The sequence below is a fragment of the Caloenas nicobarica genome, chromosome 3 (assembly GCF_036013445.1).
Source record: "Caloenas nicobarica isolate bCalNic1 chromosome 3, bCalNic1.hap1, whole genome shotgun sequence".
Lineage (NCBI taxonomy): Eukaryota > Metazoa > Chordata > Aves > Columbiformes > Columbidae > Caloenas > Caloenas nicobarica.
The window spans coordinates 6751549-6860304 of NC_088247.1; the positions used below are offsets into that span (position 1 = coordinate 6751549).

The 108756-nt window shown below is 44.7% G+C and overlaps 7 protein-coding genes across 9 annotated transcripts; 4 read left to right on the top strand and 3 right to left on the bottom strand.

Moving 5' to 3' along the window:
- Positions 1–6301: 6301 nt before the first annotated feature.
- On the bottom strand, positions 6302–28542 carry LOC135986762 (24-hydroxycholesterol 7-alpha-hydroxylase). Its single transcript, XM_065631149.1, has 12 exons — positions 28366–28542; positions 25647–25782; positions 23992–24166; positions 21689–21838; positions 20760–20853; positions 19203–19301; positions 17271–17361; positions 15085–15218; positions 14126–14221; positions 11973–12061; positions 8930–9017; positions 6302–8068 (listed from the first exon to the last, which is right to left on the bottom strand). The coding sequence occupies exons 1-12, from the start codon at positions 28540–28542 to the stop codon at positions 7997–7999; spliced, it is 1401 nt and encodes a 466-aa protein (XP_065487221.1). The 3' UTR covers positions 6302–7996.
- A 4174-nt stretch (positions 28543–32716) lies between these two features.
- On the top strand, positions 32717–43880 carry SLC25A27 (solute carrier family 25 member 27). Its single transcript, XM_065631150.1, has 9 exons — positions 32717–33044; positions 34544–34735; positions 35495–35579; positions 37560–37682; positions 38190–38302; positions 40607–40691; positions 41338–41430; positions 41732–41834; positions 43280–43880. Exons 1-9 carry the CDS (start codon positions 32942–32944, stop codon positions 43349–43351), a joined length of 969 nt encoding a protein of 322 aa, XP_065487222.1. The 5' UTR covers positions 32717–32941; the 3' UTR covers positions 43352–43880.
- A 2705-nt stretch (positions 43881–46585) lies between these two features.
- Positions 46586–57361, top strand: TDRD6 (tudor domain containing 6). The gene is made up of 5 exons (XM_065632564.1): positions 46586–53252; positions 53694–53812; positions 54876–54965; positions 55764–55821; positions 57354–57361. The coding sequence occupies exons 1-5, from the start codon at positions 46586–46588 to the stop codon at positions 57359–57361; spliced, it is 6942 nt and encodes a 2313-aa protein (XP_065488636.1).
- A 162-nt stretch (positions 57362–57523) lies between these two features.
- PLA2G7 (phospholipase A2 group VII) lies at positions 57524–70913 on the bottom strand. 3 transcript variants are annotated; one of them, XM_065631183.1, is made up of 11 exons: positions 70471–70913; positions 68754–68878; positions 65981–66128; positions 65310–65403; positions 64689–64757; positions 64072–64216; positions 61941–62054; positions 61573–61664; positions 60955–61128; positions 60230–60378; positions 57524–59880 (listed from the first exon to the last, which is right to left on the bottom strand). In XM_065631183.1, exons 1-11 carry the CDS (start codon positions 70553–70555, stop codon positions 59777–59779), a joined length of 1299 nt encoding a protein of 432 aa, XP_065487255.1. In that variant the 5' UTR covers positions 70556–70913; the 3' UTR covers positions 57524–59776. The 3 variants fall into 3 exon arrangements, with proteins under 3 accessions (XP_065487255.1, XP_065487254.1, XP_065487256.1); XM_065631182.1 differs by having other exon boundaries at positions 60955–61131; XM_065631184.1 differs by having other exon boundaries at positions 60955–61131; positions 70467–70913.
- IMP3 (IMP U3 small nucleolar ribonucleoprotein 3) lies at positions 69563–70975 on the top strand. Its single transcript, XM_065631185.1, has one exon. It carries the CDS (start codon positions 69777–69779, stop codon positions 70332–70334), a length of 558 nt encoding a protein of 185 aa, XP_065487257.1. The 5' UTR covers positions 69563–69776; the 3' UTR covers positions 70335–70975.
- Positions 70976–77835: 6860 nt separating this feature from the next.
- ANKRD66 (ankyrin repeat domain 66) lies at positions 77836–87315 on the top strand. Its single transcript, XM_065631186.1, has 4 exons — positions 77836–77877; positions 81002–81162; positions 82532–82760; positions 87085–87315. Exons 2-4 carry the CDS (start codon positions 81024–81026, stop codon positions 87266–87268), a joined length of 552 nt encoding a protein of 183 aa, XP_065487258.1. The 5' UTR covers positions 77836–77877; positions 81002–81023; the 3' UTR covers positions 87269–87315.
- Positions 87316–92785: 5470 nt separating this feature from the next.
- LOC135987368 (taste receptor type 2 member 9-like) lies at positions 92786–93745 on the bottom strand. The gene has a single exon (XM_065632233.1). It carries the CDS (start codon positions 93737–93739, stop codon positions 92786–92788), a length of 954 nt encoding a protein of 317 aa, XP_065488305.1. The 5' UTR covers positions 93740–93745.
- Between the last annotated feature and the right edge of the window lie 15011 nt (positions 93746–108756).

Consider the following 108756-nt stretch of genomic DNA (forward strand, 5'->3'; position numbering starts at 1 on the left):
TTTAACAAAGTGGCGCCTGATTTCAGTTCATGGTAAGCAAAGACCAGCTGCCAGGTTTTCAGACACGAAAACATTCTTTGGTTTATTTTTTCAGGAAAAGAAACTTCAAACCTCAGGTTTAATGCCCGAAAACACCCTTGTAATCATCCTTTTTTTATCTCTGTATTATTCCAGTTCTATAAACAACCTTAAAATAGCAAATGACAATACCAACATTTGGATAGAAGAAGCACATCAAAGGCAGTATCTTGAGCTGTAATGAATTACTTAAAGAGTAGATCTCCTCAAGTATCTTGCACTGCTTAACTGTTCATTTTAACCTGGGAATCACACTTGGGCAGCCACGGCATGATACTGGAAAGCGCTTGATTTTCTTTTGGTAGCAAGTAAACAGAAGGACACACTTAATGCTTTCTGAGCAATGACAGTTTGCAGAATAAAGGCTGGATAAAAGGCCTTGAAATTGCCTCTGCATCTGCGTCAGCACTAACAAAAACCAACACTATGAACCCGCTGAAACTTTTGTGTTTAATTCAAGAGTCAAGCCCAGCTACGACTGAGACCTTTGGCACGAGGCAGAGTGACAGAGCCCTGTGTTGGGCTTGGAGCACGTTTTACCAGCGCAACACCCCACAGCTGGTGTAGGGGACCCTGAAAATCCATAGAGCCTCCTTGGCTCTTGTTTGGGTCAGACGTCCACAGAAATCTCTGAACAAAGATCCAGGGAAAAGCGAATGCCCAATCTTGCCATTCAGTGATGACACTTTGGAAAGAGCACAATCCTCCTTAGCCTTCGGCTTCTCTGGCCAGCTGCGATTGCCTGAGCTGATATCTTCTAAACTCTACCTTCAGTGACCAGTATCATACCCTCAGAAAAGATGTTTTCTGCCTTCGTAGACTACCTAAAAGTTGCTTTACGTAAGTGGAATGTCTCTGTAGAGAATTTAGGTCTTCAGACTTTTCTGATTTACATTTTGCAGATTCCTGAAAAGTACTCAGGTTGCCTTTCCCTTCTTTCTCCACCCCAGGAGTACACACACACCAGATCAAAAGCTTATTTTTCAGAAAAATGTGCAATTTTGTTTGCAGGACTGTTAATATAGAAACGTAATTTCAGTCCTTGGTAAACCAGTTCCATTTCCTCATCTGCATTTTACCTCAATTCAGGTGGGAATCTGCCTGTTTTCACTTCAGTCCGCTGCAGAAAGCTACAACAAGCTCCCAAGTCCCATAGTTATTGAACTTCGGTTTGCTCAGCCTGTTCTCCAGCCGCTTCTGAGCGTTGCCTTTCTGCAGCTGCCCAGATTGACTTGGCAGGTTTAGCAACGTTTTCATCAACTTCCTGATTCAGCTCTGAGCTCTCTCAAATTTATCAGCAGCCTTTTGGAACCACAGCCAGGGTGCTTACAGTGCTGTCAATGGGAACTGTAGTATCTCCTGTCCAGCACAGAAGGTTTTATATCCAAAATCCGTGTTATCCCTTTCAAGTACAGTATCCCACGGGAGCTCAGGCCCAGTTGTTTGCTCATAACTCCTTTCCTCACTTGTCTTTTTCAAAGCTGTAAAGACTTAACAGTAATAGTTGCACTAGGCTTGTACATTAGGCTCTTTTGATTCTTGTTACTCCAATACTCTGTTTGGTACTTGGGAAAGATGATGTATCAAACTTCTAATGCAGTAAAAGCAGAACACATAGGTAAAAAAGCCTGATACAACTTAGGAAAGTCAGAGTATAGGTGTAGTTCCTACCTCACAGGTAGCTGCTAGACAACCTTCTATATCATGCTCCTATGTAGTGGTTGGTTTTATGAAAGGACATTGTATTTTTACTCAACAGGAAACTTACCCACAGTATTTAAATTCCAAGCAAAACTAAATTCCAACAAAGTATTTCTGAGGAGTCAGGTATAGAGCTGTTTCATCAGCATCTCAGAATCATAGAATGTCCTGAGTTGGAAGGACCTACAAGGATCATCGAGTCCACCTCCTGTCCCTCCACAGGACAACCCCACAGTTCACACCGTGTGTCTGAGGACGTTGTCCAGTCTCTTCTTGAACACTGTCAGGTTGGGGCCGGGACACCTCCCTGGGGAGCCTGTTCCAGTGTCCAGCACCCTCTGGGGGAAGAACCTTTTCCTCATGTCCAACCTAAACCTCCCATGGCACATCCTCCTGCCGTTCCCTCAGGTCCTGTCTTAAAAAGTGTGAGATAAGAGATTTAAAATATTTCTTCTGAATATTGTGACTGTGACTCTACAAATAACATAATTCACCAGTAACACAAATCTGTCGGTCCCAATTCAGGAAAGCACACGCTTATCCCAATTCTTACAGACACCTGTCACTAGCAGTGAGTAGCTTTGACTGCTCCGAGCAGTGTGAGCAACACTTACAACTTGGAAACCTTCTAGACACTGCAGCAGTGGGTAATTATCATTATTACCACAATGTATAGATGAGGAAACTGAGTCACTGAGGGATGAAGTGATTCGCCCAAAGAGCACGGTGAGTCAATAGGAGAGCTGGGAATAGAGCACAGAATTCCCTGCATTTATCCATTGGAGCCCTCAGATAATATTTTATAAATGCTCTATCTTTGTAAAGACTTCAGTGCTATAATTATCTTCCCAGGACTCTCATGGAAACAAGATATTTATAACTCCATTAAGCCTTCCCTAGTAATTTTATGATCAAAGTGAAAAAAAAAAATAACGCTTTGCCAATCAGTTGCATGCCTAATGTCATTCAGAATGGCCACATGATGAAAGCTTCTCCTTGGTTGTTTCAATTAAACACTTGCTATCTTTTGAATGCCTTTCTTGTGTCTAATTCCCCTTCCACGGCATACTGGTGGAGAGGAAATATTTTTTGCCACGTGATGAGCCACACGTTTAGAATGTACCAAATAACTGGGAAAGATGCTCGCTGCCAATAAAACCTACTGGTTTATGCTATAAATGTGACTGTTTAAAAAAATATTTTTTTTCCTAAAAGCCCTTAACGTTTGCCAGTTTCACCTAAAATGAGCGAAGCTACCTCAGTATTTCCACTAACCCTTGGATATCTTTAAAATGACAACACAGATGCCAAGACCAGCTGTAAACAACACGTTAGCCATTTGGACCCTGGTTCAGCAAAGCACTTAAGCATGTGCTTAAACTGAAATCCTTTCTTATTCTGCAAATTCATTTTAAGCATTTGCTCAAAGCAAAACACATGCTTAAGTTGGGTTTTGGTTGGCACAGCACTTAGGCACAGCACAGAGCTAGGGCCTTAAAATTAATTTCTTTTTGAAAGGAATGCATTATTTTTAGCCAACCTCTCAATGGCTACAGCCGTATCTTTTAGTCCCCAGATGTCTATTTTCAGGAGGTATAAGTGCTAAGCCTAAACTTCTGGTTTCTGCGACAATCAGTGGCACAGAAAAGATACCGAATACTATTGGTAGTGTAAAGAAAGGGACCACTTGAAATACTTGACTGCTAAGTACAGATGAGAGGGGCCTTCAGTGAGGCTCATTAGAGGGAAGACATAAAAGAAATTGTGATTATTCTGGGAGGTGGCTGCTGATAAGACTTATCTTTAAACCGTGCTGACTGGAGAAGATTCACTTGCAGCAGGTCAACAATTTTAACTCAAAGTGTTTTGATGAGTTTTCTGTCAAATATATTTCCACAGGAAATTTATTATTTCAGTGAAAGCGTTTATACTTTCCTCAAAAGTATCAAGCAAGGTTTGGCTGCAGTGTAACAGTTTCTGCGGTTTTGTTTTGTTTTTCTTTTTTTCTGAAACCCTTCTTTAATAGACAATCAAATCCAAAAAAATATTAAAGGAAATTTAATTTAAAAGAGTTTTATCGCTCATTTCTCATAACTCTAGATTTCATCTTCCTAGTTAAGACGACTCCTACCATTTGTTTGCCTGGCTTAGACATGGGACTTACTTATCCCAATATAATTGAATACTAACCTATAGTCCTGGCCAGCCCAAACCGCGGTTTTGCTTAGATAGATCTGGCTTATGGCATGTGTGGAGGAGGAACAATTGCGTTTTCTAAGACTTTTTGAGGGACGCCCCACTGCATTCCTTTTAACATCCATACTTCGTACAGGAAGAAGAAATACAAAGATAAGCCAAAATACATTATTTTTTTTTTCTCTGTGGGCTTAAAAATCTCCTGCTTCATCCACCCTTGTGGTAGTGGTGTGAATAAAACCTCACTCTAACTCCTGCTACTGATAGGTAGAAAAGCTTTCTAACAGTAGGGAGAGTCAGGCAAGAGGACAAATCCCCCATGGAAATTCAGCACTGCTGTATTTAAAAGCGCTTGAAGAAGAATAATTTAGATAACATTAATCCACTCCTGAGTAGGGTATTGTGATGACCTTTTAATACCCATCTAACCCTGTCCCGCTGGGAAAATGCTGTCTTGCCTTCACCCAGAAGCTCCTGAATTATTTCCAGGTAGACCCCATTTAGCTCTCTCACTTGACCACCACATTGCTTCATTAATCAGCTTCCCTTCTTTTTCCTACCTAGGAAAGTTTGGCGAGCACCCGGAGCCGTCATCTGCCATGGGGCAGTCACAGCGTCCAGCCCACGTTCCTTCACCTGCTTGTTTGGTGTCTCTCTGGCTGTCAAAACCAGGTACTTCTTTCCTACCAGAATCCTGCACTTTAATAAAAATAGGCCCTGCCTTTCAGGATAAATATTTTTATGACCTGTTCTTACTTGCTAGGGAGTTGCAAAATCTGGTAGCCTGAAAGAGGTGAGGCTGCCGCAGCTCCACAGGCCTGGGTCTGGCCTGCAGCAAGGCTGTGTGTGGTCTCCCAGCTGGCTCCTGCACATACACATGCATACACCACGTATGTACACGTATGTACACGTATGTACATTGGTGGCCCCACTGGTCAACACAGACAGAAACACTCAGCACTCACATGAGTGGCACCGACAGCCTCATCCTGCTCCCCTCTCTGGCAGATCAGAGTGAGGGTCTGTGAGTGCAAAATATATATAAAAATACACATATACAAGGTGTATCCCTCCAGTAGCTAGTCCTGAATCCTCACTCTCCCCAGCTGCCTCCTGCCCAGAGCCACACACTTGCCCACACACGTACAAGTGAGTCTGGGTCAACCCCCAGACTCCGTGGGCTCTCCAGCAGCCAAAAACTCCAGGTACCTCACTAACTAACTAGAATAACACTAACTCAGCAGACTAACACACCACTCAGCAGGATCTTTACATGCAACCTGCCTCTTTTATCATAGAATCCTAGAATAATTTGGGTTGGAAGGGACCTTTAAAGCTCATCCAGTGCCACCCCTGCTATGAGCAGGGACATCTTCACCCAGATCAGGTTGCTCAGAGCCCTGTCCAGCCTGGCCTGGGATGTCTCCAGGGATGGGGCATCCACCACCTCTCTGGGCAACCCGGACCAGTGTTTCACCACCCTCAGCATAAACAATTTATTCTCCATGTCTACCCTGAACCTCCATTCCTTAAGCCCCTTAATCCCTCTTTTTTTTCCACATTTGTTCCTCCCCAACCCACCTTGATCCCTCCCTTTCTGCACCTTTGGTTCCTCCCCTGAACACCCCCTATAAAGTTGTGTGCAAGGAGGTGTTGGGCAGGACATTGCGCAGGGTCCCTGCCTGCGTTTGCTCCCCTCTGGAGGGGGAAATGTGGTTTTCATCCTGTACACTGCCCACAGGCTGTTCTTGTGGGATGTGGAAGGAAGAAAAATGTAATTCTCAGCAGGCACAAGATCACACCAAGTCTGAAAAACTCAGTAAAATGCAGAAACTACACCAGAGCTGTGACTGTGTTTAGGACAGTACAGAACCCCTGTGCGATGGGGTGTTTGTAAATCTTCACAGGTGGCTTCAGATGCCTTTCATTCATACTAACCAAACTGGTGCTGACCTTCAGGTTATACTTCCCTTTAGGGACCTTTTTAGTTAGGTTTAGTTACAGAATTTTTCTTTTTTGAGTTACCTCACTTGGAAAAAAAATCAAAACAAAACCACACACACACCCCCCAAAAAAACCCACCCGAACCCCAAAATGAATTAAACAGAAAAGTAAAAATAAATGCACATTGGGGAAAAAAAAATCTTGACAAAACTACCAGATACCTGAATGGATACTGTGGACATTTCCAAATTTTAAAATTAAAATAGACTTCTGGGTAATGACCACACATGAAAACCAAGGGAATAGTTTTTTGTTATGGAAGATATTCTGAAGCAGCAGGTAAGAGTGCAACTTCTGCAGAATTGACCATGAGGAGCTAAATTAGAAACCTGGACAAATCATTTTCCAGCCATATAAATCATTTAAGTTTGTCAAATTGTTGCATCCATAACTGAGGTAAGCCAACCATCTAATGAATTATACAACAGGTTATTTTCCGATGGATGTTATTCTCATAGTTTTTACTGTTGTCGAAAGTCCATTTGTGTTTTTTGCAGATGCTTCTAAAATGATGAATAATCTCTACTTACAAGACTAAAAATACATGCCAAGTATTATCGTCTATGAAATCTGACAGCAGTTAAAGTGTTGGTATCTGAACTTATTCAACAGCTTCTTTGAACAACTTTTACTAGGTATTCTTTATAGGATTTAATATTTTTAGATTTGTGCAATTTGTTCTATGTCAGTCATGTTAAAGGGGAGAATGTTCTAGATATCAGACAAGCAGTCTAATGAATAGCAATAGCTTTTTTTGCAGTCGGTTTTCATTAGTAGCCAAACATCATGATCAAACTTTCATTGCATATTCATGCAAGGGCCGATTCTGAATCCCGTGGAGCAAATAAAGCTCAGCAGGAATTTTTGGTGCTCCAGTGGAACAAGACCCCAGTGTTTCCCATGCTTGAAATTTTTCCTTTACAAAAGCATTTTATTTGCAAAAAAAGATGCACCGGTTGTAGGCAGAGCAGGCCAGATCTTCGCCTACCGATCCAGGCTGTGATACGCAGGTGATGCTCGTTTATCGTGGCTGCGGGTCTGATCTGGAGGTCTCTGCTCAGCGCTGTCGCATGTTTTGCGCACACCAGCACCAGCAACCCTACGGAGTGACCGATTGGATTTCTTACCACCAGGCACCACTTTGGCTTTGGTTTGAAGAAGAGACCTGCAGGAAGCAGTGACCTGGCCCAAGGGATCTGCTTTTCTACCCCTTCTCGCACAACTTCCATGAATGATTTCCAAATGTAGCAGCTTTTTGTCCTGAATGTCTAGTTGGTGAGTTTAGTATATTGGATTTTCAAAGTCTGTGAAGAATTTGGCTGACAAATCATGAATGCAGCAGGATTTTTAAATACCAGGAGGCAGGCAATCAGGTGAGGATCGCAGATATGACTATACTGGTATGGCAAACCACAGCACAGAGAGCGTACAGCATTTAAAGCTGAAATTAAGAACTGTTAAGAACCTGTCTGGAGGTGCTGGAAAGAGTTCAGAGGAGGGTGGCAATGCTGGTGAAGGGCCTGGAGCACAAGTGTGATGAGGAGCAGTTGGGGGAACTGGGTCTGTTCAGCTTGGAGAAAAGGAGGCTGACGGGAGACCTTCTCACTGTCTACAACTACCTGAAAGGAGGTTGTAGCATGGAGGGTGTTGGTCTCTTCTCCCAAGTAACACGTGATAGGACAAGAGGAAATGGCCTCAAGTTGCACCAGGGAAGGTTCAGATTGGATATTAGGAAACATTTCTTCACAGCAAGGGTTGTCAGGCATTGGAACAGGCTGCCCAGGGCAGTGGTGGAGTCACCATCCCTGGAGGTGTTTAAAAGACGTGTAGATGAGGTTCTTCGGGACATGGTTTAGTGCCAGAGTTGGGTTCTGGTTGAACTCGATGATCTTAAGGGTCTCTTCCAACCAAAATGATTCTATTATTCTATCTGAAGGTGGAGGGTAGGGAAGCAGCTCACTGGTCCATCCATCCCGGGGTGTCTGGCAAAGGAAGGTAAGTTAGCGCTGGGCAGCTTTCAATCCCAGCATTTATACTGGACCCGGAATGGTGCCATGGGTTGCTGCGTCCCCACCAAATGTAAAGGGCTCTGTAAAAAGAAGAAAGTCAGTAGAAACGCTTAAGTTAATTCAGTAATGGAAATATCATTGTGCTTAAACATTAAGATATAAACATTTTCTTGGAGCTTTGGTCTTAGGTGGACTTCCTACCACTACTGGAGATCAACATCTCACTTTCTTCAAGCAGAGCAGAGGAATTAAGTTTTCCCAGCTTCTGACTTCCAGCCTAAAGGGCAATCACTCAAAGCCTGTGCCACTCGCAACTTCTCCCTCTTCTCCTTGGTGGTTTAGCTACAGGCCGTGTGTGTCATGTTGAGGTTGTGACAGGCAGACACGCTGATTTTGCAGCAGTCCGTGTTTGTGAGGAACAAAGACTTTTGGAAAATGGAAAGGACACAGTGCAAATGGAGAAGGAAATTACCGCTGAAAGTGGAGATTACACCACACATCCTTAATGGGAAAATCTTTCTGTGTTGCTCCTACATCTTACCCTAATCATTTCCACCACTGAATATGTAGTGGAACAGCACTGTGAATGCTGCATCTGATTTCATATCTCTAAGTATTAATATTCCAGTTCCATATTCATTGTTCTTCTGAGTGGTAGAAAGCAATTATAAAATCTTTTGTAATGTTTAGGCAATTATAAGACAAAATACTCCTGCAAGTGCTTTCTTGTACAGACAGTGCAGCCCCACTGACATTGATGGAGTTAATCTGGGCTGTCTGAGTTAAAACAAAGATCGAGTTACTCATTACACATTTTATTAACACTCTCAAAATTTTGCTTCATTATCCATAACCACAGTAGAGCATGGTTGTTCAGCTTAGCATGATGAATGAAAGCTAGAAAGATGTGGAATGCTACATAAAAGTATGGATTTTTTTACCTCCTTTGGTACTGCATCCAAAAGAACAAATTGGTATTTGTACAGGAACAGCACAACGAACAACTGGATTTCCATGATGGCAAACCACCTGCAAGAAAAGGGAGGAAAACGTCAGCCATCCAGCCTGACCGTCACATGTATGTTATCATCAGATAAGGCACAGGGTGGCTTTGACACATTTTACATTCCAACCCTTTAGTTCTGCCTGAAAGTTTATCTTCAGTAGGAAAATATGCTGTGGCTTTGTTCAGCTTCATTCCCCGGCGAAGAACACAAATGTAGCGGCTGCCCCTTCTTTCCAGTGAAACTGTAGACCGACAGTCTCCGACACCCTAATTTTAAAACAGCCCCTTATCATTATGGGTTTTTCCACTGTGTAAACATTTATGTTCTTCTAACGCTTGCTGACTTGAAATAACTTCATAGGAGTGAGCAGACAGTCAAATATAGAAAAGGCTATATGACTAATTGTGCTATATAAAGTTATATAATGCAGCTGGGAGCCTGATGACATCAGAGTAGCTGTGACAGCGGGAGTTAGTATTTAATGCGTCAGCATTAGAATGCAGTGTGAGACCCAAGGGCACGATTTTTTTCTGTAACACTCTCAAGAAAGGTCTGTCTTAGTCATCTGGAGAAGATTTCCAATAACTGCAGGTGATCTCCTCCAGGCCATTATTTTTTTCTGTTGACATGTACAAGAGCTTTCTGCATTCAGGCACTAGCATGTACCTATGGGTCAAGGGATCACTCACTTGAAGAATTTAGACTTAAGTCTTAAATATCTAGTTAAAATAGTAATACTACCTTGCTCTTCTACACAGTTTATTTTCCATTATTTGAGAGATGCTGGAAAACTTGGCTAGTGGTGGATTCCCTGGGGAGAAGGCCACATGACTGCACATGGCGTCAGCTGGATTTGGCCTGGCAGGTGTGAAGAAGCAGCTAATAAGTCCCACGAGACCCGAGCTCGCTCCTGCAGAGCCATGCTGATCTGCGCGCTGAGCCGCCCTCTGCTCCCCAGTGGCAGGATGCTTGTTTGTTTTGGCGCAGCTTCAGACCCAAATTATCTCTGTGATTTCACATTGGAATTACCTTGAGCTTGGAGGAATGCAGTGCAGAGATATTTCAATGGAAATTAGCTCATAGACTCATAGAATAGTTTGGGTTGGAAGGGACCTTCAAAGCTCCTCCAGTGCCACCCCTGCCATGAGCAGGGACATCTTCACCAGCTCAGGTTGCTCAGAGCCCCGTCCAGCCTGGCCTGGGATGTCTCCAGGGATGGGGCATCCACCACCTCTCTGGGCAACCCGGGCCAGTGTTTAACCAGTCTCACTGTAAAAAAATTTCTTGCTCATGTCTAGCTCAGTTTAGGCAGGACTTACTCAAGCAAATGCCATGCCGGCAGCACCATACAAAGGTGGGCTCCTTACAGCCACTGTACTGCTTGCACAGCGTGGTCCTGGGCTCTTGGTGCTTGAGGTCCTGCCTCTGAGCTATCCTCACTGGCTTGGCAGGTTGTGTTTGCTAGAATATTTGATGAGTTATCTTCTACCTTTGAGTTTGATTAAATTAGCTTTTAATTTCATGATGAACTTTTGCAACAGAGACATTAAATGTTTAATACATTTCATTTGTAAATCCCAGTACTGAACTAAAACTTGAATTAAACTTGAAATGTCATTGCTTCATTCAGTCATACCAAGGAAATCTACAACCTGGGATCTAGATATATCCCTTGATTTATTTTCCTTTCTTCCAAGACCACCACATTATTCTTTTGGAATTATTGCTGAAAAGCATGAAGGGGTGTGTTACGTGGACTGACTTTTTGTCAGTCAGCACGAAAAAGATTTTCCATCTGTTGTCTATGGAGAGATGTTGTCATTTTCTTTCTAACCATAAACTTATTTTAAAGATATTATCAGAGTCTGCAGAACAGCCTGAACGAAGAAATAGGTCAGTATATATAAACCAGCAGCTTTCGGAAACATTGTTTTGCAGCTTGTCCTGTACCTGCAGATGCCTCTTGCGAATTCTGCCATCGCCCTCGCTGGGAACGAGGCTGCACTCACATTTAGCGCAGGAATACAGTACGAGCCACGGAGGCACAGCAGCGAGTGAGCACGTTCCTCTGGCAAGCCTCAGTGGTGAAGGCAGTTTTTTTCATTTTGTTTATGCCTTTAATGGCTTCACAAAGTTTCTCTGACACTCACGTCCAGCCTGCTGTAGGCTGCAGGTTTAAGAAGGCAGATCCTCTGCAACACCCTCTAGATTCCCTGCTCCACATGGGACTCTTGAGTTAAATGGACTCATTTTAAGGGCTCTTGGTTACTTGCTTCTTAGAGGACACCAGGTTTTGACGGCAGAGAATTGAGCAGGGAGATGTTTGAACACAGAAAGGAGGAGCAGCTGGCTCCCTGGGACTTGCTCCAGGAAGAGGGAGAGCAGAGAAAACAGCAGAAGGAATGCAGGAAGCATCAAGGCTGGCATTGCTGGAGGAGTGGAGAGAGACAGGATCTGCAATTTAAGCCATCGTACAATTGCGTGGGCCTTAATGCAAAGACAAGATTTAAACAGAGTGGAGCCAGTTAAGACATTTGAAGATCAGCAAAATGTCAGTGGCATCACAGAGGACGGAAAAAGAGTCTCAGACTACAGAAAAGTTCTTTAGGTTAGTTTAGTACTTGTTTACGGCAACCTAAATGTCTGTAAATTGGCATTTTTCGTAAGTGGAACAACTCTCCCTTGATGAAAAGACACCTCAGCAGCAGCAGAGCTGGGCTGACCATCCTCCCTGGGGATATCCTTTGATACACTAGTCTCAGATTCTGTTTTTACATCGTGACTTAACCTGTCTTTTCCAGGAACGAAACCACTTTCAAGTTAGTTTAAACAAGGTCCTGATAATACTGAACATTAGGAGACTGACAAAGAGCAAAGCAATGAAAACACTTTCTCTCCAAGTGTGAGAGGAGCCCAGTTCAAGAGAGTTGTTCTCTGCAGGGTTTGGGAATAAATAAACCCCAGCTGTTTCACTGACCTTCCTGGACACTGATGCTTCCCTCCTCCAAATGCCACAAAGCCGTCCAAGAAAACATTCTTCTCTAAATTTGCCTCTTTCCAACGATCCTGTGGGAAGAAACATTTTTTTCCAAATCAGCCTTATATAAATAAAGCTTAACTTTATTTCTGCAAGCTAAAAATTACCTTGGACAGCTAATCCTCCATACAAAGTTGCATTAATGCCATTTTTTTTTGCATTCAACCTGTTAGTATTAAAAGTCTGGATTCAAAAGTCAGCAGCAACTCAGGGAAAGAAATGAGGGTGCTATTCAAAACATACTTAGGTGGCTCAAAGTGCTGGAGAGGTTTTCAAAATCACCCCTCAAGCATTCTTCCTATCCTTCCCATTTTTCTAAATTCAGCATCTCGAGCTGTTGAAATGCCTATAAAAGTGTGACTTTCTCCTTTTATATATATGCAATATATATATATATAAATACATTCAAAGCAAAGGTTCAACTGGAACCTTCCGTCAGCCATAACATTGTATGCACACAAATGGCTCATCCGCATTTTGCACACAAACCATTTCTAAGATGCTGTGCACAAACACAAGGTGTTTGGGTATCTCATAAATGTTTATAAGTATCTCAAGGGTGGGTGTCAAGAGGACGGACCAGACTCCTTTCAGTGGTGCCCAACAACAGGATGAGGGGCAACGGGCACAGACTGAAGCACAGGAGGTTCCATCTGAACATGAGGAGAAACTTCTTTCCTTTGAGGTGCCAGAGCCCTGGAACAGGCTGCCCAGAGAGGTTGTGGAGTCTCCTTCTCTGGAGACATTCAAACCCACCTGGGCACATTCCTGTGTGATCTGCTCTGGTGAACCTGCTCTAGCAGGTGGGTTGGACTGGATGATCTCCAGAGGTCCCTTCCAACCCCAACCATTCTGTGATTCTGTGATTCTGTATCAGCTGCCACACCAGAGAAACACAAGGATTGCACAGCCCCGTTCTCAGGTGCAGGCCAGAGTGTGAGAAAATGAACTCGACACAAACAGCCTGCGTGTACCCAGAGAGCATCTTGCTCCATCCTGAGTTGCTTTAAGAGAAAAGGAACAACACAGGGAACAAGGCAATATGGGCTAAAGTTTGGGTGAGTGACAATGACAGAAGTAAATCTCTCAAATGGTGGGTGACAAACTGTACCAGCCTCCAGAAACTTACTGCAGCTCTACCAAGACCTTCAAGTAACAGCCTGTCAAGTTTGTGGTGGTGAACTCCTCCGATGAAGCTGTATCAGAGAAGATGTAATCTTGTGTTTGTTTATTTTGGATGGGTTTTTTTTTCAACTGGGGCTGTTCAGAGCTTTCTGAAGAAGAAATCTATTAGCATCAAAATCCAATAAAAGCAAGAAAAAAAATCTCAGCGGTGATGAAGCAAGGCAACACCATTTGGAATGGCAGTGTCCAAGGGGCAGCTACCTATTCCTCATGGAAAAAGGGTGGGTTTCTAAAAAAATAAGCTTGCTTTTTAAGAAAAAAGCTACTGAAGAAATAAGCTGCTGCATCAAGCTTTCTGTTCAGGATTTCAAACAGGCAGGAATTGTTACGAGGGATTTCAAACTGGTGAAGAGTTTTCTAGAAGTTTTGTTTAAATTACTCCTTGAAGTATTTCTGTAAAAAAGACAAACCGTTCTATAGCGGATGGTGCTAAAAAGAGCAGTTATGCACCTGCCCACACGGCCACCTGGAGTGGAATAATAATCAAGAAACTCTAGATGAGCTGCTGAATTAGCGGAGCTAATACCTACCAGAAATTATCCGACTGGAAAGACCATGGAACCTGGGGAACTATGTGGAGATGAGCTGTACAGGCAGCTGCCAGGGAGAGGAGAATATTTGGAGGTGGGTTCAACAGTGAAATCAAGGGGGTCTTTCCATCGTGGGGTTTGAACCAAGATTAAAGGGATATAAATTAGTACCATATTATCTGGAATATGTAACTGAACTTTAAAGTCTGGCTTATCCCACAAGGTGCTCCTTTTTGTGCACATATCTGTATACAAGGCCACCCTCCAGACGATAGGGAATAACCAACTTAAAAGCCAATTTGTCCTTAAGCTTTTGTTGTGAAATAAGCAAAGAGGAGATAAGACAGCAAAATACCCCCAGTAAGAGCGACAACTTACAGGTTTGAACATCTCTGGGTCAGGAAAATATTTGGGATTCCTGTGTAACCAATATGGCGACAACATCAGCATGTCACCTGCAGGGACGGTGAAATTCTGAAAAGGAGAGAAAACTCTAAGAAAAGGGAAGATCAGGGGTTCAACTCACAAACCAGTCCCTCCTAAGTACGTCTGTTCCTTCAGAAGAAGGTCCTAACAGAGGGCAGGTGAGGCTGGTGAAGCCATGGTGGGCGTATGAAGCTGCTTCTTGCTGTTGCCCTTTTTTTTAAAGTAAGAGCTAAACAGTGGAGAATGTGGAAAGACTATTTTTGTTCTAATTTGGTTTTTTTCAGGTATAGAAATAATAGAAACATTATTTTTGTCTTTCCTGCTTCTTGATGTATCATGTGGACTGGTGTTTTTTGCTAAATCTTTTGTTAAGGGCTGCCTTCAAAATGCAAATAAATTCATAAAAAAACTTATATGACAGTAGACCTTTATGGGATTTCAGTAATTTCTTAAATGGGCATGAGTGCTGATTGCTTAAGAGAATGTTTTTCTCCCAAATATTTATTTGTTAGACTCCTGAACACTGGCACTGCCCTTCTGAATGCCAATGTAGAGGACAAACAGAAAATCAGTTTTACCAGTTACTAAACTGTGGTCCCTTCTACTATATTTGTTGTGTCTGTTTACTATTTCATATACTGTTAGCACAGTGTCTCCAGCTCAATTCAATTCAATTCAATCTAAAATAAATTCAAATTGAAGGTAAGACTATGAGCAAGAAAAGCGAAACCACTCTTAAATTAGTGATGATTGAATTGATGATGATGAATAAAACTGTTAAACCTAAACGGAATATATATGTGACATTGTGGAATATCTCTATTAATTTTATCCAGATCTTCTGGGAGGCCCCTTTCTAGACAAATCATAAAGCAGCTGTTTGGTTAAAACCAAAACCCAACAAAACTCACCTGAATTTTTATTGGATTTACTACTTTCTTGGTGATTGCACCTGGAGACCTCAGCCGTATGGCTTCCAAAGTGCACCATTTAATAAAAGGGAGCTTCTTAAGGTCCTCTTCAGAGACTTCTACTTTATCTTTACCTGAAAGAAGACTGTGTAAAAATTAGACTTCATACCTGTTTTGATACACACCGACATGTCTTGCTTTAGACCTTCTGATGGAATACCTCAAGATTTTAACACCTTGTTTACACCCAGAAATTTTCTTTATATTTCAAAGCAAATAAGTGGACCAAAATCAGTACAACTTAAGAAAAGCCGTTGAAGATAATTTAATAACTCCGAGGTTGGTGTAGATATGGCACTGTCCAGAAGAGGCCAAACGAAGATCATTTTGGAAGTCAGGAGTCCCTGAACTATTTCGGTACTTTGGTAGGACACTGCATGGAAATCTCAGGGACTGTAGGCACCAAGACAAGCAGCCCTGGCTGAGCTCTCGGGCTCTGCTGACACTAGCAAAGAAAACAGGGCCAGGAGAAAGGCTTAAGAACTTAAGAACAACCCCAGATTCCAGTATAGGTTGGGGAATGACCTGTTAGAGAGCAGTGTAGGGGAAAGGGACCTGGGGGTACTGGGGGACAGCAGGATGACCATGAGCCAGTGCTGTGCCCTTGCGGCCAGGAAGGCCAGTGGCATCCTGGGGTGTATTAGAAGGGGGCGGTTAGTAGGTCGAGAGAGGTTCTCCTTCCCCTCTACTCTGCCCTGGTGAGACCACATCTGGAATATTGTGTACAGTTCTGGGCCCCCCAGTTCAAGAAGGACAGGGAACTGCTGGAGAGAGTCCAGCGCAGAGCCACAAAGATGAATAAGGGAGTGGAGCTCCTCTCATGTGAGGAAAGGCTGAGGGAGCTGGGGCTCTTGAGCTTGGAGAAGAGGAGACTGAGGGGTGACCTCGTTAATGTTTATAAATATATAAAGGGTGAGTGTCACGAGGATGGAGCCAGGCTCTTCTCAGTGACAACCAGTGATAGGACAAAGGGTAATGGGTTCAAGCTGGAACACAAGAGGTTCCACTTAAATTTGAGAAGAAACTTCGTCTCAGTCAGGGTGATGGAACACTGGACCAGGCTGCCCAGGGAGGTTGTGGATTCTCCTTCTCTGGAGACATTCAAAACCCGCCTGGACACATTCCTGTGTAACCTCATCTAGGTGTTCCTGCTCTGGCAGGGGGATTGGACTGGATGAGCTTTTGAGGTCCCTTCCAATCCCTGACATTCTGTGATCTGTGATTCTGTGATTCTGTGCTCAGAGCCTGGTCCAGCCTGGCCTGGGATGTCTCCAGGGAGGGGGCATCCACCACCTCTCTGGGCAACCTGGGCCAGTGTCTCATCATAAAAAGCAGTTGAACTGAAAGATCTTACCCGACACTACAATAGATGCATGGACAAAGCACAAGACTGGCTGATACAAAGCTAGGTCTAAACGGTAGGTGTGGAATGAAGCAACAAATACATATGGTTCTTTTTCTACCTTCTACCTTTTCTACCTTCTTTTGCTAACATCAAAAGTGGTTTTGCTTAAAAAGATGTCTTGAGTATATACTGAATAACGAACTCTGAGCTGGACTCTGTTATCAGCAGTACCCTCAGCAGGGAGTGCAGAAGGGGTGATGAAGCTGGTGAAGGGTCTGGAGCACGAGTCTCATGGGGAGCAGCTGAGGGACCTGGGGGGTTCAGCCTGGAGAACGGGAGGCTGAGGGGAGACCTTATCACTGGCTGCAACTGCCTGAAAGGAGGTTGCACCATGGAGGGGGTTGGTCTCCTCTCCAAAGTAGCAAGTGATAGGATGAGAGGAAATGGCCTCAAGTTGCACCAGGGAAGGTTCAGATTGGATATTAGCAAAAAATTCTTCCTGGAAAGGGTTGTCAGGCATTGGAACAGGCTGCCCAGGGCAGTGGTGGAGTCACCATCCCTGGAGGTGTTTAAAGGATGTAGAGAAGAGGTTCTTAGGGACATGGTTTAGTGCCAGAGTTGGTTAGGTCATGGTTGGACATGATGATCCTGAGGGTCTCTTCCAACTGAAATGATTCTATGATTCTGTGATTATTCTCAGCCATTGGTTATTGACCAAGTGCTGGGCCAACACCAAATAAATAATTTCTAGGTTCCAGAAGGACATGGTCTGACTTATTACCTGCTTTGCCAAAAACAGAAGCCAGGTCTTCCATGATTTTCTTGTAAATGGAAGGATGAGAGAGTATGAAAACAAGGGTCCAGAACGCAATCTAAACAGAGATGAAAGTACTTTAACTCAGGAATATGGAACAGAATTACAGTATCTTTGTAGCAAATCACTGAGGCGGGTGGAAATATCTGCACTTTTTTGGATGTGCCTGTTGCAGCTGGGATGCACAGGGAGTTGTGTTTTCTGGGTAAATCCACATCCAAGGGTGCAGATCCTGGAAGATTAGGTTTAGTGATCTGCTGTGTACTTATCTTCAGTGAACATTACACAGCTTTGGCTTTGAAACAGAGAATCCTTTCTTTAATTTCAAATAACTAGGTGTTAAGATGAATTACTAAATCATTGTGTGTGATTAGATTTAGCTGCATGAATGGAAAAAAGTTAAATAGTAAATTCCTACCAATATTAGCAGAAATGAGGTTAAATGATTAGTAGGGCATTGTCACAGTGAGTCACACTAAAATGGGCAAGAAAACTTAATTAACAGCAAAACAAGCGGTAGAAGATCCCCTTTAGAAATAATTTGCTAACTGATTATGCAATGAAGTTGAAAATCAAGAAATTTAAGAAAGGAGAAAATCCTCTTAAGCGGGATGAAACCAGAAGGACTCGCAGAGCTGCCAGGAGTCTCTCTCCTCCTGCTGAGCTGGCGGGAGATGCCGTCCGCACGCAGATCTGGTCGCGGGCCATCTGTGCTGCTGAGGGATGAGAACTCGTACTGTTATTTCCCAAACAGCCCCCCGTGGATGCGGCCCTCCTCCTGCAAAACAAATCTGGTAGCTTAGTTTTCTTGTACAGTGCTTGGACACTGTGGTTTCGCTCCACGGGCTGAGGAGGGAAAACTGAATTGTTTCAGATAAAAGGGTTTAACGCACTTGTAAAAAATCCCCTTGGAAGGTGAAAGGCCTTTTTTTGTCATTCCAGTCACCAGAACGGTAGTTGTGACTATTCTGAGAAACAACAAAATATCTGTATGTCTATTTACAGCAGAATATTACAGGAGTAAGTAATGATAGTGCTGTGGAAGGAATGTCAGTTATCCTGTAACAGACGGCAGGCTGTGCCTCTCACTTATACCAACGTGTAAAACCACAGAAATCTCACTAAAATGGATTAAATTACTTTAGGGTAAATTGTAGCAATATCCAATCTACAAAAATCATAGATATATCCATTAGGAGTATATCTAAAAATAACTCACCATCATTTTTTTCTAAATCACATCTGTAATGGACATAACTGTGCTGGAACGAGCTTAGTAGTCATGGTAAATAAAGGATGTTTTTGCTGCTATGGATTTCTCATCTGAGAAATTCCTATAAATGTCTTTGGTCGGCCTGAGCTGTGGTAGATATATTGGGCTTGTTAGCATACATGTATCTGGATCATTAATCTGTCAAATCCATTTCTAACAGAGACAAATCTTCAGTGGCAGGAGAATCAAACTATTGCTTTTCTCCCCCTGAAGCAACACTGCTATTTGTCCAGCAGATCCCAAAAAGCAAGAGAGCCAAATTCACTCCAGGACTTTTACACAGATGAAGTTACTCTATATTACGCTTTTGATAATGCCAGGCTATTTAAACAGAGTTAAATGCTCTTCACAGCTTAAGACTGTGATCCTAATAGCTACGAGACATATGTTGCCCAAATGTTATGATAGGGGATGTAATAATTTAGGAAAAATACAAGAAGAGCTTTTCTTGTCATTGATCTGTGAGACTGCAGCCTGGGTGTATTTGTAGAGATGCATGTGGGCGTGATAATCCCTTCTTTGGGACACACACAGCGTGTGTGACCTCTGGTTCAAAGCCTTTGCTTCCCAAATACAGGCTTTTGGACAGGAGAGAGAGAAGGTGTTTCTCCAGCTGATGTACTTACAGGGACAGCATTTGCTTGGGAAGCCCAGAGCATTAGGAGACCATAACTGGGAGCCAGATGTTTTTCTTGCAAGCAATCCAGGAGATGTTGCAGTAGTGTCTGTTAAAAATAAAATAAAATAATACGTATTTCCAAATAAATATTATAATCTAGTTTAGGGTAGGGCTTACTAGAATTCAAGAATACAACATAAGACTAGTTTATCAAAAAGAACTAACGTTAGTTATGTTTTTTCGGTAGTCACGAAGAAGAGGTGACATTCATCAAGAGAAAGTGAGACTCACTCACAGGCAGGGGGCCAGAAGAAGTCAACGCACCATGTGAATCCCTACTGAACACTCACCCTGCCCTCCATTTTCTTCAAGTTTGGGGGGGATTTGGTTCCCCCACTCCCCATTGTTCCTTGTATGTGGAAGAAAGAAAAGAAATCTCTATTCTTTCGAAATTCCTGCTCTACTTCTCCACTTTAAAGAACCTGAAAATAGGACCGAGCAAGTTGAACGAATGAAGAAAATGTTCTCTCTGTTCCTGCCAAAAAGGTGCTTGTTATGAAGAGATGGTCTGATGGATCAGCCAACTCCCTAGTTCCAGGTGCTTTGTTAGTGACCTATCCAGTGACTTCAATAGCTTGATATTCTTTGAAACTATAGCAACTGTGTGATGTTCTAACATCAGCTTTTGTTTATAGTATTTGTTTAAATATACGAGGCAACCATGCATTCAAGGCAAAGCTTCTTGTTTAGTATTCAGGGGAGAAAAGGCTGACCTTGAATAAAAAATGACCGCTCTTTTTTCCGAATTCCCACCCAATCTAAGACACCAAGTATGTGCCTCCTACCTCCAGCACCTTCTTATCTCCCACCATGCCTTCTCCAGCCCCGTTCCTTTCCATTATTCTGGTTTATTTTATGAAAGAAATTGTGGTATGTAAAGCTTTTAAAGTCTAAATAAAACCTGTTTTGTTTAATGATCTGTTCTATAATCATTTGGTAGATTAAAATTCCCAGGCCAGTCTGCCCTCACATCTGTCAACCGTATAGACAGAATTCCTGCCATAGCTTATGGAGAATAACCAGAGGGACAACTTATCAGAGCTTTGACACAATCAATATTTAGGGTACTTGGCTTCCAATCCAGTAATCTGCTATTTTCTACTAGTCTGGCTGCTGGAGGATCTACTCACTCTACACCAGGGTTTAAAAATAGTACATGTAAGGTTTTGAAATTTCACAGCGCGGTGCCCTCAGAGAAACAACTGAAGAGGTCTTTCTCTCACCTCTTTCCACTGCGATACCAGAGGCTGATGATGGGTCATAGCTCTGAACCCTTGGCTTAAAATTCCCCAGAACTGTAGGAAATGAACTACATTGAGGAGTATAACTCAAAATTATGGGTCTGTTCTAATGCAGGTGACAGCAACACTGGACAATTAAGGTACAGCTATTGAAGCTGACATATTTGGCTTATTTCTTCCAGTACTGAAATAATTCTTGCCCTCTATCACTTCAGTCAGAATATATGATGAAGTCATCTTATTTCATAGCCTCGGATGTTTACCTTGGATGCAGTCTCTGAAGGGTTGGTCCTCTCAGCATCTGACACTACTTTCTCAAATAATTTTAGAAGCCATTTTTTGGATTTAGACCAGTTCCTGTAAAGAAAAGCAACAAACAAGAAGCACTTAACAGAGGCAGCACAACCCAACATTTCCTTTTCCATGAGGACTCCTTGGTTTCTTTCCAAAAGCCCCAGGGCAGCAGTCAGTTGATGAATAGTCAAGCGTCAGTCTGACTGACAGTGGTGTTGACTGATGTGAGGAACAGCATGTCTGAGACCTTCACCTTGGCCAGGCCTCACCTTGCAGCCAGGACCTGTGACTGCAATTCTCCCAGATTTTCAGATCTATTTCCCTACAAGTTTTCGTTGTGGCTTTAGTTTAGTTCAATCTTGGGACGTTCCCTGAGAAAATAAAGGCCACATTTTCAGAGCGTCCTTAGGTCTTTCTGAAGGCTGTTTTAAGGTGCTCAAGGTGCTGTCATGGCCCTGACAGGCTCCCTTCCTTGGAGTTTGGTTGCCTCTACCCAAGGCCAGCTCTGCAACAGTGTGGCTGTGTAACTCCAGAGCAGTTTGCTGGGAAAACAGCCAAGGTGTGGGAGAGAGCAAAGAGATGCATCACCGGGGACCCTTTCAGCTTAGGGGTCATGTTTAGGCTCAGGCCTTTGCTCTTTGCCCAGTTCTGCTGCTCCCTGCCAGGTCCAAGGTGGACCCTGCCTACTTCAGGTTCTTTCTGCTTTATGCCAGGAAAATGCATGAGAGAAGCTCAGAACTTCTTTGAAGCAGCTAGCTGAAAGTCTGCCTGACCCAAAGACACACCATCGATAAAGACGGCACATCACCCTCCAGGGGAAATGTCTCTCACAGTTGAAATCCCAGCAGCCAAAATGCCTATGATGGGTACACCACGTGCATCACCTCCGCTCTCTTACCTCAGGAAGCACTCAGGCATCTGAGAAGCGTATTCAAAGTCCTCATCGTACTTCTGAAAATGTTCTTCAAACTCCTTGATTTCACTCTGACTTGTTGGGCAGATGCCTTTCCCAAACAAAGTGTTCACCGCTGCTGGATACATGACATGCCTGCAAGGACAAAACCCATTTTGGGCCCCTCACGACAAGAAAGACCTTGAGGTGCTGGAGTGAGTTCAGAGAAGGGCAATGAAGCTGGTGAAGGGTCGGGAGCACAAGTGTGATGACGAGCGGCTGAGGGAACTGGGGCTGTTCAGCCTGGAGAACAGGAGGCTGAGGGGAGACCTTCTCACTGTCTACAACTACCTGGAAGGAGGTTGTAGCATGGAGGGGGTTGGTCTCCCAAGTAACAAGTGACAGGACAAGAGGAAATGGCCTCAAGTTGCACCAGGGGAGGTTTAGGGTGGATATTAGGAAAAATTTCTTGACAAAAAGGGTTGTCAGGCATTGGAACAGGCTGCCCAGGGAAGTGTTTGAGTCATCATCCCTGGAGGTGTTTAAAAGACACGTAGATGTGGTACTTCGGGACATGGTTTAGAAGTGGACTTGGCAGTGTCAGGTTAATGGTTGGACTTGATGATCTTAAAGGTCTTTTCTGACCAAAATGATTCTATGATTCCATGATTCTATGACTTACAGGCTGTAGGGAAGCTGTTGTGGCAGTTTTAGGTCAGGACTGGCATGTTGAATTGCCAGCTCTAGAAGTGCAGGACTCAAGCGTCACACCAGGATGGGAGGGCTGGCACAAGGCTCCTGCCTCACTCACACTCTCCTCCCAGATTTTAAGCAGAGGCTGGGAGACACATGGACCTCAGGCTAGTCCTCTGCGTGTGACTGAACTTCATCAGTTTATGTCTGATCACTTGAGCAGCAGCAGAAAGGCTCTGGGCACTGAGGTCCCCTTCTCCCCATTGACCACCCCTCTACTTCAGGCCAGCCCATGTGGACCTTGTGGGCATTGCACATCTCCTTCTACAACCAGACACCCTGAGAAATCCTTCCTCTGCCTGCAGCTTTGCTGGACTGAACAATGCTTTTTTTTTTCTGTTTTCTTTTTGTCTCACTCCTTCCCTATTTGCTCCTCTGTCATTCTGCAAACTCAGCTCATTTCCCAGGCCTCTTCACCTGCACTCCTGAGCTCTGAGAAACCCTTACGCAGTTTTCGCTGGTTCCAGTCACTGCTACACATGTATTTCAAGCAATGGCTCTTTCACTTTCTTGCTTTTCTACAGATCGTAAGGAAGATGGAGCCACCTGCTGGCTGCATAGATTTAGTTTCAAGGCAGCTAAATAACAATTATCCAGGTCACTGCATCCTAATTCTTCTATCTGGCAAAACCATAAGAACAGATCACACTCAGCACAGACTTACTGTGGATGCCTCTTACCGATTCTGTAGTTTATCATCTAGCCTGTGACTAGATGTGACTCTGCTCTCAGAAGACAGTGGGAGAACACCATGGGATGGGGGGGTTTGCACCTCATTATTGAGACCAGTGGGACTGAGGGCTGGGGGGTTTCAAAGCCCTTTTTCCCCCACATTTTTCCCCAGGTAATCCAAATTGCAGTAATTGAAGCAACAAGTGCTCAGTGGTTTAGGTGCAGTAAAAAGCTGTATCGTAGATATAATATGCAGGAAATGTCAGCAAAAGACAACCTGGACATCTTAGAAATAGGTCCAACACAAAGGCAATTGTAGTCCTGATGGACAGGTAAGATACAGGGGTTATTCCAGGTCATAAGGAAGGAGAAGGAGTTAAAAGCTCTGGTTTTGTCACATGAAACTCTCAGTTAAGGGATTTTTTTCACATGAAGGATGAAGTTCTGGCAGCAAAGTCAGTTGCAGAAGTCTTATTTAAATTTTGGGCTATACTTGGCCCAAAACATGCAAGGAAAGTTTTCATCCTGCTGAAGATGAAGCATTTTGTCTGTTCATAAGTTCTCTATAAACATGTGAAACTTTCATCCCATCTTTCGGGAAACAGGGTTTGTTGGAAGATGCTGTGGTCTGTCTTTTTTTTTTTTTTCTTCCAAATAGGTAATTCAGATGTTCCTCCCCGCTGGGAGGAACCTTTGGATGGTTCATCACCTTTGGATGAAACCCTGTCTACTCTGTGAGCCACCTGAAACTGTGAAGCTGTGATGAGTATCCTGACATAGCTTTTCTAAGATTTATGAGCCTGAGCTCCACCAGCTTTATGGTGACATCTCTGCTCCCATATAGGTTACCTGTACACTAGAGATGTGCTGCAAAGCTCTCTTACCTTACCAGGTCATTGAGGTCGCCTATGCCCTCCATGCCCAGCTGTGCCATGTGCTCATGTAGTTCCTCACACAAAGTGCCTGTGAACACGTGCAGATTCGAAGGAGCCATTTTTCCTTTCATCATGCTGTAGAGGTTCCCGTGGTTCTGGTAAAATGCTTCTGCAGGGACAGAAACTAAATACAAAAAAAACCAGAAACGTTTTGGGAAGTAGATGAAGTAGATTTTCACTGAAAGATAGAGTAAAAATTTTCTACACATAACTTGTGACTCTAAACACCTTAACCCTAATTTCCCTAGACTGAAACTCCCAGAAATCTTCCTTCTAACCCCGTAAAGATTTTGGCGAGCGCTCTGCTTCTACCAGTCTGTGTAACATCTTCCTGCCTTATGAAGCTTCAGTGCCAGAATCAGCAATCCAGACACGTCCCTCCAGCTCCCATGTGGATGTACAGAAGCATGTGCTCCACAAAACTGACTGACAAGAAAATAAACTAATCCAAGAAAAAACAGTTTGGGTCTTCATGCTATAGTAAATCATCTCAGTCATACTAGGAGAGGCTGAGAGAGCTGGGACTGTTCAGCCCAGAGAAGAAAAGGCTCAGGGCAATCTTATCACTGCAGATAAGGGTTGTCGGGCATTGGAACAGGCTGCCCAGGGCAGTGGTGGAGTCACCATCCCTGGAGGGGTTTAGAAGGCATTCAGACGAGGTTCTTAGGGACACAGTTTAGTGCCAGAGTTAGGTTAGGTTATGGTTGGACTCGATGATCCTGAGGGTCTCTTCCAACTGAAATGATTCTATGATAAATATCTGGTGGTGGGAGTACAGAAGATGGGGACAGGCTCTTCTCAGGGCAGGAGGCGATGGGCACAAATGGGAACACAGGAGATTTCACTGAGACATAGGAAAGTTTTTATTGTGAGGAGGGTCAAACACAGGAACTCCAGGTTGCCCTGGAGTGCTCATCCTTGGAGATGCTCAAAACCCAACTGGACACAGCCCTGAGCAACCTGCTGTCACTGACATTGCTCCAAGCAGGGCTTGGACTCGGTGATCACCAGCGCTGCCTCACAGCCAAAGGGATTCTGCAATTTAATCTCTCTGCCAACTTGCTTCTCTCTCTTTTCACAATCCCAAAGTGCCAAACTACTCAAAGAATTCCTGTCTGCGCAACTCCATGTGGATATAAGCACACAAGCTGACAGAACACGCCTCTGCGGATGGGATATATACCTCGTCCCTTCCTAATGACCTTTGTACTGCAGGGTAACAACTAATTATTGCTACAAGCTGATTTTCAAATTAAGTGATAGGACAACATATTATTGCTCCAAACCTGGTACACATTGTTTGAGTGTCCAGCCACAGAAAAGAACCTGATCTCAAACTGGGGCTGCTTTATGTTTTTCATCAGTAAGAACAGTCCTTGCTTCAGAAACCTTTGATCCCTTAAGACTGAATCCAAATCACTTTGCAGGCTTACAGTGCTGGATCCACATGAAGGAATTTCATTTCACCTTCATTTCGTAGCACGGTCATGGGTTAAGACAAGCATTTAACGCATGATCATAAACTAATTGGCTTTGGATTATGCTTTAATGGTCCTGGGTAACTAGATTTGATTTCCATTAAAAAAGAGCTACATCTCATTTACCTGCATTCTCGACAGCTTGTTGTACTGCCTGTTCAAAATTTAAGTCTTTAGATGTAAAAAATGCTTCAGTTCCTTCTTCCTCGGTCACAAAAGTGAATCGTTTTCCCAGAGCAAATATTGTGAACACAGGCCCATGCTGGAAGAAACAAAGATGTTATATTACTGTATTGTTAACACGTTTGACGGGAGCCCTAGCAGGACTTCAGTGCTGCTGAGAGGTCAGGAGGGAGGACCTGGCCCTTCCTGCTCTCATGCACCTTGCTCAGAAATGCACAAAGATGAACATGAATCGGACCAAAATTTGTAGATTTACAAACCAGAAGCGAACATCACCAGGGCCTGCCTGACCTCTTGCAGAGGAGAAGAGATTCCTTCTCCACAATAACACTATATATTTGAAGTATGTTACAGTTCAAACCTACCTGGATTTAAAGAACCCAAGTGATGGATTATCTACTGCACCCCTTGGCTGCCATAGCAAAGTGCCCACATTGTAAAAATCCATAATCCTACTTATTTCAACCTACATTTTTTTAACAAAAACTACCTACTCCTGCATCTTTTAAATATTTTGGGTGTTTATTTTGTTTTGTTTTGTTTTTCTTTTCTAGTTTAAAGGTTCTGCTAATACCAACAGTTTCTTTCCTGTACAGGTGTTTAAACATTAATATCAAAATAGCTAACAAGCTTTTTGCTAGGAAAGGAGCAAAGAAAGGACAGCAAATATCTGAACCCATTGTGTGCCCACAGCTTCAATTCAATGTATTTCTCTGCCCCCTCCATCTCAACAGGACATACTGAGCTAGAAAAGGCAGAGGGATGCACAGCAAGCATGAATGAAAGTTTAAATTAACGGAGACTAAGTGGGCTTAGATCCCAGGAAAGGTGAAAAGAGAGTAATTATTCCCAGTTTCTCACCACGTGAAAGCTAATGGGCACCTATTAGAAGTTACCTTCTGGTTTTAAACCAGACAGAATGCTTTCTTCACATGGTTCGTGGTTAAATTATGGATCCATTGCTGTGGGATGCCGTGAAGCCAAAATTATACCCAGGGTAACAAAAAGCTTAGGTTATGATAGTCAGATCATCTGGATGCAAATTTCAGCCTAGGAAGTCCCTAAGCTGTTGATGACCAGAAGCTGGGAAGAAAAAGCAGAAGGTGGAGTGCTCTGATCTGGCTGTGCTCCTTACGCCTTGTTACTGAGCATCTACTGAAAGCTGCTTTTCAAGACAGACACTTCTCATCTGCCCTGGTATAATTACACTGATGCTCTAACATAATAAGGTCAGTTACTGGAACAAGCTGTCAAGCAGTTGTGCATTTACCATCCTTGTGTTATGGGTGGATACCAACGAAGTGTGGGCATCGCCTGCCAACACTGCATCCCAGTTTACTGCTCTGTCTGAAATGGTGTTTAAGGAGACATGATGACATTCGGAGATATAGAAAGCAAAATAAAAATCCTCTTAGGATTTAGGGCCTCCAAAGCTGCTCTGTTTTTTTCCAAAGACTGGGAAACACCACAGGTCCATACAACATCGTTCTCATCGGCCCCTTTTAAGTACAGAAAGGATGTAATAGGGTCTCCCTGGAGCCTTCTCTTCTCCAGGCTGAACAACCCCAACTCTCTCAGCCTGTCCTCCCAGCAGAGCTGTTCCAGCCTCTGATCATTTCTGTGGCCCCTCTCCAACAGGTCCATGTCCCTCTTACGTTGGTGGCCTCAGATGCACAGATGAAAGATACAAGGCATAATAATATAAGGTTAAAACCATCCTGTTAAGATCAAAGCAGTCAAGAAACTGCAGATCATATCCATGAGCTTACTCTAAGGTGGACCCAATGTGCTTTAATACAAGATTGGCAGCTCTTGATATTCTTACACTTCATACTTCAGCTGATTATACTTGAATTTTTGCTTTCACTTAAAACCACAAGTTTATAACAACCGTGATGCAAAGAAATACTTACACATATGAAATCTAATAGTTCAAAACAAGAAATCAAATTTTAAAATATCCAGTATTTCTGAATTTTTGTTTTCAAATTTCAGGATGTCACATTTGTAGCTAGTTTTTGCAAGTAGTGGGCTGTGTGATCCTTCAGCATTGAATAATTGAGGTTGACTATATTGCATCAGTAGCAGGTAATATCACTGAATGAAAACAATAAGATGGGGTTTATGTCAGTATTAGCTGCCTAGAAATTAAGCATCTAATCTAAATGAATCATTTGGGCTCTATCAGATAGACACAGAGGAAGAAAGGCACATGCAGGGGGTAAATCTTCATGCCCGTCTCCAGTAATTTTTTTAGGATGGAAAAAGCTGCCTGCCAAGCATTCCCGTGTCTCCCTTGAATGCTGGGAGACAACAGCTGGTACTCAGAAATCTCACCTAACTTTAGGCGCACAAATAATTAGTCTCCTGGTCCCAGCATCTGGCACAGGGCTTTCCACATTATCTGAAACCAAGATTAACATGTGGCCAGAATTTAAAAGCAAAACAGCAGAGGTGCCGGCTCCAGACAGGATGATCCCAGCACAGAGATCGTGCCTGGATCAGATCCACAACTAAGCAACATTACTGGTACAAAGCCGAACCTCCACCAGCTAAATGTTATAAAATGTGACAGGAAAGTGAAAACTTAATGCAGAAGTTTCTCTTTGCCTCTCCCCTTGCAGGCAGCCACCCTGAGCACACACACTGCCACAGCCATTACCTTGCTTCTAGCTTGCTCTATAAACTCCAGAGGAGCTTTCCCGAACTGAAACGTGGCTCCAAACCAAGGGATCCAGCTTCCGATGCAAGGAGGGGAGCTCGGATTTCTCAGCTGAAACAAAACAGCCTTGACAATCAGAAGTCCCAGGATCGCTGACAAGAGGAGAGCAAGAACCATTTTGCCTCTTCGCTGCCTGACACAGCAGCTGCTCCGCCTGACGCAGCACCCGGCAGGGCCAGTCCGTGACAAGGACCTTTTTTATCAGTCTTGCCAGCTGACCACTGCCACGGAGACAAGCTGTCAAAGCGCCGACCCACCCAGGGGGACAAGCCCTTGTTTTGGAAAAGGCAGAGCCAATTCTCCTCCACTCTGGGACGAGGACAAACTCCACTGTTTGCAAAACTCAGATGTTGCTGTGACAAGTCCTTGAACTTCACACGAGTTGCTGGAGGGCTACCCAATCAAAGCAGTGAGTTGCTTTCTTCAGTTTAAAAAGTATTTGTTGGCAATGTCAAGATTACAAAGCAGAGAGTCTGTGATTCGCAGACATTTTGCTTTCAGCAAGGCAGGTGGCAAGAAGCTTCTGCAGGCATCACATGGAGTAGTAAGCTTTATAAAAGGTATTTCTCTCCTGAGATTATATCATTAAAAGCTAGATGTGTGTCCAGTGTCCGAGGAGCAGAGAAAGGCTTCGGAGGTTGAACTGACAATTCAAAACATGCTGGTGGCCCCTGCAATATCACTGCAATGTCAGAAGACAAGATTTCAGAGAGGTCAGATTGGTTTCTTTGTGGGCGTGGAAGCGAAACACTGAGATGGCGTATAAAATTCATTAAGTATTAAAAAAAACTAGAAAGTGCTCTCACAGCCTACCCTGGCACACCCTCAGCAAGTTTGAAGATGATACAAAACCAGGAGGAGTACTGGATGGATCAGATGAACATGCTGCCATTCAGAGGAACCTCAACAGGCTGGCAAAATCGGTAAACAGGGACTTACCATAGAATACCAGGTTAGAAGGGACCTTGAGGATCAATGGTCCAACCCTTCTTAATAAAAAAAGTGAATTTATGAAGTTCAGCAAAGGGAAATGCCAAGTCCTGCACCTGGGGAGGAATGAGCCCATGTACCAGGCTGGGGGCCACCTGGGTGGAAAGCAGCTTTGCAGATCTGGGGTCCTGGTGGACACCATGTTGAACATGAATTAGAAATGTGCCTTTGCACTCAACAGCACCCGGGGTTGCATTAGGGAGAATGTTGGCAGCAGGTCAAGGGAGGTGATCACCCCCTCTGCTCTGAGCTAGAGAGATCCATCAGAGTGCTGGGTCCAGTTCTAGGCTCCCCAGGGCTAGAGAGACATGAACAGACTGGAGTGAGCCCAGTGAAGGGCCAAGAAATTAATAAAGGGGCTGGAGCATCTGTCATTTGAGGAGAGGCTGAGACAGCTGGGACAGTTCAGCCTGGAGAAGAGAAGACTCAGGGGGATCTTATCAGTGTGCACGAACAACTGGAAGCAGAGTGTGAAGAGGATGGAGTCAGGCTCTTCCTAGTGGTGCCCAGTGAAAAGGCAAGAGGCAGTGTGCACAAATGCAGAAAATTCCACTTAAAATTATTTTTTTCATTGTGATGGTAGCCAGACACTGGAACAGGTTGCCCAGAGAGGCTGGGAAGTCCTGGGAGATATTCAAAATCCAGCTGGACACAGTCCTCAGAACCTCCTCTAGGTGAACCTGCTTTGAGCAGAGTGTTGAACTAGCCAGTCTCCAGGACCCTTCCAACCTCAGCTGTTTTTATTGTTGTTTGTATGGGGTTTTTTTTGTTTGTTTGCTTGTGGTTTTGGTTGGTTGATTGTTTTTTCTTTTCCCTCTCCTCTCCTCTCCTTTTTTTTCTTTTGGGGATTTTTCTTCTTTTGCTCTGGCTCTTTGTCCAAACCTCTTCTTCTGCTTGATCCCAGGACCTGATCCTCAGGTCCAGACTCCTTGGTTGAATAAGACCTGCTCAGACTTTCTAGCTCTTCATCTGATATGTTTGTTCCACAGACAGGCATCCAGTTGTAAATCACATCTTACATTTCTCCCTTTACTCAAATACCACCTCCACACATGCATTTCCTTTTTAATTGGTCTCAGCCTTTCTGGCTCTGCCCCCAAAACTGTTTCCCCATGTCCTTCCTCCCGAACCCAACTTTGTTCCACTCTCTTCATATCTATGCTCCCAAATCTCACTAGAATAAAACCACACTGATGTCTGAGTAATCGATAAACCTGGACTGTGCCTGAACTTGTCCTCATGCATATTTTTATAATATTTCAGTAGTTACTAACCCAGAGGCCCTATCTAGTCACCAGCTTTATGTATTTTACTAGGAGAAGGATATAGCTCATTGCTAGTCTATTTTCTAACACCGTGCCGTGGGACCACCACACTGTTTGTACGGTGCACAATTTGTACAGCGCTTTGTATGAACATGATTATTCCATTTAAAGTGCTTTGTACGAACACAGTTTAACTCCCTTCTTATACAGGAACAGGTGCACAGACAGGACACTTGGTACCTGTGTAGACAGGCAGTACAGTAAGAGTAGCACAGCAGAAATACACCTGATAGTAGGAGGTTAAGAGCTGTGAAAAACAGAACTATGGCCTCGATTAAAACAGTTGTGCTGAAATATATTGACATGTTACCTACATTACTCAGAGGTGCATAAGAACAAGCCCAAAATATCAACCGTGACAAGTGGGATGTGGATTTCCATTTTGCAAACTGTCTGGAAGAAACAGATAAATCACTTTTAACTTTGATATTACTACACTTCTATGTTAGAAGAGAAATAAAAGCCTGTAATATTTGAGTATATTTACATCATACACACACCTTGAGTAGTGAGTTTAAAGTGATCTATGCCACAATGTTACGGGGTTTATTTTAAGGAGGGATCTAGTTGTTGTCTTTCACCCCTAAAATGTGGGTTTTGAGAAGACAGAGCGAGACCGTCCCCAGGGATGTACATCTAAGCACTGAGAGGCAATGCACATAAGACACAACAGGGGAAATTCTGATTGAATATAAGGAAAAAGTGTTCACAGAGCAGTTAAGCACTGGAGGAGGCTGTGGTTGTGAAATCCTCATCCTTGGAGGTCTTCAGATGGTGACCAAACAAGGCCCTGGACACCGTGATGTAACTCTGAAGCTCTCCCTTCTCTGAGTATTGTACTAGATGACCTCTAGACGTCCTCTCCACTCTAAATTACTCTACGAATCGATGATATACAGGCTGATATAAAGTGGCACAAGCTGATGCAAACCCAGAAAATAGCTATGGAGGGAGGCACAAAAGCACTAACAGCAGATTGCATAAAATGCCTAGAGTGAGCCTCTGAACCGCTCGTACCCTCAGTGCAGCCAGGCATGTTTGCATTAAATTGCAATACGCCTTCTTTCCATTTTAATCAGGGTTTTGTCAGTGCTTTGTCCCGTTACTGCATGAATTCTAACAAATTTTAACCCAAAGCAGGATCCAATTTAAAACTGGTTCCTGGTGACTGACAGGATAAATTCATCTCACTTTGGCTGAATATTTCACCTGCAGTGATCCCTTAATTTGTCTGAAACGTTGTGACCTGGACTGCACACCAAAATGTTAATCAGTCAGACAGGGGGGTGGGGGGTGTTCTGGGATAAGTTTCTGTGACCTAAAAAAATCCTCAAATCCTCAGCATGAGGATTAGTGATTAATGGCTAATGATTAACTTAGTGATTCAGCTGAGCCTTAATGATAAATGAAAAGCTTCTCTTGAACAGTGCATGCCTTACTCTTTTTTTTTTTTCATTATGAGAACCTAAATATGCATCCATTAATTTGAGAGAAATGGGGACAATTAGGCACACCATTAACAGGGCTTCAGCATTCAGCCAGGAAAAGCTTTAAACTTTTCACATTTGGGCAGAGATCAGCTTCTGTATTCTCCGGTTTGCATGTCCCTTGCTCACACTGCACTGCTCTGTGCCTAATCCCCAGGAGATGTGAATTGCTAACTAGGAGAACTTAGTTCTCCAGCTCTGCACGTAGCTGTTCATAATGCAGCTTTAATTAAACCAGCTCTGGATCAATTTATACATCTTGGGTGCCTGTGCAGCCATCTGGCATGGGGATGCAGTCTGGGGCTCTTGAGGCGTTGCCGTCAAGACAGCACCCCATAAAGCAAACAGAGCCCACATGTGTTCTCATAATCATGAGATCTCATTAATTATATATATATTTTTAATGTAGATAACTGGCAAAATGGTGTGTGTGACTGTACCTGCACTGCCGGTTTCCTGGCAGAGGGTAGCGTTGGTGACAGACTACATTTCCCAGGAGCCTGTTGCGCAGGAGTCTCGTGTCACTGCACGAGGACCTCGCAGTTCTGCAGAAGGCACTTGGATTGCTGCAGTTCCCGGCGCTGGCACTGGAGAAACATGACCTTCAGCAATTTGTCTCCTCAACAACCCACAACAGAGCTGAGTTAGGGGCTGGTTTTGCTTCAGACCCTCGCAGGGTGGCTGGTTTTAGCCTTGTTTCATGTTAGATGCTAGATGTCACCTGCAGAAGAAGAGAAGAGCTTACCTCTTCCAGAGAGATGGCCCCGAGCCAGCAAATTCGCTCTGTCAGCCTGTGCAGCGGCTGTGGCAGAACTAGGTACAACTCACCATCATTTTCTGAGAGGGAAGGGGGTCAAAATTTAACTTACGGGTGGCACGGGGAGCTTCAATCTCCAGATGCCTCATTCCTCGGTGTTCACTCCAGCTTTTCTGCTCCAGCAAATCTGTTCGTTCCACTCTGCTCATCGTGACTTTTCCATAATTTAAGCCTTGCGAGTCTTTTTTTACCACCTGACTGTGACTGGAGGGAGGGGTTTTTCCGGTCAAAATCTTGGCCTCCAAGACCAAAGGGCTGCAGTGACAACAGAGCTGTTGTGACTAATTTAAGCTTTGCACTTGCTGGGTTTCTGGAAGAAGACTAAAGAGGCAGGACTATCTGTTGCCTAAATTAGTAGCAAAGGGCTGACGTCTTCAGGAATTTGCTTTTCATAGTTAAAGCAGGTTATCAAAGGAAAATCAAATCTTATGTTTCCGGTTACGGTCGAGATGTCTGTAAAAATGTAGTATAGTAAACTGCTTGCTCTAATGCAAGAAAGAAGCACCTTGGTAACTGCATAGCACTACTTTGTGATCAGTAACTTATTTGGAATATTTCTTATCATATTCTATATAATTTCTACAAGCTCTTACAGGCGAATCTGTTGCATTGCTCTCATGATTTGTAACTTGGCAATCTTTGCTACTCTTTAAACATGAATACCAAACTTAGTTCGTGAACAGACTGTAAATCTGCTGAGGCTTTGACTGCATTTCCCTTGTACCTCTGAGTCCTGCTCTGGAAGGACCCTGTAGCACGGTATGTTGCAGAGGTATCGAACCAAATACAACCCTGCTCCTGGGGACTCATCGCCTGAGATGGGCTGGGAAGATCCATCACCCACTGACACTCCTGCCCTGGAAGTGAAATTTGGGGCAGCAAATACGTACCCATACTGTTTCAGGAGCAGTCCTGGAATGCTGAGATCCAGGTGGACCACTTTGCCTGGCCACCACTGAGACAAATGACAGGCTAAACTTGCTTTTTGTCTCTGCATCAGCAAAGCAGCTCTGGTATGTTTTCAGGTTTGTAAGGCAGATGTCCACCTGCATGGGTGTCTGTATTACATGACAGCCACCGTGGGGTTGCTCCTGACTCTGTAATGTGTGCTGCCACCATGCTGGGCAGAACTGGACGGGGCACACACTCAGTAAGAGATTTGACTGATGTTTATTCAAGAGGAATAACTGGAACAGGATTTTTAATCCAAAGTCTCTTGGAAAGTAGGCGTATTGCATAACTAATCTGCAACAATAAATAAGGGAGAAAGACTTGGTGTTAGACAGGAACATATTTTGGTTACTCGTGAGCAGAGATGCTTTAGCAGATCTGGATGTGACTCTACTGTTCTCCACGGATCACCTGCACCCCCTTGGGTACGGTCCCTGCAGTCCGCTGGTGCTCACACAGAACCCACCGGGTCACAGATGTGACCAGCATGGTAGGTCTCCCCACAGCTGCACCCATAGTCACGTTTGTTCCCTGCTCTTTCCCTGCAGTGACATTTCCCCTGGATCTCACGAAAACCCGCCTGCAGGTCCAAGGCGAAGCTGCCGTTCATCACGATGGAGCTGCCGCCAGTCGGGCGGTCCCTTACCGTGGGATGCTGCGCACGGCGGCTGGCATCGTGCAAGAGGAGGGATTCCGAAAGCTCTGGCAAGGAGCCACACCAGCTGTCTACCGCCACATAGGTGATTATCCGCTCATGACGGGACAAGTTTGGGTCCTGCCTTCTGTGGCCAATAGCCTTTTGAAGTGAGCTTGCTGTATCTTCTTGGACTTTAAATATATCTGTGAGGATTTTTCAGTCCACCCTGCAATCCCACTTTTAAATATATGGGATTCTGGCTCAATATCCTCTCTTGCCCATTCCCTCACCGCCTTAATCTGGCTTCTGGGACAACAAAATATAATTTCCCTGTGGTCTCTGCAGGAAGGTCTTCAGCGCATGCAGGCGCAGAATCCTCAGAACAATAAATATCTTTTATTTAAGGGAAGTGGGGATGGGCTGGGGAAAAAAAACATATAAGGTTGCAAGCACTAGAATGAAGAAATGCATTAACGGTTTGGCCACAAGTAACAGCTTTCTGTGCTTTATTTGGAAATAGGGTGACAGCAACAAACCTCAAAAGCACTTGTGGGAGGTTTTGTGCTTGGCACCAGGTAGGAGGGAAGCAATGTGGTCACATCTCCTTAGCGTGTGGGCATAAGTCGTGCTGCCTCCTGGCTCAGATGAGAGAGATTCTCTGATGCTGAAAGGTTCTGGCTCTGGCCATGCTACCAGGCAGCCCCCTCACTGTCCCTGTTTTGATCACAAATGCCAGAGCAGTGACCAGCTGGCCTAGGCAAGCTCTGGAGTGTCTTCCAACCAATCTCTTGATCTCTCTATCACAGTGTGACCTCCAGAAATGACAGACCCAAGAATCGTCTCCTGCTTTTGTTTTCCACAGTGTACTCTGGCATTCGGATGGTTGTGTACGAACATCTCCGTGACTCCGTGCTTGGCAGGGCTGAGGATGAAAGCTTTCCTTTGTGGTAATGTTGTGTATTTATGCTTTTGCCTGTTTGGGGATTGTCCTTACTGTAGGAGTCCTGCAGCCATAAAATCTGTCTTTTCTTCATGGCTCGCTTACCCTAAAAAGAGTAAAAATAAAGCAGGGGTTTAAGAGCTGTTACAGACTTTCCGATTTTAGCTTCAGGGCAGTATCTTTTCATTCAGAACGGAACAGGTCTAAGAAATATTGAAATGAGTTTCTTAGAGGCTTAAATAGGACTGTGATTACTCTAATAAGGATACTCTACTAAAGAGATGGAGAGGGATGATAAACTGCATTGATAGGAGTAGCTGTCTTGGGCTGGCAGGAATTAGCCTGGATGGGAGCAGAGGCCGGGCAGCTTTACCGTGACTCAAGGTCTGTGATGCAGCGGCAGCTCTTTTATTTCCACGTGGGCCAGGGGGTGTTGGGAAGCGCAGGTGACTGTACAGCTGTGACAGATGTTGGAGAAGCCATTGCACAAACCCGACACCAGCGTAACTGTGACTAATCCTACTGCTGCCTGGGTAATGCAAACCAGGGGTTCAGCTGAGCCAAGCTGGACTTACAGCTCGTGCCCTGCTCAGCTGAGCTCACCCCAGAGCTCCAATAGCTCCACAAGGGATGAGGACACATTTCCAAAGGTATGATGGACATCTCAAATATCCTCTGGAGCTCTGGAGAAAAGAAGTGAGGGGTGGTACATCTCAGATTCCCAGCTGTTGAAGGGGTGGGTCCCACTAGGTCAAGGACGTCAAACTCGTTTGGAATAGTTACATTTATACAGTCCTAAAATTACATTCGGCCCTTGGAAGGCAACCGTGGGGCTGATGTGGCCCCCTGTGAAAATGAGTTTGACACCCCTGCACTAGGTGTTGTGTAGCAGCCATACAGCAACACTTTGCTGGTTTGCTCCTTGCCATACTGCCTGGGTAAGAAATTATTATGCCACTGGATTATAAATAGAGAGTGTAAGGGGAATAGGATTCTAGTTGTGTATCTTAGTGAGAGAAGGAAATCTCCTGGCTACTAAAGAGGCGTGTTGTGAAGAAAAAGACACTATTTTTTTCATTTATGTATGACAAATGTCAGCCTTAGTTAAACCTGTGCATCCTTCCTGAGGAGACAAGTGATCCCTATAAAAAGCAAACCCAAAGACTCTGTTTTGCAAGTTTAATCCAGCAACAGTTAAATCTTAGTCCCTTTTTTGACAATGCAAGTGGCATACAGACACAGAATTAACTCTTTGCCTGTGGGGAATGAAGCAGATTTTTCTGTAAGTTCTGCAAAATTTGGTAATTTCTAATTGTCAAATCCTTATAGTTAAAATGTCAGTCATATATTTTATAATCATATACAGTATCATATCCAATCAAGCATTTGCTCCAAAATAAAATCTTGGGTGAAAAATGTAATGTTTTAAAGACGGCATTTATAAAATCTAATACAGATGAAGTATATGTCATGCCTGATGCTACGGAAGGGGGAGTAGGGATAATACTGAAAGTTCCAGTTCTACTAAAACAAGTAGAATCAGAAAATTAACAAAACTCATCTAGTAGCAATGGGAGATAAAGAAAAGTTTTATATATCAGCGAGCAGTTTACAGTTTCAGATCAGCATTCAGTTATTATAATGTATGGAGCACCATCCCTTACTTGTGTACCTAGCCATCCTGCCTTTAAACCTTAAATGACGAGCATAATGTAACCTGGAGAAGAAGCAGAGCATCTTGGTGACGTACGATAACTTGATATTTTTTCCCCAGATAAGTTTTAACCCTTTCTTAAAATTGACAGAAGTATTATTGACACCTTAACTACCTGCAGTCTCCACATTACCTTAACCCTGCCTGTTAGTATAAGGAATGACCATTTACACTTGTTCCACCTGGGTCCCACTGCTGAACTCTTCAGCTCAAGCACTGTGATTTGTACCTTTTCAATGTATTTTGAAGCACATTTTTTTCCCTGTCTGGCAGGAAAGCTGTAGTTGGAGGCATGTCTGCAGGTGCCATCGGACAGTTTTTCGCCAGCCCGACTGATCTGGTAAAGGTGCAGATGCAGATGGAAGGAAAAAGGAAGCTGGAAGGAAAGCCACTACGGTCGGTTCCTCCTGAAGCTGGCGTGTTTTTCCTGCTAATGATCACGCTTTGGCCCAGGGTGTGGTTGTGGCTTTCTGAAGGGAAGCTGGAAGAAAAGATGGGGGAAATGGCTCATGCCGGATGCAGAAGCGCAGGGAAGGGTTGGTTTGCCTGCAGATAGCAGGGCTCAAGGTGCTCCTGCAGATACCAGGACATGCTGCTCTTTGCATCCAAAACTGCTGGCATCCTTTGGTGTCCCATACATTTAGCATCGCATCCCAGCTGTGGGATCAATGGGTCGTCTGTCATTAGTGACCAGATTGCTGCTTACCAGGGCAACCAGTACGCTTGGTAAAATATCATGGTGTGAAAGTCAAAGATGGATCCAAAGATGGATCAAAAAGGGCCAGATCCTCCCAGATATAAATTACCATTCCTATGTGAGGACCTGGTCCAGCACAGTGCTGAAATATGCAAAGGCTTCCCCATAGCTGGGCTCTCTACTTACGAGTTGCATATTGATTTCAGGTTTCGAGGAGTGCACCATGCATTTATGAAGATCCTGTCCGAAGGAGGAATACGGGGGCTTTGGGCTGGATGGGTGCCAAATGTCCAGAGAGCTGCTCTGGTGAACATGGGAGGTAAATGTAATCACTTGGACTGCAGCACTTAAGGCTGCATCTAAGCTTTAAGGAAAGTTCACCTGCTTCCTTGGTCAGAATTTCTTGGTTATCTACACTGTGGACCTGTTTGGAGCACACTGCAGGTGACTTCTGCCTTGAGCATTTTGTTCCTGTCAAAATCAAGTTGCTTAAAAATCAGTTTGTGCCTGAGCCTGAGGGATGGTGGGCTGGGAGCTGCAGGATCCCACAGGCAGCAGAGCAGGGACCTCACCAGCCACAACCAAGCCCCCAGTGCCCAGGCAAGGTGAGCAGGGCAGAAGACAGCAAAGGAAGGCAGGTTTCACCAAGATCCAGATCCTTGAGAAAGTGTGTAGTGATGAGGCAGGTCTGAGGCCAAGCCAGCATCAGGGCTGATGAGGGTCAGACACAGCCCAGTGATCACCAGAAGGTCTGTGGTGATAAAACAGGTCCTAGGTTGAGCTAGGGAGATAGTCCATGGGTCAGCATCCAGATCAACAAGGTCCACAGCCCAGGCACAGTGTGATGGAGCTGCAAGAAGGTACACCTAGAGTGTAGTCCAGGCAGGGACTGTAGCTTATAGGGTGAATCACAGAATGGTTAGGGTTTGAAGGGACCTCTGGAGATCATCCAGTTAACCCACCTGCTAAAGCGGGTTCACCAGAGCAGATCGCACAGGAATGTGTCCAGGCGGGTTTGAATGTCGCCAGAGAAGGAGACTCCAAACATTCGCCTGAGTGCTTGGCAGATTCAAGCAGCTCCACATAGAGATAGACCTTTCCTGTGTCTCTCCAAAACGGCTAGGATAAGTTGGATGGTCCTTGCTCTCCTTCCTCGAGTTCTGTTTGTCAAGAAAGGAGGGAGATGTCTTTAGGAGTGAAAGACACTGCCTGAGAGTTCTCACCATAAATACTTGCTTTGTGTTTGGCACATAATATAGCAGTGCCTTGGCAACTTTTTCTTTTGGACAGTTGATTTTCTTTGCCGTGATGGCTACTAATTTCTAGGTCATTCAGCACAGGGTTATGCTAGCAGAATGATAAAAAAAGGCTTGAAGGTAGGAAATGAGAGGTGGTGCAAGCTTCCACCTCAATAAGCAGCAGTAAAGGAATCACTGGGTGGATAAATGTTTGCAGCAGGAGCTGTTACATGAGGTCTATAGAATGACTAAGGTGTGTCTCTCCATACATAACATCAACTTGCAGTTTCGGCCTGTAAACTTAAACACACAAACTCTTTTACAAGTGGAGGACAATCTCCATGGAGTACGTTTCGACTGTAAATCACTACAAATTGTTGGGAGGGTTATCCTGGTTAGTGGGCTGAGCTCTTAAGTTTTAAGGTCAGGACACTGGAAATGTAACCTAGATCCGGTGTTAACTTTCTGTTAACTCTTTCATTTAGATTGTCCAGACACCATAACTCATGTCTGCTTTCAGAAGAATATGATATAACTTCCATAACACCATCTACTTTTTTTGTCTAATGTTTCTAGCATTTTTATAATGCTTGCACAGAGGAAGGAGAGGTAGAACTGTCCTTATTGTGATGTTTCTAGGTTTGGCTAATGAGTTATTTTGCAGAACTTTCCATTTGCAATCCATATTATCATTTGTAGGGCAAATCAGATAAGGCAGTAGTAGAAGGGAGCATGTACTCATGTCTAATGACAGCATCTAGGTGCCACAACTGTCACCAGAAACTAGTGGCAGAGTGCTAGCTGTGCCAATGGCAGGAGCTGCACGGGAAATTCAGGTCTTGCCAAGCCTCCATCCTGTCATAGAATCATAGAATAGTTTGGGTTGGAAGGGACCTTCAAAGCTCACCCAGTCCCACTCCTGCCATGAGCAGGGACATCTTCACCCAGATCAGGTTGCTCAGAGCCCCATCCAGCCTGGCCTGGGATGTCTCCAGGGATGGGGCATCCACCACCTCTCTGGGCAACCTGGGACAGGCTCTCACCACCCTCACTGTAAAAAATTTCTTCCTCATGTCTGGCCTGAATCTTCCCTCTTTTAGTCTAAAACCATCACCCCTTGTCCTGTCATAACAGGCCCTGCTAAAAAGTCTGTCCTCATCTTTCTTATCGACCGTTTTTAAGTATGGAAAGGCTGCAATAAGGTCTCCCCAGAGCCTTCTCTTCTCCAGGCTGAACAACCCCAACTCTCTCAGCCTGTCCTTCCAGCAGAGCTGTTCCGGCCTCTGATCATCTTGGTGGTCTCCTCTGGACTCTCCATGTCACTAATGAACAGCACAGACACCATTTACTTGTGACAATGTTTTTTCTCATTGTCCTTTTTACAGATCTGACCACTTATGACTCAGTCAAACACTTTTTGCTTCTGAACACGCCACTTGTGGACAACAGCGTGACTCACAGTATCGCCAGGTGCTGTATTCCCTGATCGCCCCTTTTACTCTGTGGAGCATTTCCAGCCTCACTGTCTCGATCTACTTCTCTGTGCCAGCAGAATCCACCAGTCTTTGGTAGTGATACTGCTGATAAAATGCACCTTTCTAAGGTGTTATTTTTTACAAAATACATAAGAGAAAGGATGCAACCATTGCTACAAAACTGCCCTCAATAGAAGTGCCTTGCTGATGCATTTAAACACCTTAGCTCTGATCTGTGAGAGTCCAGGAATTTTCACTTTTCTAGAACTGCTGCTATTTTATCTAATCTAGTTTTAAGTTTAGCAAACAGTAAGAATGAGCAACATAACTCCTGCAAAAAAACCTCTTTTAGTCCCTTAAATTATGAAGAAATATGCTTTATATAAGCAATATCACAAATTGCTTATTATGAAGCCTTTCTCCCTGCCTCAGAGCTGCATATAGCGGTAAGAGCAGCTGGTGTCGGGCAAGAGCAACACTAGCAAGCCTTCTCCCGAATCTAGTTTATGTTAGGTTATGAGGTATTACTCATGATTTTATGGTAGCTGTTTTAACATGCCTTTATTATTAGAACTAGAATCATGATGCTTAAATTGTGATAAATCTTAGTTTCTTCTTTAAGTGTCTGTTGCTGTTGACAGTGGCTGCTCCGGCCTGGTAGCTGCTGTTCTGGGAACTCCTGCTGATGTGGTCAAAACCCAGATAATGAACCAGCCAAGAGACAAGCAGGGAAGGTACAGACATTTCTGAGAGTGACTTCTCAGTAGAAAATTGACACCCTGAGTCTCACTGATTTCAAAGTGCTAAGTTTCTAATTTGCTCTTCACCTTTCTGATGATCATTTTACTGATTTAGTAAATGTCTGGGGGTGTTGTGATGGCCACCTAAGCATCCCCAGTTACACCAGTGAGCTTACAAAACAGCTCTTGCTTGTACAAATTTATCAGAGACAGATTATTTTTCAGGGGGGATGAGATTTTTTTAAATTGCGTATTTGTAATCCTAACACTATTCGTTCTCCTTGCACATCGCTAGAGGTTTGCTGTACAGGTCTTCCATGGACTGCTTGATTCAAAGTGTACAGGGTGAAGGGTTTATGTCCCTTTACAAAGGCTTTATACCAACCTGGATGCGGATGGTAAGTGCCTTTTAACTCTCTTTACAGTTGAACAATGTGGCTTTAAAATGTAAGGAGTTCTTTCTCTGTCAAGACTTTTTGAAAACTATTTGATTTGTGCATCACAATTTATTTAACTGCAGCTAGTATAGCTGAATGTAGTGGATGACACAACCGCATTCAATGTCACTTCCCCCACATAGCCTCTTGCACCTCTTTAATTTGGAAAATGCTGTCCTGCTTAATTGCTACTGATTTTCCTTGCCTTTAATTTTTTTTTTTTTTTTTGTTAATAATTCCAGGCTCCCTCTTTTCTCCCTTCCCCAAACTCTCCATTGTACCCTTCTTATTCCTGGCCCTGGACTCCCTTTGCATCCCTCATACTTTCATTCTTCCTTCTCTCCTGATCTCAGAATTACTTCATTACTGCTCCATCCTGGATCTCACTTTTTCCCCTCTTGTATTCCTGTGTACAGCTGGGCTGTTCAAGCTGCACCTGTACAATTAAGCCAAGCAGCAGTTGGAGTATGGGAACTGGAACTCAGCTGTTATATAAATATCTACTGTTCTACAAATATATACTGTTATATAAATATAGATAGATAAATAAATACTGTTATTTTGGGCAAGGAACAATTTGCAATAGTCAGTTTGGATGTGACTACATTTTATGGTTTTTTAAGTTTTTTTTAAAGAAATTAACACTATGGCTACACCTAGACTCTGCCAGCTGGCTTCAAGGTCTTGACACTGTTTAAATTACCAGATTGAGCACTATGATCAGAGGCAAAAGCCTCCTTTCTCTAATTTGACCAAGTACAACAGTGGCAGCAGCCTTTGGTAGGAGCAATTACAGGGAGGTTCCGCTCAGTTGCTCAGTCGCCATGTCCCTGAGCCGGAGCACAATCAATATTGATGAGGTTTTTACGAGTTTATTAGTAAGCTAAAAATTCCCATGGAACATATGCCTACTTAGATTTCCTAAAGGCCTGTAATTTTGGGAACATTTAGTGGGTGTTTCAGAGGAGGGGGAGAAGGTGTTTCCTAAGCACAAGGAAGCCTTTTGCCAAATGCCAATCTACTGCTGAAAAAAAAAATAGAGCATCTCAACTACACAGGTGCAGGGTATAAATTTTATGCAAGGAGAACCATGTCCTTTTCTGATTCAGGTTTTAGAACAAGTAAACTCTTTAAAAAAAAAACTTAAAAGCATTCAGCCTGAAATAGCCTCCCAAACATGAAACATTTCAGGTCAAACAGATATCGGTTGGCCAGCTGAAAAAAAGTTTCAGGTGTCTTGTGAAGGACTGGGTAGCTTTAACCATATGCAACACTACAATTTTTGAATGAAAGACATAATATGAGATTAAGAATCTGATTTTTAAGTGGAGGCAGTTTAATCTAATGGATTTATTTATTGGGTCACTTCTGGTTTAAGCTTCTAACTTCTCTGTTTGCTTTCATAGGCTCCTTGGTCACTAGTATTCTGGCTCACGTATGAACAAATCAGAAGGATCTGCGGAGTTAGTTCTTTTTAAAATCGTGAAACCACTTCAGTATTCCCAAAGCAAAGAAGAATCGGAAAGCTGAACCCTCATTCCACAAGGCATCGCCACCCCACAGGGAACTAATTCATTTAGGAGACTGGCAGTAGAATCGCACATATGGGTTGTTGTCTCAAACCAAGTCCTTACTGGTTAGCAGTAGCCATGGCTTAAGGATACTCTTTGCTTGGCAGACTGCTATATGAAATTTAAGTTAAGCAAAAGATAAAATGGTCACAATAATACTGCAACGGGCAGCCAGCATCAGCTTTATGGAACAATAAACAAGGGAAAACAAATATACTAAGCAAGTAGAACATAATACTGTTTGCTTGTTTGATAATGGAGATGGTTCCTATTGTTAAGGGCAAAAGCAGCTTGAACAACACAGCACTGAACACCGATGTTCATAAATATCTCAAGGGTGGGTGGCAAGAGGATGGACCAGACTCTTTTCAGTGGTGCCCAACGATGGGATGAGGGGCAACGGGCACAGACTGAAGTACAGGAGGTTCCATCTGAATATGAGGAGAAACTTCTTTCCTTTGAGGTGCCAGAGCCCTGGAACAGGCTGCCCAGAGAGGTTGTGGAGTCTCCTTCTCTGGAGACATTCAAACCCACCTGGACACATTCCTGTGTGATCTGCTCTGGTGAACCTGCTGTAGCAGGTGGGTTGGACTGGATGATCTCCAGAGGTCCCTTCCAACCCCAACCATTCTGTGATCTTCTGTGGTTAAGCAGTCTATAAAATTATTTGAGAATTTTTGTTATTATTACATTTGCACACACATAAAGAACTACCTCTCATTAGCCTGATGCCTCAGCAAACCAAACCTCTAGTCCTAGGAACTGAAAAAGATTAAAGCAGTTTACCTGATTTCAAATTCGCTTTGCACAAAAGGTGGAAGGGGTTGTGTTTCTGTTATTTCCCAGAGACCGCCTGACCTCTTCACTCAACCATTTGAATAATATCCATGAGTGAAATGCAGTCCTGTGGCCAGGAAATCAAAAGCCTGTTTCGCTTTGTCCCTCTTAAAGGACTCACAGGACACATGGACCAGGTTGAACTACTTGTCCTTTGAGAGTCCCAGTGCTGATGTGTCAGACCAAGTCATGAAGCTACCGCTTTCCCACAGAAATACATACTGCCCATTTTAAATGTAGGTGGAACTATGATGTTCTCTTAAAAACACAAAATTTTTGAATATAAGTGATTTTTACTTTTAAATCTAAAGCTTTCCAGATTTCATAGAGAAGGATACTACTGCTGTTTGTCACCAGGCTTATCTTTGGAATCAGGAAGCAAAAATGCAGTGTATAACCAATCATAATGTAGACAGAACAAAGCTGGCTTTGATTCATCAATATCTAGTAATTAAATGACTGTACAAGACACAGCCCTCTGAACAAATACTCAGTATTTCTTCTAGACTAGTCTTTGCAACTAGTACCTTCAATATGCCAACACTTTGGGCATCTTCTTGGCTTGCACTTGTACTTTTTTATTGTATCTGCTGTGCCTGCATGCATTTGGGTGTGTGACTTCAGGTTAGAAACAATCTCACTGTTATTAGAGTATCAGAAGTTTTTGTTCAGAAATACTGTAATTTTTCTAGTTGTCAGTCTGAGAAACTTTTTGCACACAATCACCTGCAATTATAAACCAGCAGTCAAAGCTGCTTCTTTAGTTACATCCTGAGCGGTCCTGCCTGCAATCCTGTTACTCAGATAACCCTGATGGTAGATATGCACAAGTACCTGATCTACTGAGTTGTAAAAAAGTAATTTTAAAAGACTTGTAGTGAAAAACTGTTTTAGCTATATTAATAGCTAAAAAAGCTCCTTTTTTTGAGCATGAAACACTAAAGAGGTTTGTAACAGTGCTGATTCACAGTATTTTGTATTAAAAATAAATAATTTGAATAGCAAAACATGCCACTTTCTGCATTACTTCTTAGTGTTTTGCAATTCGAAACTTTTCAAGCCGAAGCTTCTACCCTGTGAAGCACTTGGCCATATTTATTTACTTACCAGCTTCAGTTTCAGAAGCCAAGAATTAGCCTGAGGGCGGCCCTGAGGTTCCTGGGCTGGGGTCTCCTGCGGCCTGAGAAAGGCTCCCTGAAGTCCTGGGCCTTCCTCCTCCTCACACCTCCACTTCAGACCATTGTCCCTAAAGGCTGGAACGCAGCTTCATCAAAACCTCAAGGGTCGGCCTGGGAAAAAGGGGGCGAAACCTGGGAGAAATCACGTTCTTGCAGAGCTGAACAGATGAAACGCAGCAGGGTGACGGTCCAGGCTACGTGAAGGGGGGCAGCAAACAGAGCACCCGCACTTGCTGCTCCCCGAGGCCCTCAGAGATGCTGCTTGGCCCCATCCACAGGCAGGACTGCTGTCCCTCAGCCCGGTGTCACCATCCCCGTCCTGCAGACGGCCGAGCCAGCCACGGCTGGGTGGAGGCGGGTGTCCCGTGCCGTGCGGCGGCCGCAGATGAGGCGCAGATCGGACGGTGACAGGTGACAGGCGGCGGGCGGCCTGAGGCGCTGAGGGAGCCTGAGGCGCTGAGGGAGCCTGAGGCGGGCTTGCGGCAGGGCCTCGCTGCCGCCGGAGGGGAGGCCCTACGCGCCCAGCCCGCACCTCATGCGCCTCTGCCCCGCTGGGAGGTTGGCTCCGGGGAAGCCGGAAAAACCGGAGCCGGGAGAACCGTCGGGCGGCACGACCCCCGCAGCTCACCCGGTCGCCGCTGCCGCCGGCCTCGCACCAGCCCGGCCCTGCCCTCACACTGCCGCCCGACGCTGGCCAATAGACGCCAAGCCCTGCGCGCACGCCCCGCCCCGAGCGCCCGCTCTGGCCAATGGAGGCTAAGAGGTCTCGGAGGGTTCTCCCCACACCCCGCCCCCCAGCCGGTCCGCTACCACACAGCGGGCGTGGAGCGCTCCACTTCGGGCGAGGGCAGCTCCAGTAGGCTCCGGGCTGATCCCTGCGGCTCCAGTGATAACCCCCTTCTTTGTGGCTCCTCCGAGCAGTCTCAGTTTCGCAGGAACTGCCCACCGTATTAGCTCGCTCCGCCACTCCTGTTCCTTTCCCCCCCCCCTTTCCCCGATCAGAATGGACTCGACCACTCAGGCGAAGCCGCATAACGGCTCCCCGCGGGTCACGTGGGCGGCGCGTGGCCCATAAGGCTGGGGGTCGGTGGCCGTTTGAGTTTGTCCGGGCGGCGAAGGCGGCGGGATGAGCTGCGGGCCGGCGACGAGCTCCGGGCCGGGGCTGCTCGCTCCCGGCACTGCCGTGACCCTGCGGGTCTGCGCCGTGGGCCTGCGCCCCGAGGTGCCCGTGGTGCGGCTGTGGGGGCTGCGGGGGGCGCGCGGCGCTGACTACAGCCGCCTCAGGCGCGAAGTCCAGGCCGCGGTGGGGCCGCGTGTGGCGGCTGCCCCGGGCCCCGCCGGGCTGGCGGGCGATGGCGCCGAGTTGTGCACAGGAGACCTGGCGCTGGTGGAGGTGGTCGGGGTGTGGTACCGCTGCTGCGTGGTGAGTCGCCGCGGCCAGGACTACCGCGTGTTCCTGCTCGACGAGGGCTGCACCATGGTCACGTCTGCCTGTTACCTGGCACGGGGCTGCAAGGAGCTTTTCCAGCTGCCCCCTGAGGTGCTGGGCTGTATCGTGGCTGATGTCATGCCCTCCGGAGGCCCCAGGGTGGCAGCCTGCGGGGATGCACCGGTCTCCACCTGGACGGTGGAGGCCATGGAGTTTCTCAGCCACTTGCACGGCAAAGAGGTGTCCGGCCTGGTGCAGGAGGTGATGACCCCGCAGCTCATCGTGCTTGAGCTGCCCCAGCTCGTGGCCCAGATGCAGCGCCTGGGACTGGCCAGGCAGGTCACTCGCAGTTGGTTTTGCCAGGTGCTTAAGCGCGGTGTAACTTTTGACCACTTAAGGAACCGGCTCAGGCTGCAGCCTCCAGCGTGTTCCCTTGTATCTTCTGCAGTGCCAGAGCTTCTCCGTATTTTGTTCTCATACCAGCCTGTATCCCCTACCTTGGATTACTTCTACCCACAGCTTCAGCTGGGTGTGATGGAGCCTGTCCTAGTGACCCATGTCTCTGACCCACACCACATCTACTGCCAGTTGCGGTGCCTGTCCCAGGAGATCCATTGTCTTTCTGATACCATGTGCCACATGTATGAGCAGTGGGAGCAGGAGTTTTTGCCCAAAGTGGGCTCGCCCTGTGCTGCCCGTGATGTTGATGGCCAGTGGTACCGTGCGCTCCTGCTAGAACTTACTGCTGGGGAGCAGGACCAGCAAGTGGCTCTGGTGATTTTTGTGGACTATGGCAGGAAAGAGACTGTGACCAGAGCTAACCTGCGCCATTTGCCTGTTGAGTGTTTCCGTATGCCTGTGGTGACTTACCCGTGTGCTCTTCAGGGCGTCTCAGACGGGGGTTGTGGCTGGTCCCCATCACAGATTAATGAGCTGAAAGCGTTGGTCCTAGGCAAAGGTGTGAGTGCTCACATCAAAGCCTTTAACTCCTTTGAGCATCTCTATTCTGTGAGCCTCTATGGGGAAAATGGCATCAATTTGAACCATCTTTTTGGGGTGCAGGCTTGCTGCCTGGTCAGAAGCTGTACACAGGTCGGCCAAACTGAGGCCTGGGAGCAGCTGGAAGCAGAAGAACCCACAGCTGAAGGACTGAAGCTGCCACCAGGAGCACCTCCCGTCGCTTTAGCGCACAGAGATGTGGCCTCTGTACCTGGCATGCGTCTGAAGTTGGGTGCGTTCCACAACGTGCAGGTCTCCCATCTCCAAGACCCGTCTGAGTTCTGGCTGCAGCTCCATGAGCATCGCCAGCTCTTCAGGCAGCTGCGGCAGAGCATGTGGAATTTTTACTCCCATGCATCGAAGCTGGATGGTGCTGGGTGGGACCTGCAGCCTGGATCCCTTTGTTGTGCCCGTGGGAAAGAGGGTGGTTTTGATCGAGCGGTGATCACCAAGGTGCTGGACAATGGGGTAGAAATACACCTGGTGGACAGAGGCAGTATGGAAACTGTAGATCAATGTGCGGTAAAGGAGCTGCTTCCTCAGTTCAGGGAACTACCAGCTTTAGCTCTCAAGTGTTGTTTGGCAGGTGTTTCTCCTCCAAGAGGGAGTTGGAGCGAATCGTCAGTGTCTGCCTTCAGAGAGATTGTGCTGAACAAGGGACTGAAGGTTCGCTTTTTGAGCGTGCAGTGTGACAAACACATGGTTGAAATTTTTGGCAAGTCCCAATTAGGAGAGAAAAGTGTAAGTGAACTCATGGTGCAGGGAGGGTATGCTGAGTACCAGAGGTGTGAAATACCTGAGACTCCCCCAAAATCATCTGGTAAGGCTGTGAGCCAGGCCTCTTCACCAGCATGTACTGGGGGCGAAAACCAAATAAATGCAGAGAAGAGGCTCAGAAAAGAAGCTGATCTGAAGAGAAGTGATAGAGCACTTAATCCTGATGCGGCTGTGGTGGTCAGAGAGAACCCCTTTGTAGCCATTCAGAATTCTAAAAGTAGTGAATGTCTTCCTGCTCATGAATATGAGGCCAAGGAAAACCTGCCTGTACCTTTGAAACAGAATTATGTGGAAATGAGGCCGAGTTTCTCTTATGGAGGTCAGTTAGAAGTGGGAAGTACAGTTAATGTAGTTGTGTCCTATGTTGAAAACCCTAGTTATTTCTGGTGTCAGTTAAGTAGAAATTGCCATGACCTTAAGGTCTTAATGGCTGAAATTCAGGAGTATTGTAAAAATTCATCCCCTCCACATGCTTGGCCGAATTCTGTATGTTTAGCTCAGTACTCGGAGGATGAAAAATGGTACAGGGCTTTAATTATTAGTGAAGTTTCTTCTGCAGAAAAAGTAGAAGTCATTTATGTTGACTATGGCAACAGAGAGCTGGTCTCATTAACGAACCTCCGCTCAACTAACGAACGCTTTCTGAGGTTAGAAGCTCAGGCTTTCAGGTGCAGCCTTTACAACTTAATCCAGCCGAATGGGCAGGATCCTTTTGCTTGGGATGCAGAAGCAATTCAGGCTTTTCAGGAGTTTGTTGATAATTCATCATCTCAGTTTGAGCTGAAATGTACAATATTTGCCTTGGCTTCCATAAACAATAAGGAGCTATTTAACATTGTAGATTTAATGACGCCTTTTCAGAGTGCTTGCCAGTTTCTGACCGAGAGAGGTGTGGCCAGACCTTTATCTCCTCAAATGCCTCTGGTACCTTTGCTTCAGCTTCATTCTTATTACTATTCCATGCACGGTATCAAAATTGGGAGTGAGGAAGATGTTTATATTACACACGTCAATGATCCGTGGACATTTTACTGCCAACTTGAAAGATGTGCAGACGCCTTAGCACAGCTTACTGATAATATCAGTTGCCTAAGTGAAACACTGAGCGGCTTAGAAAACTCGCAAAAGTCCGAGAGCTTGTGTCTAGCAAAGTATACTGACAATAACTGGTACAGGGGAGTAATTGTGAAAACAAAACCTCATACGGAGGTCTTCTTTGTGGATTTTGGGAACACAGAGACAATAGAGAGAGATGATCTGCTTCATTTACCCAATGATGCTTATGATATCTTGCTTTTGCCAATGCAGGCCATAAAGTGTTCCTTATCTGATATATCTAATATTCCCAAAAAAACTATGCCATGGTTTAAGCAAGCTGTCCTGGAAAGGCAATTAAAAGCAATAGTAGTAGCAAAGGAGTCTGATGGTAAACTGCTGATTGAGTTGTTTGATGGTAATACTCAAATTAATGCAAAACTGAAGGAGCAGTTACGCTTAACAAACAATATGGAACCCTGTATGCACTTAGAAGATGAAACTTTGTGTTCCAGAAATACAGATGCAATTGAGAGGAAGGAGGCTTCAGAGTCCCCTTTAAATGCAGGTAGGGCTCTTGAAAGAAACAAAAGCAGATCTGAAGCCCAGGAAGGAAGAGAGAGTAGCAAAAGACACTTCAAAGAAGATGTAAGCCTTTTCCAGCCTGCTACAAAGGGAGATCTGGCAGCTGGATTACTGGAATCTGATGAAAAGCTTAGCAGTAAGAAGGAAGCTTTTTTGTTAAATAAAGCAGGGGAGGAACCTCTTTTCTCTGTCCGGATGGATACACAGTCAGATATTAAATCTGATGCTGAAGGCAGGTGTGTAACACTTAAAAATACATCTGATCTACTGCAACAGAAGGTAGTGCCAGCTCTTAAAGTGTTAGTGTATGTGTCTCATGTAAACGATCCGTTGGATTTTTACATTCAACTAGAAAGCGATGAGGCTCAGCTTAACAGCATTTTGGAAAACTTAAACAATAGGACACAAGCAGAGAACCCTTGTGGACAACTTTTCCAAGCAGGAGACTTAATCAGTGCTGTTTATTCAGAAGACAGCCTGTGGTATCGAGCTGTAGTAAAAGAGAAGACTTCGGACAATTTGATAAGTATACAATATATTGATTATGGTAACACTTCAGTAATCAATGTTGATCAAGCGCAGAGACTCCCCAAAGACTTATCGTCTATCCCAGCAATAAGCATTCACTGCTTCCTAGGTGGACTTAAATGCAAAACCAATATGGACTGGGCAGAGAAAGCAGCTCTTTGCTTCATCAAGAGAACAAGGGACGTTCTGCTAACATGTGAATTTGTACAGAAGTTTGAGGATAAATGGGAGGTTATTCTCAGTGATAATCAAGGTATAATAACAGTGGATTTAGCTGATGAAAGCCTTTCAAGTAGGGAAAGGTCTTGTTCAGCAGAAGTACTTGATAGGGAAAACAGTGACATGGTAACTGTGTGTGAGCCTTTGCCTCCTCAGGCACAAAATGAAATTCCCAGTGTGAGTGATTGTAAATCATTTATCTGGAAGTTCCCAGAGGCAGGTCAGACTGTAAAAATTTATGTCACACTGGTAAATAGTCCAGAATATTTTTGGAGTTGCAGCGCTGATGCAGAAGATATGAACTACATAAAGCAAAAAATAGAGGAAGCTGAAAACCTTGGACTACGCTCCTTGAACAATTGCAAATCTCGTATTAAAGGTGGTGATATTTGTCTAGCAAAATGTAGTCAAGATGGAAAGTTCTGCAGAGCTAAAGTCAGCAGCATAAAAGGTGACAATGCGGTTGTTCGACATGTGGATTACGGAAGCGAGGAAGCTGTAAGCTTGGAGGTGGTCAGACAAATCCCATGTGAATTGCTTAAAGTACCAAATCAAGCATTTGCTTGCTGTCTGTCAGGCTTCAGGTCCTCAGAGGGCTCATGGCTCAGTGAAGCAAAAGAGAAGTTTTATGATCTGACCAAAGACCTCTTATTGGAAGCTGAAGTTATAGAAACTCGGGAAGATAAATCTGCTGAAGTCCCTCTGTCTGTTGTCAAGCTGGAAGCTTCTGGGAAGAGCATTAACGAAGCAATGAAATCATTTTGGAAGGCTAATGAAGGAACTGGTGACAAGGCTTTCTCAAACCTTGCGAGCCCCTTACAGGAAAACAGATGCTCAAACAATGATATGGGTCTTTGTCTGGAAGGAGAAGCTACTGCCGTTTGTGGATTAGCTCAAGAAGAAAGTGAAAGTGCTAGACTTGGTTCTGGACTTTTCCTGGGTGTAACTTCTGAGTGTTCAAATACTGTAGAAGCAAATGTGTTGGTGGGAGCTGTTGAGTGTATGTCTGGGAAGGCTGATGATGGATGTGGAACAGCTGAGCATCAAAGCAGCTTTGATAAGGAGACACCTCTGTCTGAAGGAGAGAGTGAAAACAATGTGTTACTAGAACCAATGAGAAGCTGCAAGCTTTGTGTTTTGGGGAGTGAAATGAAAGCTGCGGAACAAGAATTATCTGAAGTAGCATTTCAAGAGGATGCTGAGCTGAAAGCACAACTGGCAGGCAGCGCTTCGTCAGCCAGCCTTTTCCTGGGAAACGAACCACTGCAAAGGTTGCCAATGCTCCAGGTACAGTCGTCTTCAAGCGATGAAATGGGCACCGTAGTAGAACTGGACCAATTACAAGTACAGCCTTCGTATGATGACCTAAATGAGCTCATACTGGAGCTAGAGGCCCTTGCAGTGCACTCTTCCTTTGGGGAAGAAAGGAAGGAAGCTCTGCAAACAGAGTCAGTTGAAATGCAGGCAGCTTTGGGCAGCGGAGCAAGAGAGAAGGTGTTGGAACGGGAATCGTTTGAGCTGCCAGTTGTAAGTGGGGAGACAGGGGACTTGGCAGCTCTGAAATTTCTTGAAATCTTACCATCACTTAATGAGAGCGAGCACTTGGCGCTTTCAGGTAGTCATGGAGAGAAGGCAGTAGAGCTGATCCCATCCGATGTTCAGCTTCTTTTGGGAGAGAAGGCAAAGCAACTGGAATTTAATTTGTCTGGAGTTCCTAAAACAGAAGCTATAGAGGAAGATTGGATGGAAGCAGAGCCTTGTCCCTCAAGGCTGTCTTCATCTGGTGGTAGACCTGAGCAACAGCTGGACCTGAAGACCCATGACATGCTGTCAATGCTGGGTGCCGAAATCGAGCAGCTTCTGGAACTGGTGCTGCCCGATGTGCAGCCGACTCGGGAAGACGGGGAGGAGGACTCGTTAGGGTTGGAACAGGCTGCGCTGCAAAGTTCTGCAAATAGTGGAAGTCAGTTTTCATTTCTTACAAAAGACTTGATGAATCAGAGCCCTGTTTGCACTGGAAAATCATGTGACTGCAAAGCTGAGAAACGTAAGGAGTGGCAGAAGAAGAAAGATGACTGTTATGTGGAAGAATGGATGAAACAAGACTTGACGGACTCATTTAAAGAATGTGGAAGTACATATGTGCAGTCTTTAGACTTTAAGCCTGGGGATGAAGAAGTAGAAAAAAAGCAAAATGAGAACTTGGCTGACTGCAGTGCAGGTAAAGTACCTGATTTTAAGGAGTTAAATAATCAAAATATTGTGCACATTCAAACCTGAGAATAGCTTTCTTGTAGAAAATGGATTTTTATTCCCTAATAAGTTAATGTATTAGTGTTAACATCAGTATACTTTGGATTGAGGACATCAGACTAAGGGTTGTATCTCATGGATAATGTGACAGTCTAACAGCAACTAATCTTATCTTGAGAGGTTAATGATTTTCTGATTGGAAGAATATTTCTGAAAGTGAAATGCATTTTTCAAGAATGTTCATGATGCCAAATTTTTAACTTTCAAATATTTATTAAGTAGTTTAGAGGGGGGCAGGGGAGTATGGGAGCAGGGTTGTGAGGCATTAGAGTTTTTTGGAGGGGTTGTTTTTGCGTGTGTGTGTTTGTTTGTTTTTTATTTCTCCCTCATTTATATGTCATTTTTGTAGAACACAATGACTATACTTGTAATCTGAAGGGCTTTGCTGTTGGCTCCAGATGTGTGGTGTGGACCTCTCTAAAATGGTGCGAGGCTCGCATTTTGGAGGTGTCCGAAAAAGGTACCAGGGTAAGTATGGTTTGGAAACTCTTTCTGAATTCTTAAGATCTGGTCCTTCTTTGGTCTTCTTCCAAACTTTGAATATTTTACAGAAGTCTCTTACACAATTTAAGACTTAATATTGCAAAGGCTGATTCTGGACTTACAGAATATATAGAAAAAGCAGTGTTTCAAATGGAGTAGATGCTGTATGTCAACACTTGATATTCTCTTCGCATTTTATTTCCCTGCGTTGACTGGGAAGGCCGAAGGATCTGGCTCCAGTTTGAGACACATCCTTGTGTGTGGTTCTCTCTGGCTTGCAAATTACTGTTCTGCTGTGGAGCCGTGTTACCATTAAACGCTTAGGAAATCTGGCATTATTTTACCGATGTTTTGAGGAATGAGTGCTAGAACAGTAGAAACTTGGGAAGAAACTTAAATTTTACTGTAAGTAATAATGAATACACAACTATTCCTACTTCAGTGAAATGCGTGGTGAATTAGTGGTTGGTGGGAGTGAACTTTAACAGTAGATAATAATCTAATGGGCTGCCTTGTTCTACTGCTTTTTAAGCTACAGGATAAATGAGTTTTCTTCCAGTTCAGAGGGAGTGTGTGTATGTACACACACCTTTAAGTTGTAATTTAAAGTTGCAAATCCAGATGATCATTTCACAACAGTAACTGTTTGGAAGATTGGATGCCTGAGATCATGGAAGCCAGCTTTTTTGCTAGTAAATTCCTTAGATATCCTAAGCCAAGCTCAGCTGTATTCAGATAAGTGTCAGCGTCAGGTACGTAGTGATGTCCCTGTTCATCCGTTTCCTGCTAGTTCTGATCTAGTAGGTGTTTGCCAGCCTTCCCTTTTTGCTACTCGTGGGTTAGAAGCCCCTGAGAGCCTTGAGCAGATTCAGTAGCGATATTCAGCTTTATTAAAAGTTGACTTGCTCTGCCTTAAAAGATCCAGACTGAAAGCCCTGTCAAAGGCAGAGAGTCCTTAGTTGTGTTTTCCTACTACTATGTCTCATTTGCTGAGTGTATTTTCAGGATCCATTGCTGTGTGAGATACCATTTGGCTCTGTCTGTGCAGGTCTTAAATCTCTCCAGTGGCAATGAGGAGATTGTGGATCCTGAGAACGTCTGGAACGGCATTCCTGACTGGGCTTGCAGGTCATCTGAGGTATGGTGGTGTGGAAGCAGACTGGGCAGAACAATAACGATTTTTTTAAATTGTGATTCTTCTTGTGTCACTATGAGAACAGGAAGGCAAAGCAGCATTAATCTAAATTCGTGCATTGATGCCAGCCACTAGAAGCACAGTTATTTTTCTTTAAGGCATCATATTGTCCTTCCTTCTCTAATAGATCTCTATGGAGACTATAGAAATCTGTATAAATCTATTATATAACTCATACAGTTTATGTCAACTGTTCTACATAGATTTATATAAACTGTCAGCCATTTGGCCTCAGGACTGTGAATTCAGTCTGGGAATAGATTAATGAAAACAGCCTGAAGGAGGAAACATTACTAGAAGAGTACTATTAATCAACAACTGTAGAACAATGCTGATATGTGGCTTTTAACAGATCATGCTAGTAGGGTATGTAACTGGTAAGTCATGAAAAATACTTCTGTTACAAAGTAATTAGGAAATGATAGTAAGGTTTTTACTGGTGTTCTCCATGAAGTACCAACAAATGGAAAAAATGAAGTCTCAAACCCAAAACTTGGGTCATCAGCCATACTACTGATGGTAACAGAATGAATTTTCAGTTTATTCTTCACACGCAGTTTCTGCATCAAAGCGAAAAGTGGGCAGGAGACTTCTGTAGGGAGTTATAAGGGAGACATACAGTGGTAAATAAGAGTCCAGCAGTGCTGGTGTAAAAAGTTAGTCGTCTGTTAAAGGAAGCACCTCAATGGAAACTATCTTGGCAGTAGTGCCAGCTTCCTAACAGAATGTCCTTTTGTTCAGGCAATAACCCCTGCAACAGAAAACTCGCGGTTTTCACCAGAGGAGTCCTTGCTCCAAGGTAAGACTACCTTAAACCTCCCAAAGAGGTTGTGTACTCAGTGTTTGGATGCTTTCTAATTTTGTAGACAATGCTTTATTTTAGAAGATAAAGCTGAAACATGCTTTCTTTTTGTGTATGTATTTAATACTGTTGTAATTTTCTTAGCATTAGCTTATGTACTGTCAGTTTAATGGTGAATACATGCAATGAAAGCTACTATGTCTTGACTAGAAATAAATTTAGTATTTATTTGATCTAGTGGGTTGAGCCTCGTGGACAAGCTGTGGGGATACACCTAAGTTATAGATTTTGGGTGGGGTTTTCAGCATCGACCACCAGCATGCTACTCTTGATCACGTTTCTGAGGCAAGGTGAGAAACTGCTGGGCAGACTCTACTAGGCACTGTAGGTTGCGATTTGAATGCCCAAATCCCATAATAGATCTTGTTCTATGAATCTAAACCCATAATAATACCATCTTAATTGTTGTAGGGATAGTTTGTGAATAGTGCATGTACATCTATTGTTAATTAAAAATTTTGAAGTGTTACTGGCAAACGCCTGTTCTGTGTAACAAAGAAAATAGTACAGGTTCTTTCTGACTCTACTATTTCTGTAATCTATGGAATCATAGAGCAGTTGAGGTTGAAAGGGACCTTTGGAGCTGCTACAAGTAGGGTCTACTAGATCAGGTGGCTTCAGACCTTCCTTTTGGGTCTGGCATCTGTCCAAGGATGGAGACTCCAGGACTGCTCTGGGCAGCTTGTTCCTGTGTTTAACCAGTGGTTGCCTGATGGAGATGGAAGTAAGCTTAAGTAGAGATAGCATTCGTGTTTTCAGTGATTGAATTGGCAATTGTATTTCAGCACAACTGTACTGAAAGCCGACTGGTTTATGGATAACAAATAATAAAGCCTGCAACTGAGATCTAGTTACCTGTTGGGCAAAAAAGTAGTTAAAAGAACTTGATTAAGATGTTAAACTGGTGAATCTACAAATTATCACTCAAATGCAGGATTACTCTTGATCTTGATGTTGCTGCTTTTGATAATACTTTTACAGTTTTTACCACATAACTTTATCCCCTTCCCCCACCTTTGGTTGCTAGTTATTGTCCAAATTTGCCCACTGTCTGTGTTCTTGAACACTTTGCACAATGTTGGTGTATCCAACAGGCAGGAAAGATGAGTTTGGGTCACGCAGTGATGTGGCACAGAACTCAGTATTGCTGCATGTGAGACACTGCCTGGAAAGGCAGTTTGAATAGGAGGTACCTGATGCACAGGATGCTGAAACTCCTGCAGGGATGGAGTGTCTTGAACTCATAACTGAAATCTGGGAGCACTGCTTGCTTCATTTTCTTGGGCAGTTCTGTTGTTTCAACTGTCTTATCCTTATATGGTAACTTCATGTAAGTGTAGTCTTTCAACATGGTCCAATGTTTGGCATTTAGTCTGAAGCCTTGTAAAGCTATGACTTGCGATATTAATGTATTTATACATGTTTATAGAAACATCTTGATGGGTCTAATCTGTTTTTATTCCCTGTAGAAAAGTAAACTGGCTGCAGTTCAGATTTTGCTGAAGATCCTAGTGTCCTCTGACATTCCTGAAACCAAGTGATGTGTTCACCACGTGAAGCTGAACAAATACCAGGGTACACAGACATTCATGTGAAAATGTGTTTTCATGGGAACAAGAATACAAAGCAAAGCAGAGGTTTTGTTTTTCTACTGAACTGTACAAATGCCTGTCACTATCATACTTCCCTCTCATTTTAAGTCTACCACTAGTGCTTGTTGGTAGACTGTTACTGTCAACTTGGCTTCTTATAGCTGCACTTTCTTGACTTAAATAAGAATTCGCCTCGACTGACATTCCTTATTGCATGTGCGTGTGCACTAACTTGTATCTAACTGTTGGTGGGTGATTCTTAACAAAGGTTTCTTGTGGATTGCTGTATAGGCTACTGTGGTGCACAAATGCTGCTTTCTGAAAAGTTCCGTTGTTGAGTGGTTTGGGGGGTTTTTTGTTTGTTTTGGGGTTTTTTCATTTGTTTTGTTTTTCCTAAGAAAAGTTGAGGGTATCTTTTTTTGGGGGGAGGAGGTAGGGGAACACAGCTGTTTTTGGTTGAAGTCTTGCATTTGGTGCTGTTGTAAAGTAATGGAAGAAGCTGGAATAAAGCTTTGGCTGGCATATACTGATCAGTGTTTTGTTAATGGCTTGTGTTCTTTCCCTATGCATAGGCCCAAAGGTATGCATACCGAGCATCAAGTGTACCGCTGCAGTTAAGTGTAACCAACCACATTCTGCAGTTACTGGTTCTGTTTTAATGCTAAACAACTTGAGAGCACAGTGAACTATGGTGAATGCTTTAAACATCACATTTATGATACAGCTTAATTGCACTAATGAAAGATGAAGCTTTTCCTGTTAATATAAATTGGGCCCAGCAGAATGGTTTTGCTGCTGCATGTGTCCAGGGCAGTAAGGACTTCTTAAAACAGGTGCAGCTTACCTCACCTTTTATTCTCCACCTTGTGTTGAAAAGGGGTTTCTACTTTCCAGTCCTGTTCTGTGCCCTTGTATGGCACAGGTTGTTCTTCAGGCGCTATGGATTTTTCATGCTGCTATAAAGTTGTAGGAACCCACTATCTCTGACAATGTAATGGTCTGACTGAGTATCACTGCAGATCCCCAGTGTTAGTGTTTTCACAGTAACAGACACACTTGCATGTTGATTCCCTTAACGGAGATAATACATGATAGTAGGCTGGACAGAATTTAATTAAATTGTGAAAAACAAGTCTTAGATGTTGTTGCAATCTCGTGTTAAGATCACAGATTATATAAATATTTAATTACACTGTTAACTGCTTTGCTTGTTCCACTTGAAACAAATAGGCTATAGTTAGTAGTCCCCCATTTTTGCAAGGCTCATTCCTTTAGAAGTCACTTCCATGTGGCAGCTTCAAAGAGTTTAGTTCTAAAAATCGGAGCCCTCTTTAGCCAGCCTCATAGTCAACTGCTTCTGCTGACAGATACAAACAACAATGCTGGTACCTGGACAAAGATGAGTGTCTGGAGAGTATTACAACCATGAAAGACTTCCAGGTGATCAAGCAATGCTTACACTGTCCTTTTTAAAGAGAGTGGTAGAAGTGACACATCTCTTCTGTAATTTCACCTACAACAGTATGACTGACAGTGGTAATAGAGAGATTAACACGAGAGGCACTGTCTGGAGCTTTGCCTAAGGAGAGTTAGAGTTGCTACAAGAGTGACCATTTCAGCAGCTTTTGGAACGGAAACATCCTTTGAGTACAGCAATAAACACAGATCTTAAGGGTGAGTGGATTAAGTTCATATGAAAAGGCCTGTGTCTGAACATGCACCTTTCTCTGCTGTTATTTTAAACCATTTCCTGTGACTCTTAGTAAAATAAGACAGTTTTGAAGACCTTCTTCCATGAGCACCTCTCTGACCAGAAGGAGCAAAAAATCTCCAGATCTCAGCTGTTGTCAGAGTACAGCTGAAATACTAATAACAACTAATAAGTTTAATAACTTTTTTTTCCTTACACTGCAAAGGCTTGCTTGATGCAAACTGAGTTAAAGCTTGGTAAGCAGAACTTCAGTTGAATTCCTTGAAGCTTAATCTCTCTCTCCCTCTCTTCAAACTTGGTTCTAAGGCAAAATCAGAAAGAACACTTAAATTACTACCAAAATATTTTCCCCCAGCTGCCTATAAAGCATAAGTTACCCTGTTGCAGTATTTCAGAGAATCCCATTAACTCATTCAAACTAAAACCTCCCTACATTTTCATTACAATGTAAGCTAATGCCTTATTTTTTGTTCTTGTTCCACACCCCAAAATCTGTGTAGGTGGCCAATGCTATCACATGTCTGAGCAATGTCTGGCCAACATTAGTGTCCTGGTGTCCATGGTGTTTTTCAGTACTTCTTTGTGTTCCTTATTCAGGTTCAGTTGCAGATAAGTCAATATTGGTGCCAGGAATAACATTGGGTCCTACGCCGTCCACAAGAGGATCCCACTTATCGAAGTCTTTATTAAGACCTATAAAATGGGGGAAAGAAAACCCAAGTGGTAGTGAATTAAGTAGTCAGCTTTTTGTAAAGCTACACTGAAAAATTAAATTATATGATGGATGAATCAACTTGGAAAAGTAGGGGAGGAATGATGTATTAGAACAAAACCACTATGTTCCTCCTCGCATTTGCTTATATTACAAAAGTAAGTAACAAACCTCTAGAAAAAGTCTCACTGTTTTTCCTAAACTCTTCTGACACACTTACTTTTGATTTTTTTTTTTAAATTTTTATTCTAAACAGAATGGTTATATAAAAAGCTTTGTAGGAATTAAGTATTAATTTAACTTCATACTTTGATGTAAGCAGGTACTTACTCAAATGTTTCTGCAGGAAGGCTAATGAAGCATGATTGCTTATATCAATAGCTTCATTTGGATCTATTTCTCCTTTTAATTTGAAAAATCTTCCGATCATATCTCCACTCACAAAGGTAAAGTCAGGAAAGCTCTGATGTACTGTCCCCCTGCAAACAGAAAAACAATCAACAGGTTTATAAGAATGCAGTCCTCTGATTAAAAGATGCCAGAGGTCGCACAGATTTCTTCAAAGACAGTCACACATCTTATGCTGTCTTCTCTAGCAGAAGAAGATAAACCAGCTTAATCTCATGAGCACGCAATATTAGCAGCAAATTCTGTCCTAACCACAAGAGGGAGGAAGTTTTCCACATGCTGACTGTAAGTCATCATATTTGCAATGGCAATAAAGCGTAGGCAAAACCTTAAGATCGAGTTGCATCTCTGCTCTAGTCAGGGCATCACTCCACCCAGAACAATATTTAAGGTGTTCAGATACAGGTGATGCATGAGGCCCAGAGAAAAACTTGTGCCCTGGGGCAGGATTACACACCTTGGAGTGTCTTAGACTTTGGGTTACTGGCTGCTTTGAGAGAGGACCCTGTCCCTGCTGTATTGTTGTCTAATTTAAACATGCAGTGAAAACCTGGACTGTCTTTCTGCAGTTCCATGTAACTGAAATGCTCCACCAAGAGTAAAGATTCATCTTCAACCACAGAAATTATGGATTCTGGACAACTCACTTGATAGTGATCATTTTCTTGGTTGTGTCATTGGAGATGAGCTTCTTCATCTTCAAGACATTATCAGCCCACTGGAATTTTTCAGAGTTGATAATAAGCAGCGGTTGCTGGACACTGTTTTGGTAAACGTCATCACCTACTGGAAGCATCCATGGATCGAGGGAAATGCCACACCTGCTGACAACAACTGGATATGGTCACAGAAGCAGAAAGCTTTGTATGAAGTTCTCAGCATGCTTTGATTTGCAGGAGACACGGGAAAGAGAAACTCTCCCTGATATTGAATGGGTAAACAGGTTAATGAATCATTTTGTTTCAAAATGATCTCTGCTCTGGGGGAAGAGAACTGATCCATTATTGCATTTGTCGGTCTCCAGTGCCAGGTGCAACTGGGCACAGGAGCTTCTGCAGGATCCCACAGTATCACGATATAATATGATACAGCTATTATGTTCCACCCGATCCCCACAGCTGATAGAAGCATGACTTGAGAAAACAAGACATGCCAACCCAAACTTTTCTTCAAGAGCTAATTAGTAGTCGGGGCATCTTAGGTAAGGTCCCCTGCTCCAGACCTCCCAAGTGCCAAACACCTCTTGCCTTGTTTTGCATACTTACCTGAATCTTATTTCTTTGCTGAGACTCTCAATAACTGTAGCACCACCAAAAGAGTGTCCCATCACAGCTATTCTGCTAGTATCAACAGAATCCTGCCAAAAAAATCCACGTGCTGTAAGAGACTTTCTTTCCCAAACTTTTTTTTTTTTTTAAGGAATAATTTTTTAGGCGATAGATCCTATTGAAGTAGGAAGAGCATAATTTCACCTCCATTACAATCTATCCAGCTTGGGAAGAGCTGAGAATATGTTCACAGGTCTATGGTGTGATCTTCAGAATAATTTACAAGAAGCAGTTTAGAAATAAAAGAGGGAAACCAGAAGCATTATTAGGCATTTAACAAAACGCAGTCGCTGCCCTTCACTCACCTTTAGGCTACTCCAGTCAAAGTTTGAATTTAGTACATTTGTTACTTCCTCTCCTGAATCGATTTTAAGAATGAGATCGAGAGCTCTGGTACATTCCTGCACTCTTTGCTGCACCTGGGGAGAAAAAGAAGTTGGGGCAGATCAGTGGAAGGAATTATCAGAAAACTCTGAGATTTGACAGCCCTTTGGACACAAGACTTAGGTGATTTTTTTTACCCTTAAGTGCCTGATACAGCAATGACTATTCTGAACCAGAGAATGGAACTGTAAAATGGAACGCTGCCGAAGTCTGACCAACAACAAAACTGACTTTTAGAGGTCTAATGAGTTGAAGCTCTTGCGTAGATCCTCTGCACGTGGAGGAATTTATCTCTGTAACACATGCCAAAGACCTTCCAACTCCTTTGTCCTGTCACTACTCAGAGAAGGAGTTGTTGGGGTGTGCAAAGGCTTAAGTTACACAACTACAAGGAGGGCTGACTCGCTGCTCCTCCTCAGGCTTGTTTTGATGAGAAAATGTCATTACATCACTTGCCTCATTTGCACAATAGCTTTGAAACTGAATTACACTGGAAAACCCCCAAAAAAGAAACAGCCAAGAAGCCCGTCTCATTTTAAATATGTACACAATCTTAAAAAATGTAGTAAAGCTGTTGCAAATAAAGGTTTTCATTGTTCGGTGTAAGAAGTGTTTTTGACTCTGCTATGTCAGTAAAAGAAAAGCTTCAAATAGAACCAAAGAACAGAGGCGTCCTTTGGGAACCACAGTGTGTAGGCAGCCAGCGATATCTGTGCCTCATTGAATTTCAAATAAATCTCCATCTCCTGTCTTCTAGTGAAATTTGCAGCCAACAGCTTCTGGGGGTTATTTGCAAGCTCAGACATGACGTATTTAGACTCGTAAGTGGGATGTTGTATGCACATGGGAAATGACGCTTGCACTGCTGTCTGTATGGCCAGGGAGATAAACACCTCCAGGCAGAGTTTGCATTAGCTGGAAGAAAACACTCCCATATTTTAAAGGGCAAGTCTATGCTTGGAGGACTCATAGAATCATTCTGGTTGGAAGAGACCCTCAAGATCATCAAGTCCAACCACTAACCTCACACTGGCACTAAACCATGTTCCTAAGAACCTCATCTGAATGCCTTTTAAACCCCTCTAGGGATGGTGACTCCACCACTTCTCTGGGCAGCCCGTTCCAATGCCTGACAACCCTTTCTGTGGAGAATTGTTCCTAATATCCAACCTAAACTTCCCTAGTGCAACTTGAGGCCATTTCCTCTCATCCAATCGCTTGTTACGTGGAAGCAGAGACCAGCAAGGAGCTCATCAATACCACCATGTCACATCCAGCATGGATGCTGCTTATAATCAGGAAGTCGGCACTGTTCACGTTGCTACAAACCACGTTAAGCTATGTTGAAGATGATGAAGCAAACTTTCCCCTTAGAGCAGCCATGATTCATCTTGCCACCCAACAGCAAACAAAAGCTAAAGCAAGCCTAAGGCCACACAAACATTGGAATTCAACTCTGTGTCACTTAAAAGACTGAGCTGGGCGGCGAAAGCGTGAAGACACAGAGAAGAAACAGAAAGTCGAGTGGAACCAGAGGAGAAACAACTGACTAAGCTCAAAAGTGCAATTTCTTGAGAAAGCTTTGTTGAGGAACTGGTTTATGCTCTGAAGAAAGCTGTTGTGGGCCTTCCCATCTTCAGGAACACAGGACAGACTTTTTAGCAGGGTCAGTTGTGACAGGACAAGGGGTGATGGTTTTAAACTAAAACAGGGGAGATTCAGGCTGGACACGAGGAAGAAATTTTTTACAATGAGGGTGGTGAAACACTGGCGCAGGTTGCCCAGAAAGGTGGTGGATGAACCATCCCTGGAGACATCCCAGGCCAGGCTGGACGGGGCTCTGAGCAACCTGAGCTGGTGCAGATGTCCCTGCTCATGGCAGGGGTGGACTGGATGAGCTTTGAAGGTCCCTTCCAACCCAAACTATTTTGCGATTCTATGAGTCTATGACTTTGTGCATTTTTATACATCCCCTGAGTTATGGCCAAAGGGAAAGAGCCTGAACACACCGCTGCTGCCTCACTCCCCAGAGCACAGACCCAGGACAGGTACCTGCTTGTGGCGCAAACAACGCTCTTCCTCGCCGGTTTTTAGTTTCCTGTAGTAGATCCACTCCTTCTCCATGTTTGATGTAGACTCTTCTGGTTCAGAAACTGACTTTTTTTTACAATAATACGTTGCTGAAGCAGATTCATCTCTGTAATATCAACAAAAGGTTATTTCTGGGGACGTACTCCGTTTGGTTTGAGATGAAGTCAGCAGAAGTTTCAGATTTCACTTCTCTCATGAGATCCGGCTCCCAACCAGTGCTGCTGCAATCACAACTGAGTGTAGACAGACCTTCTAAATAATGCAATAACCCCAGCAAAATTCCCACCTCCTTCATATTCTCCAGGTTCTAACAATAAGAGAGAGAAAAATAGCATGCCTGAAGAATGATGAATGATATCCACCCTGGGACTTCTCATTCAAGGGCTTCTCTAAGCAAATCTCCTTTACTTAGCTAAGAGTTGAACTAGAAAAACAGGGGGCATGGGCAGGGCTGAAAAAGATGTGTTAGTTTTTCTTTTTTAAAAAAAATCACAAGTTCTTCTTTAGCATAAATAACATTCTATTTGACGTGAGAAAGTTTCTTTCCATCAGAACTCAAAAATGTGCAGTATACACACCTGTGCTCCACGGCAGCCACTATAAAGCCCTGAGAAGCCATCTCTATGCAAATTGCAGAATAGATCGTCCTGCAATCAAAACCACGCTATGGTGAGATACGTGCATACGTAATTATTTCAATTACACTTAAATGTTGACCACACTACATACGCACCCATTCAGTATCTCTTCTGCTTGAACTTACCAGACAGCAGAGCAGGCTTTTGTATGCCAGGCACAAAAGCCTGTTCACAAAACCTTGTTACTGTTTTTCTGCCTATTCAGAAGGAAAAATGCGAATGATTTTTTAAAAGCAGCACACACGACACATTGCATCTTCAAAAGTGCTGCCCAAAAATCAACTAGCAAATCATAAATCATCACAACATGCTTATGGATGGGCAAATACCTTCACCCCTAAAATACAAAGGGGAAAACACAAATAAATACATCCACCCTGCTTTCATTTACTGCTATTGATTTCGGTGGAGGCACACTGATACACAGCAGCCTGTTCTTCAAATCTGTTTCAATTTCACAGGGATCTCAATCCCCCTATTGAAAATCTGTTCAGAACCACCCTTGGAGATTGCTGTCTCCATGGACGACAAAAATAGTTTGTCAACAAACTGCAGAATTACCGAAAAGCTCCAAGTCCATGGGAAAAAACGAGGAGTGGGTATTTTTCTCCCGGCTTAAAAGCAGCATTTGATTTTGCAGGACAGGTCACCGAACCTAAATAAAAATCAAAACATATGTCATTATTACTGGAATGAGAGAAAGTGTGTGTTCTTGTGGGAGAGACCCTGAGAATCTGGTAACTACTGATTTCAGAGCGTTCATCTGAAGATAAAGTACCAAATCTCATCCTTAAAATATAAAAGACAAATATGGATTTGATTCTGAAAATACTTTCTATTTGGTAGAAGATACTTTACTTCTCTTCCTCCCATCCACAGCCTACCACAGGCCTGTGTATCTCTTAAATCATAAAAGAACAGATTTTCAGCAATAGTCAGGCATCCAAATTTTGTAGGTGTTCAGAGCTTAGTATCTATCTGACCTTTGCATATCTGCAAATATCCCTGTGGGATTTAAATCCCAACACGTAGCTGCAGCTTATCCAAGCTCTTCCTAGAGCAAATTGCCAAAATACTCCTACTCATTGCAGCCAGGAACCACGATTTTGCCTGAGAACTCGTTTTCAGTCCTGCAGCAATAACACGCTGCTCACGGAGCAGTGAGGCAACGACCTGCACACAGAGCTCACGTCCTTGCACCACTAAAGGAATAAACCCAAAACCTGGCTTACCAACGTAGTACTGGAAAAGCCTTTCTCCGACAACTCGGTACATGTTGAGGAAGTCAGAGAGCCCCTGGTAGTACTCTTTATCTGGGATCCACGCTGCCTCTTCATTATCTGTGGCATCACATGGATAATACAGGCGCAAGAAGCTTCCCTGGGATTAGAGGAAAAGAAAAAAAAAAAAAGGGAAGTTTCATATTTATTTATATATGGCAGAAAAAAAGGAAGAGAAAAACATTTATGTCAAGGGCTTCAGATGTAAGAATGACAACTAAAGAGAATTAAGAGAATCTCATGAGAAAATTATTATCCTATACAGGCTTTGATACCAATCTTATGCCACTATTTTTTTGTCCCTGCAATGAATTTAAAGTGGCACGACTGTTGGCATCCAGGTAGAGATACACATCACCGTCTCTAGGTTACCCTATGGCTAATTCAAACCGCTCCATTTAATTAAGTTAATCATTATAATCACTCGCTACCTCTTTGTTCTATTGATTTCTTTACCTTGCTGCCCCCAAACATCTTGCTGGCTCTTTTCTCCTGTCTTCCCCGCTATGCCACACTTAGGGGAACGGTCCATTTAACTGGGGTGACTGTGTCCCCATCACCCTTCTGCTGTTGCTTTCTTTGCACCAGTGAATCTCACGGAGCTGTCACTGACCCAATCCACCTTGCTAAACTTGGGGGGGGAAAAGGACTCTCCTAGAATTATTTTTCCACTAGGCTGGCAAGACCAATTTTCCCTTGAGGCTGGTTTCTGGAAGTGTGGCCCAGCAGAGGGGACGCGGGTAGAGTCAGGGGCATGGTCTGAATGTGGCTACAGTGTTCCTGGCTAACCAGAGCCAAAGGCTGCCAGTGAAGCTCTGGGGCAGCTGCACGGCCAAGAAATGCAATGTATTGTTCTCCCTCCTCACCAACATGTTTACAAGTCTGTAATGGTCCATCTCTCTAACCACAATTTTGTTGACATGTGTTTTATCTGCCTCTGTTTCTTACCACCGGTTTGGATCACCTCTCACTGTCTGATCTCCAGGTCTTCCAGGAAACCACTCAAGCTTTCCACATTCACGTGGACCCTCCATACTCCCCCTGTGCGTGTTTTTCCTGCGCAGACAGCAGCAATGTACCAAGGCACACCTTACAGCGGGTCTCCAGGCAGATGAACTGTGTGTAATTTGCGTTCTTACTTCCTGCTTTGCAAGGGAATTTGCGACACACTGTTCAAATTCACTGTCTTGCTTCAACTGCACTTTTGTTTTAACAAGTCAAATCTAGGGTCAAAAAGAACATGAGCTTTGGAATAGAGTCCTGTGTCTTGAACACTAATTTATCAGTGTCATACACAATGTTTACCAAAAGCTTGTTTAATGAAGCTTGTTTCTATTTACTCGTCAGACTTAACCTTTGACATAAAGACCGCTGAGAAAGAAATCATCAAACCTTCATTTGTACAGGCAATGATATTAATTTTATCGCAGAGTAGTCCCAGTGAACTTCCCTGGGTGACCAACTGCTCACTGGAAAGAGGTTCATTATCTATGCTTGAGAAAACTGTAGCTGTACAGATTGCTAATCTAAGAAAAACACACGGGGCGATGGCAAAGAGAAACTAATTGCTTCCTTGTGCTAATACACAGTAAACTCAGCAAAGGAAAATGTATGAATAACCAGTACAAACTGATCAGAAATTCCACTATACCTGGACAGTCCGAGGAGTAAAACCACAGTTTAAATGCAGCTGTATTCTCATGGGAAAATTAAAAAGCAAGAGGATTTGAAATGGAAACTCATAAGTGAGCTCATTATCTGGCTAATACGTACTGTCCCCATCTACTCATCGTGGCTTCTCTCTGTAATAACTGCTTGCAGAATTGACATCCCGTTCTTTTTCAGAAAGATAAAATTTAGAGAAGACATCTCATGCTTTACCCTGCAGCTGAAAAGCTACGTACCCTCATCACCAAATCCTGTTGGGATCTTTGTGATGAGAACAGCTACAGTCACATACGGAGTCTCTCCAGGAGCAGAAGGGAATCACAGAATAGAATCGCAGAATAGTTTGGGTTGGAAAGGACCTTCAAAGCTCATCCCGTCCCACCCCTGCCATGAGCAGGGACATCTTCATCAGCTCAGGTTGCTCAGAGCCCCGTCCAGCCTGGCCTGGGATGTCTCCAGGGATGGGGCATCCACCACCTCTCTGGCCAAACTGGGCCAGGGTCTCACTACCCTCGTTGTAAAAAAATTTCTTCCTTGTGTCTGGCCTGAATCTCCCCTCCTTTAGTTCAAAACCGTCACTCCTTGTCCTATCGCAACAGGCTCTGCTAAAAGGTCTGTCCCCATCTTTCTTACAGGTCCATTTTAAGTACAGAAAGGCTACTATTGTACTATTGTAGGTCTCCCCAGAGCCTTCCCTTCTCCAGGCTGAAAGCGGTGGATGGGAAGAAGCCCATGGGTCCCAGGAGGACACAGCTTCTCTGCAGCGCCTTGCATAGACGAGTCAGGAAGACACAGATATTAGGAGGAGGGAGGAAGTAGCCATGGGCAAGAATTGCAGCTGACCGTCTGGTAAACTGAACCAATTCCTGGAGACACCTGTTTTTTCCTGAGCTGTGCCCAGGACACATCCTACATTGGGACGGAGAGGATAGAAAGCTCAGCCATGGAGCATCCCTGTACACAGAGACCTTCTGTTTGATCCACCTGTTAAACTACAGTGAGTTGTTTCATAAACATAGCGGCTTAAATCCAAAGGAGGCAGAACCAAGAGCTTTACCTCAACTGCATCTCCCGTCATCAGGTCCGTACATCCAACCGAGTGCGGTCCCTTTCCTTCTGGGATCCTGTAAAACTTCCCAGTGCTGCGGCTCCCCATTTCCATTGGTGCTTTTGCTGTTAAACCTGGGGAAAAACACAGAGCAAATAAAAAGACTGCCATGGCCTGTGTGACCACTTCACCCACCCCGAAAAAAAATTGAGTGTGTCGAAGGTCCAGGAGTAGGAAATTCAAAGCTGAGCTGATGAGAACCTGCTTATGAGAATCAGGGAGCTGAAATCCCGAGTCACCAGCCTGACCTGCTCTATTAGGGAATATTCTTGGAGAAGAGTGTCTTTAGTCCCGAGGGTCGGACGACAGCGTGCACCAAACCGAAAGGCAGGATGGAAACACCTGTCTGGGGACAGCGCGGTGGCACTCGGGAGGTCGAGGCGCAGAGCAGCGGCAGTCGCGCTTCTTGGGCATGAAGATGGAAGAAAAAGTGGAGAGTTTCAGACATGAGGGCAGTTCCCTCCCTGCCTGGCTACGAACTAGAGCTGCTCCTCCTCGGACGAAGGGCAGAGAGGGAAGAAGCTTTTGTGGTTTCTCGGTAAACAACGCCGTCCTACGCAGCCGGGGAGAAGGACGCCAAGGAGAAAAACAACGCGTTTTTTCAAGAGGATTGGAGAGGAAAGGAAGGGCTGCCCGTGCAGGAGAGGTCGTTGGGAAGGTCTGACCGTCCCCAGCCCGTACCTGGGGTGCCACGTCCGAGCCAGGCTGGCCCTGGGGGAGAGCAGAGCTCGGGGGGAGCCCGCCGCATCCCCGCCTCAGGCAGCCGCCGGGAGCCGCGTCCCCTGCCCCTCGCTCCGCCAGCCGGCTTGCGGCTGACCCGCCGCGTTTCCGTGGGAGAGACCCGGCGCCACCCTCCGGCGCTCGGCGCGCCCGCTCCCCCGCAGCCGCGGGGCCGGGCGGGACGCCGCGGCCGCTCCTCCCCGGAAAGGGCCGTTCTGCCGCCGGGAGCGCGGAGCCGCGTGTGTCGCCGGGATGGTGCGGAAGCTGAAATACCACGAGCAGAAGCTGCTGCGGCGGCTGGACCTGGTGAACTGGGAGGCGTCGGCGGGGAACTTGGCCGAGGTGAAGGCGCTGCGGCGGTACCGGCTGGGCCGGCGGGAGGACTACGTGCAGTACAAGGCGCTCGCCCGCGCCGTCCGCGCCTTGGCCCGGCGGCTCCGCGACCTGGGCCCGGCCAGCGCCGCCTTCCGCGCCCGCTGCGCCGCCGCCTTGCTGGAGAAGCTGTACGGGCTGGGGCTGCTGAGCGACCGGCGCTCCCTGGCCGCCTGCGAGAGCCTCTCGGCCGCCGCCTTCTGCCGCCGCCGCCTGCCCTGCCTGCTGGTGAAGCTGCGGATGGCGCAGAGCCTGCGCCACGCCGTCACCTTCGTGGAGCAGGGACACGTCCGTGTGGGGCCCGAGGTGGTGACCGACCCCGCTCTCCTCGTCCCCCGCGCCGTGGAGGACTTCATCACCTGGGTGGATGCTTCTCGGCTGCGGCAGAAGGTTCTGGACTACAACCAGGAGCGCGATGACTTCGACCTGGCCGCCTAGGGATGCGCCGGCCCGCCCGGCATCGGCTGCCCTCGCTTCTCTGCCCCTGCCCCTTGGGACACGCGTAAAACCGTCAGATATTTAACCCCCCCCTCCAAACACACCAGGAAGGGGCGCGAGGAGGACACGTACTCACTCCTAGTAAAGTATTGCTCTGCGCCTGCCTCCCCTTCGCAGCTACCGGCTCCGTTCATCCGCACAGAGGAACGTCCCTTCCACATCCATCGCTCCAAGAAAACATCTGATAACCCAGCTCCTTCATACTCACATCCCGTAAAGCAAAAGTGCTTCGAAAGGTCCCTGCCTGGACACGGTCAGGTGTCAGTGCTCGGCTGCTAATAATAACCGCTGGACGGGTTTTAAGCCCGGCTGAGCGGCTCTTTTAGGACTGAGCTTGGCAGCTTCGCTGCTGCTTTTCTAAGAATTGCCACGAAAGATTGATGGTTCTTCCATCAGCTGACGGTGCGCAGTGACCAGAGGAGCTGCTCCTGGAAGGGTTTTCTCTTGATACGGAGGAACGCGTATATGGGGGGAAATGCAGGGGGTTGTTTGGGGTCAGGAGTATCGAGGAGGCCAAGTACTGCCTTTCTGGAACTGTAAAAATATAGCCAAAAATAGAATTAAAAGAAAAGCAAACTTTATTTTCGTGTGAATTTGTAAAGGGAAGTTTGATACTCTTTGAGTTCAGTGTCTTTGCTGCCTGGGGTTCCAGCTGACAATTAAGCATAATTTACGGAGCAGGATCTGATGAGAGGTGTTGGAGCAAAAGCTGTCCTGACCATAACTGCAAATCTGGAGGGAATTTTTGCATTTAGCACATAAGCCAAACAAAAATTGGTACCTGAGGGGAGCCTCAGGCCTTCTGGGGCTGTTGGGATCTTTATTCTTCTTTGAAGCGCGGAAAAGCAAAAATAAAACAGTCATTTTAAGTTGCTGAAGAAATGTGTGTGATATTCGATGATGTAATTTCTCTGAGGGTTTCTTTTAATTTTAAAATATGCCAGTAAGCCCTGTTTGTCATCTTGCAGAATGTGGTGGTTTTTTTTTTCTTTTTAATGTAATTTTTTAATGTTTTTTGCTGGAAATGCTTGCTTTCCCTTACCCAGGACTATGAAAGGATTTGGCAGGAGGTTTAGGAGGGGAGCTGTGACTGCCTGTCCCGCATCCAAAGGGCTGGAATTCAGCTGCAGCCACCGCCCTGGCTCTGGATGCTTTAGTGTGGCTTTTCTGAATGGGAAAGGTGTTTAGGGGAAAGGTGTTTTGGGGTTATCAAACCAGGACCAGAAACTCATTCAATATTATGGCTGGTTTTTGAAATGCAAACTAAATACTAAAATTCCTACCGGTCTTGTAAGCCAAATGTATTAAAGCAGAGCATTAACTTTTAAAGCAATAATAGATATCAAGAAAATTATACAAAAGAGGTAGGGAAACCATTTGCTTATCCTATGAACCACTTCTGTTTATGCTTGAATTTATTTCAGTAAAACATCACCTGTAGCACCTTAAAAACCCTTTTCTCAGGGCATGCACCTTGCTTATGGTAAGAAACACAAATTGAAAAGACAGTTCACATCTGTAGTGTGGCTTTTCTTTAACACCTTTCCAGCTTTTGTCCAGAAAAAACATCATAATCCCTTGGAAAATTCAGAAGGTGACTAAGTTGGGTGCAGGTAAAAATGCTGTGTTTGCTCTGCTTTACTCTTTTGGGGGAATTTAAATAGCAGCACAGTGACATGCCCTGTGCAGGGCATTTTGCTACGCAAATGCTAAACTGGTGCTGTGCCCAGTTTGTCCAGCCCATGAAGGAACAGCAGAAAAGGAAATCTCCACCTTCCAGCCTGTTACCCTCTGTGGTTTACATCATCAACCTGGGTTTTTTGTCATAAACCAACTTTTCGTCATTCATCTGTGCACCTCCAGCACCTTCTGTAGCAGAAGACAAACAACCCAAAAACCTGTAGGCTGTTTAATTACTCTAGGGCAGTTGAAGTTAATTGATTTCCCTATGGATGCTGTGGGATAACAGCATTCATCACAGAATGTCAGGGATTGGAAGGGACCTCGAAAGCTCATCCAGTCCAATCCCCCCGCCGGAGCAGGAACACCCAGATGAGGTTACACAGGAAGGTGTCCAGGCGGGTTGGAATGTCTCCAGAGAAGGAGAATCCACAACCTCCCTGGGCAGCCTGTTCCAGGCTCTGTCACCCTCACTGAGAAGAAGTTTCTTCTCAAATTTAAGTGGAACCTCTTGTGTTTTTTGCCCCTTGTCCTATCACTGGTTGTCACCGAGAAGAGCCTGGCTCCATCCTCCTGACACTCACCCTTTACATATTTATAAACATTAATGAGGTCACCCCTCAGTCTCCTCCAAGCTCAAGAGCCCCAGCTCCTCAGCCTTTCCTTACACGGGAGATGCTCCACTCCCTTCAGCATCTTTGTGGCCCTGCGCTGGACTCTCTCCAGCAGTTCCCTGTCCTTCCTGAACTGAGGGGCCCAGAACTGGACACAATATTCCAGATGAGGTCTCACCAGGGCAGAGTAGAGGGGAAGGAGAACCTCTCTCGACCTACTAACCATCACCCCCACGCTCATCCTGCAGTATTGGAAATCAAATCCTAGTGTGCTTTTTAAGAAACGCATCAGGTTCTGTCTGTATATGTTTGTGTCTGTCTCAAGTCTGGAAGTCTGTGTCCCCGCTGGTTTTACAGTAGCTGAGACCTGAGATACGTGTCTGGCTTCTAAACTTTTAACAGCCCCAGCCCACGCACGTCTCAGCCGGGTCCACGTTTATCACACGATAAACACCGCGGCGTCCAGATCCGAAAATGAAAGTTACATCTGGCAGCAGCACCCCCACATTCTTGCTCGTGGTTGCAATCAGGCAGATAATGGCTTCCTCATGCTTAATGGTGTTTTTGCCTTTAGCTTGTGGGTTTGAGTTTGTTTGGCAGAGCCGACGTGCTGTGGCTGTGGCCGGGCGGTTCCCGCAGCGGCTCCGGAGCCGGGGATTGAAAGGGAGCAGGAAGCAGCTCCGACAGCTTTTCCTGGCTCTTGGATAAACACGGAAGCTTTTTTAAAATCCCAAGACTGCGTCCAACGTCAGTAGAAATCAGTGTTGGCTTCTGTGGGTCTCTGTGAGCTCAGGCAGGGACGTGGTTTGGCATTGTGCATTTTGGGCCAGATCCTGCAAACTCTCCCCTCCAGTGGTCCAGGGGCTTGTGGCAGGAGAGCTTATAGAATCATAGAGTCATGTTGGTTGGAAAAGATCTATAAGATCATAGAGTCCAACCACTAACCTAACGCTGTTGAGTCCATCACTAAACCATGTCCCTACGAGCTTCATCTACCTCACTGCCCTCAAGTTATGCCAGGGAAGGTTCAGATCGGATATTAGGAAAAATTTTGTCACGGAAAGGGTTGTCAGGCATTGGAACAGGCTGCCCAGGAAAGTGGTGGAGTCACCATCCCTGGAGGGGTTTAAAGACACGTAGATGAGGTTCTTAGGGACATGGTTTAGTGCCAGAGTTGGAGTAATGGTTGGACTTAGTGATCTTTAGGATCTTTTCCTACCAAACTGATTCTATGATTCTGTGATTATGCCCATGAGAGCAGCAGGATGGGGTCATGGGTGTCACTGTGCTTCTTCCCAACACCTTCTGAAGTGGGTTTGCTGTTCCTCAGGCATCTCCATGAAGCTTGTGGAAAGGTACTGGTGGAGGAGAACAGAGGGTGGTGGTGCTGGTGTCGGGATGAGCTGTCCCCATGTCTGACAAAACCCGATCTCTGCCACCTCCACGAGCGTCCGTCCCAGCAGCTGCGGGCTGGAGGGTCCCAGCTTCCCCAGCGAGGGAGGACGGGGCTGTGGGGCCTCTGGGCAGGGCAAGAGCCTTCAAAGCAAACAGCGAGCAGTTCTGTGCAGGAGCTCATCTGGATAGTGAGCAGTGCTCAGGGAGGTTTTATCAGGCCGTATTATTTTTTTTTCCTTCTTTTTTTTAATTTATTTTTTTTTCTTCCCTGGCCTTGGCTTGTCCTTTGTTTGCAGGCTGCCAAAGTGGGGGAATGTGGGGGAGCTGAAGAGTTCTTCACGCCGACTCCTTTTGTCTTGCAGGGTGTAAACAGCTGAGGCTGTCGCTGAAATGCAAATGTGTGTTTTTCCACAGATCTGAGCCACTTTTTTTTCCAGTAAGCAGGAATGCTCCACATTTTAAAGGCTGCTCCCACCTGACATCTTGATGTGGCTTAGTGCAGAGGTGATGCTGACCTCAGTAATTCGGTGATAGCACATCACGGAGAGCACAGACGACACACTGGGCAGTGGGAGGACCTACATCCCCCTTGCCAAGGTGAGGTATGGAGATGGAGCGAAGCAATGGCGCAGCTGGGCGATTCCCAGCCTTTGGGGTGATGCTCCTGCAGCCCGGGTTTGGCCAGGGCCTCCCAGCCACATCTCAGGGCCCTTCCATGTGCTCATCTGGGTCGCACTCCCCAGTGAGACATTCTCCAGCAGATGGAGGTGTCACTGTCCCCTTGTTGAGCTCCAATACTCTGTTTTAAGTACATCCCCTGCCTGATTCAGCACGGGAGATATTGAGCCAAAGAGCCAGTTCTCATCACTGGGGCATGAGATCGCCCTAGTTCCTACACCATATACTAAAACATTTCAACATGCACTGGGTCTGGGGGAAAAAGCACCCCGAAGTGTTACGACATTTACCTGAGAGCCCCATTTCTGGTCCCTGCTCTTAAATGCCCTGTTTTAGGCAGTGAAGCAACTCTTGCTTGCTGGTTTGGACCCAAAGCAGGACCTGGGTGGTGGAAAACCTGCCTGCTGTGTGGTCAGGACATGGAGACATCAGGTGGAGCAGCAGGCAGCAGCTTTGGAGTCAGCAGGAGGAGGTACTTGGGTTCAGTCTTCCCATAAACTTACGGATCCGAGAGCTAAATCCAAGTGTACCTCCCCCAGTGGGAACAGCCCCTCTCAATTCTCTGCAAGCACCACTGCAGAAAGCTCCAACCAACCACCACTAATATTAGCTAATTTTGAGGGTGACACCAAGCTGGGAGGGGTGGCTGACACGCCAGAAGGCTGTGCTGCCATCCAGTGAGACCTGGACAGGCTGGAGAGTTGGACAGGGGAAAATTTAATGAAATATAACAAGGGAAAGTGCAGAGTCTTACATCTGGGCAGGAACAATCCCAGGTTCCAGTATAAGTTGGGGAACCACCTGTTAGAGAGCAGTGTAGGGGAAAGGGACCTGGGGGTCCTGGTGGACAGCAGGATGACCATGAGCCAGCACTGTGCCCTTGTGGCCAAGAAGGCCAATGGCATCCTGGGGTGTATTAGAAGGGGGGTGGTTAGTAGGTCAGAGAGGTTCTCCTTCCCCTCTACTCTGCCCTGGTGAGACCTCATCCGGAATATTGTGTCCAGTTCTGGGCCCCTCAGTTCAGGAAGGACAGGGAACTGCTGGAGAGAGTCCAGCGCAGGGCAATGAAGATGCTGAAGGGAGTGGAGCATCTCCCGTGTGAGGAAAGGCTGAGGGAGCTGGGGCTCTTGAGCTTGGAGGAGACTGAGGGGAGGCCTCATTAATGTTTATAAATATGTAAAGGGTGAGTGTCAGGAGGATGGAGCCAGGCTCTTCTCGGTGACAACCAGTGATAGGACAAGGGGCAATGGGTTCAAACTGGAACACAAGAGGTTCCACTTAAATATGAGAAGAAACTTCTTCTCAGTGAGGGTGACGGAACACTGGAACAGGCTGCCCAGGGAGGTTGTGGAGTCTCCTTCTCTGCAGACATTCCAACCCGCCTGGACACCTTCCTGTGTAACCTCATCTGGGTGTTCCTGCTCTGGCAGGGGGATTGGACTGGATGATCTTTTGAGGTCCCTTCCAATCCCTAACATTCTGTGATTCTGTGATTTCAAAGAGATGAATTTTCTCACTTCCAGCAGACAGAGAAACCACTAACGACAGCCAGACATGGAGATTTGAGCACCTCTCGTTTCCTCCTAGAGCTGCCCATTAGAGGATCCCACGTGTCCCCAACAGTAAGTCTGTTGTGGTTTAACCCCAGCTGGCAACTAAGCACCACACAGCCACTCGCTCACTCCCCCCAGTGGGATGGGGGAGAGAATCAGAAGGGTAAAAGTGAGAAAACTCGTGGTTTTGGGATAAAGACAGTCTAATAAGTAAAGCAAAAGCTATGCACACAAAACGAGGAATTCATTCACTGATTCCCATGGGCAGGCAGGTGTTGAGCCACCTCCAGGAAAGCTGGGCCTCAGCACGTATAAGGGTTACTTGGGAAGACAAAATGCCATAATTCTGAATGTTCCCCCCCCACACACTTCTTCTTTCCCCAGCTTTATATACTGAGCACGATGTCATATGGTATGAAATATCCCTTTGGTTAGTGGGGGTCATCTGTCCCACTTGTGTCCCCTCCAAAGTCCCTGTGCAGCCCCAGCCTACTCACTGGTGGGGTGAGAGGCAGAAAAGGCTTTGACTCTGTAAGTTCTGCTCAGCAATAATGAAAACATCCCTGTGTTATCAACACTTCTCAGCACAAATCCAAAACATAACCCCATACCAGCTGCTATGAAGAAAATTAACTCTATCCCAGCCAATACAAGCACAACAGCTTTTTGCCTGCTGTAAATCATGTCGGCATGGTTGATATGTGCAAGTTCGGATGGCATTGCCACCCTCAGTTCGTACCCTGAAGAGCCACCGCAGCGGCTCAGATGGTTGTGTCACGGGGTAAAGTACAGCCGGGCTCTCCCGACGGGTTCATCTAACGTTACAGTCCACCACCTTGTCACCTATATCTGAGCTCATCAGGCTTAAACCACCGTCTCTCTCCCCACCAGCTCTAACAGGAGCCAGGGCGCAGGGTAACGCAGAGTCATCCATCTTGCAGATGCCAGGTTTAGGGGCGATGAACACCGTGCGGGCAGAGCACCCAAAACCTCCTGCTCGACCTCCCAGAAGAATTTAGGTGGAGAAGGACCACTGGAAATCACCTAGTCCAAACCCCTGGTCAAAGCAGGACACACACGGGGACACCTCGGTTTTGCATATCTCCATGCTGCACACCTCAAGCAGCGTTTAATCACCCCTCGCTGTGACTTTTTTTTATTCCGTCCATCCAGTCTGAGTTCCCCTTGCTGCAGCCAGGGACTGCTGCTTCCCATCCCACGCAGGGCATGTCCCTGCCAGGAGTGGGATTGCTTTTGTCCCTGCCAGGAGTGGGATTGCTTTAGTCCGTGTGTCAGGAGTGGGGTCACTTTAGTCCGTGTCAGGAGGGGGGTTTGCTTTTGTCTGTCTCAGGAGGGGGGTTACTTTTCCCCGCGGAAAAACTCGATTCCCCTTTTCCCGGATCGCCGGCTGTACACGCAGCCAGGAAGGGCCAATGTCCACCGTATCCCCCTTGCATCTGACCCGGGACAAATCCAGCCCCTCCGCGGAGACACGCAGGGATTTGAGGCCAGATAAGGGGCTGGAAGGGAGGAAGAGGAGGAGCACGATCCCTCGAGCAGAGCGTGAGACCCCACTGGGGACAGGCTTTGGGCTGCAACCGAGGAGCAGGATCCCCGGCAAGCTGCGCAAAAAACATCTCCTTAAAATCCCGCTTGCATGACTGTTGCTCCTCCCCGTGCTCTCCCCAGACCCTTTTCCCCGCTTCGGCAGAGCTCGGCGCACCACGTACCTGGCGTGGGGTGTCCCGGCCACCCTCCGCTCCCGTCCCAGCGGCCGGAGGAGCAGGACGGACCCCTCGGGCAGCCCCGGCCCCGCGGAGCCGGGCGAGAGGCGGCTGCTCCGGCGGGAGGACGCGGCTCGGGCGGGCAGAGCGGCTGCCGGGCTGGCCCCGAAGGGGAGGGACCAAACTTTGCCTTAGTTTTCAGATGAGACGATCTTTCTGGGAGACATCTTCGCCGGGCCTGGAAAACAAGTTTCTGGCATGGAGCCATCCCCCCTCCACAAAAACACACCCCGGAGCACCCGGCGGCTGCGTAGACGCCGGGATGTGCCGTTGCAGGGCAGGGACGGGTTTAGATATGGGCTTGTTTGCATGTGGCTGTGAAATTCTGGCTTTTCTCCGTGCTGCCGAGCGTGGTGGCATCGGGCTGGGTCAAGCACCGGGATCCCTGTGAGAAAATCCCCCCGGATGGGTCACAGCATCCCATGGAGGAGCTGCGACCTTATGGCTGGGCAAGGCGGGGAGACTTTTGGCTCAGGGTCCCTCCAGGAAAATCAAAATATTTTCTTCTGGCTGTATGAGAAGCCAGAATCTACTCTAGGTGCACCTGCTTTGGCAGGCGGGTTGGACTAGATGATCTCCAGAAGTCCCTTCCAACCACAACCATGCTGTGATTCTGTAATAACACACTAAGGAAGCCAATCCCACTTTTCAGTGCAACTTTTGGAGTGATTTAAGGTGCATCAAGCGCAGGTCCCTACTGATGCGGTGGTTTTTAAGCAACCTCCCACTTTGTGCAGCCTGATAACGCTGAATTTAGGGAATTAACCCTAAAACCATCACCAAAAATAAAAGATTAGTTTTCTGAGAGGTTGATCCAGGTGAGGAAACAAGCATATAAGTGTCAAGGCTTGCAAAAGATGATGACAAGGAGGGGAGGGAAGGTAAAATTTGGCTTGACCTAAATTTCTTGTGAAGCTGCACCCATGGACTGTCTCTTTGGAGAGCTGCTGAGCTCCTGGGGTGGGATCATTGGCTTTTCTTCCTCTTCCTTTGCATGGATGTGGGTGGGTACGATGTGAAGCTAGCAGAGCACAAAGGTGCGTGAAATTTAAGTTATATTTTTAAGCTTTGAATTTTGTTGGCATTTCTTTGGAAAAGAATAAGAAAGTTGCATGGAAAGGTCCAAGATTTATTTTTCTGTACTTTTGTCCATCACTCACTGGATGCATTAAAGTCTAACATTTTCAGGATAGATTTAATGCTGATGAAAGGCCTTGGAGGACAACTCTGAAGGTTAGTGAGAGACAATGAAGAGGAGGAGGTCGTGCATGAGTGGTTAAAGTAACAGAGACATGACAAAGCCAATGATACTTTTGTGGCCCACTGAGGAGCTCCAAAATTTATTATATTTTTAAATATATGCAGATATATCCAGATATTTCCAAATATGCTGCAGTCAAACTCAGTATAAGCCACACATGGGTCTTTCTCTTGGATCTGGTCTACAGAGTCCAAACACATAAGTCAGGGGACCTGCTGAAGCAGGCTGTGATTCCCTCTGACCTCTGTATCTCACCTTTTTCTTACAAGAAAGTAGGGTGGAGATGGTGGTGTGTCTTTCCAGCCTGGATTTGGGATGTGGTTGGGATGTCTATGGAAGCAGGGAAATGGCCTCATCCACCTCTGGCTCCCAGCATGTAGAATCATAGAATGGTTTGGGTTAGAAGGGACCTTCCAAGCTCATCCAGTGCCACCCCTGCCATGAGCAGGGACATCTTCACCAGCTCAGGTTGCTCAGAGCTCCGTCCAGCCTGGCCTGGGATGTCTCCAGGGATGGTTCATCCACCACCTCTCTGGGCAACCTGGGCCAGTGTTTTACAACCCCCATTGTAAACAATTTCTTCCTCATGTCTGGCCTGAACCTCCCTTGCCTTGTTGCAACAGGCCTTGCTAAAAAACCTGTCCCCATCTTTCTTACAGGCCCTGTTTAAGTACTGTAGCCCCTGGGATTGTGAACGTTCCGTCACATCAGCCCCTACAAGCTCCAGTGTTGGTCCTTTCCAACACGCTGAACATGGAAATCACACTCTTTTCAATCTGCGAAAATTACTCTATGAAGTAAATGCAACACAAAAGCTGGAGCAAATCCTAAAAGTCTTCTGGTTTATGAGTGGGACTGGACTAATTAACTCAAGACCAGCTGTTGATATGAGAATATAAAAATTTTCTCCCCATTGATTTGGCCAGACTGGAGAAAATATTGCAGTATTTCCATCCTCTGGGTACCATAGTGATCCTTGCAAGCTGTTTAAATTCCTTGCCAGAAAAGCAGCAAGGAAATATCCCCTAGCACAGGCATAATTGTTTAAATCCGCAGCTCTGCTGGGGCTGGAGATCTACTTGCGTTTCTTGATAGGGATCTGTTGCATGTGACTAGAAATTCCAAAACACGGCTATGGAGGTGAGATTTTTAAGCAGCATGGCATAGCTACATTATTTGCACCAAATAAAATCAGAAGATACTTACGCAGACATTTCTTCCATTGCAATAAAATGCTGCGAGTAATGGATCTGCAGCACTGGCAAGGGAGGAGCCAGTTTCCATGGCAAGTGAGAACCAACAAACCTGTGGCAAATGTTTGGCCTGAGCCGACCATTCATTAGCAACATCCTTGAGAAATGCGATGTGGTTTTGTCCTTCATATAAAGGGCTGCACTTCACTTCAGATTTTTGGCTAAATTAAACATCACCATCAGTCTGTGTTCGCTGGTTTGAGGATAAATTATTTGTTTTCTTCCTATCATTCCTTTTTTTCTTTCTTTCTTTTTTTTTTTTTTTGATAAATCCCAGTTTCCCACATTCTCATTTTTAATCCAGATGCTGCTCGTTCTGTTAAAATTGCTCTTGGGAAGAGCTGATATACCAGTGAACACTCACTAAACAACCGTCCCCCTTTCACCAGGCGCCTTTCTGAAGCCTGCGGCATGACGGAGCTCCACGAGGCCGTGGCTGTGGGGGACTACGACCTGGCGGAGGAGATTCTGAGGTCAGGGCGCTGCGACCCGAATCACAAGGATGTCGACTGGCACGACAGGACCCCGCTGCACTGGGCTGCTGCGAAAGGTAAGGGCACCCTCTGCCCTGTCGCTTCTGCGTTAGCTTTGTGAAAAATGATGCTGATTGTAATTACATCTTGCTACGATGGCAATTGATGCTGGTGATAGTCACAGCTCATATCTGATGCTTTTGTCCTTAATGAGGAAAAAGAGCAAAATACCAATTTAAATGGGAACTTTGCCTTCAAAATAGTTTATGGGATTACCATCAAAGTGATTTTTTAGCTTTTTTTTTTCCATCACATGTGAAAGTTTACCATGTACATGATGTGTACATACAGCATGTCTGCTTGTCCCTCACTTTACTTTTCAAAGAGGTGGCTTCATAGAGTTCAGAGTAGTTATTTCTAACATACACCTGCATGAATGAGCAGAAAGTCAAACCCACTGTATTTAAACCAGGTATTTATCAAACCAAATAGAACAAAATAATCACAATGTGTTATACATTGCACTCCCTTTATCCCACCTGAACAGCACAGGACCAGAGTTGTTTGCAGCTCCCATTTGGTCCCTCACCATCAGAACTGTCAAAGTAAAATATCTCGTTTCAACCCAGAAAAGAGAGGAATGCAACAGCATATAATGTATAGTTGTACACAGTGTAAAATGGGAAACTGGGCCTTTACTCCTCCATGTTAGGGTGTTTGTTACATGTTGGGTTCTCATGTCATGGTATCTCTCTTTGCTCAGAAATCAGGTGTGTGATTTGCTGGTTTACACTTGGCACCATGTTTTACTTTTGTCCCGATGGATTATTACTCCTTTGGGCAGCAGCAAAGGGAATTGAGTTATTTAAGAAAATGGTGATGAGAGACTGGCCTGGCCTAGGTGCCACTGGGAAGGATCTAGCTCAGTTAAGGCAGTGTGAGGTGGGAAAGAAATAATTTTTTTGCTTCTTTAAGCAATTCCACAAGTTAGAAGAATATGAAGCTAAATGAAAATGAGTAATTTCTCTGTCTTCTATCAAACAAACCTTTGTTTTAGTAAAGCTGCTTACAGGTTTTCCAGTTTTTTAATGTTTAAATTTTATTTTGCGTTGAACTAAAAACGAAAATGAAACGATGAAATAGTCGACAGCCAATCCGTCAATAACTAATTGAGATGTGCTGTTCAGAAATTAGTAGAAAGCTTTTTGATTATATTGCTGATTTTGTTGCAAAATACTTCTGGAAGCAGTTTAGTTTGGGAAAAAAAAAATCCGTGTTTTCTAACAGGTATCATTTATTGGATAAATCAAAGGGACAGATCATGGGTAGAATCCATCATTACATGACTGAGGGAATTACGATCAACTGTATGTGACCTTCTGCATCCAGAAGGTACAAAGTCTAATGCAGGTGCATCTTCTCTCCCTGTTTTCCTGCCCAACCAAGGGCAATCGGAGCTGGTCAAGCTGCTGGTGGACCACGGTGCCCGGCATTGCCTGCGGAGCGATGTGGGCTGGACCCCGGCTCACTTTGCTGCCGAATCGGGGAGGCTGGGGGTGCTCCGCACCCTTCATTCCCTGCACGCCGCCATGGACGCGGCCGACCTCTTCGGCGACACTCCCAAGAGGATCGCGGAAATCTACGGGCACCAGGACTGCTCCAGGTTCTTGGAAAGGTGAGTGGCGATGGCCAGAACCACCATGGTGGCTGATGGGGCTGCAGCGGTGAAAATTAAATTGACTTGCTATAGAAAGGACCAGAACAAATATGAGTGTGTTACTTATATTTTTACCTAAAGCCTATTAAAGCCATCAGACACAAGAAGTATTAATAAATAAGCAAATACTCAGGTTTGCCGGTTCTTTGAGAATAAGGCACTTTCTTCTATTTCTTTATACAGTTCTCAGTTCTTGGCTTGCTCAGTTTCTATATCAGAAAAGCTAAATATTTTCTATCCTAGAAAGGGAGAGGTCTGCAGGCCTGTTCCCCTAGATTAATCATTTATAATAATTGCTCACCTATTCAATGCTGTCATTTTTGCACTAATCTCACCGATAAATCCTGCTTATCAAGTCCTGCCAAGTCTGTCACATGTGCCGTGCACTTGGCCACGCACCAGAGCCGTGACGGTGAGGTGGCAGCAAGGATGAGGGAACTGCCGGGATGATGCCGACGCGGTGCCTGTGGAGGCGGCTGGGAGAATGATTGACAGGATGATTGACATCCTGCTCTGTGCCATGTCGGCAACAGCCTAGGGCGACTCGTAGCTGATGGAGGGTTTTCTGAGGTGAATGACTAATTTAAGGTGGAAAACGTCTCTTTCAGAGCCATGTGCTGGCCTGACTCACGCCGTGGCTGCATGGCTCGGCCAGGAGCATGGCTGGGGCAAGTTAATAGCTGGGAAGATGGTTTGAATGCCCATGCTGTGGACATTTTATAGAATCATAGAATCACTTTGGTTGAAGAGATCCATAAGATTATCAAGTTCAACCGTAACCTAACTCTGGCACTAAACCATGTCCCTAAGAAGCTCATCTTTTAAACCCTTCCAGGGATGGTGACTCCACCACTTCCATGGGCAGCCTGTTCCAATGCCTGACAACCCTTTCTGTGGAGAAATGTTTCCTAATATCCAATCTGAACCTCCCCTGGTGCAACTTGAGGCCATTTCCTCTCATCCTATCACTTGTTCCTTGGGAGAAGAGACCAACCCCCTCCATGCTCCAACCTCCTTTCAGGCAGTTGCAGACAGCGATCAGGTCTCCCCTCAGCTCCTGTTCTCCAGGCTGAACAGCCCCAGCTCCCTCAGCTTCTCCTCATCACACTTGTGCTCCAGACCCCTCACCAGCTTCATTGCCCTTCTCTGAACTCACTCCAGCACCTCAAGGTCTTTCCTAAGCCAAATGAAACCTGTATGATCACCTCACAGCCACGACACTGCCTGTTGGCAGCCAAGAGTTTATCATCGGGGCTCAGGAACCCTTTTTTTAAACCCAACCACTATAGTTTATAACCACAGTGGACACCTTCACCCTCCTGCAACAGTTTCACTTCCTCATGTCAGTAAACCTGGAGGCAGCTAGGAGGAATTACTGGCATTTGTGGCATGATCACATTTATCTTCTGCCCGTTCGGGTGTGCAGAAGGTCCCAGAGGTGATGTCCATGGTCAGGCTGTGTTCCACGGCTCTGGTGGGAGCTGGGCAGAACCGCCCTGTGCTGCAGACAGAAAGTGAAGCGTGTGTCTGCACACCGTGGAGTAGGTCTGCCCTCTGCTCACGGTGTCTGTGGTGTTGGTATGCAAATATGGGGGATATTTTGTTACAGAGCATCACCGCCAGTTTCGGAGGTTTGCCTGTCATGCAAAAAAGAGAGAAAAGGCAATTTTGAAAATAACAGTCTGTGCCAAATGCAGGGCTGACATGCATATCCAAACAGGGCTTTTAGCATCCAGATCCTTCCTAAATCCCAATTCAGCCCCTTTGAGCGCCCCCATTTTCCTTGCACACTGTGTGTCTGACCCCAGATGTTGCCAGCTGCATGAAGATACTCCAGCCTACCTGGGCTGAGCCACTGCTCTGTGCCGAGGACTGTTTGCATCAACATGGAAATATTACATGTATCAACATGTAAATATTATTAACATGTAAATATTAGGAATATTGTGCTACAGAATATCCATACCACTCACCGAGGTTTGCATGGACATGCAAAGGACAGGAAACAGCCTTCAAAACACAGCTGCTTCTTAGTAAAAAACATGTAATTTGCATTAGATTTATTTATTTTTTTTGCACAAAATGGGCTTTTCCCTGGATGCTGTGAGAGCTGCTGAGGATGGTGGTGAGTGGCACAGAGACCTGCAGCACATCCCTGCCACCAGCCTCTCTGCAAAGTGCCGAGCGTTGAAACTACACCAAAGGCTCCTGCTATATATTAAAAAGTATACAGAAAGAGGTTTCTTGCCCTTGGTAGCAGTTAATAGAATAGAATAAAACAGAACAGAACAGAACAAAATAGAATAGAATAATACAGTAGAATGGAATGGAATGGAATGGAATGGAATAGAATAGAATGGAATGGAATAGAATAGAATAGAATAGAATAGAATAGAATAGAATAGAATAGAATAGAACAGAACAGAACAGAACAGAATAGAATAGAATAGTTCATTTGGAAGGGACCTGCGACAATCATCTAGTCCAACTGCCTGACCACTTCAGGGCTGATGAAAAGTTAAAACACGTTATTAAGGACATTTTCTAAATGCCTCTTAAACACCGGTAGACATGGGGCATCAACCATCTCTCTCAAACATGTTTGTGCATGTGTATGTATATATGTATGTACGTGTGTATACATAGATATATATAGTAGGTCCACGCCACGCAGCACATCTGTGTGAAGCCACTGGCTTTACTCTGTGCTCTCAGCCAGGACAGCATTGCTCTGATGTGACCAAGCTGCTGTATTACAGAAAAAAGGACTTTTCCCAATATGTGATGGTGGTTTTGACAGAGCTCCATAAATACCGAGTACCTACAAAATCAGACAGTAGGAGGAAAGGGTCCCATCCAACCCAAACCATTCCACGATTCTGTGTTATATGACTTGGAATGAAAGACTAATGTACTCATCCTTTCGAAATACCCCAGAGCCTACAAAAGGCAGAAAGCAGCTATCTATTTTTTAGTCTAAGGTTACTTTTTTCCAAAATAATTACTTTGTCTGTGCCAGGCACATGTAAAGTTCGTAAAGAGAAAGTTAACAGTACTTAATAGGAAAAACATTTTAGAGCTCTGATTAACAAAACCACAACTAAGATGATTAAAAAAATAAAATAAAAAACTCACTACTGCTCAAAGTGTATTGATTTTGGTCTTGATGAAAGTGGTTTTTAATTTGCTTTGGTTGTTCACAATGGGAAGTGTAATGAAAACCATTAACATTTCAAGGCTATAAGGAAAATTATAGTGAATTATGTTTATTTTCAGGTTACCATCTTGTACAGTGTCCTTCACTGAAGATCTGAGTCTGATTTTGTTTAATAGAAAGAATATGAATATCAGAAAAACAATGACAACTTTGTTAAATTACGGATGCTAAGAGCAAACTCACTGCTGACTTGGAAATCCCGGAGTTTGGGTGAATGGTGGTTCAGTGTCTGACATCCAACAGGTTTCACACACTTGAAATCATAGAGACAACTTGAAAAACCCATCTAAAAACCCCAGCAACCAAAGGAGAGTTGTGAATGATTTGCATATGGGGATATTGGGCTGGTGAAAATGGTATTTTCTACATAATGGTTTCCCATGCAAAATTTGAACCTCCGCAGCACAGCCTTATTTCTACAACATTGTTTAATTCAAGCTATTATTTAAAAAACAGAAGTGAGGACAAATTGTCAACTTTAGTTCTGGATTTGAATGCAAAATTTAGCAAAATTTCAGGGCTGAATTGGATTAGGACTAGATAATTTCTGATTTTAAAAGGTTGTCTGTAAAGAATAATGACGTAAAAATCCTCCCAAGTTCCAACCATCTTCAGATCTGATGTTTTGGCATTAGGAATTTCTAGTAGTTATGAATAAGCAGTACAAAAAATGAATGAAAGTGGAAATGTTGCAGTTGCAGTGAGTTAATATACCGTGTGCAATTGCATTAAATGTGCTTAAGTCTATTTAACAGCACCCAAATTCACAATATCAGTCTTTGAAAGCTTTTTATGGTTAAAATTATGATTCCAATGGTAAAAGTCCGATCTCACCGTAGACACTTACTGAAGGTTTCCCACTTCAGCCCAACTCTCAGTGAGTAGCTGGTCACTTGGGGCGACGAATGCTGTTGGATTTGGGTTGAGCCTCAGTGTTTTCTTATGTATTGCCACCGACAGTGGTTTGATGATATGAATAAATGATCTCTTGATCCTGTAGAAGGGTCACTCAAGAACGATGGTGTGACTGTGCATCTGAAGGTGCCCTCTTGCTTTCTTCCCTAGAGCAGAGGTGGAGAGCCAGAACTATCGCAGGACAGCTGCGATGAAAGGAATCCCCTTAGACCAGAGGGATGAAGACTGGGAACTCAGGAAAGAAGAGTTTAAGAGGAGAAACCCACCGTGTTCTCGGGAGAACTACACATCCTCCGCTCCAAAGAAAAATAAAAAAAATAAGGGGAAGCAGTAGTGTCCCTTGCCTATTTGGTGCCCCTGACAACTCACAATTTGTAGAAAAGACACTGACAAACCTCGGATGCATCCACAGGGTGAAATATGGATGAACAGGAGAAACAGATGGCCACAAGAATGCATTTTTGTGATGTACTGTAAATACTGTCAGTAATAGGGAACTGGTAGAAGTGCTTCTGTCTGTCAGTTTGTCTACACAGTGTTTCAAAAAGATTGACCAATTTCAAAGGTAGAGTGATTTCAAATTTGGTCCATCTTTTTGAAAAGCCCTGTATATGTATCAGATCTCAAATATCAGAAAACTGCTGAAGATATTTAAATATAGTAACATTTTAAGTCACTGAAATGTACAGATTTACAGAAAGGACAGCAATTACCCATATTGTCTGAGAAAGAATTGGTTTTGCTCCTAATTGATTCAGGCAAGCATCTGGGACTGTGGTTTTGCTAACTCTGGTGATGTCTGTGGCTTTTGCTTGGTTGCTTCTTGTCCTGAGTCAACCAGGAGGCTCTACAGGGGCTTGTAGTCTCTGGTGTTGCCTATCCTTTTGGGAGTGGGGTGTAGTTGCTTCTTCTGGCTGAAGGAGACATTGATGTTGACCTTCTACTGGACGCATGCGACTAACAGTCTATCATTCCTGGCCCAGCAGAAGGGAAAACATTCTCCGTCATGACTGCTTTCAGACACCTGTGGCTGCCAAGACAGAGCACTGCCTTATTTTTAGCAGTGCCGCCAGCCGTTTTTATGTCTATGCTCATAGGAATGCTGTGGAACCTGTCCTGAGCTATCCCTCTGCTCATCAACACTTTCCATGGAAAAAGCATTTTTAACTGTTTCACTTCTCAATCATAAAAAATTGAATTTGACCCAAAGTGGTTTTCCATTCCATGCCAGCACTAGGCAGCCATTTGTATTGACTTCTGACATCTTTTATGTGTCCACTTCCCCTCCCATGCTGTGTCTGCCTCCCTTCCCCTCTGCTACCTCTCCACTGCCCAAACCTGGTCCTTCTGCAGTGCCTTGGTTACAGGGGTCCTTCACACCCAACCACAACAGTCAGGCATCGCAATCACAACTAACAACTCTCTGATCCATCTCCCTCTTCTAGATTTCCAGGGATTAATTCAACTGTCTACAAAGAAGTGCCTAATGCCACTGGAGATGCTCTCAAGTACCCAGTCTGACCCTGCGGGTCTCCAGAAGATCCTCTGCTGCAGCTCCCAACCCCATGCAGATGTCTCAGATATCCTAGGATGCCTCAGAGGACTTGAGATGCCTATGTTTGGACAAACAAGTCAAGCTCCAGATTTGTCTTTTGTCATTTTGCACTTTTTAAGCCATATCACATGTCAACTCCATTCACAGTTGGCCTGGCTGTTGAATTAGTGACAGTGCAAGCAGAGACACAGGATCATAGAATCATTTTTGTTGGAAAAGACCTTCAGGTTCATCAAATCCAACCATTAACCTGACACTATCACTAAACCATGTCCCTAGGAACCTCATCTAGGCATCTTTTAAACACCTTCAGGGATAGTGACTCAATCATTTCCCCAGGCAGACTGTTCCAATGCCTGACAACCCTTTCTGTGAAGAAATTTTCCCTAATATCCATTCTAAACCTCTGGGAACCCTCCAGAACCTCCGTGTTGAGTTAGTCTTCTCGGAGCAGTGGGTCTGTAGTCAGGGGCTCTCCCTTGGGTTGAGATGCTGCCAAAGGAAACTCCTTGAGGTAAAGTCCCCTCACCTTTTTGGTGAGTAATTATATTTTCTGGACTGTCCTTGAGCACCCTCACCCTGTTTGTGAGTGATGATAACATCTGGGTTACCCTTGAGAGTGCTCCTTTGTGAGTGAGTTAGTGCCCGCTTTGAATCATCATTCCAAAGCTTTGGGAATTCCCTGTGCCCTGTCTGTGCTGTCTACATAGTAGACAACTAATTAGCTCCCAAGCAGTATCTTGAACCTGTAGTTGTAATGTTGTTGGAGTAATGAGTGATTTCAATAATCCTTATTTCTGGTTTGGTTTTCTGCTGTGCTATTTTAGTTAGAATAAATTTTGCTTTGAGTTTGTTGTCTGTCTGGTTTGGTTTCGGTGTGCATCTGTGACAAGCACATAGAATCATAGAATAGTTTGGGTTGGAAGGGGCCTTCAAAACTCATCCAGTGCCACTCCTGTCATGAGCAGGGACATCTTCACCCAGCTCAGGTTGCTCAGAGCCCCATCCAGCCTGGCCTGGGATGTGTCCAGGGATGGTTCAGCCACCACCTCTCTGGGCAACCTGGGCCAGTGTTTCACCACCTTCACTGTAAAAAATTTCTTTCTCATGTCTAGCCTGAATCTGCCCTTTTAGTTTAAAACCATCACCCTTTGTCCTGTTGCAGCAGGGCCTGCTAAAAAGTCTGTCCCCATCTTTCTTATTGGCCCCTTTTAAGTACAGAAAGGCCACAATAAGGTCTCCTGGAGCTTCTCTTCTCCAGGCTGAACACCCCCAGCTCTCTCAGCCTGTCCTCCCAGCAGAGCTGTTCCAGCCTCGGATCATTTCTGTGGCTCCTCTGGCCCCTCTCCAACAGGTCCATGTGTGTCCTGTGCTGAGGAACCAGAGCTGGACGCAGAACTGCAGGGGGGTCTCACCTGAGCGGAGCAGAGAGGCAGAATCACCTCCCTCCACCTGCTGGACATGCTCGCTGTGATGCAGCCCAAGATACATCTGCAAGATGTTGGTTTTGCCTGCTGAGTCTTGTGGTATGTGAGCTTTTGAGGGATGATGTTGCATGGGATGTAGGGAGTAAGATGGATTTTCCGTGGTCTTTGTGTGAAAGTGATTGAGACTGTCATGCTAAAGGATCATCTGCATTGAGCGGCAGCAGAGAAAGAAGGGAGGTGTGGCGGTTCCTGTCCTTTAAAGGCCTTTCGGCTGTGGACATGTGTCCAGATCAGTTATTTAAGATCTGCATCCCTCGGGAAATGTGGGTGATGGAGGGTGTCTTGTACTGTGGAACTGAGACTTGGTGGAGTTTGTCATCTGGTCTGAATTGCAGCTAAAGGCAATGTGCTCTGAGTATCTAATTTTGGTCAGATCACTCTAACTCTTTCTTTTTAGCAGAAAAATATGAATGTAGTATTTTTACTTTACTACTGCAGGAAAATCCAGAAGAGTGAAAGCTACTGGTTTGAAAACACTTTCTTACTTTCTTATTAACCTCTTCCCCTTTCTATTTTTGTGGGGATGGAGAGGAAGAAGGAAGGGAGTGCTCTTTTGCCCACAGAAAAGGCAACTCTTAAACTAAAAATCTTACAAACAAAGCTTTTTCACCTTCACTTCAACTTTTCAAATTACTGTCCCAGGGCCACTGGTTCTCTGAGCACAAACTCTTCCTCTGGGTTGATTTCTAATAGAGAATACATAGAAATTAGTGAGTCCTTCACACTGTTGTCCTAGAAGGTGACCACATCTCCTTTATCAGGGGAAAAGAAAGTCTGAGAAGCCTTCTGCTAGTAGAAATACTTTGAAGGTTTTTCTCAAAAACGCAGCAGAGAGAGAAAGCTCAACATCTTCTTATAGAATGAATCAATGTCCAGAAGGGCTGATGCTACACCTGAGATGACTCATTTGGGATATATCTGAATTCTGCAGAGCTTCAAGAAGCCTCTGAGGTTTGGGCTACACACCTAGCAAATTTACTCCTTCTGGGTGAGTGTTTTAAAACAAAAGCAGAAACAAAACCAGCCGAGATGCATCAAAAATGCACACCTGGCATTTGACATGAGGCGAGATGTCCCTCTGGGCCTCAGCTGGTGAAAGGAATGAACAGTTCGGGTTCCACTCTGTTCCTGCTGAAACTATTTCATGTTTAGATAACCTGCTGTGGTGGGTTGACCTTGGCCAGCTGCACAGACCCCCACCCAGCTCTTGCTCCTCAACAGGACAGGGTAGAAAATAAGATGGAAAAGCTTAGCGGTTGAGAAAAAGACAGGGACATCACTGGCCAAAGACCAGCACGGGCAAAATAGACTTGATTTGGGGAAAAACAATTTCATTTATTGTCGATTGAAAATATAGCAGGATGGTTAGAAACAAAGACAAAACCAAGACACCTCCACCCGCACTTCTTCCCAGGCTCAACTTCACTCCTTCACTCCCAGCTCCTCGACATCCATCCCCCGAGCAGGTTGGGAGAATGGAGAATGGATCTTATGATCAGTCCGTAATGCATTGTCTCTGCTGCTCCTTCTTCCTCATGTTCATCCTTTGCTTCAGTGTGGGATCTCTCACACAGGAGAATATCCCTCAGGATAAGCCTGCTCCAGTGTGGGGTCTGCATGGGCTTCAGTCCTTCAGGTCATGTCTACCAGCTCCAACATGGGGTCCTCCATGGGCTGCAGCGTGAATATCTCCTCCACCATAGTCCTCCATGGGCTGTCAGAGGAGCAACCTACATCACCATTGTCCTCTCCATGGGCTGTGAGGAATCCCTGCTCTGGCACCTCCTCCCCTTCCTTCTCTGACCCTGTTTGTTGCAGGACTGTTTCTCACAATTTTCCTCACTCCTTACTGCTGGGCAGGGTTTTTGGCCTTTTCTTAAATATATTTTCCCAGAGGAGCCACCAGCATCGCCGATGGGCTGAGCTGTGTCCTGCAGTGCGTCTGTTGGAGACACCTGGAACTGGGTTTCTCCAGCACAGAGCAGCCTTGAGCTTGCCTCACAGATCCACCTGAACCCCCAGCTGCCCAGCACCCGGCACGAACACCCCATAGATCTGCCCATGGGTCACTGCGAGTCGAAAACATGACTTTATTCCACACCGCACTTTGCACAAAACCCAGGTTCCCCTATGTTTTACTGAGCCAGAGTCCATTGGTAAAAGCAGATCTATTAAAAAGCAAAAGCAGACCAGGAGAGCAGTTGCACAGAGCAGGGGAAGTCACATTTTTTGCACTAATTGGGGCAGAGAGAGGACACATAAGGCTGATGTGGGAGGTGGGCTCTCTACCTGCACCCATTTCTGCATTGCTGTTTAGAAGCCAGTAACCACCTCTGATGAGTAATAGTGGTCAACATACTCACACATAAGTTATAAATCAAGGCAAGATAGTGGATACAACTCATAATATTACGAACTACACAGCCACAGCAGAAATAAATGTAAAACAAAATAGATATAAACATGCTGTTTAGTTAAGTAGTTTGAATCAGCAAATACCGAAGCATTTTTAGGTTTGCAGAATTCTTGTTCCCCTTTTGCAGCCAGCCCATGTACGAGGTCTGAATAACTCTGTGATTGACAATAATTTAACTCAAAGATTTATCTAAATGAAGTTATAATAATAATTTATTTAACTCATACTAATTTAGTTCAAATCATTTTAATGAAGATTTCTTGATTTAGATGGTGAAGTTAGAACATCTGTGTCATCTATACTGGCTGGAGAGTTGCATTAGACAAGAAATTACTCGTTTTTTTATAATAAAATATCAACATTTTTAATGGGCTCCGGCTTTTATTACAGTTCCTATCTCTTGCAAACCTTGCACCTCACACAGGGCAGAGCCCTTAGCAGTACCTTTTCCAGTTTGGGATTGCTGAAAATCAAAATAAGGGAATGGATAGCTGGAAAAGCATACTGAACTACCGAAAGGAGAAACATCAGAGCATCTGCCTCCTTCGTGGCATAAGCCAGTGCCAAAACCAAACACGTGAAGTTAATGGTATAAATGAAGAAGAAGGACAGAATATATTTAATGGCTTTGATGTGGACATCCATGCTGTGGTTCTTCATTGAGTTTGTCTGCATCTTGAGTTTGTGTCTCCAGAGAGAAAAGAGGAGGAGAAAGGCAGAAAACATTACTGCCATGAATGCAATGGCAAATCCCAAGCCGGTGGTAAAAAAAATAGGGAAAAAATGTTCATCCACTCTGATACTCAGTTTCCACAAATTTCCTAGGGAGGTGAAATTGAAGCTGCCAGACTGTACTTCCTGAGCAATGTCGTAGACAAGGAAGCCGATGACCAGGGATGAAAGCACTGAAACCAACAGCAGCCATGGCACGATCCTGTCAATTTTTGCCTTCAGGTAGGTGAAGAAGATGTGCCTGAAATTTGCAATTTTTATACAATAAAAAACACAAAGACAGGCAGAAGCCCATACATTGGAAGAATTTAGAAAGCTTTGAATAGCTGTCAATATTTGGGGTATGGGTTGAACCTGATAGCATGAAGGATAAATTGCTTGAAGAAAGGAATATACCCATGTGATGCACAAATACAAAAACCTGCAGCATCCCAGAAACAGCAAGATCTTCTCATTGGAGTTAAAGCTTTTCTTTTTGACCCAAGCAATACAAAGCACAGAAACAATGAAGCCGTTTATCCACATGCCAGCGAATGCCTGAAGTGTGATGACGAGTAGAGTCATGTTGTCATATGAAGTCACATTAAGTTTATTTTGAGAATAACAAGCTGCCATCCTCCAAGATGGGTAGAGCTGCTGTGCCCGAAAGACAGGTTGTTGCACCAATGCTTGGCGCAGGTTGGCAGGTGCTGTTTCCTGGGTGTCACACGTGGGAACAGGCACTTTATAGAGCTGGTGGTGGTGGGGATTTTGGTGCTGCTCCTATTCAGAGCAGGGCAGGTGCAGGGATGTAAATGTGCTGGATATTCCCTTACCTGGTATCAGTGTCAGTCTTCAATATTTGAATTTCCATTCAGAAGACCTGTGTTCGGTGACATAAACAAAGTAGATGCTTTTCTGCAGTGAACAATGTTGTGATTTAGTGACAGTCCCATGTTTGGTCATTGCCAGGATTCATGATCCGGGTTCTTCTGTCCCGTTGTCACCTACGGTGCTCTCGCAGAGGTATTTGCTCAGCAAAGGACAGTCAGAGGAGCCACTGTCCTCTTTCACTGCAGGGCCAGAGGAAGCAGAAACTAAATTTACAGAAGATCACCCATCAGCTGACACCTCCCAGCCTGCCTGTCAGAAGAGCAGCAGAATGAAGAGTTGCAGAGAAATTGCCAAATCAGCCTCCTGAAAACAACTTGCAGGAGTAGAAAATCCACTGATGGTCAGCTGGCATGAGCCACCCTTGACTTCTGGACTCAAGGGCATAGATCAAAAAAAAGCTCCCTACTGAATATCTCTTCGTGGCAGTTGCACATCCTCCTGAGATCCGGAGCCTTCAATGGGGCAGTTGATGGCTCCTTAGCACATTTTGTGCCCCACTGTGCCTGTCCCCACGTACACAACTCAGGTGGTACCAAGGTGCTGACAGTCACATCCTCCCCTACCCCCGGTCAGGGTGACTTCACCTCCAACAGCTGGGGGGGCAGGAGGGGTCAGACTCTCAGTCAATGGACAAGGTCCTCAACAAAGGAGGTGCCCAGAGAAGCCGAGAAGCTTCTGGACCATGTTGTAATGCCCACAGCCAGATCTGACCAGGCTATAAAATGAGGTCCCTGCCGAAGACCCCCTTTGAGTGGTCTTCTCGGAGCAGCGGGACTGTGAACTGGAGCCCTCCCCTTAGACTGGGACGCTGCCTAAGGAGACTTCCCAGGACAGAATGCCCTCACCTCCTCATTTGGGTGAGTGGTTATTTGCTGGATATATGCTTGAATGAGTCCTTGCCTAACCAGGCAAGTGTGAGCCCTCGCCTAACCCAGGCAAGTGATTATTTCCTCTGGCTACCCTGGAGTGGTACCTCTATTTTTTTTTTCTTGCAAGTGTCTTTGTGCATGTTGTGGATTCTCATTATTCTTATGTTGTTGTACCCCAATAATCTCAACTGATATCTGAACCTGTAGTTTTTGTTGTCAGAGGGCTAAATAATTGTATAAACCCTGTTTCTAGTTGGTTTATTGGCTACACTTTTCTGGCTAGAGTAAAGTCTGTTCTGGAACTCGTTGTCCACCTGAAACTGAGTTTGGGTTGCCTCCGTGACACTCCTGTTTCCTACCTCCACAGACAGATTGGGACAGTCCTTGCCCTGAAGGATAGGGGTGCAGCGTGATGCTGGGTGAGTGAGCAAAGCGGAGGCAAAGGCGGCAACAGGGGTGTGAAGATGGGAGGAGGTGCAGGAAGCTTGTGGGAGCAAGAAAGCTGCAGGAGTGGGCAAAGCCCTTTCCTGTGGCTGCCAGGACGAGAAACTTCTTGAACAGTCAGAGGTAAAGCTCAGCCCTGCTCTTCCCTTCTCACCGAGGGCCTTTCTCCTGCCCTGCTTCACCCTGGCAAAAGTGAGTTGTGTTCAGAGGGAAAGACCTGGGTGGGATTCCCATGCAAAACACGGAGAGCACATGGCTTCGCAGGCGTGTGAGTGGGACCAGACCAGGACCTGCTGCTGTACTCCTGCTCTGAGAGACAAAGTCTTCAGTATTTCCTGAGGAAACCCAAATGAACACATTTTGCTGGAACCTGATGGATGGCATTCTGTTGATTAAAACACAACACTATTTTTAAATTAAAATTGATGTTTTACCCATAGAATCAGATGAAAACATAAATTTCTTTGTATCTAACAAGATGTTTCCAGGCATACAAAAAACTCCCAAACAAACCTTCTCTTAAAGTGATTGATTCAGGTTGCAGACCATAAGCCTCTTCTTTTGAAGAGGTTTTTACTTCAATACTCAGCAGCTTTCGTGGTCCTATGTCAGAATGCGGCGAGGGTGGTTTGTAAAGCAGAAGAAATGAATGAGACTATCTCTGAAGAAGTCACAGAAATTTTAAATAGTTCTACAGCTCCTGACTGCTACAGGGGTTAATATACAAAGAATAGTTATAAAATGGGGAAGCAGATTGGTTATCGGATTGGTTTATGGCTATATCTAATAAGATTAAAATCTGTTCTTCCTTGCAAAGTTCAACTGTTTTGATGGCTTATGCTTATCAGTACTTCTGAAGACTTTTCACCCACAGGACAGTATATCTACACTGGCAGGCCACCAGTTGACCTTCCGAAATGGATTCCTGGATGACCTGTTGTTTCACAGCACCATTTACCTTCTCCTCTGCCTTTATGGTATTCCCACCTGCTTCTCCATTTTCTGACTTGAGATCAGGGTGAGATTTCACTTTGCTTGTGATTTTGAAACTGTACTCTCTATGTTTCAGATCCAAAACTCTGATGAAGACAGAGGTAAGGATGCGATATTTTTAAGTTAGGGGAAGCCTACCAGTCATGAAGTGGGGAATTTTATCAACTCATGTTGTTTCATCACTAACTTAGGTGTATTATTTCTTTTTCTAGTTAATGATGTTGATGGAGGACAGCTTAGAAAGGACATTCCAGAAATAATCTCAGGTAAGTCAGGATAGTAAATAAGCAGAGTGTTGAATTATTACAGAGATGTGAGCTAGCTTTTGGGGGCCACAAGTTTGGCAGATGTGATGGCACCAGCTCCCTCCTATGTGAAAAACATTCCAAATGCATCATGGATATTGCAGGGCAATTAAAAATGGGTGGGTGAACACCAACTACTTCTGGAGAGAAGGGAGAAGATCTCCACTTTGAGTCTGGTAGCAGTCAGAGAAGATGGAAAAGCAGCAACAGGGTACAGGGCAGAGGACTGAAAGGTCCATAAAAGGTTGGTGTTCAAAAGGGAAGATGGAAAGGCCAGGAAATATCCAAAAGGATCATTTTGTAGGAAGCCCAAGGTCTTAATGTTCAATTTGGAAACACACCCAACTGTTCCCAGGGAAGGCTCAGCAAACCCTGGATTGAATTTGCATCCCTCCCCACCACATCCTTCTGCAATACAGCTCCCGGAGAAACTTTGGCAGAGGCTCTAATTCAACTGCTGCTTTGTTGATGTGCGTTTATCTAAAGTGAGTTGGTTGGTTTCACATGACTGATGACCAAGATATGAAGCTTAAGCACCTTCACCCTTGCGCCAGCATTTCAGAGTGTTGATTTGAGAGAGTTTTAATTTCCTGACATTGCCTATTATCGGCTCTGGTGGGGGTTTCCTCTGGTTTTGCTGACAGAACAGAAAATATGGTGTAGGTTTGTGGGTTTTGTTGTTGTTGTTGTTTCTTTCTTTTCTTTTCTTTTCTTTTCTTGTCTTTTCTTGTCTTTTCTTGTCTTTTCTTTTCCTTTCTTTTCCTTTCTTTTCCTTTCCTTTCTTTTCCTTTCCTTTCTTTTCCTTTCCTTTCTTTTCCTTTCCTTTCTTTTCTTTTCCTTTCTTTTCCTTTCTTCTCTTCTCTTCTCTTCTCTTCTCTTCTCTTCTCTTCGCTTCGCTTTTCTTTTCTTTTCTTTTCTTTTCTTTTCCTTTCTTTTCCTTTCTTTTCCTTTCTTTTCCTTTCTTTTCCTTTCCTTTCCTTTCCTTTCCTTTCCTTTCCTTTCCTTTCCTTTCCTTTCCTTTCCTTTCCTTTCCTTTCCTTTCCTTTCCTTTCCTTTCCTTTCCTTTCCTTTCCTTTCCTTTCCTTTCCTTTCCTTTCCTCTCTTCTCTTCTCTTCTCTTCTCTTCTCTTTTTCTTTTCTTCTTCTTTTCTTCTTCTTTTCTTCTTCTTTTCTTCTTTTCTTCTTCTCTCCATATATGTGTGAGGAAAATATAAATTTTTTCTATAACAAAAGGTCTGAAGATGAACTATCTGTGTTGGGATCGTGCTTATACTAGGGCATTAAATGAAAACGTTACACTAGCAGGACTATACAGTGGCTGGGGTTTGGCCTTGGCTCTGTGTGGGGAATCTGGCAACTCAAAAAATAAGGGTATAAAATTAATCTCACATGCTGTATTTTTAAAGCATGGAATATGTGAATCAGCTGCTTAAAACACAGGTGTTTGTTGGCAGTTCAAATCCATCACTTCCAGCACCACTCTAGAAGGGGAAGAAGTCTCCCAGACTTTGTATCTACCAGGCAATGTGGATATTTTGGATACCCTTGTGCAAGTGAAGTGGCACCAGACACCCACGTTTAGGCACCTGGATGGAGACAGCTGTAATGGGATCTGAGGCACATATCACATAAATTTAATTGCTTTAATCTGAGCTTAATTCAGGCTGAACCTCTTGCCTCTCCAGAATCTTTGTCTTTCTCCTTTGGTCATGTGGGGAGTCCCAGATGATTAGCCTACGTTAGCTGACTAGTTAGGCCACTAGATGCTGGACAAATCTATTCTGCCTATAGATCAACTTCAATGTTCAGAAGTTCACAGTTGTTTCAGGATACAAGCCTGGGAAAAAGACTGAAATCTCTCTGGGCAGGTGTTACGAAATTGTTATGGAAATCTTAATTGCTATGGAAATCTGGGCAGTTGCTGTTTAAATGTGTTGGTTGGTGAGGCTGCCTGATAGAATGTGTGGTCTTTGAAAAAACACACCTTGTAGTTCTTGAAATGTTACTTTGCTCTAAATGTTTTCTTTATCTCATTTCAGAAACAAGAAGGAAGCTTTTTGAAGGTGATATTATCTTACTAGTATGTGCCACGGATCTAAACCAACATTAGCAAGAGTGTAGATTTGGCTTAAAATGTTAACAAAAGCATGTTGATCTCATTAACAGCTGTGGAAGAATACTCTGAGAAACAACTCCTACAGATGACAATTTCCCATCTCCTATACCCTACCTGACAGACTGGGTAATAAAACCTTTTATTATGGTAGCAATCTGTTACCTGCATTAAATAATACTCTGTTTTTCTCCATCTCTCTGGGCTGCTTTCGTTTTGTTTGCTATTGAATTATGCTGCATTAATGCCCTTGTTACTGCTGGCCAGACCAAGCGGCAGAATTCTACCCTGGCAGATGTTGTTTTTGATGTAACAGCTCCAGCTAGCAGCCGGATACTGATGAGCAGCCAGTTTAATTGGTATCAGTGTATCTGGCTGAGATCTTTAGATAATGAAGTCAGGAAATCCTGATCTGCAGAGCATGCATGTTGATTTGCTGCACCCTTCGTGCCTTATCTCTTCTGAACAGCCCCAGCTCACTACAGGCAGAAAGGAAATGCAGGTATTTTCTAAGTAAAAAAGTTCAGAGCATTACCCCTTCTTGTTTTCTTTGAATTTTAGGCACTACATTAAATTTTGAACAATTTAGGAGTAAAAACTAACAGTAATTCAGTGTTAAAATCCTATGGACCTCTCCTGTGTTTACTAACCCCAAGCTCAAAGGTTACAGTTCTTGAAATTATATAACAACATGTAATAAAATTACCCAGCAAAACCTGAGCAATGCTCTGGATGTACAGAAGCTGGCTTGTTTGTTTCGGCACTATCAGTTTATCTAGAAAAAAGATATTATCTCTCACTATGACCTCTGCCAAGATTACTCCAGTCAAGGAACTCTGCCAACAGCCTCCTGGCCTATGATCCAAATAGGTATTTTTTAAACATGTTCAGATTTTTAATGCATGCTTGTTCATACTTTCTGTCAAGAATTATAGATATTTATAATATTATAAAATGAAAACAACTGCTATTGTTTTCTGCTGTGTGTTTCAGATCTGAATGCTGAAGGTGTTACCCTTCCTACAGGCATTTGACATGTTAAGGCTGAAGGTTGATCTCAAGCCCTATGAAGGGGAACAGACTTGCCTGAAATTTGAGAAGCTGGATGGGTAAATTTATATTACCAATCTGGTTTGTACCACCTTGTTTGATATGACCATTCTTCCAACTCAAGAGATTCATTTTCATGCTTGCTTGTACAAAGGACATAAATATTATACCTGAGGCACATTTCAGTCCCCGAGCTTATTTGTATTACGCTGGAGATAAAACCAATGCAACAGACTAACCAAAGGTATTGTCTGCATTTGATCTTCTCTTAAAATAGTGTTTTCTTATATTATTTCCTCTCCCGTGAGGGCAGGCTGAGAGAGTTTGGGTTGTTCAGCCTGGAGAAGAGAAGGCTCCAGGGAGACCTTATTACGGCCTTTCTGTACTTAAAAGAGGCCTGTAAGAAAGATGGGGACAGACTTTTTAGCAAGGCCTGCTGCAACAGGTCAAGGGGTGATGGTTTTAAACTAAAAGAGGAGAGATTCAGGCCAGACATGAGGAAGAAATTTTTTACACTGAGGGTGGTGAAACACTGGCCCAGGTTGCCCAGAGAGGTGGTGGATGCCCCATCCCTGGAGACATCCCAGGCCAGGCTGGACGGGGCTCTGAGCAACCTGAGCTGGTGCAGATGTCCCTGCTCACAGCAGGGGTTGGACTGGATGAGCTTTGAAGGTCCCTTCCAACCCAAACTATTCTGTGATTCTATGATTTCAATTTCCATCCTAGCAACTGAAGTGAATCCCTTTCTTGGCACTCTTTCATGGAGAATGAGCAAATAGCTTCCTTCTGGTGTTGGTTAGGGGCAGGGTACTTCACTAGTGTGTTTGCATTAGCATGTAGCTTCCTCCTGGCTTTCAGATGCTGGGTTGGGGTTTCCTGACCAAATGTCGAATCCAACAACCTCTATTGCTGGGCAGGTCACCGCAGGTTGCCTTGGCAGGAGGTGACTCTTCCAGGCCACAGACCATCTCACCAAAAATAGAAGTCTAAAATAGGTCTGGTGACTCACATCCCAAATGCCTGTTACTGTCCAGGGACTGTAAAGGTGCCAGGGAAGGTCACTCAATGGCAGGTGCCAACACTACGTCTGTCTAAAGTTAGATCAGAGGATTTTCCATGTGGGAAGGACCATCAGGAAACTGGTGACACCAGCTAAGGTCTGTGTCTAGGAATCCAGTGTATTTAGTCACAAGTAAAGAATTTTAAAGAGGTGTTACGTGCAAAGTTTTATTTCTGGTCTTGACTAATCACTTCTGTGTGGTTTTGTCTAGGTTTTGCATACGCCTTTGACAAAGACAATGACAGTTTCCTTGATGACCTCAATACTCCATATGATTATGAGTCAGTCCTGCAGTATTCAACATATTCTTTCAACATCAATAGCAACCTTCCTTACATTACAACAGAAATTCCTGAATCTAATGAGATCATTGGGCAGAAGTTGGTTTTCAGCAGGATTGACTTACTGATGCTGATTTGCATGTACAACTGCAGTAAGTCCTCCTTCTCACACATGAATTCGAAAATCCTTACTCAAACTTCATGATAACATGGATGGAGTCACATGAGATGAGCAGGGACACTTCGGCCTTGGGATGCCCTGTAATGCTAAAAGAAACTATAATTCTTATGCAGCAGCAAGTTTCACAGTGCCCAGATCCTAATTTCTTTGTAGAATTCCTAACACCTTTCATTCACACAGACCTTTCCCTAGATTACTGATAATAATGCATGATTCCTTCATGGATGATGGCCATCATGCTGTTGCTGATGAGAAGATCTTCAAGTAACAGTAGTCTGGAATTGGCGTCTCTGAAATCAGACTATTTCAAGTTCTTTTTTTCTGCCTATGTGAAGTTTGATGAGACAATTGAGGTCAGGAGAACAAATGGAGATAATTGTACTTTCCATTGTACTGGCATACTGTGTTAACATACACCTGAATATTTCCACTAGCAGAAATACTTCTGATTTACACCCTGAAGAGAGAAATGGGCCACAGAGCCTATCCCAGCCAGGCTTAAAGAAAATGATGGATGTCTGAAAGGGAAAACTAGCACATGGTGGCCAAGTTGGTTCCTGCAAGGAAATATTCAGCCGAGAAAGGGAGAAAGAGATGAGATGTTTCTTTCAGGAGAATACATCATTTATGTGCAGTAACAGAGATGTAGATGTGAAAGTTTATGTAGTCTTCAGTTGTATTAAGAACGTATTTCCTGATGTTAAATGCCGTATATAAACAATCCAGAACGGGGTTGACAGTGAGAGCCTAATTTGATATTAATGAACATGGTAAAATAAATTACTCTATTCCTGGCAGCTTTGAGCCTCACCTTCTAGAACCAGTGCTCATTTGAACACATCAATATCTGTGGAATGGTGCGAAATGGAGAGAAATGGAGAAGACGATGCTAATTGGGACCACACATTAGACAAACCTACTTTGGTGGGAAGCTGTGCAGGTAACAGGTGTAGTTTTAGATGGTCGTTAGACTTTGCCATGCTTTTACGACATGTGAGAATGAAGATGCACAAGGATAAATAAGTCATTAGAAATACCCTTCTATTAATATTAATCACTGTATACCTGATGCTAAACACGACTCTTGAATTTTCGGATATAAAGGCTTATAATTTTAATTTCAAATGCTTAACCCTACATTGTAATATCTCATGAAGAAACGACAGTTTGAGACTTAGCTGCTCTAAATTGGTGGTAGCTCCATTAAAATGAAGTGAGCTCCACCAGATTTCCACAACTGACTTTACAGAAACTCCATAGAATTTAGTCAGGTGAAACTCTCCTCTGTTTATGCCTATTTTTTACAGGGTTTTGAGTAATTTTCTAGTTTTTGTTTAAATCTGAAAACCACTTTGCCTTTGTACAAGAGTTCCCCTAAGGCATCCCCACAGAAGGACATGCATAAGCAAACATCGCAATACATTAACCTTGTTTTTAGACAAATTCTGACATTGAAACCAATCCAGGAGCATCAAAATAGGAAGCTGAACCTCAGCAATGTGTCATGGAGCAGGAGGAAACCACCCTCAGAAGACTTTGAAGGAGGGGTTACTGTGAGATGCAGAGCCATATCAGGAGGGTGTAGCTGCTAGTAATTCAAATTTATTCCAGTCGCACCACATAGGGGGGCTGAGAGATTATTTGAGAAGCAAACCTGCAGTGATTTCCCCTCTTCTGAGAAGAGTGTTGAATGGAGTCCTTTTGATCGAGGCTTTGGCTCCAACTGCACTGATTTAAATGTATAGTGAACAAATATGATTGTATCGAGTTCTGCAGTATTTTGATTGCTGCCAGGACACAGGAGTTGAGCAGGATCTGTTGTTTTCAGAGGCAGTGGGGAAAAAATTCAACACTGCGGAGGAGTGTCACATAGGCATTCCAAAAATCCTCAAGAAAAATAATTCTTTTGAAAGTCACGATCATGAGCCCAGCTGGTCTGTGTACGAGTGGTCACAGTCAGGCACATCTGCTTCCCAAAACACATGTGGTGATCAGTCACAAAAGTGTCTCATGGTGCAGGAGAGGAAAAAAAAAAACAGAATAGAAAAGAAAGCCATTTCTGTGGAACCTACTCCCAGGGAGGAGAGAGCAAGAGATGGCTTTTGGCAATAAGCGATCATATTTGCTGCCTAATGCTGCATTTGGTTACAGTTTGGAGATCCTGCGGTTATAACAAATTTGCAGTCACTGAGGAGAGTGGGCTCATAGCAGACAGGGCGAGGGGATGCTCCTGTTCTCTTCACATCTGGGGTTTGAGAGGGCAGATGTGCACCTGATGAAAGGCACAGTGTAAAAACCAGCACTTGGAAGACCGTCCGAGCAGGGGGCAAAATGAACAGAAGGGTCGTTTCGGTCCCATCGTTGGGGACTTCTTGTTTCTAGAGGAAAAAGCCTTTGGCTGTTGTTTGATGGGCTGTTTGTTTGCGGTTTGCTGATGCTGTGAGGGCTCTGGATGTGTGACAGAGCGTGTGGCTGGGGAGCTGACAGTGGCTTCCTGCCTCTCGTGTCTAATGACACACAATTAACTGCTCAGCTCCAAGGAGGGGGAAGAAAAATGTCTAAAAATTAAGTAGTCAGCCTTCAGAAGTTTCCTGAGAGCGAATGGGTCAGCAGTTATTGGAAAATAAGCAGCCTTATTGGGTGTTTGTAGGGGAACTTACTGCAGAAGGCCAGCAATGCAGCAATGCTTGTGGGAGAACACCCAGGCAGAGTCATGTCGCTGGGGACAGCAGCAGAGCTCAGAGCAGCATCAGGTGACAATTCAGAGTCATTCTCTGCTGCTTGCATCAGTCAGCTCCCAGACAGACGAACAGAAAAGTGCAAACCCATAGATGCAGCCATGGGGTATTTGGAAAACCCCAAGGTGACGTTGCTTGATGTTGCTGTCAGGGGAGACTCTTCCTACAGAGGGGGGATGTGTTGATGCTGTTAGGTGGAGCTGGTGCACTTGCTCTGTTGCCTTCAATAAGCTGATTTAAAATTGGAATATGCAAAATGAGGCTGATGCAGATGATGTGCAAGTGGCCTTTGTCATTAGGAAGGCTGAAGACTCAGAGGAATATCACCCCAGTCTACAGACGAAATTGCAGATCAGCTATGAAAGAAAGGAAATAGTTATGTCAAATACATTAGCATGAGAGGGCATGAGCTGATACAAAGTAATTGGGCTGGAAATTAATAAATTCTTTACCTACAGCAGAAGTAAAGTAAAAATGTCTTCAGCTACTTTTATAGGGAAGTCTGATCTATTGATAAAAGGTTTACAGGGCATGGATTGTAGTCAAAACAGAAGACTGAAAGCCTTGATGTAACAGGACCCTTCCAATACTTTCCTATTTTGTCTTTAAAAAAAAATCCCTGCCCAAGTACATCCACTTACATTTGCACACAGGATTGCCACATGCGTTTGTACTTCATTTCTAAAGAGTGGAACCAAATATATACCTTATTTAATCAACTAAACACTAGTTCGCAAGCCACATTTCAATGTATTTTCATATTAATATTGATTTTTAATGTAGGAAGAATTCTTTTCTATTGAAATGTTTTTTCTACTTTGCCTGACCTAGAAAGTTATTTTCAAGTGGAAACTGCACTAGAGCTTATTTAGCACTGGCGTTTCTTTACGGCATGGATTAAAAACTTTTTTCACAGCACTGTCTTTTGTGCTTCCCAGACACAGGATATTTCGTGTTAGGTGTCCAAAAATGAACTTTCTAGACTCCTCGGTGGGTCATTTAAGACCAATAGGTTCCTCTAGGGAGCAGTTGGTCCTATTCCATTAGACTTATGGTGAGCTGCTCCTCTGTTATGGTGATCTCCACCATCTGCAAAGTGATCCATCACTGATGACGAATGGTGGGTGAGATGAATTCTATCACCCTTCTGAAATGAGTTTCCTTTGGACAATGTCAGTGCCTGGAAAGTGTAAACACTGTGTGAGTAAATAATCATTAAACCAGACCTGACTCTAGTGCAGGGGTCAGGGCACTTATCTCAGATAGCAGAGGTTTTATAAGAGTATGCTGCGATAATCCAGATTAACCCCAGGTGACCGAGGGCTGGAACCACCACTGCAAACTCTCCTGGCAGGAGGATTTGTCCCTTGCTCTTCATTAAAAAAAAAAAAAAAAGAAAAAAAAGCAAAGTTCTTGTTTTCATTCCGGCAGAAAGTGAAGAAACTTTCGAAACTGCAAGAACTTTAGCAAGGTGGGAAAGCTGCTTCCTATGAATGCTTAACCAGGAACGTGTCCTGCCTGACAAAAATGCAAAGAGCAGTCTACACTTCTGGCATACAGAATGGCCCAGCTTTTCTGCAGGTTATGTAGGGCATTCTGCAGTGTTTCCAAGTTCTCTTGAGCAATAAGACAAGCAGCTGAGCCCTCTTTGTGCTTTCCCTGACAGCGCTTTGTACCGAGAGTAATTCACTGGGGAAATTCAGTCCTGCCGTGCAATATGGGTGCCAGTGTTCCCAAAAATATTTGCAGTTGCTAGGTGAAATTGTTGTTAAGAAATTGAAAGACTTGTTAGGAAACTGCATTTAGTCTCCAGTTGTAGGGTGGTTTGGCTTCATTTCTAGGCATTAAATCCATTATGCTCACATTGAGTGATAGTGTTGGTTTAATGGTTGGACTCGATGATCTTGAGGGTCTTTTCCAACCAAAATTATTCTATGATTTCTAATGTTCTAGTCTCTGCATTTGAATATTCATTTTGATACCAGGGTGCCTATAAACTCAGGGCAGTGTTACATTGCCCTCTGATGAAAGTTGAAGGCTGTCTCTGTAACCACTTAGGTTCTGCCGCTTGTCTCCTACTTCTCCACAAGCCTTTCCACCCTCCCTCCTCACTTTCCAACCCTGTTTCAGACCCAAGGCCTCTCCTCTCTCACCCCATTCTCCCTACAGGTCAGTAATCCCAGGATCCCTTGATGGGCTTGATAAGGACACAGACTGGAGCTCCATGCATACCTGCAGCTCTCTGCTCTTCCAGTTCTCCTCCCACCTCCTTCACCAGGTGCTGCTGCAACCTCTACAGCTATTTAGATGAATTATTGTTGCTTTGTTTCTTGCCCCTGCAATCACGCTGAAAGTCAGCCCAACACATACAATAGAACTGTACTATATACTCCATGCAATAATTACTTTAGCTATCTTTTCTTGCAGATCTCACCCCTTTGATAATGTCTGAACTGCCAGTCCATCCTTCAAGTGCCCTCAACCTCTTCACTACAAGGGCTAACAGTCATCCATGACAGATAAAATATATTACTTCACTAAAGATACTACATTCTGTGGTTTCTGTATTTTAAGAATTTTAAGAATTTGAACTAAGCTTTCCTGTTATTTTTAAGAAACCAAACCCATAGTTTCTCCAAAGGTTATTTTAGGCCAAGTGGCAAAGTGCTTCTCTGAGTTATATCATCTATTTTCTTCCCATGTTTAATTCTTTTTGTTTATCTTTGCTGATGGCAATGCTTACTTTCCAGCTGTTGTGTCTGCAGTCTCTCTGTCCAGCCTTCCCTAGTAAGAAGCATCAATATTTGACTGTTCAACACCCTGTTCTAGGATTTCCCATTTCTCCCCATGACCATTACCCCTTCGTCAAGCCCAGCTTTTGATAAGACTCACTCCCAAGTATTCAGCTCATTAGATCACTGCTAAAAGAATAGCATGCCTCCTTCATCTGTGTTTGGACCCAATTCAATGTTACTGGGAAGTTTTCCTGAAAGCAGAATGACAATTTGTCTGGATCTTGACCCTGGCTTGTCACCAGGTGACCACCAAGATGTTCTATCATTCCTCCTCCATCAACAAGACAAGGGGAGAAAACTATGATGAAAAGCTCATCAGTCGAGATCAGGACAGGGAGATCACTTACCAGTTACTGTCATGGGCAAACCAGCCTCAGCTTAGGGAAATTTATTTAATTTATTGCCATTCAAACAGACTAGGACAATGAGAAATAAGAACAAGTCTAAAAACACCTTCCCCCACCCATCCCTTCTTCCCAAGCTCAACTTCACTCCTAAGTTCTCTATCTCCTCCCTTTGAGCAGTGCAGTGGGACAGAGAATGGGGGTTGTTGTCAGTTCATTACATGTTGTCTCTGCTGCTCCTTCCTCCTCACTCTCTTCCCCTGCTTCAGCATGGGCTCCCTCCCACGGGAGACAGTCCTTCACAAATTTCTCAGTGCAATTCCTTCCCATGGGCTGCATTTCTTCATGAACTGCTCCAGCGTGGGTCCTCCACGAGGTCACAGCTCCTGCCTGCAAACCTGCTCCAGCCTGGGCTCCTCTCTCCATGGGGCCACAGGCCCTGCCGGGATCCTGCTCCAGTGTGGGCTTCCCATGGGGTCACAGCCTCCTTTGGGCACCCACCTGCTCCGGTGTGAGGTCCTCCACGGACCGCAAGTGGATATCTGCTCCACGGTGGACCTGCATGGGCTGCAGGGGGACAGCTGGCCTCACCATGGGCTGCACCGCGGGCTGAGGGGAATCTCTGCTCCGGCACCTGGAGCCCCTCCTGCCCTCCTTATTCACCAGCCTTGGTGTCTGCAGAGTTGTTTCTCTCACATCTTCTCACTCCTCCCTCCAGCTGTTGTTCCACACCATTTTTTCCCCTTTTTTATGTATGTTATCACAGAGGTGTTACTAACACCACTGATGGACCCAGGTTTGGCCGGCAGTGGGTCCATCTTAGAACCGTCTGAAACAGGCTCTGCCCTACAAGGGGGCACCTTCTGGTGTCTTCCCACAGAAGTCACCCCTCTAGCCCCTCTGCTACCAAAACCTTGCCACATGAACTGAGTACAGGATGCATTTGGGGATGCATACGCTGTGCAAGGTGCTAAATGAATATAATAAATTGCATTAGTACAAGATGGCTGCATAACCATTGTCCCCTACAAACTCAAAAATATGCCTACAGAATGACTTCTCTTTAGACATCCTCTTTAGTTTCTTGGGTAAATTTTAAGTTAAGGGGACTAAAAGCCAAGTTTTTTTCAGGCTACTCTAATTTGCTTCAGTTTCTTGTTCCTTTCTCACATCCGCTGGTACACATTTGCAAATCATGGCCTTGTGCTGTGTTTTGACTCTCTCTGCTCATCTGTGAAAACAGCCTTTACATGATGTATATTGAGATGTGCTTCTCGTTTACTAGTAGTGTGTCCTGTTCTGCTTCGGTATCAGTGTCCTTCAAAATAACAGTTCATAAAACCAAGTGTCAAAGAAGACCTATGTATAGAATCATAGAATCATTTCAGTTGGAAGAGACCCTCAGCATCATCGAGTCCAACCATAACCTAACTCTGGCACTAAACCATGGCCCTAAGAACCTCGTCTAAACGCCTTTTAAACCCCTCCAGAGATGGTGACTCCACCACTGCCCTGGGCAGCCTGTTCCAATGCCTGACAACCCTTTCCATTAAGAATTTTTTCCTGATATCCAATGTGAACCTCCCC

Coding starts and splice junctions, on each gene's coding strand:
- PLA2G7 (XM_065631182.1), bottom strand. CDS start 70,555: ATGTGGAAGGGACGTTCCTCTGTGCGGATGAACGGAGCCGGTAGCTGC. Junction 64,217..64,688: donor GTGGCTGCCGTGGAGCACAG/GTGTGTATACTG, acceptor TTGATATTACAG/AGATGAATCTGCTTCAGCAA. Junction 61,665..61,940: donor TTGACTGGAGTAGCCTAAAG/GTGAGTGAAGGG, acceptor TTTTTTTGGCAG/GATTCTGTTGATACTAGCAG.
- LOC135987368 (XM_065632233.1), bottom strand. CDS start 93,739: ATGGCAGCTTGTTATTCTCAAAATAAACTTAATGTGACTTCATATGAC.
- ANKRD66 (XM_065631186.1), top strand. CDS start 81,024: ATGACGGAGCTCCACGAGGCCGTGGCTGTGGGGGACTACGACCTGGCG. Junction 81,163..82,531: donor GCACTGGGCTGCTGCGAAAG/GTAAGGGCACCC, acceptor TGCCCAACCAAG/GGCAATCGGAGCTGGTCAAG. Junction 82,761..87,084: donor TGCTCCAGGTTCTTGGAAAG/GTGAGTGGCGAT, acceptor TTTCTTCCCTAG/AGCAGAGGTGGAGAGCCAGA.
- LOC135986762 (XM_065631149.1), bottom strand. CDS start 28,542: ATGGTTCTTGCTCTCCTCTTGTCAGCGATCCTGGGACTTCTGATTGTC. Junction 15,219..17,270: donor TTCTGTTTTTGGCAAAGCAG/GTAATAAGTCAG, acceptor GTCTTCTTTCAG/GTAAAGATAAAGTAGAAGTC. Junction 12,062..14,125: donor ACCCAGAGATGTTCAAACCT/GTAAGTTGTCGC, acceptor TTCTTCCCACAG/GATCGTTGGAAAGAGGCAAA.
- SLC25A27 (XM_065631150.1), top strand. CDS start 32,942: ATGTCACCTGCAGAAGAAGAGAAGAGCTTACCTCTTCCAGAGAGATGG. Junction 41,431..41,731: donor CCAAGAGACAAGCAGGGAAG/GTACAGACATTT, acceptor GCACATCGCTAG/AGGTTTGCTGTACAGGTCTT. Junction 41,835..43,279: donor TACCAACCTGGATGCGGATG/GTAAGTGCCTTT, acceptor TTGCTTTCATAG/GCTCCTTGGTCACTAGTATT.
- TDRD6 (XM_065632564.1), top strand. CDS start 46,586: ATGAGCTGCGGGCCGGCGACGAGCTCCGGGCCGGGGCTGCTCGCTCCC. Junction 53,253..53,693: donor CTTGGCTGACTGCAGTGCAG/GTAAAGTACCTG, acceptor TCATTTTTGTAG/AACACAATGACTATACTTGT. Junction 54,966..55,763: donor GGGCTTGCAGGTCATCTGAG/GTATGGTGGTGT, acceptor CCTTTTGTTCAG/GCAATAACCCCTGCAACAGA.
- IMP3 (XM_065631185.1), top strand. CDS start 69,777: ATGGTGCGGAAGCTGAAATACCACGAGCAGAAGCTGCTGCGGCGGCTG.